The sequence below is a fragment of the Gavia stellata genome, unplaced genomic scaffold (genome assembly GCF_030936135.1).
Source record: "Gavia stellata isolate bGavSte3 unplaced genomic scaffold, bGavSte3.hap2 HAP2_SCAFFOLD_34, whole genome shotgun sequence".
In the NCBI taxonomy this organism is placed as follows: Eukaryota; Metazoa; Chordata; class Aves; order Gaviiformes; family Gaviidae; genus Gavia; species Gavia stellata.
In genome coordinates this window covers 4,812,363-4,923,743 of record NW_026776320.1, presented here as the reverse complement: position 1 = coordinate 4,923,743, position 111,381 = coordinate 4,812,363, and the positions used below count along the sequence as shown (strand labels likewise).

The window sequence follows — 111,381 nt, the reverse complement described above, 5'->3', positions numbered from 1 at the left end:
GAACCACAGAATGGTTTGGTTTGGAAGGGACCTGTAAAGATCATCTAGTCCAATCCCCCTGCCATGGGCAGGGACATCTTTCGCTAGATCAGGTTGCTCAAAGCCCTGTCCAACATAACCTTGAACACTTCCAGGGTTGGGACAGCCACAGCTTCTCTGGGCAACCTGTTCCAGGGTCTCACCACCCTCACCATTAGAAATTTCTTCCTTCTATCTAATCTAAATCTCCCTCTTTCTGTTTAAGCCCTCTTTATATATTGAAAGGCTGCAATGAAGTCTTCCCTGGAGCCTTCTCCAGGCTGAGCAACCCCAACCCTCTCAGCCTTTCTTCACAGGGAAGGTGTTCCAGCACTCTGACCATTTTTGTGGCCCATTTTACATCCCCCAGTCTGTACTGATACTGGGGATTGCCTGGACCCGAGTGCAGGACCTTGCACTTGGTCTTGGCGAATCTCACAGAATCACAGAATCACAGAATAAGGTTGGAAAAGACCTGTAAGATCATCAAGTCCAACCATCAACCAACACCACCGTGCCCACTCATGAGGTTCACATGGGCCTGCTCCTCAGGCCTGTCAAGGTCCCTCTGAATGGCATCCCTTCCCTCTAGCGAATGAACTGCTCAGCTTGGTGTCATCTGCAAACTTGCTGAGGGTGCACTCAATCCCACTGTCTGTGTTGTTAATGAAGATACTAAATAATATTGGTGCCAGCACAGACCCTTGAGGGACCCCACTCGTTACTGGTTTCCACTTGGACATTGAGCTATTGACTATAACTCTTTGGACGTGGCCATCCAGCCAATTCCTTATCCATTGAACAGTCCATACATCAAGCCCATCTCTCTCAAATTTAGAGATAAGAACGTTGTGGAGGATCGTATCAAAGGCCTTACACAAGTCCAGGTATATGACATCTGTAGCTCTTCCCTTGTCCACTCGTGCAGTCACTCCATCACAGAAGGTCACTAGATGAGTCAGGCATGATTTGCCCTTGGTGAACCCATGTTGGCTGTTTCTAATCACCTGCCTGTCTTCCATATGTCTTGACGTATCTTCCAGGAGCATCTGTTAGGTGATCTTACTGGGCATGGAGGTGGACTGCATCTGTTTATAGAAATCTACGTAAAAAAACATTTGGGTACTTGCACTGTTAACTTGTGTTGTGGAAAAATAAGGCTATAAAGTGAAGGATGTTTCTTATACATACTTGGTGCTTTCTAATTTGGGGATATGCTTTCTAATTTGGGGATAGTGTTGCATCTTGAGGAATGTGTGTGAAGTATGCTTACTAAGTACGTGTATACAGCTGTAGAGCTATGAAATGGGCCCTGAAAATCACAATACACTTAAATGAATGTAGGTCATAATGCAAAACCTTTGTGTGCTTTGCTGTCTGAACTGTTGTACTGATCTGACCTGGAGTACACCCCTCCAGTGTCCTCTCTCTTAAGCCCCTGTCCAGTGGCCACTGTCAGAAGAAATTGGCAGAAATGGTAATTGGCAGAAGTTCCATCTGCGACAGAGTGCGCCTGACAGCCCTTTTGGGGCTAGAAAGGCCCGGCAAGAGCAACTTCTTGTCTGGGTCTCACCCGCAAATGTTTCTGCCTTAGTAAGGCTGCGTGGAAGTACATTCCACAGCTTCATTATGCACTTGTGTGAGAAACACTTTGATGACCCAGGCAGCAGCTGTGAAGCAGTGGATATCTTCTGGAACTTCCTGTTGCAGGAGAAATGGCAAATTGTCCCTCGCTAGTTACCATTTAGGTAATTTCTTTTTGTAATAGATGGTTGTCATAGCCTTTCTTTCCTATTATGCCCTCCCCTTCATGTTTCCTCTTGCTGGATGGAAGCCATTCTGTACTGGTGAGCATCCTGCTGCCCCTCTCTCTCCTCTTGCCTTCTGAGACTGACTGAAGGAGCCCTCCATACAGACACTCTGTTGTTGTGAAGGATGACAAAATGCTGGGTTTTCCTTCTTTCCATAGTCCTGAAACCGTATTTGCCTTTTTGGTCAATACCGAGTATTAAGCTGACATTTACCAAGTTTCTTCTGCAGTGTTTTCCACACAATCCTGATGGTGAGTTGTAAACAAGCTGTGCACATACAGGGTTTCCCCACCTGGTGTGTTCTTTTGCATTTGTTAATACTGAGTTTCATCTGCTCGTTTACCTGGTCACTTAGTCCTGAGGGCCTCCTGCAGCTCTTCAGTCACTTCTAGACTTGAATGTTCCTGAGTAGCTTCATAGGTAACACAAACGTGATCATTCTTTTGTTGGCTTGCTTTTCCAGATCTTGGAGCAACTTCAGTTGTAGTCAGATGCAGCAAATCTCTTTCTGCTGTTAAAATTTATTGTTTCTTCCACTTTTTTTCCCCTCAGTCATTTATTAAACCATGACTAGCAAGTCAAGCACTGAGAACTTCTACATGTTAGTACACTCTGTTGAGTAGATGAGTCATGTTCTTGTGTGTGTGAGCCCAGTAGTCAAATAGACCCAGGAGGCAGGATTCTCTCTGCAGTAGCTGTGACTTCTCCCATTGTATAATCACCATTTGTCTGTTCATCTACCAAACTTAGTATTGGCTTAAAGCTATAGATGATAGGGTTGAACTTTCTCATTTGTTGTTCCCAGACCAAATCTCTTTCCACAGACAAATATATAATTTTTGATTCCTCAGCTTCAGAAACCGGTCTAAATTAAGGGTTTATGTCATGGTTAGCATGCCACAGTTCCACATTTGGATTCTTTATAAGCATCTGGACCAATACCACCAGGCTTTGGCCTTTCATTCTTTCATGGAAATACTCATAAACTGAACACTATCTTAGCTATGACGACAGTCTCTCAGACTCATTTATTTTAAAAAGATTAAATTTTACTGGTTTGACAATATAGAAGTAAAAAATTAAAGATTGAGGGTTTTTTTTGTGCTATAGCTTTATCTTACATTACTTTAAGATGTGCTCTGCTATGCAATTACTTATTCTCCTGGACAGAGACTGACGCCACTTTAAACATTTACCTACCTTTTGATATGTCTGTTTGTATCTATCTCATTCTGAGTTTAAAAATTGATTTGGCTTTTGGTGTCACCTGAATACTTAGGATGCATTCATTACAGTACTCTATGGTGCTTAGTCCAGCTTATTAAATAAAAACACACACTGTCAGAGGCACTGACAACACACTGTCAGATTTTTTCCGCTACGATGGAAGTGTCACCTTTCAGAAATACAGTTCAACAGTACTTGCCTATCCAGATACTTATTTTTCCAGAACAAGTTTCTTCCTACGAAACAGCACTTTACAATGTAGACTAAGCTAAGAATGGTGTGGTATTGTGTGGATCTTTGTGCAATATAGCTGTTTGGTGACTACTGTGTGATTTGCAAAGCTTCATGCAGGTGTGAATCATGTAGACACTTTTTAGATGTCTAAAGCTTGAACAAAAAGGCCTTGTTTAAACACATTCTGACATTAAAAAGGCAAATTAGGAAAATATGTCAGGAGACAAATTGGCTACTCCATCTAGTGAATTGGCTAAATTACAACGGCCTTTGCAATCTTCCCTATTGGCTTTAGAAACTAACCAGTGGCTGTTGTCAAACATATTACCAACATGGGAAAAGGTCAATGTGGAAGACCATGAATTTCGTTGTAGATGCACTCGGTGTGGCCCAAGATAACCTATCTTTGGTTCTCAGTTGTATCCAGGCTCAACTGTGGGCGCAATCAGTGGCCGCTTCAATCATAAGAGAGGGTGAAGAAGGCAATCTCCCCACCGAGATTCGGAAAATAATTTGAGATAGTGCCACTGATTTAGAGAAAAAACTCCAGTCCTGGTGGAATTTGGTAAACTTCACCCACGATCCCATCACAAGTACAGCCACAACTTTTGTATTAACTAGACATAATGCTTCAATATATTCCATCTACCCTGTTATTGCATTAGGATTGAATCACAATGGAACCATACTCTATCCATTTGAGCATAGAGTATGGGCCCAAGAAGTGGGACAGAAATGGCAAACTGTGGATTTGGATTCTTGTATTGTACGAGAACAACAAGGGTTCATCTGTGAAGGTAATGCAATCAGAGGTCAGGATATCTGTTTAGATACTGAACAAAATCATTTTGAGTCATTTTGAAACTCGCCCTGACGAAAACCCTGAAACACTGCTTATATAGATGTATGGGTAAGGGCTGTGTATGTTTGAGAACAGCTTGTGATTTTATATCCGTAGATGATGTAGTTATACATACTAGGAATCACTCCAATTTTTGTGTTTGTAATTTCACTGAAATCACGGGATGTGATTTTTCTTACTTGGCTCCAGTCACATCTCACCAGCTCTTGCAATCTAATTATACATGAACTCAGGAACTGTTGCCTGCACCCATTGGAATGAATCTCACTTTAGTGAAACAATTGCTACAACAACCAGGATTTAATCAAAATTTTGAAAAAGGTCAGGGAAACAGACACAGAACTTTAATAACTGTTCATCACAATGTGGAAGAAATACACTGTGTTTTAGAGAGGGTGGAAAAGGTGCAGAACATAAATGGTGGGACACTCTTTTCGGATGGTCACCTACTGCTACAGGCATCCTAAATGAGTTATGCCACCCCATCGTTATTCTCCTGATACTGATTTTGATCAGTCTTGTTTTCTCAGTAATACTACATATCATAAATTGGAGGATGATGAATCGATTAACTCGTTTCGCATCTATACTTGATGCACATAATCTGCTTAACTGATTAAAATGAACGTATTGAAATAATTTTCAGAACTTTCACAGGGGGGAACTTTTGTAAATACTCTGATTTTTAAAAAAAATAATCAAGAATTAATCATATAGAAAGGTTAAATTTGATTAATCAATAAAATAATAAAATACAAATGCATATGTTAGGATTGTTCCGTTAGAAACAATAACCATAGGAACCTCACCAGGGAGTCGCTGTTCCATACTAAGGAACTAACAGTAATGAGATGGAACGATGAAGAACTGAATAGAAAAGTCTGGTTTGAGTCCCGTGACAATGTGACCTGATATGCACCAATGATGCTGCTTGGAAAATTCCTTACCTTTCCCATCTTGATTCAAATATCAAGAATGCCAATCAATAGATATTAATAGAAGTAACCATTGATTATTTTAAGGATGGATATCGATAGAATAGTATAATCCAGAGAGCGATTAATAAAAATTAAATTTTATATATTCTGTATGAAGGTAACGAGGTATGACTTATCTGTGATTTCATCATAAACTAACTGCTGAACAATATAGCACTGTGAATAGGCAGGATTTGCTTGTCAAGAGAATGATAAGTTGTAGACCTGGTCAGGAAACCGAGGAAAACTTAAGAAGATTCCAAGAATGGGATTTTGCAACCAACCTGAGCAAAGATGGCGTTCAACTAAAGGACACCATGAGGAAGACTATGGACGACCACCAGAGGACCTTAGACGACCACCTGTGTACCTGAAGGCCCATGCCTCACGAGCTTTTACATATATTAACGAGTTCTCGGAAATCGTATGAATATGTTAATTGTTTCCTGGAAATATGATGAATATGTATACTTTGATTGTGTATAACTTTTGTAGCAGAGAAACTAGGCACGCACACGTGGTGGAGTGATCCCCTGTGCGTCCAGCGCTGCAATAAAGAAGTGCCTGCTCACCTACATGCAGTGTATACATGAGTTTTTATATTGCAGATTTGTAACAAACTGGTATTATTTTTCAGCTCACTATGAAAGGGAGGAAAGATTTTTTGCCACAATACTTCCTTGCAGATAAGGATAACCTGAATGAAAATATTTTTATTTGCTCAACATGACCTTTTGTTTTGAATCAGAACAACAATAAGCTCTGTTGCTCAGAAATGGGGCTTCTGGGGCTAGAAGCCAAATTCTCGTACAGATTCCCCTGGGCTGACCCCACCACTGCTGAGTACAACACGTCACCTCTGGGAGGTGGATGCACTTACACATACAGCAACAGCTCTGCAGAAGCTGGGTTTAAGAGCCCTTACTCCCGCCTTCTCTCTACCCCACGCACCTCCCTCCACCACACTGACACAGCCATTGCAACGCCACACAGGGAACCCGAACGGGGAACCGACCTGGTGGAAACAAGAACCTGAAAGAAGCTGCACGTTCTTCCTCAGCATGTCACGTACTTGAGACTGCTTCTGAACATAGGCTTAATTACAGCAAAAACATTTCAACTGACAGAAATTGGGTCCTACCACACCAGCTCAGGTAGGTTCCCGAGACTGTCATCGTGGTGGCTGCCGCAATACAAGATTGGATTTTCAGGTGCTTCTCCCAGGATCAATAGCATAAAACTCAAAAATTGTTCCAGAGCAAAGGTGCACATATTTTTTGAGAAGATTACTTTGATCTAAACCATTTACTGAGCTCACTGCAAATGCAATGCTCAGCGCTCCCACTTATTTGAGTCTGTATCCAAACAAATGCTTTTAAAGTACACAGAAAGATAGGGAAAAATATGGGAGAAGCATTTGTTTGAGGTCTACCCTACGTGAAGTCTAATGTGCAAGGAAGGTAAGACTGGTTTTGTTTTTTTTTTTTAAAGACCGGAATACCTCTGCTGCTCCTGAGGCAAAGGAGATTGTCAGAAAACATCTGCCAAAACACAGCGCAATGACCGGAATAGGAACAGGAGGAACTCAAAACGACAGGAAGCAGAATGTGCAAGACAATCTGAAACGGTGGAAGGTGCCCAAGTAAGTTCCTCAGAAACCTGTGGTCTAGGTGCAGAAAAACTAAAAATGACCTATCCTGAAAAAGAGAAGAGCCCTGTACCTAGAGCACAATATTCTATTATTCTGTCTTTAGATACAAATCAAAGGGGTACATTTGTAGAAGATCAAAGAGGAGTACTATCTTGTTCTTGTCTGTTTGCCATTTGCATGAAGGGATACTGGGGTTTGGACACGGAATTTTCCCTGCAAACAAGACCTTTACTGAATTTCTCCATCCTTCTGGCAGATCCAGGTAGCTGTTTCAGGAGCACAGAGGCAGAGGGAGGGGGAAGAGGAAAAGGAGAAGAATGCTTTTTAAGGGTAACCACGTCGTAGCTGTCAAGTTTTTAAAAGGTAATGTGCATGGTGACTGCATAAGCTGCCATATGACCCATCCAGCTGTGCCAAATGCGAGGTAATAAGTAAAAATAGTCTCACTCACGCCCCAAATTTGCTCCCAACCTCGACTGTATACCTTTTATGACTCATGATGCCCCAAATATGTCTCAATTTCTGATGATTTTTTGGGGCAGGATCTTACAGACACGTTGCTGAGCAAAAGAGTTGCTGCTCATAAGGTATTTTATAAACCCAGTAGAACAGCATGGGAAAGACCCCAACAGTAGTAGGTGATATATTATGCTTCTGAAAAAGTAGTTTTTTCTTCTTGATGATGTTTGAAAAATCCATATAACACTTCCCTCAGTGAACATAGCCGAAGCCAATACTGTCAGAGCAGTAGCGGGGAGTGGGGGAAGGACAGAGACAGAGAGAGAAAGTCTGATCAGTGTGGGCTGGTCCACAACAGAAGAAGGAACCAACTACTAAATAGTTCTCCTAGTTTCAAGAAGGATTAGGTCTTACTGGAAAAAACCTCACAAATGGGTGAAGCATTGCCACGAAACCAGAATTCTCCTCTTTGATTCACAATGAGCACAGGAGGTTGTGAAGAAAGCAGTGAAACACAGAAAGTGCTGTCGATTGACTTTAAAAACCCTCCCACGAATGGGACAACAACAGTACTTTATAAGCTTGGTCATAGTAATAATTTTTGAAGAGGGTACTGAACAGCATGGGGCAAAAGAAGGATGGGAAAGGACAGTCCAGTTAGGAGACATGTTCTCAGCTGTCTCTCAGACCCCCAGATAGATACGAGGCTAGCAAGACATGCGACAAACACTGAAAGTATCCTGAAAAAGGCAGGTTTTAAAAAGCGTTAAACTGAAAAGATGAAACCAAAAGAAAACCAAACCGAAAAACCAAAACCACACTCCCCAAACCAGAGCAATTGCACACGATGGAGGTGCTCCAACCGCGTACAGAGAAATCTAAGCTACTCATCTCAACACAATTTATGAAACATTCTTATAATCAAGCAATACAGGAAATTCCTTCCACGAACGGGGAAGACAGTCTAAGCTCTCAGTAACTATGGTATTGGCAGATTCACGTCACACCAAGCCAACTCATGCCAAAAAAACCAAACAAATCCAAAACAAAAAACACCACATGAAAAACAAACCAAGACATTCCCAAGCACCCCAGTCTTCCATGTTCCCCTCACTGCACTTCTATGAAACATCTCACAAATCAAAGAAAGTTAGCAGAATAATGCTCTTCATCTAGTACAGAATATTTCTTTAACTTTTTTAACAGTATATGAAGATGTCCAAGACTTAAAAGCATTACATTTTGAACTACACAGTGCCTAAAGAGCACAGAAATAAGAAAACTCTCTTTCTAGAGTAATTTCTACACTGCAAAGCTAGGAACCAATTTTTTTAGCAGTGCAGTAAATGTCGAGAATGTATCAGACTGTAAACGATGCCAAATGCCACTGAAAACTCTTAGGACACCACTTTCTGTTATTGCTATTCAGTGTATATTCATTCTGTCACATAATTACCATCTGGAGAATTCAGAGACTTACATTTATATAATTTCATAGTCTTTCATGCGACTATTTAAAGGAACCACCAGACAAAAATACAAAGAGACTGTCTCTTCTATTTTTAATCACTTTCAAAAAAATTAACAAGTTATGCTTTGCAAGGCAGTTAAATAAAGAAATTAGAATGAGTGCCTAATACTGAGCCCCTTCTATACAAATGATTCAACTAAACATGAATACGGGTGAAATGCTTTCAGTACTGCACATACTAAGAATTCCTTCCTACATTACAGAAACACACATCTAGACTCATCCTTATACTGAATGGCTTTTACACAGATGAAAACACCAGTACAACAACAGGGCAAAACATGAGGGAAAGTTTCTTGCTAAAACAAAAGTTGTTAGTTGAAACTCAAACCATGTTAAGCCAGTTCTGGGGATGGAGGTAAAACACAGCGAAGGGTACGGTCACATTACCAGACACTACCGAGTCACACCAAAAGAATGGATTATTGTTCACCACCTGAGCTGTGGCAATGAGCGACAAACTGCCTCGGTTAGAGGCAAGTATGTGCCAGTTCCACATCTCCAGGCACCACCACCAGTAACTCCTCATGCTGCAGCGGTCCAGTCCTTTGGCTTATAAACATCAAATTTAAGCATGCTTTAGGGAGACAGAAGCAAAAGGGTCAGAAGAACTGCTGTAAGGAAAAGGGATCCACACTGTTAGTGCTGGAGGAACAGACAGGCACCTCTTGCTCCCGCTTGCATTTAAAAGAGCGTGTAGGTTGTTACAAACCTCTCCCTCAGCCTGCTTTGTGCTAAGGCTCTTTGCTGGAGCAGCCATTCTGTGAACAGAGCTCTAGTTCGCATTTGACATGCCACTTTAAATTGTCCATCGGTTCTATATCTAATGACAAAATACAGTTTTTCTTTGGTCTCTAGACCCAACATCATCATTTTCAAAATCATAGCTCTGTTTTATCTGGAAAGGACAGATCAGGACTGCATGCTTCATTCTGATAGGAGCAGTGGACCAGTTAATTGCCCTCTTCAGAAAGATCCAAACAAGCAATCAGGGATCTTCCCTACAGGCAGGGAGATGAGGCAAGTTCTTTGGACAGGTTTCAAATACCCAAACTCCAACAGGAGCAGACCATACTAAGAGATTTCCTTATCAGCAGAATTAATCTGGATCCTTCAAGTCCCTTCTTGGAGCAGCAAGGGCTTCTGCCATTCCAAAGTGCAAAGGCCCTGATTGCTAACCCACAAGGTAGGAAAAGGCTCTGCTCCTCCCTCCCAACAACACCGGACAAAGAAGTGCTCTCCAAAGTGGTGCTTTAGTCCCTGCAGAAAATCCCTCTCCCCGGTTTAGCAACTCAGGTTCCTAAGGTGCAAGGAAAACACGTCTCTGCCCCATGAAGCTGTCCGCTAACTGGTTTGGTTTGGTCAGTAACTGATAAAGCAAGAAAGAAACAGAAAAAGTATTTTTAAAACTTCAGCTTCTCCCTTAACATCTCTTTGCTATTATGATTCTGTGTCTGTAGAAATAAATGACATTCTTAAGGAGCCAAGCATTATAATTTGAACTATATGATGCTACCAATTGTATTTTCTTTATAATCCAGACAATGCAACAGGGGAGCAAAGCCAGGATAACTTGGAATCAGTTCAAAAATCTTTTGGAGTTTACGGTGATGAGTTTACGGTGAAACACTGACTTCATTACCATGTTTAAGAAACACTTGTATAACCAGGGCTCCGAAATGATGTTGGTATGCAGTCATGTCAAGGTCTAAATAACGTATCTGAAACAATTGCCTAAGTCCTACGTGAGATGTGGTAAGCTATTCTCCTCTGTCTCCAACGGGCACTAGAACCTGCAGACTACCTGTCCAGCCATTGCTGAGGAAGAGCAAGATCACGTACAAACTCATACACCCAGAGCCAGCTGACCCACTACCAAAGGACAAGGCACCGGGAAGGAGATTTTAGTACAACGACAGAGCAGTACAAGGAAACCTACACCAGAAAACCCACTCACGTGTAGTTTGTAGCCTTCAGAAGAGGAATTACATTCCCAGCTACACACCCTTCCCAAAACCAACTCAGAGCAAAGCCAATGTCCCTCCCACCTATGCACTAAGCCAACTTTTTCACCTCAACACCTGCCTTAGAAAAACAAAGAGAACACAGAAGTCTGCAGTAAGGAAGCAAAGGAGTGTCTTTTTTATCCAGGAATGTGAAGAAACTGCCCAAGTGCACAAGTGTGGAAAGCAACAGTCTCCACAGAAGAGAGGAAGCTGCTGCAATCGCGTGCGTGAGGCAGCACAGACACCTTTTCCCTCACTGCTTGAGTTCTCACACCCCTTGTACTGACAGGTCCGTAGGATGAAAACATTGGCAACACACCTTCACAGAATACATCAACTGCCAGACTCGGCGTGGCTCAAGTGTCAATACAAGGACAAGGGAGAGAAACATTCGAATATGCACATGCATTCTACAATTAAAAAAATAACTCTATAATTAAAGGGAATGATATACTTGGCAATGAGGTATAAAGCATAGGGGAAACCCACAAGACCAAGGGCTGCTGCTTAGCACATACATCACACCTGGCAGAGCCCACAAATAAGGGGTCTTGCTGCATATAGTGCAATGGCACCAAAAGATCCAGGACCAATATGTTACTTGTCAGAAAAATCACTACCAACTTCAGTAGCACTAAGGAGGTATGCTACACATCTTGGATTTCTCCTCCTCCACAGACATTTGCAGGGAATAATGTGCAGAGCATAGTCCACGCTGCTTGTAACTCACGAACTCACGATGTGGCTCCGTCTCTTCCCACAAGGGTGGACCAAATTTTACTTGACCAACTACAGAGGAGAAAAGGAAAACAAGAATCGAAGTTGGACTGTAATTAGACCCAATTCAGCTCCAAAGGCTAACCAAAAAGACAAATCCCGTTTAATGAGTGCATCGCAGCCCCACTGATGGAAACTTCTGACACAGGCACACCCCCAACTTGTGCCTGCTGGAAACTAAGGGGCACAGAAAGTACTCTTCTGTCACAAAGGCAGCAGGATCGCCACTTGCCCCACCCGCTCATTAGGAAGGATGAGGAAAACCATTCAGCCAACAAGGCTGTCAAGTGCCCTCTTTAGAGCACCAATACAGATGTAATTTAGAGAAAACACGTTCTTTGGGGTGATTCAATAGCACTAAAGAGCCGTGAATGAAGTTTGGAGAGAGCTTATCGCATCTTCTAGGAAAGCTCTTTGGCAGACGCTCTTTAACACTCCTTCCCACAATTTTAGCTTCAGAAAAGACAACTAAAGCTCCAAGGATTGCTCTGATTTAATTCAAGCAAAAGAATGACCACAGTTTGGGGGATGGAGTCTGCTTTTAATGGCCAGCGATCAACCACCTCCTTTCCTGGTTTCTAAAGGACTGTTTCAGTTCAAAAGCAAAAACCACAACAAGAGACTAAATTAAGGCAGAAAAATCTTCCTCTGCCATTCTGCTACCTAGCACAATCTGGCATCACTCCGAATATCCCTGCTGCAGTGGCAGGGATACCAGTGGGATACCAGTGGGATACCAAACAGCTCTCAGAAGAGCTCAGAAGAGCTCAGGTTGCGTCCTGTTCCGTTAAGATGAAGCAATAGTGACATTTGCTGAAGTGCTGACAAAAGGGGTTGTCGGGAGTTCCACGATGCCAGGAGTTGACCGACGGTTCGCGGCTGAAGGAACAGATGCGTCCGACTCAATATGAGTGATAAAGCATAGTTCGTCTTTATTATTCAAGCAACACATATTTATACTTTTAGACCTAATACGCACCTACTTGTTAGATCCTAATTGGCTGAGCCTAAAACATAGGTCTACTTGCAGTTTAAGCCTAAAAGTTACTTTTTTTTATGTTCTTCTACTTGCAGTTTGAGCAGCTGTATAACTCCCTTCTACTTTGATCATAACTTCTTGTTATCTACATCCTCACTTCTCAAGGACGCCCAGTCCTTGCCACGTAGCCCTTATTTATTGCTTCGCTTGTAATTTTCCACAGGCCCGTCTTTGTCTCTCTCAGAACAAGCTCTGATCCATCAGCTGCACAGGACCACCCCAGGGGCCCGCATCCTGCCCTGCACAGGACCACCCCAGGGGCCCGCATCCTGCCTTCCCACAATTCCCCCTTTTTCTTTTTGTATGAGGAGAGCTTGACCAAAACTTTTTTCCACTAGCTGGCGAAGACATGACATAACACAGCTTAAACATAATATTATTACTACTACTACGATTATTAAAAGCATAAAAATACTTTGTAACAGTCGTTTGAGCCATCCGTTTAGTGAAAACCACTCCGAGTATTTGCAGACCCCCCAAAAATTCCCCGACCAGATTTATTCAACCAAGCATTCATTTCATTAACAGTTTGATTTACTGTTCCCCAGTCCGAGTCATTCAATGGCACTCCCACTAGACAAGTGATGAAAGGCACACTAGGGGACGCCAGACTCGCACAAAAGGTCGTAGTATTCAATTCTCTGGCCAGGGACACCCATACATTCTGTTTTATGTTAAACGCTGCCCTTGGTAACCCGTCCAGGACATCAGTCCAGATTAGGATTAGCGTGAGACTCCACAGGATCTTCATGATTATTTCTGTTGTCCGATGTCTCTATCACCGCTCTTGTCCACTTCGCCGGAATGCACTGCGTACATTCCACTACTGTTGCCAGATCCAGTCCGAGGCTCCTCCTTGTGGCGGGTCGTAGGGTACTGTCAGAAGTGGGTTGTGAGGAGACGCAGCCATCGGTTGCGGTTGGGTCTCTACCTGTGTTGGGGCCACCACTGTTGTCGTAGCGCGGCGACCCTGCGCGCTCGGCTTGCCGTTTCCCGATCATCGGCAAGCCCTGGTATCGTGGTTTGAAGATTTGCAGCGTTCACACCATACTTGATCCACTCGGCAATCACGACGATGATGACCCTCTCTGCCACAGCGGAAGCACTGATTTCCCCGACGAGATGGAGTTCGAGACCGTTTGTCTCTGTCCGCAGCGGGGCTAGGGCGGCAAAGGCTTGCCTCTGTGCCTGTATGATGTCTTTCCCTAACTCCCGCACTGCTTCTACTAATAGAGCCTGATTCCCCATTGGTACTCTACTCATTTTTTCTAACATCTGTCCTCCTCTATTGCCTCTCCCATTATCTTTCTCCAGTCCACCCTTCTCCCTGTGATGAGTCCCCGGTTACTGGGACTGGTCCCCAGCAAGGTGGCCCGGGAACTTTGCTGTTGTTAAAAAACAAAGAGCTCTCGCCGCTTTCCCCGGGAGTCATCTCCCTCGCTCCTCCCAGCTTTTCCGTGGCTACGGCTGCAACATTCCGCTCAACCTGATATCGTTTTATAGCATTTATCATATCTCTCCATGGTTTCATTAACTTCTTTGCGATCTTATCCTCATCTATCACAAGATCCCACAGCACATCGCCCAGATTCCTCCATGCTGTTACTTCAAATAATGAGTCTGTTGCAGTAAAACACGACTTCTCCCGCCCAAGAACAATTAAACCAGCTTACACTCTACTCCCCGCTTTTCTAAAAAGTGCTGTAAGAAATCTAGGGCTACTTCATACTCCATAACCAGTTATCCTGCACTACGGCAACGGTTATCCTGCACTATGGCAAATCCTGCACTACGGCAAATCCTGCACTATGGCAAATCCTGCACTATGGCACATCCTGCACTACGGCAAATCCTGCACTATGGCAAATCCTGCACTACGGCAAATCCTGCACTATGGCAAATCCTGCACTATGGCAAATAAAAGCAATATGTACCTTACCCTGCAAACAGCAAGCAGCCTTTCCCCCTGTAGCCCTCGCAGAAATGGTGAACTAGCTAGTAGCTCAGGTCTTCGGAGACGACGCACCGACCGTAAAAGCAGTCATAAGTCGCTCTTGACCCCCCGGTCGCTGCAAACCGGTGTCCCTCTGCTTCAGCCACCCTTTGCCGGTCCCTGTTCGGGCGCCAGATGTCGGGAGTTTCCCGATGCCAGGAGTTGACCGACGGTTCGCGGCTGAAGGAACAGATGCGTCCGACTCAATATGAGTGATAAAGCATAGTCCACCTTTATTATTCAAGCAACACATATTTATACCGTTAGACCTAATAAGCACCTACTTGTTAGATCCTAATTGGCTGAGCCTAAAACATACGTCTACTTGCAGTTTAAGCCTAAAAGTTACTTTTGTTTATGATCTTCTACTTGCAGTTTGAGCAGCTGTATAACTCAGTTCTACTTTGATCATAACTTCTTGTTATCTACATCCTCACTTCTCAAGGACGCCCAGTCCTTGCCACGTAGCCCTTATTTATTGCTTCGCTTGTAATTTTCCACAGGCCCGTCTTTGTCTCTCTCAGAACAAGCTCTGATCCATCAGCTGCACAGGACCACCCCAGGGGGCCGCATCCTGCCCTACACAGGACCACCCCAGGGGCCCGCATCCTGCCTTCCCACAAGGGGTATTCAAATGTTTTACACTAATGTTTCTTTTGCATAGTCATCTAGAAACTATATCCGTAAGTGAAACAGCATAAGTTTTTCTTTTCCTGAATATCACTAAAACTGTTTCTATATACGTCAGCTATGCAGAATACGAGTTGAAATAAGTGAATATCAATGATTATTTTAAGAATAGTTAATGTTGTCATAGTACACATGCTTACAGTTTATTTCAGAGCGTGTCTTTTCTCCTCTCCCATTTCGACTTGTCAAATGAATCCTCTGAGGCACTACCAGAGGCTAGAAGTGAACAATAAAATACTTCAATTCCAAAATATATTCACTTTAAAGCCAGTATTTTGTACCTGGTTTTTAGCAGGTTTCTTTAGCATAATAGCAACAAAGAAATCAAGCGGAAGCTAAAAATAAAGATTGCATGTACTTTTTAGTACATGAAAGTTAGAATTATTTGGAGACATTTTATCTGTAGAGTGTCTTTAACTTCAAGACAAGGGTTTTTAAAACACTGGATTTGAGCAAGTAAAGACAATGCTGGCCGGCATTTGTCTTTGCTCAGATAACATTTCCTTTTTGGCCTCTCAGTTTAACGGTATTGATAGTTGGAAAGTCTTCACTAACATACAGTTAAGTATGAAGACAGGATGCAGTAACAGAATATCTGTTTTCTCTTGTTTATGAAACACTTCAGTCCTGCACCGCTTATCACCTTCCATAAGCGTGCTGTTTCTTCCCAGCTGTTAAAGCAGAAAGTCAGAAACTTTGTCTTTGACAAAACCGTAGGTGAAATGGAGTTTCAGAGTATTCCAAGAGAGAAAATAGAATCTGCAAGAAACACATACCAAACTGCTTGACAAAAACAACTACAGGATCGTTCTCTCCTTCTCATAAGAAAGCAAATGAGGAACAAAAGAACAAGTTCTGCAGAGGTAGAACACGATTTTTATGAATGCTTGCTTTGCAGACGAATGGAAACATAATTCCACAAAGAAACAGAAAGCAGAATGCACGCCAGAACTCGGGACTGGAGAAGCAGTCCACACAAACTGCTGCAAAATTGTTGAAGGACAACCGCAAACAAAATTTTAAAGTGTTTTCATCTCTTTCTCTTTGAGTGTCTCTCCCCCAAATATAATGAGTTTTGCTAAGGGCCTGTACGTGTGACAGAGCAGCACAACCAAAAGTAAAAGCAACCCCTGAGCCTGTTCCCAGATCACAAAACATTCTGTGGCTCAAGAAATCATAAGCATTTAGTTTTGTCGGCAAACGAAAACTTAATCTGAGTCTGTGATTAAAATGTATTCCCACCTCAGGATCATCGTCATCAAAATCACGGTAAGTGGAATGCTCAGAATTATTCATTTTATCCAAAAGTTCAATAGCAAGACTTGGATTTAATGGCTGGGTAACAAAAAGGATGCTGAAAGACAGAAGGAAAAACACAGATTAAAATTCCAACCACTCATATTAAGCATATTTTAATTTTAGAACTTAAAAAAAATCCCATACATAAATTTATACCTGTAGTAACTTTTCAGCTGTCGGTCCTTTTTTAGGATTTTTTCCTAAGTACCATTTTCACAGAATGATGGAAACTATTGGACCTGTAAAAGGAAGTGGTAGTCGTGAGAATCAATTGCCCAGTGAACTACATGATCATTATCTACTGAAACAGAAAAGTACTTGCCATTTCATTTTGTCCTTTAATTCAGGAGGCTGGAAGTTGCTTTCCATCATTAGCAGAAGCGCTCTAAAAAATCCAACAGTATTTCTGTGGGTTACATGGCAGTACATATCTGACATGAATTTTGAAGACATTGTTTAGTTGGCAGGAAGAAGTCCATCCGTTTAAGAGATGCTACCAGGACAACATGATGCATTTATGCAGCAAAAGGAGTTGTCACAATTTCTATCACGTACATCCAGAACACTTACAACCCACTACCCTTGCAGTACCCCCAAACACCACAAGCACCCATGTAGCCACTACTCCAGGTGGATGATTTGGGGAGCTGTACTTACACACCGCGCTTTAACCCCTTGCTAACCTCACTGGATGTAGGTCAAACATTGGATGGAGACTGAAGCTCAGCAAGCTCTATAGCAGTTATTCCAGATGCCCACAGATCACAGAGGTGGTTATAGCCACCTTTTCTTCCTACTGCAGCAACTTCTGGCACCATCCTAAAGGGTAAAAGACATTTTTAGATAAAATTCTCGCCCCAAATCAAACATTCTTCTGTACGCAGCAGTTTACTACTCTTTTTCCTAAAGCTCTCAACCTGTAAGCTCACAGCATATACACTTACAGATGTGGATATAGACACATGCGTGCACGTGTGCGCGCGTGTGTGTAAAAAGTTACGTAATGTATCCATGAAGTTCTCCTCAATCACATTCTAGTAACTAACAGGCAGTTTCCAAAACAGCTATTTAGGCTGTGGGACAACAGGAGGAAAATGTGTGCTCTAGGTTTGTCCACGCTAGCAACACCCACCTCTGCTGGCATCTACACCTCTGGCATGAAGTGCAGAATGGTTTGCCTTGCTGTGCCACCAAAGACCAATTTCTTCACACTGTTTCAAAGGTGGCAGCAGAGCCAAAGGGGCTTTGTTCTGGTCTGCGGCTGATAGTTTATTTTGGTCCCAAATAAACCACATCCGATGTCAGCGATGGGTAGTGTGCCAATGTAGACAAGGGCTTAGGAAGAGCTACATCCTTTAAAGCCTGCCTGTAACATCGGGAAGTTTGGGGATGGCGGAGGTGGTTAAGGGGTAATAGAGTTATTCAGAAGCTTGCAAATTATTACTCAAAACATAGTTGGAAGGCTGACAACTCACGTCCTTACCAGTCCGTTCTCCCCCCGCCTCGGTTAAGTAACATGTTTCAGTTTGAATATACAGACTGTGCATTACTGGCATTATCAGAATCATTTCAAGCACAGTGTTTTGTATTTTTATGAAGGTGGTTTCTAAAGTAGATGTGAAATAACATCTTTACATGTGTTCTCTAGTTCTTTGTAACACCAGGCGTGCAGAAACATCACGGGCGTGGCCGCTGCGGGCGTGGCCGCCCCGGCGCCGCGCCCCTGGTGCCCGGGGGGAGCCTGGGGACGCGGCCGCCGGGTCGGGGTTTGTCGTCCCCTCCGCTGTTGCGCCCTGTGCTGCGGGGGGGCGGGGGGGGCGGTGGATTGGGGGGTGTTTGCCCCCCGCGGTGTGCGCCGGCAGCCTCGTCCCTGCCCGGCTGGGAGCGGCACCGGCGGCAGCCCGAGGTGCTGGGGCGGCGGGCAGGGCTGGCCCCTAGATCTTCAGACGGGGCTTGGTGCTGGCGGGGGAAGCGCATAAATAAAGTCGGTCTGGTCTGGCGGCGGGCTGGACGGTGAAAACCCACCCGAGAGGGGACGAGCGGGCGCTGGGCAGCCGGTGTCCGCGCCCGCCACTTGATGCTTCGCTGGGTTTCGGTTGCCGTTGGCTCTCCCGGCAGATACTCCGGCCTCGGAGCGCAGTGCCAGATGGCTGTGGGGTCATTAAATTACTGAAGAGCTGCACAGATCCACGGGCGGCTCTTTGTGCAGGAAATAAATAAACAAACAGATAATGTTCCGGACTGGAACTATTAGCCTAACGAAGTCAAGGCAGTTCCAGTGCTTAAATGTGGATTACACGGTGGGAAAGCCTGTTGTTTAACCAGTCTGACACTTAATTTCTTTTTTCTCCCTCCCCCACCCCCCCTTCTTGAAAAGCGAGCGAGCGAGCTGAGTTAAACATATGGATTCCTATTGTTAAGAAGTATGGTTGCTTTCGTTTCACTAGGTCCTTGAGTGGAATTAAGACTACTCCCCTCCTCTCCTTTCCTCCCCTGCAAGGCAGACATGACCTAAAGATGAACCGAGTTTGCCTAGTGGCGGTGTTCATTTCACAGAATCACAGAATCACAGAATCACTACGGTTGGAAAAGACCTGTAAGATCATCAAGTCCAACCTGAAAAAAAAAAAAAACAAAAAAAACAAAAAAAAAAACCAACCAACCCACGCAAGCCAACCACCACACAACAACAACAAGGCACAACACACCAAAAACCAACCCACCCAACACCACATAGCACCATGCCCATCAAGCTACATCCCACAATGCCACATCCACACGCTCCTTGAATACCTCCAGGGAGGGTGACTCTACCACCTCCCTGGGCAGCCTATTCCAATGTTTCACTACTCTCTCAGTAAAGAACTTTTTCCTAATATCTAGCCTGAACCTCCCCTGGCGCAGCTTGAGGCCATTTCCTCTAGTCCTGTCACTAGTCACTTGGGAGAAGAGACCAACACCCACCTCTCTGCAACCCCCTTTCAGGTAGTTGTAGAGAGCGATAAGGTCTCCCCTCAGCCTCCTCTTCTCCAGGCTAAACAACCCCAGCTCCCTCAGCCGCTCCTCATAAGACTTGTGTTCCAGACCCCTCACCAGCTTCGTCGCCCTTCTCTGGACACGCTCCAGCACCTCAATGTCTTTCTTGTAGTGAGGGGCCCAAAACTGAACACAGTATTCGAGGTGCGGCCTCACCAGAGCCGAGTACAGAGGCATGATCACCTCCCTGCTCCTGCTGGCCACACCATTTCTGATACAAGCCAGGATGACGTTGGCCTTCTTGGCCACCTGGGCACACTGCTGGCTCATATTCAGCCGGCTGTCGATCAACACCCCCAGGTCCTTTTCTGCGGGGGAGCTTTCCAGCCACTCGTCCCCAAGCCTGTAGCGTTGCCTGGGGTTGTTGTGGCCAAAGTGTAGAACCCGGCACTTGGCCTTATTGAACTTCATCCGGTTGGCCTCAGCCCATCGATCCAGCCTGTCCAGATCCCTCTGCAGAGCCTTCCTACCCTCAAGCAGATCAACACTCCCTCCCAACTTGGTGTCGTCTGCAAACTTGCTGAGGGAGCACTCTATCCCCTCATCCAGATCATCAATGAAGACATTAAACAAGACCGGTCCCAAAACTGAGCCCTGGGGGACTCCGCTTGTGACCGGCCGCCAGCTGGATTTCACCCCATTCACTACAACTCTCTGGGCTCGGCCATCCAGCCAGTTTTTTACCCAGCGAAGAGTGTACCTGTCTAAACCAATGAATGTTGTCAGTGCTTTCATAAATGTTAATTGAGATTTGTTTGCAGCGTTAACCAGCGGAATGCCTCAAACCAGCTAGAATGTGCGATTCTAGAATAGAACGATTATTCTAGAGAGCTGGGCTTTTGTGACATACAGACATACAGCTGTGCAGTAAGTCTTGCTGGCTCACGTTTTCTGCACTTACACTTGGTTTTCCCTCTTTCTGTCATGAAGGTTACCATTAAGGGTATCGAAAGAGAGCTCATCTGCCCAGCATGCAAGGAATTATTTACCCATCCACTGATCCTTCCTTGCCAGCACAATGTCTGTCACAAATGTGTGAAAGAAATACTCTCTGCATTTGAAGACTCTTTCGCTGATGGAGGCTCTGAATCCTCTAATCAGAGTAGCCCTCGAATTCAAAGCTCTTCTTCTAGCATGGACAGGATTAGTAGATCAGGTACGTATCGGAATTTTTGCGTGTTTTCCTTATTTTATGTGTTCGACTGACTTGAGCCGAATTGCGTCTGCATTGGTAAAATGTCTTCCCGGTACTCCTGATGCAGTTAAAGAGATGACTTAGGGATAGTGTGAGTCTTGTTCATTCTGTGGCAAGAACAATGGGAATATTTTTAAGGACAGTGCACTCTATTTCATATATAATAGATCAGTCTTTGTGGCGTCCTGTAAATCTTTGTAACCATTGTATTTGTTTATTCCTGTATTTCAGTTACATTGAGATGCAGTAGCATCATGTTCAATAGCGTCGATGTTGAGGTGTAGATTTCAGCAGTTTTATTGCCTGTCAGCGGTACTGTTGAGGTGGTTCTCTCAGGTTTCGGCCAGCCTAAATTGAGTAGTTCGACTTCCTTCTGAGCCTCTGCAGACTTTGCAAATGATGGGTTTGTCCTACCCAATTCATTACGCTTACAATAAATCATTTTCCATAGATGATGGTTATTGCACGGTTGCAGAATTGGGAGACAGATGACTGTAAGAAGACTGCGCTAACCGCCTCTTCCAGTGTGGTCTGCTCTGGAAGCTTTAAGGAGCACTCCTCATGCTCTTTGTGATGTCACACTAGAAAGATTCTTACAGCTGTTGTGTAATCCACAGATGAGTTGTTCTTTTACACAGATACTTCGAAAGTACTTCTTGAAAGAAACCTCATCTTGGCTTTTAGGCTTCCTTCTGACGTAACTGTCCACTTTAAAACCGCAGTCCGCAGTGATCTGGAAGAGTCGCCCACAAGACAAACCCTAAAGCTGTGTCTTGTATTTCGTATGTTACTAACGTTCATCATCCCCTTCCCAGTTTTCAAAGCTCAAATATTTTATTTCACCCACTTCTTTTAAACAACTCTTGAGTTGTTAGTACTGGTACTCTTTCAGGATCAGTTTGATAAGCAAATGCTGTGTTTGCTGTAGCTTGGCAGGTTGAGGCTTGCATCATTTGAGGGAATCCCCAAACGAAATAACTAGTTGTCTTCATTACAGTCCTGTTTTCTGGATATGGGGTGCACAGCCCCACAATCACTGTTTAGCTCTGCATACATTTCAGCTGCTTTCTCAGCTCTCTCTACCTGCAGCGTTATGTGAAGTTTGAATGAAGAGAGCCCACTGGTGACTGCCATCTCCCAAATCCAAGTCTAGTCCCTTTTTTCCTCAGTAAGCATGATGTTCTGTCACGGCATTGTATGCATGGACTGAAGCGGTCACCGGTTTCCGCTGCAGCTGTCCACTACGTGGTTTTACAACGTGGACATCAGGGCACCAGGTTGGGTGCCTAAGGAGTGGTGGGCGCACCGTGGGTGACCTGGCCTCCTTGTGAGAACTGTGGCTTGCCAAGCGTGGGAGTATCAGACAGGCTGTGCGTGGGGACCAGGCCCCCCATGCTGCTTTCAGCAGTGTAAGTAAGGAGGTAATCCTTAATCTTCCGTGGAAAGCTGCCCTCCAGCTTGCTCTCTGTCGGGCAGTAGAAACAGTGATCTAGCATGATGGGGTGCGCAGGCAGTGCTGTGGCACCGTCCACGCTGTGCACAGAGGAGGCAGAGCTCCCTTGGGAACCTGACATTTAGATGCTACTAGATGTCACCCATACTGTTCTGTTAATGCAGTCTAGCTGTTCTGCTCAGAACCTACAGAAAAGCATGAGACCAGCCGAGTTTGAGACTGACATTTATTCATGCTCTGGTTGTGGCTTCTTAGCTGATAGTGATGCATAACTACCATGGGGTACATTTTGAAGATTTTTAAAGGAACTAGTTTCTTACAGGAGTGTTGGTTTGTTTTTTTAAAGAGACTGGAAAGGGCGTGAGAGGTAGGGAGGTTTTGGATTGTTGGGTGAAGCACCCACAGAAGAGTGACACAAGGCAAGTGTCTTTTGGATAGCATCAAAGGACACTTCAAAAAGAAATGAAGCATCAACATTTCTGATGGGAAGATCCTCACTAAATACAGATGGGACCAAATTTCACTTTCTGAAGAAGAACCAATTTCAACACTAAGAATTCAGCTTGAAGTCATACCTCTCTCTATTTACAAATTAGTTATACCAACATGCAGTCATCTCAAGGGGATCTTAAAACCATGCTCCAGCTCGAGAGAATGGTTTTTTATTTCTTTGTAAGGGGAGGCTGAGAGGATACATGTTAAGCCTAAACACTGGCTTAACCTGCTTCAGTAATACATAAAGGACTAATTTTGATAGTTGTGCCCTGTGGGTTCATGAGTGAGACATGGGGATGCACTCTCTGTTTGATAGCCTCAAGAATGTTACCCTGTAAATAGTTTTTGGGTCTGTGTGAGCCATCCCCTGGAACAGGCTCCAAAGAATCCCTAGGCTTGCGACTTGACTTGAGCCTTGGATCACTTTATTTTGGAGAAGAGGGGAAATTTGTGCATAGCTGTTTCGTAGGAGTGCAGCTTCTCTACTGTCCCCTTTTGAAATGAAAAGAGATAAGCTGTACCCTTGTGTAACCATGCAGATCTGTGGTTCCCCAGTTCAAGGTAGAGGAATCTCTCAGACATAACCGTCTCAGCATCCCCTTTGGTGTGCGGGGCTTACTTAGCAGCCCTCCTTTATCAAGGCCGTTCAGCAAGGGCCAAGTCAGCCTCTACGTATTTGGACTGAATGATTTGGCTGAGATTTCGTACTGGTGATATCTAGTTCTCTTGTTTTCCTCTTTAGATTTTTATGATGCCTCTTGGGGTAAGCCAGGTAAGTTTGACTCGGCCAAAGCAAACTTCAGGGAGCTCCAAGTTGGCTATATTTGTCTGGGAATAACCAGTCTCACTCTGGGAATAGACATCTTACACTTCAGCGTGTTACGAAGCTGTTGCTCTCTATGTGGGCAGCCAGTTAGCCTAAAACCAACTGGTTTCCGGAAGGTTTTGTGTTTAGTCTTTTGAAAGGCTGCGGCTTGAGTGCATGCAAAACTAGACGAAGAAGATAGGATTGGAATAGCTAAATTAACCTTACCATAGAATTAAGTTTTAGAGCAGTAGTTTGTAATGCCCCCTGAACTCAGACATTACACTACCTTGTCATGGCAAATGTATTCTCTTTGGCTTGGCAGAGTGCATATGAATTGGTATTGTACTGGTTTGGATGATGCGCTACGATAGTTTGAAATTGGTTCATAAATTCCTGTGCTTCTCCCTTTAAAATCTAAACCTCTTCTGTTTACACTCCTCCTAAATCAGGATTTGGTGTCTACACAGGCAGAAAACGTAATTCACTGACTCCTAGATCGAGTCTGTTTCCTTGTCCGGGTTGCCAGCGGGATACTGATCTCGGAGAACGTGGCATCAATGGCTTATTTCGCAACTTTACTTTGGAAACCATTGTGGAAAGATACAGACAGGCAGCCAGGGCAGCCGTTGCTATTATGTGCGATTTCTGCAAACCTCCACCTCAAGAGTCCACAAAGAGCTGCACGGACTGCAGGGCAAGCTATTGCAACGAATGTTTCAAAATACACCATCCTTGGGGAACTGTGAAAGCCCAACATAAACATGTAGGACCAACCACCAACTTCAGACCCAAGGTAAGTATCCCGTATCTTACAGAATTTGGGTTGCAGCATTTGCATATAGCTTCAGACATATCTGTGCAATGGTAGTTGCTTTTTGGGACCGTTGTTCCTTTTTTGACTATTGCTGTTATTCATTGAGTGAACCATAAGCTTTTGTTCTTGCTGACAGCATGACTGCAGTTTTGAACATGTCTGCCTGCACAGATGATTTTCCTGAAAGTTTCCTTCCCTCCTCGCACCTCCCCCCGAATCCAGCAGTCAATGACAATGGGATAGCTTATTGCATATTCTGCTGAATGACAGTCTTATGTACCAAGGTGCTAGCGAGACTGGTGTCTTTGGGCTTTTCACCATAGACTAAGATAACATTTGGGGCTTGAGAGTTGGTTTCAGAGATGGTTTGCAATTTTAGCTTAGTGTGTCCATATTTATGCTACTCACTTCTATTTTTGAGCCCTTTCCTGTCCTTTCTTGTATGTGTGTGCGTGTGTTAAAAGATGATGCTTTTAAAGCTTGACTGTTGGCACTGATGTCGTGTTCTCCTCCTTGACATGACACTGAAAAGCTTTCTCAAGAGCTTCTCTTTGGTAACATGGAGTAGATGGACCCAAATGTCTTTCAGTGCTCTGGAACGAGGCAAAGCATTTCTTTTTTTTTAAAACACACACGCACACATGTGCACAAGCACACCCACCCACCCCCACCCACCCCCTTTTAGACGGTTTTATCTGTTGCTTGAGCTTGGAGTTGAGCAGCACTTTTTTTGCCTCTTCGAGCAGTTACTTCAACGTGTTCAATTTTTGAAAGATTACTTTTAGCAAACACCAGCTTTTTCGCAATGCTGTTTAAGCTGCTACTGGAATTAACGCTCAGCATGAACAACTTGTAATTGGAGTCAGACAGAAAAAATGAAACACTGGAGCCTTTTATCTTTCAAATGACTGTGACTGGGGGTGTGGCTGCATTTCATCTGTTGCTCCAAGAGCAATGGCTATGTGGCTGATCAGAGTCTAGCTTAAATTTAAATCATTACAGTATTATGTCAACTCCTGCCTTAAGACAGTTCGTAGTTGTTTCAAGAGATGCTGGCATGGACACAGTTGAATTTGACAGCGTGGCTGTGTTATATATTGCATTTACAGCTCTGAACAGGAGTGTAGGGAGCTTGAGGCACGCAAACAACTTCAGGGATTAGCAAAATGGTTGATTGCAGTATGGAGGCTACATGATGTGTACACAGACATCGCTACAGGTTTACTCACTGTGAACCTCGTGAAACTGTGTGTGTTCATCTGCTGGCTTTCACTGGCATAGACAAATATAAAAGGTGGAAGATAAACTGAATATAAAGAATCCACTGATGAAATCAGATGCTGCTGTGGGGTGATTTAGTGTTTTGATGGTTTGTTGGCCACCTCAGTTTTTGGAAGTACACCTGCATTCTCTCTGCTCTCTTTTTTTTTCAGATTGTGATGTGTCCAGAACATGAAATGGAGAGGGTAAACATGTACTGTGAAATCTGCAGAAGGCCTGTTTGTCATCTTTGTAAACTGGGTGGATGTCATGCAAACCATAGAGTAACAACCATGAGAACTGCCTACAAAACCCTTAAGGTAAAAGTAAATATTGTTGGACCTGGCCTTAAGAAGGGGAAAAGTACTGAGCTTCTGGTGTAAGGGCAAACTCCCTGTGGCAGGAAGCCAGGATGTGTGTTTAGAGGACACTGAACCAGTCATGAGGCATGCTGTTGTGCAACATCTGTTAATATCTATATTAGTGTGACATAGCGCACTTCTGAGAAACTGTATTTTCTATGAGGCTTGAAACATAACCTCTTAAAAGTCCTTCCACCTTGTTTTAGCCAACTGTATAGCAGTACTGACCAATGCAAAAGGTTTAAGCAGTTTATACTTTACAATCTAGCTTTTTTAAGGTAAGTGTCCTTGTGGCTTGGATTAGCTGATACTTCAGAAGCACTCCTGAAAAATTTGCATTGGAAGTATCTGTTGGGACCTTGTATGTTTCTGAAGTTGCATAGCTGTTAATTCGCAGTACAACAGGGAAGACTTGCAAACATTGCTTTGTTGTTAAAGAATGATTGCTTCTACCTCCTCTTCTTCCTTCTCTTCCTCTCTTGCTCACAAGAAAAAAAAAAAGGGGGGGCGGGGGGGGGGGGGGAAGACCAGACCAGCCTGCCTTGTGCTCTTTGGCCTCCTTGCCTGTTTGCAAGGCTTTTCCTGTACAGCTGTTAACTCTTGCAAGTCAGGAAATGCAGAGACACTCATAAGTTCATGCTTTGAACCACTCATTCTTCTAGCAAATCTTACTACAAACGAGTTAATAACTAACGTGGCTTTTCTGTAAGTTTTAGTAACGTCCTGAAGCCTCATGTTCCTAGCCTAAGAGAAGGTGGCACTTGTGGCTGGGGAAGACTGAGCCAGCTGAGGCTGTTACCTCTTGTCCTTAGAGGCTGTTACCTCTTGTCCTTAGAGGCTGTGCCCCCAGTCCTGCCCACATCAGTGGCCTGATGTCCCTGTGCAGTCATTGCGGGTCACTGAGCAATTCTCCGCAGGGTTGCTGCTCATAACTGGTGGCAGGCTGTTGTCCTTGTAACTAGATAAAGCGAGTGCTAGCTGGATGACCTGCCTGTGCTGGTTGTCGGTTTGGGTGGGATACCCTTCTTCTGCTAGCTCGCTGTTTTGTTTTCACAGGAGAAGCTTTCAAAAGATATTGAGTACCTCATCAGTAAGGAGAGCCAGGTGAAAGCTCACATCACACAGCTGGATCTGCTGCTGAAAGAAACAGAGGTAAGAGTGTCTTCCGTGTTGTCTGGGGATAGCCCTTGCAGGGACACAGCAGAGACTCAAACTGTTTTCACTGAAGTGTTTCAAATCCTTTGGCTTTTTTCAGTTAGCCAGTAAAACAATTTCTGAACAGTTTGTGTTAGTCCTGAATCACAAATGGTAAGACCTAATCCTGACAGTGTTGGAAATATGGGCAACATACAGAGGGAAGTTAAGTTTTGGGTGCTGCTGTAAATTTAATTGAAAGAAAGCTTGTTTGATACCTTAATCAAAGAGAGGTGGGTTAGACTTACAGCTCTTGTGTATTAACGGTGCTTCACAATTTACACTGGCTGTTTGCCGCCTTGAGGATGTTGCAATAAAGTCAGAATGAAGAGTCAAATCTCCCTGCAGAAGAGTCAGAGCTGGGAGCTCACGTACAAGCTGAAAAACACAATGGCAGAAATTGCAGGAGCTCCTGGCCCTGCCTGTATCTTGATAAAGATTGTCTCTGTGCTTTGTAGTTCCTTTTATCCAGGGCACTAGTTAGAGGTGACCCTACAGTTCTGAGGGCATATGTGAGAAGCTGGGCTGGACCCCCATCTCAGTGTGGTTGGGGAAAGTGGAGGAGCACCTAGCTCTTGGGCATGAAGACTTCAGAAACTGACCTGTTTTCACAGTGCTTTTCCATGAGCTGTTTAGACACATGCTATGCGTAACTCAAGACATAATCAGAGGAATACTTTCCTGCTCTTCGTTCTCTGTGTTGATCCAGTAAACGCTCACTAGCTTGGGTGCAGTGCTGATCACATTTTCAGTGCTGATGGGCATAACAAAGCTCATTAGTCTTGTCTGTCAAATGGATGACTAGATTGCTGTGATACCTTGAACAACTTGAGGTATGTTTCTGTAGACAGCCACAGTGCTGTGGAATCTGTCTAAAATGTCTTTTGTTCCCTCCTAGTGCAACAGTGAACGAGCTAAAGAAGAAGCATCTCAGAGCTTTGAGAAATTATCTCATGTCCTAGAAGAGAAGAAGTCCGCAGCTCTTAGGGCAATTGAAACTTCTAAGAATTTAAGGCTGGAAAAATTGCAAACGCAAGCAGAGGAATATCAAGGGCTCCTGGAAAATAATGGCCTTGTAGGATATGCTCAAGAGGTGCTTAAAGAAACTGATCCATCTTGTTTTGTTCAAACAGCAAAACAGCTTCATGACAGGTATCTTAATTATCTTCTGTTTGAAGTACAGATACTGTTCCAGGATGTCTGGTCAGTCATATTCTTTTGACACCTGCTAGCAAAGTACTGAATGCAGTACCTTGTATTGCAAAGGCTCAGAGATGGTCCCAGTACCGTTCAGTAGAAATTGCTACATTACAGTGTGCGTTAAGAAACAGCAGTCAGGAGGGGCTCTGTCCTGTGACAACACGTGGCCTTGTTCAGTAGGACTGCACTGGAAGGGTAGCCCATTCAGCTCACTGACACATTCCTTTGCTCAGAGATTGTATCGGGTATTTGCAAGTTAATCTAACAGGTCTCTTCTGGCTTTAAAGTCTTTGATCTTAATAGCTGTTCTCCATTAGCGCTTCACATCTATTGTGTTCTTTGAACATAATGCCCCAAATTGTTAAAATGCTCTACCAGCTGAACGATTACCTCTTCATTATCTTTACACTGATACCTTTACACTGCTGTACAAAAGACCTTAAATTTTGCATTGGAATTCTGTCTAGAGAGACAGAAATTTCTGGGAGACATCAGTAAGTACATGAAAACAGCACTTTTTATAAAGCAAAACCTAGCATTTTTAGTTTAAGGAATGCACACATGTGAATTCCCTTTTCTCTGTTCTGCCATCCCTTTGCTTCTGTGCTTTCAGAATCCAAAAAGCTACTGAATCTCTGAAGAGCTTCAGGCCAGCAGCTGAAACTACTTTTGAAGACTTTGTGGTGGACATAGCTAAGCAAGAAGAGATCCTTGGTGACTTGTCCTTCCATTCCAATGGTAAATTGCGAGAGCATCAGGTCTTTCTCAAGTTACGACTTGAAGGGCTTCTCTGGAAAGAGGCAAAACTTATGCAGGGCTGCAGCTGCAGAACTCAGTCTTGTGACTTGCATTGTCCCTTCTGTCTCTGTGATCCACAAGGCATTACCTGGCAGCAATGGTAGCTTCAGCTTTGAAAAAGAAGCTAAGATGCCGTTGCATTCAGTACCAGTTTACATTGGCTTCCAAAACATTGTAGTTAAGTAATACTAGGTCTTCCTAGAAGCTTTTTGTTAACATGACAGAAAAGAATAGGCTTTTAGATGCTTTTTTAGCTGCCAGCAAAAATAAATAATACAACTTTCGAAGTAAAAACAGAAAGTAAGGGATTTATGTAAGTGCATGAATGGAACCATCCTCATCTGTACTCTTTAACTGATTGAGTCAGATTTCTGCCCCCACCCCCACTCCCCCCAAGTGCTATAGCCACTCAACAAAGGGCTTGTATGGTTAATTCTAAAACAACATATATCTAAATTTGAGGGTTTTTTTCTCCTGAATCTCTGGCATTCCAGGTCTAGAAATACCAGAAATCAATGAAGAGCAGAGCAGAATGTACAACAAAGCTCTGATCAGCTGGGAATGCCCTGGGAAGACAGACTCAGCTGATATCTATGTTCTTGAGTATCGTAAGCTTAATAGAGAAGAGGAGAGTGCGACGTGGCAGGAGATCAAAGTTTGCAGCAAGAGCAAAGTAATGTCTGATCTTGATGATGACAGCTCCTATGCCTTTAGAGTTCGAGGATATAAAGGGTCCATCTGTAGCCCTTGGAGCCGAGAAGTTATTTTGCGTACGCCTCCAGCTCCAGGTATTGGGTTTTCTTCTGTCCACAAGGTGTTGAATCTGTGTCTGTCGGTGTTAAGAGCTGTAGGTGGTTTCCAGTAGTTCCCAGACTTCTACTCTACTGTTACCGGTTGCGTAAATGTTTAGAAGCACTGTTAACAAACAGGTTAAGTAGGTGGCGTGCTGAGACCGTTTTAGCTTGCATGACGTTCCCTTAGCCTTTAAAAGTGAGAAATTCTGATGCCAGCATGACTTAAAATGTAGTTTATAAGCACAGAAGGCCAAATACTTAACTAAGAGGAAATTTTTTTGGATACTGTTTTTCAGTTTTCAGTTTTCTTTTTGATGACAAATGTGGGTACAACAGTGAACATCTCCTGCTGAACCCAGGAAGAACCTCTGTGGAAAGCAGGGCTGGATTTCCTCTACTGCTGGGATCTGAGCGCATGCAGGTCGGATGCTACACAACCCTGGATTACATCATTGGCGACACCGGGATTGCCAAAGGGAAGCACGTCTGGGCTTTTCGTGTGGAAGCCTATTCATACCTGGTGAAAGTGGGAGTTGTTTCTAGCAACCAGATACAGAAATTGTTCCATAATACCCATGATGTGACCAGCCCAAGGTAAATTGCAGACTCTTGCTCAATACATGTTTTATATAAGGAGATGGCTTTTTAAAAAATAAGTTAAGAGTGAGTCTGGTCGCAATTAGTACACAAGGTGAACCTAACTAGTGGAAAGTAGCTTGAAGGATATGCTGTAAGCAGGTTGTCCTGTTCATCCCCTGCTATTAGCAGAAAGGTGTTGTAATTATCCAGAGTCCTATTTTCATTCTTTTTGGGAAAGAAAGGAGGTTCCTATAGATGTCAAGATGTGCCAGTTAAAGCAAGAAGGTAAAAAAAAAGCATCACTTGCAAGATTGAAGCAATGTTTAATTGTCAATAGTAAGACTCTGCCTTAATTTCCTTAGCATACTAGGTTTGGCAGCCATTCAGAGGTACAATGTTCACTGTGTGTATCTGTGTATCTTTGCTGTAGCTTGCGTCACGGTGGATTCCAAGTCACTGGCTTATCCCAGGCTATACACTTGCATATGGTACTGGAGTGCTACTGATCCCAAGCCAAAGTACAGTGGACAAACCAATAAAAAGATTTCAGCTCTGAAGTATGGTTGTAGTAAGCCTGGATGTGTCTAGGAACTGCAGGCTGGGAAGCTATCTCCTGAGGACTCTTAACTTTTTCAGGAATGTAAAAAATGTATCAGCTTCCTCCTGTGTAACATACTGAAAGTGTAAGAACGCCTGTGTCTTGAGCTGCTTAAAGCCAGACGGAGGCTTTTTGCAAAGTGAGAAATTAGATCCTGATTTCCTGATTTCTTTTTCCTTATCCACACAAATACCTGGAAAACTTTGGCTGACACAAATCCAATCTCCCCCCAGACATCCCAAAAATGCAAACCTAGCTAGGGATTGTCGGCACAGAAGAATGTGTGCTTCTCCAGTGTGTCTTCATCTGGTGACAGAAGTAGGGGGCAAAAGCATGTAGACTGAACAAATCTGGCCACAAACTTTCCCCAGTAACCAGCTGGGAAACAGGGGCTCATGGAAACCTCCAGGCAGAGCACTTTAAAAAAAAACAAACCACCAAACCAAAAACTTAAACCACTACTTTTTGTGTTGTGAATTTTAAAGACAATGTAATACGGCAGTGGTGAGGAAAACTCATAGGACAACAGTAATGTTAAATGTATTTACTCGTGTCATTTAACATTATGTAAATGAAGTTAAACATACCTTGTCTGTAATCATTAGTCATAGTCGCTAAATTACTTTTCAAGTTAACTAATTTGCTCTACCTGTAGGTTCATTAATGATTACCTAGCATGAGTACATTTAGATACATCCGCTCCTTAGTAAAGCCTTCTGTGGTCTTGTCCTCGTTAGCGTTTAGCTGTTATTTATTGTCTGAAGTGGCCCAAGTGAGTGTTCTCCACCTACTAAATGCGTCTTCCCTCCTGGCTTAGGTATATTTTTACCCCACAAGGTTTTGCAGGTGACCATGTGGTGTTTCTTGTCTTACAAAAATGTTTTCTCCAGTTCACATCACTGATCCCCCTTCAGAATTTGACAAAAGCAAATGGTTGTTTTTCTGTTCTAGGTACGAGCAAGACAGTGGTCATGACAGTGGGAGTGAAGATGCCTTCTTTGACTCACCACAGCCTTTCACACTGGTCACTTTAGGCATGAAGAAGTTCTTTATCCCCACAACACCTGCTGCCCCCAAGGATCCAGCGAGCAGAATCCTTCCCCTGCCATCGTGCTTGGGCATCTGCCTCGACTGTGACAAAGGCAAGGTGGGGTTCTACGACGCAGGCCGTATGAAATGCCTTTATGAGTGCGAGGTGGACTGCTCTGGCATAATGTACCCAGCATTTGCCTTAATGGGTGGTGCAGCAGTTCATCTTGAGGAACCTGTCACAGCAAAGTACGGGGAGTACCACGACGACATCTAGTGCAGTGATCTCTTCCCATTGCTGTTCTGAGGTGGAAGACGAGAGAGAGCAGAAGAATTCTACCTTAGTTTTCACTCCTGATTAATTACATTCTGTCCACATGTTGCTTACAAGCCTCTGGGTCATGCTTTTTTTAAACAAACGGTTCAGACACGTCCCACACTAGTGGGAAATGTTCTTCCAGGAACTCTCCTGCCTTTCTTGTGATCTGTGCAATGCTTTTCTCCACAGACTTTCTTCCCAGGGGGAAGCAGGGAAGAAGTTTGACTAGCAACCAAAATTACTCTTCGGGGGTAGAAATCTACCTTTTGTGTAACGTAAATCCTTACATAGTCAGTTTTGCATTTAATGAAATCAAAGCTGACAGCGTGTGATTGCCATTCTCCTTTCAAGAAATCTGCCTGAATGCCTCTGAGGGGTCAAATGCTTTCCAAGTAACCCCTGAGCACCAGGGGTTGGGCCCTTCAGCACGAAAGAACATTTGCAAAAATACAGTATAAAGCAGGGAGAAATCAGAACTGCAGCTGAACGTTTAGGTTTTATTTGGAAAGAGGAGGGTAAACTAGAATCTGATTGCATGTCATATACCTTTAATGTGACGGTAAGCTAAAACTCTAATTCTGACACCTGGTGTTGTGTAGTTGGTGGCATAATGGTAAGTTTCTTGACTCTTCCAGGCTTTTACTATAGGCTATATAAAAATATATAAAGTGCAATTCTACCTTAAACATCAGACTTACTTTAGAGTCCAAAATCAGAAGTGTTTGCATGTGTGAGTAATTGTACCTGGTATTTAGGCAAAAGCATATGAGTTACTGACATGAGTAATAATATGTGAACTTTTAAAAAAACATCAGGTATTTCTTTTAATACTTGTTTCTATAAGTTAATTTTTTGATCTAGTAGCAGCTTGGTTTTTTAGTAAGAATGTTAAAAATGCACTGATTAAGTCCTGAGACCCTATTTCTGCCTTAAAGGATGTCTCACCTCAAATTTCTGTTCCTCTCCTTTTAAAAACTGTATCACATAGTAGTTTTGCGTAGAATCATAGAACCACAGAATGGTTTGGTTTGGAAGGGACCTGTAAAGATCATCTAGTCCAATCCCCCTGCCATGGGCAGGGACATCTTTCGCTAGATCAGGTTGCTCAAAGCCCTGTCCAACATAACCTTGAACACTTCCAGGGTTGGGACAGCCACAGCTTCTCTGGGCAACCTGTTCCAGGGTCTCACCACCCTCACCATTAGAAATTTCTTCCTTCTATCTAATCTAAATCTCCCTCTTTCTGTTTAAGCCCTCTTTATATATTGAAAGGCTGCAATGAAGTCTTCCCTGGAGCCTTCTCCAGGCTGAGCAACCCCAACTCTCTCAGCCTTTCTTCACAGGGAAGGTGTTCCAGCACTCTGACCATTTTTGTGGCCCATTTTACATCCCCCAGTCTGTACTGATACTGGGGATTGCCTGGACCCGAGTGCAGGACCTTGCACTTGGTCTTGGCGAATCTCACAGAATCACAGAATCACAGAATAAGGTTGGAAAAGACCTGTAAGATCATCAAGTCCAACCATCAACCAACACCACCGTGCCCACTCATGAGGTTCACATGGGCCTGCTCCTCAGGCCTGTCAAGGTCCCTCTGAATGGCATCCCTTCCCTCTAGCGAATGAACTGCTCAGCTTGGTGTCATCTGCAAACTTGCTGAGGGTGCACTCAATCCCACTGTCTGTGTTGTTAATGAAGATACTAAATAATATTGGTGCCAGCACAGACCCTTGAGGGACCCCACTCGTTACTGGTTTCCACTTGGACATTGAGCTATTGACTATAACTCTTTGGACGTGGCCATCCAGCCAATTCCTTATCCATTGAACAGTCCATACATCAAGCCCATCTCTCTCAAATTTAGAGATAAGAATGTTGTGGAGGATCGTATCAAAGGCCTTACACAAGTCCAGGTATATGACATCTGTAGCTCTTCCCTTGTCCACTCGTGCAGTCACTCCATCACAGAAGGTCACTAGATGAGTCAGGCATGATTTGCCCTTGGTGAACCCATGTTGGCTGTTTCTAATCACCTGCCTGTCTTCCATATGTCTTGACGTATCTTCCAGGAGCATCTGTTAGGTGATCTTACTGGGCATGGAGGTGGACTGCATCTGTTTATAGAAATCTACGTAAAAAAACATTTGGGTACTTGCACTGTTAACTTGTGTTGTGGAAAAATAAGGCTATAAAGTGAAGGATGTTTCTTATACATACTTGGTGCTTTCTAATTTGGGGATATGCTTTCTAATTTGGGGATAGTGTTGCATCTTGATGAATGTGTGTGAAGTATGCTTACTAAGTACGTGTATACAGCTGTAGAGCTATGAAATGGGACCTGAAAATCACAATACACTTAAATGAATGTAGGTCATAATGCAAAACCTTTGTGTGCTTTGCTGTCTGAACTGTTGTACTGATCTGACCTGGAGTACTCCCCTCCAGTGTCCTCTCTCTTAAGCCCCTGTCCAGTGGCCACTGTCAGAAGAAATTGGCAGAAATGGTAATTGGCAGAAGTTCCATCTGCGACAGAGTGCGCCTGACAGCCCTTTTGGGGCTAGAAAGGCCCGGCAAGAGCAACTTCTTGTCTGGGTCTCACCCGCAAATGTTTCTGCCTTAGTAAGGCTGCGTGGAAGTACATTCCACAGCTTCATTATGCACTTGTGTGAGAAACACTTTGATGACCCAGGCAGCAGCTGTGAAGCAGTGGATATCTTCTGGAACTTCCTGTTGCAGGAGAAATGGCAAATTGTCCCTCGCTAGTTACCATTTAGGTAATTTCTTTTTGTAATAGATGGTTGTCATAGCCTTTCTTTCCTATTGTGCCCTCCCCTTCATGTTTCCTCTTGCTGGATGGAAGCCATTCTGTACTGGCGAGCATCCTGCTGCCCCTCTCTCTCCTCTTGCCTTCTGAGACTGACTGAAGGAGCCCTCCATACAGACACTCTGTTGTTGTGAAGGATGACAAAATGCTGGGTTTTCCTTCTTTCCATAGTCCTGAAACCGTATTTGCCTTTTTGGTCAATACCGAGTATTAAGCTGACATTTACAAAGTTTCTTCTGCAGTGTTTTCCACACAATCCTGATGGTGAGTTGTAAACAAGCTGTGCACATACAGGGTTTCCCCACCTGGTGTGTTATTTTGCATTTGTTAATACTGAGTTTCATCTGCTCGTTTACCTGGTCACTTAGTCCTGAGGGCCTCCTGCAGCTCTTCAGTCACTTCTAGACTTGAATGTTCCTGAGTAGCTTCATAGGTAACACAAACGTCATCATTCTTTTGTTGGCTTGCTTTTCCAGATCTTGGAGCAACTTCAGTTGTAGTCAGATGCAGCAAATCTCTTTCTGCTGTTAAAATTTATTGTTTCTTCCACTTTTTTTCCCCTCAGTCATTTATTAAACCATGACTAGCAAGTCAAGCACTGAGAACTTCTACATGTTAGTACACTCTGTTGAGTAGATGAGTCATGTTCTTGTGTGTGTGAGCCCAGTAGTCAAATAGACCCGGGAGGCAGGATTCTCTCTGCAGTAGCTGTGACTTCTCCCATTGTATAATCACCATTTGTCTGTTCATCTACCAAACTTAGTATTGGCTTAAAGCTATAGATGATAGGGTTGAACTTTCTCATTTGTTGTTCCCAGACCAAATCTCTTTCCACAGACAAATATATAATTTTTGATTCCTCAGCTTCAGAAACCGGTCTAAATTAAGGGTTTATGTCATGGTTAGCACGCCACAGTTCCACATTTGGATTCTTTAGAAGCATCTGGACCAATACCACCAGGCTTTGGCCTTTCATTCTTTCATGGAAATACTCATAAACTGAACACTATCTTAGCTATGACGACAGTCTCTCAGACTCATTTATTTTAAAAAGATTAAATTTTACTGGTTTGACAATATAGAAGTAAAAAATTAAAGATTTAGGGGTTTTTTTTCTGCTATAGCTTTATCTTACATTACTTTAAGATGTGCTCTGCTATGCAATTACTTATTCTCCTGGACAGAGACTGACGCCACTTTAAACATTTACCTACCTTTTGATATGTCTGTTTGTATCTATCTCATTCTGAGTTTAAAAATTGATTTGACTTTTGGTGTCACCTGAATACTTAGGATGCATTCATTACAGTACTCTATGGTGCTTAGTCCAGCTTATTAAATAAAAACACACACTGTCAGAGGCACTGACAACACACTGTCAGATTTTTTCCGCTACGATGGAAGTGTCACCTTTCAGAAATACAGTTCAACAGTACTTGCCTATCCAGATACTTATTTTTCCAGAACAAGTTTCTTCCTACGAAACAGCACTTTACAATGTAGACTAAGCTAAGAATGGTGTGGTATTGTGTGGATCTTTGTGCAATATAGCTGTTTGGTGACTACTGTGTGATTTGCAAAGCTTCATGCAGGTGTGAATCATGTAGACACTTTTTAGATGTCTAAAGCTTGAACAAAAAGGCCTTGTTTAAAAACATTCTGACATTAAAAAGGCAAATTAGGAAAATATGTCAGGAGACAAATTGGCTACTCCATCTAGTGAATTGGCTAAATTACAACGGCCTTTGCAATCTTCCCTATTGGCTTTAGAAACTAACCAGTGGCTGTTGTCAAACATATTACCAAAATGGGAAAAGGTCAATGTGGAAGACCATGAATTTCGTTGTAGATGCACTCGGTGTGGCCCAAGATAACCTGTCTTTGGTTCTCAGTTGTATCCAGGCTCAACTGTGGGCGCAATCAGTGGCCGCTTCAATCATAAGAGAGGGTGAAGAAGGCAATCTCCCCACCGAGATTCGGAAAATAATTTGAGATAGTGCCACTGATTTAGAGAAAAAACTCCAGTCCTGGTGGAATTTGGTAAACTTTACCCACGATCCCATCACAAGTACAGCCACAACTTTTGTATTAACTAGACATAATGCTTCAATATATTCCATCTACCCTGTTATTGCATTAGGATTGAATCACAATGGAACCATACTCTATCCATTTGAACATAGAGTATGGGCCCAAGAAGTGGGACAGAAATGGCAAACTGTGGATTTGGATTCTTGTATTGTACGAGAACAACAAGGGTTCATCTGTGAAGGTAATGCAATCAGAGGTCAGGATATCTGTTTAGATACTGAACAAAATCATTTTGAGTCATTTTGAAACTCGCCCTGACGAAAACCCTGAAACACTGCTTATATAGATGTATGGGTAACGGCTGTGTATGTTTGAGAACAGCTTGTGATTTTATATCCGTAGATGATGTAGTTATACATACTAGGAATCACTCCAATTTTTGTGTTTGCAATTTCACTGAAATCACGGGATGTGATTTTTCTTACTTGGCTCCAGTCACATCTCACCAGCTCTTGCAATCGAATTATACATTAACTCAGGAACTGTTGCCTGCACCCATTGGAATGAATCTCACTTTAGTGAAACAATTGCTACAACAACCAGGATTTAATCAAAATTTTGAAAAAGGTCAAGGGAAACAGACACAGAACTTTAATAACTGTTCATCACAATGTGGAAGAAATACACTGTGTTTTAGAGAGGGTGGAAAAGGTGCAGAACATAAATGGTGGGACACTCTTTTCGGATGGTCACCTACTGCTACAGGCATCCTAAATGAGTTATGCCACCCCATCGTTATTCTCCTGATACTGATTTTGATCAGTCTTGTTTTCTCAGTAATACTACATATCATAAATTGGAGGATGATGACTCAATTAACTCGTTTGGCATCTATACTTGATGCACATAATCTGCTTAACTGATTAAAATGAAAGTATTGAAATAATTTTCAAAACTTTCACAGGGGGGAACTTTTGTAAATACTCTGATTTTTAAAAAAAATAATCAAGAATTAATCATATAGAAAGGTTAAATTTGATTAATCAATAAAATAATAAAATACAAATGCATATGTTAGGATTGTTCCGTTAGAAACAATAACCATAGGAACCTCACCAGGGAGTCGCTGTTCCATACTAAGGAACTAACAGTAATGAGATGGAACGATGAAGAACTGAATAGAAAAGTCTGGTTTGAGTCCCGTGACAATGTGACCTGATATGCACCAATGATGCTGCTTGGAAAATTCCTTACCTTTCCCATCTTGATTCAAATATCAAGAATGCCAATCAATAGATATTAATAGAAGTAACCATTGATTATTTTAAGGATGGATATCGATAGAATAGTATAATCCAGAGAGCGATTAATAAAAATTAAATTTTATATATTCTGTATGAAGGTAACGAGGTATGACTTATGTGTGATTTCATCATAAACTAACTGCTGAACAATGTAGCACTGTGAATAGGCAGGATTTGCTTGTCAAGAGAATGATAAGTTGTAGACCTGGTCAGGAAACCGAGGAAAACTTAAGAAGATTCCAAGAATGGAATTTTGCAACCAACCTGAGCAAAGATGGCGTTCAACTGAAGGACACCATGAGGAAGACTATGGACGACCACCAGAGGACCTTAGACGACCACCTGTGTACCTGAAGGCCCATGCCTCACGAGCTTTTACATATATTAACGAGTTCTCGGAAATCGTATGAATATGTTAATTGTTTCCTGGAAATATGATGAATATGTATACTTTGATTGTGTATAACTTTTGTAGCAGAGAAACTAGGCACGCACACGTGGTGGAGTGATCCCCTGTGCGTCCAGCGCTGCAATAAAGAAGTGCCTGCTCACCCACATGCAGTGTATACATGAGTTTTTATATTACAGATTTGTAACAAACTGGTATTATTTTTCAGCTCACTATGAAAGGGAAGAAAGATTTTTTGCCACAATACTTCCTTGCAGATAAGGATAACCTGAATGAAAATATTTTTATTTGCTCAACATGACCTTTTGTTTTGAATCAGAACAACAATAAGCTCTGTTGCTGAGAAATGGGGCTTCTGGGGCTAGAAGCCAAATTCTCGTACAGATTCCCCTGGGCTGACCCCACCACTGCTGAGTACAACACGTCACCTCTGGGAGGTGGATGCACTTACACATACAGCAACAGCTCTGCAGAAGCTGGGTTTAAGAGCCCTTACTCCCGCCTTCTCTCTACCCCACGCACCTCCCTCCACCACACTGACACAGCCATTGCAACGCCACACAGGGAACCCGAACGGGGAACCGACCTGGTGGAAACAAGAACCTGAAAGAAGCTGCACGTTCTTCCTCAGCATGTCACGTACTTGAGACTGCTTCTGAACATAGGCTTAATTACAGCAAAAACCTTTCAACTGACAGAAATTGGGTCCTACCACACCAGCTCAGGTAGGTTCCCGAGACTGTCATCGTGGTGGCTGCCGCAATACAAGATGAACACTCATACATGTCGTTAGCCATTGGATTTTCAGGTGCTTCTCCCAGGATCAATAGCATAAAACTCAAAAATTGTTCCAGAGCAAAGGTGCACATATTTTTTGAGAAGATTACTTTGATCTAAACCATTTACTGAGCTCACTGCAAATGCAATGCTCAGCGCTCCCACTTATTTGAGTCTGTATCCAAACAAATGCTTTTAAAGTACACAGAAAGATAGGGAAAAATATGGGAGAAGCATTTGTTTGAGGTCTACCCTACGTGAAGTCTAATGTGCAAGGAAGGTAAGACTGTTTGTGTTTTTTTTTTTTAAAGACCGGCATACCTCTGCTGCTCCTGAGGCAAAGGAGATTGTCAGAAAACAGCTGCCAAAACACAGTGCAATGACCGGAATAGGAACAGGAGGAACTCAAAATGACAGGAAGCAGAATGTGCAAGACAATCTGAAACGGCGGAAGGTGCCCAAGTTAGTAAGTTCCTCAGAAACTTGTTGTCTAGGTGCAGAAAAACTAAAAAAGATCTATCCTGAGAAAGAGATATGTAGAGATATGAATCAAAGGGGTATATTTGTAGAAGATCAAAGAGGAGTACTATCTTGTTCTTGTCTGTTTGCCATTTGCATGAAGGGATACTGGGGTTTGGACACGGAATTTTCCCTGCAAACAAGACCTTGACTGAATTTCTCCGTCCTTCTGGCAGATCCAGGTAGCTGTTTCAGGAGCACAGCGGCAGAGGGAGGGGGAAGAGGAAAAGGAGAGGAATGCTTTTTAAGGGTAACCACATCGTAGCTGTCAAGTTTTTAGAAGGTAATGTGCATGGTGACTGCATAAACTGCCATATGATCCATCCAGCTGTGCCAAATGCGAGGTAATAGGTAAAAAAACTCTCACGCACTCCCCAGATTTGCTGCCAACCTTGACCAACCTTGACTGTATACCTTTTATGACTCATGATGCCCCAAATATGTCTCAATTTCTGATGATTTTTTGGGGGCAGGATCTTAGAGACACGTTGCTGAGCAAAAGAGTTGCTGCTCATAAGGTATTTTATAAACCCAGTAGAATAGCATGGGAAAGACCCCAACAGTAGTAGGTGATATATTATGCTTCTGAAAAAGTAGTTTTTTCCTCTTGATGATGTTTGAAAAATCCACATATCACTTTTCTCACTGAACGTAGCCGAAGCCAATACTGTCAGAGCAGGAGCGGGGAGTGGGGGAAGGACAGAGACAGAGAGAGAAAGTCTGATCAGTGTGTGCTGGTCCACAACAGAAGAAGGAACCAACTACTAAATAGTTCTCCTAGTTTCAAGAAGGATTAGGTCTTACTGGAAAAACCTCACAAATGGGTGAAGCATTGCCACCAAACCAGAATTCTCCTCTTTGATTCACAATGAGCACAGGAGGTTGTGAAGAAAGCAGTGAAACACAGAAAGTGCTGTCGATTGACTTTAAAAACCCTCCCACGAATGGGACAATAATAGTACTTTATAAGCTTGGTCATAGTAATAATTTTTGAAGAGGGTACTGAACAGCATGGGTCAAAAGAAGGATGGGAAAGGACAGTCCAGTTAGGAGACATGTTCTCAGCTGTCTCTCAGACCCCCAGATAGATACGAGGCTAGCAAGACATGCGACAAACACTGAAAGTATCCTGAAAAAGGCAGGTTTTAAAAAGCGTTAAACTGAAAAGATGAAACCAAAAGAAAACCAAACCGAAAAACCAAAACCACACTCCCCAAACCAGAGCAATTGCACACGATGGAGGTGCTCCCACCGCATACAGAGAAATCTAAGCTACTCATCTCAACACAATTTATGAAACATTCTCATAATCAAGCAATACAGGAAATTCCTTCCACGAACGGGGAAGACAGTCTAAGCTCTCAGTAACTATGGTATTGGCAGATTCACGTCCCACCAAGCCAACTCATGCCAAAACAAACAAACAAATCCAAAACAAAAAACACCACATGGAAAACAAACCAAGACATTCCCAAGCACCCCAGTCTTCCATGTTCCCCTCACTGCACTTCTATGAAACATCTCACAAATCAAAGAAAGTTAGCAGAATAATGCTCTTCATCTAGTACAGAATATTTCTTTAACTTTTTTAACAGTATATGAAGATGTCCAAGACTTAAAAGCATTACATTTTGAACTACACAGTGCCTAAAGAGCACAGAAATAAGAAAACTCTCTTTCTAGAGTAATTTCTACGCTGCAAAGCTAGGAACCAATTTTTTTAGCAGTGCAGTAAATGTCGAGAATGTATCAGACTGTAAACGTTGCCAAATGCCACTGAAAACACTTAGGACACCACTTTCTGTTATTGCTATTCAGTGTATATTCATTCTGTCACATAATTACCATCTGGAGAATTCAGAGACTTACATTTATATAATTTCATAGTCTTTCATGCGACTATTTAAAGGAACCACCAGACAAAAATACAAAGAGACTGTCTCTTCTATTTTTAATCACTTTCAAAAAAATTAACAAGTTATGCTTTGCAAGGCAGTTAAATAAAGAAATTAGAATGAGTGCCTAATACTGAGCCCCTTCTATACAAATGATTCAACTAAACATGAGTACGGGTGAAATGCTTTCAGTACTGCACATACTAAGAATTCCTTCCTACATTACAGAAACACACATCTAGACTCATCCTTACACTGAATGGCTTTTACACAGATGAAAACACCAGTACAACAACAGGGCACAACATGAGCTTTGAAAAAGGAAAACAAAGACAAAACTAACACTGACAAAGAAAGGTATAAGATGAAAAATACCAGGTTAGATCTTGCAGTGTAGTATTTTTCTTCTGAATTGTCCAAAAATCACTCCTGCCAGGCTGTTTGTTAGACAGAGATCAAGACACTCAAATTATTTACATTGTGACTGAAAGCCAGGTAGACACAAAGGGAAAGTTTCTTGCTAAAACAAAAGTTGTTAGTTGAAACTCAAACCATGTTAAGCCAGTTCTGGGGATGGAGGTAAAACACAGCGAAGGGTACGGTCACATTACCAGACACTACCGAGTCACACCAAAAGAATGGATTATTGTTCACCACCTGAGCTGTGGCAATGAGCGACAAACTGCCTCAGTTAGAGGCAAGTATGTGCCAGTTCCACATCTCCAGGCACCACCACCAGTAACTCCTCATGCTGCAGCGGTCCACTCCTTTGGCTTATAAACATCAAATTTAAGCATGCTTTAGGGAGACAGAAGCAAAAGGGTCAGAAGAACTGCTGTAAGGAAAAGGGATCCACACTGTTAGTGCTGGAGGAACAGACAGGCACCTCTTGCTCCCGCTTGCATTTAAAAGAGCGTGTAGGTTGTTACAAACTTCTCCCTCAGCCTGCTTTGTGCTAAGGCTCTTTGCTGGAGCAGCTATTCTGTGAACAGAGCTCTAGTTCGCATTTGACATGCCACTTTAAATTGTCCATCGGTTCTATATCTAATGACAAAATACAGTTTTTCTTTGGTCTCTAGACCCAACATCATCATTTTCAAAATCATTGCTCTGTTTTATCTGGAAAGGACAGATCAGGACTGCATGCTTCATTCTGATAGGAGCAGTGGACCAGTTAATTGCCCTCTTCAGAAAGATCCAAACAAGCAATCAGGGATCTTCCCTACAGGCAGGGAGATGAGGCAAGTTCTTTGGACAGGTTTCAAATACCCAAACTCCAACAGGAGCAGACCATACTAAGAGATTTCCTTATCAGCAGAATTAATCTGGATCCTTCAAGTCCCTTCTTGGAGCAGCAAGGGCTTCTGCCATTCCAAAGTGCAAAGGCCCTGATTGCTAACCCACAAGGTAGGAAAAGGCTCTGCTCCTCCCTCCCAACAACACCGGACAAAGAAGTGCTCTCCAAAGTGGTGCTTTAGTCCCTGCAGAAAATCCCTCTCCCCGGTTTAGCAACTCAGGTTCCTAAGGTGCAAGGAAAACACGTCTCTGCCCCATGAAGCTGTCCGCTAACTGGTTTGGTTTGGTCAGTAACTGATAAAGCAAGAAAGAAACAGAAAAAGTATTTTTAAAACTTCAGCTTCTCCCTTAACATCTCTTTGCAATTATGATTCTGTGTCTGTAGAAATAAATGACATTCTTAAGGAGCCAAGCATTATAATTTGAACTATACGATGCTACCAATTGTATTTTCTTTATAATCCAGACAATGCAACAGGGGAGCAAAGCCAGGATAACTTGGAATCAGTTCAAAAATCTTTTGGAGTTTACGGTGATGAGTTTATGGTGAAACACTGACTTCATTACCATGTTTAAGAAACACTTGTATAACCAGGGCTCTGAAATGATGTTGGTATGCAGTCATGTCAAGGTCTAAATAACGTATCTGAAACAACTGCCTAAGTCCTACGTGAGATGTGGTAAGCTATTCTCCCCTGTCTCCAACGGGCACTAGAACCTGCAGACTACCTGTCCAGCCATTGCTGAGGAAGAGCAAGGTCACGTACAAACTCATACACCCAGAGCCAGCTGACCCACTACCAAAGGACAAGGCACCAGGAAGGAGATTTTAGTACAACGACAGAGCAGTACAAGGAAACCTACGCCAGAAATCCCACTCACGTGTAGTTTGTAGCCTTCAGAAGAGGAATTACATTCCCAGCTACACACCCTTCCCAAAACCAACTCAGAGCAAAGCCAATGTCCCTCCCACCTATGCACTAAGCCAACTTTTTCACCTCAACACCTGCCTTAGAAAAACAAAGAGAACACAGAAGTCTGCAGTAAGGAAGCAAAGGAGTGTCTTTTTTATCCAGGAATGTGAAGAAACTGCCCAAGTGCACAAGTGTGGAAAGCAACAGTCTCCACAGAAGAGAGGAAGCTGCTGCAATCGTGTGCGTGAGGCAGCACAGACACCTTTTCCCTCACTGCTTGAGTTCTCACACCCCTTGTACTGACAGGTCCGTAGGATGAAAACATTGGCAACACACCTTCACAGAATACATCAACTGCCAGACTCGGCGTGGCTCAAGTGTCGATACAAGCACAAGGGAGAGAAACATTTGAATATGCACATGCATTCTACAATTAAAAAAATAACTCTATAATTAAAGGGAATGATATACTTGGCAATGAGGTAAAAAGCATAGGGGAAACCCACAAGACCAAGGGCTGTTGCTTAGCACATACATCACACCTGGCAGAGCCCACAAATAAGGGGTCTTGCTGCATATAGTGCAATGGCACCAAAAGATCCAGGACCAATATGTTACTTGTCAGAAAAATCACTACCAACTTCAGTAGCATTAAGGAGGTATGCTACACATCTTGGATTTCTCCTCCTCCACAGACATTTGCAGGGAATAATGTGCAGAGCATAGCCCACGCTGCTTGTAACTCACAAACTCACGATGTGGCTCCGTCTCTTCCCTCAAGGGTGGACCAAATTTTACTTGACCAACTACAGAGGAGAAAAGGAAAACAAGAATCGAAGTTGGACTGTAATTAGACCCAATTCAGCTCCAAAGGCTAACCAAAAAGGCAAATCCAGTTTAATGAGTGCATCACAGCCCCACTGATGGAAACTTCTGACACAGGCACACCCCCAACTTGTGCCTGCTGGAAACTAAGGGGCACAGAAAGTACTCTTCTGTCACAAAGGCAGCACGATCGCCACTTGCCCCACCCGCTCATTAGGAAGGATGAGGAAAACCATTCAGCCAACAAGGCTGTCAAGTGCCCTCTTTAGAGCACCAATACAGATGTAATTTAGAGAAAACACGTTCTTTGGGGCGATTCAATAGCACTAAAGAGCCGTGAATGAAGTTTGGAGAGAGCTTATCGCATCTTCTAGGAAAGCTCTTTGGCAGACGCTCTTTAACACTCCTTCCCACAATTTTAGCTTCAGAAAAGACAACTAAAGCTCCAAGGATTGCTCTGATTTAATTCAAGCAAAAGAATGACCACAGTTTGGGGGATGGAGTCTGCTTTTAATGGCCAGCGATCAACCACCTCCTTTCCTGGTTTCTAAAGGACTGTTTCAGTTCAAAAGCAAAAACCACAACAAGAGACTAATTTAAGGCAGAAAAATCTTCCTCTGCCATTCTGCTACCTAGCACAATCTGGCATCACTCCGAATATCCCTGCTGCAGTGGCGTATGAAGCGATACCAAACAGCTCTCAGAAGAGCTCAGGTTGCGTCCTGTTCAGTTAAGATGAAGCAATAGTGAGATTTGCTGAAGTGCTGACAAAAGGGGCATTCAAATGTTTTACACTAATGTTTCTTTTGCATAGTCATCTAGAAACTATATCCGTAAGTGAAACAGCGTAAGTTTTTCTTTTCCTGAATATCACTAAAACTGTTTCTATATACGTCAGCTATGCAGAATACGAGTTGAAATAAGTGAATATCAATGATTATTTTAAGAATAGTTAATGTTGTCATAGTACACATGCTTACAGTTTATTTCAGAGCGTGTCTTTTCTCCTCTCCCATTTCTAATTGTCAAATGAATCCTATGAGGCACTACCAGAGGCTAGAAGTGAACAATAAAATACTTCAATTCCAAAATATATTCACTTTAAAGCCAGTATTGTGTACCTGGGTTTTAGCAGGTTTCTTTAGCATAATAGCAACAAAGACAGACAGAAATCAAGCGGAAGCTAAAAATAAAGATTGCATGTACTTTTTAGTACATGAAAGTTAGAATTATTTGGAGACATTTTATCTGTAGAGTGTCTTTAACTTCAAGACAAGGGTTTTTAAAACACTGGATTTGAGCAAGTAAAGACAATGCTGGCCGGCATTTGTCTTTGCTCAGATAACATTTCCTTTTTGGCCTCTCAGTTTAACGGTATTGATAGTTGGAAAGTCTTCACTAACATACAGTTAAGTATGAAGACAGGATGCAGTAACAGAATATCTGTTTTCTCTTGTTTATGAAACACTTCAGTCCTGCACCGCTTATCACCTTCCATAAGCGTGCTGTTTCTTCCCAGCTGTTAAAGCAGAAAGTCAGAAACTTTGTCTTTGACAAAACCTGTAGGTGAAATGGAGTTTCAGAGTATTCCAAGAGAGAAAATAGAATCTGCAAGAAACACATACCAAACTGCTTGACAAAAACAACTACAGGATCGTTCTCTCCTTCTCATAAGAAAGCAAATGAGGAACAAAAGAACAAGTTCTGCAGAGGTAGAACACGATTTTTATGAATGCTTGCTTTGCAGATGAATGGAAACATAATTCCACAAAGAAACAGAAAGCAGAATGCACGCCAGAACTCGGGACTGGAGAAGCAGTCCACACAACTGCTGCAAAATTGTTGAAGGACAACCGCAAACAAAATTTTAAAGTGTTTTCATCTCTTTCTCTTTGAGTGTCTCTCCCCCAAATATAATGAGTTTTGCTAAGGGCCTGGACGTGTGACAGAGCAGCACAACCAAAAGTAAAAGCAACCCTTGAGCCTGTTCCCAGATCACAAAACATTCTGTGGCTCAAGAAATCATAAGCATTTAGTTTTGTCGGCAAACGAAAACTTAATCTGAGTCTGTGATTAAAATGTATTCCCACCTCAGGATCATCGTCATCAAAATCACGGTAAGTGGAATGCTCAGAATTATTCATTTTATCCAAAAGTTCAATAGCAAGACTTGGATTTAATGGCTGGGTAACAAAAAGGATGCTGAAAGACAGAAGGAAAAACACAGATTAAAATTCCAACCACTCATATTAAGCATATTTTAATTTTAGAACTTAAAAAAAATCCCATACATAAATTTATACCTGTAGTAACTTTTCAGCTGTCGGTCCTTTTTTAGGATTTTTTCCTAAGTACCATTTTCACAGAATGATGGAAACTATTGGACCTGCAAAAGGAAGTGGTAAACATGAGAATCAATTGCCCAGTGAACTACATGATCATTATCTACTGAAACAGAAAAGTACTTGCCATTTCATTTTGTCCTTTAATTCAGGAGGCTGGAAGTTGCTTTCCATCATTAGCAGAAGCGCTCTAAAAAATCCAACAGTATTTCTGTGGGTTACATGGCAGTACACATCTGACATGAATTTTGAATACATTGTTTAGTTGGCAGGAAGAAGTCCATCCGTTTAAGAGATGCTACCAGGACAACATGATGCATTTATGCAGCAAAAGGAGTTGTCACAATTTCTATCACGTACATCCAGAACACTTACAACCCACTACCCTTGCAGTACCCCCAAACACCACAAGCACCCATGTAGCCACTACTCCAGGTGGATGATTTGGGGAGCTGTACTTACACACCGCGCTTTAACCCCTTGCTAACCTCACTGGATGTAGGTCAAACATTGGATGGAGACTGAAGCTCAGCAAGCTCTATAGCAGTTATTCCAGATGCCCACAGATCACAGAGGTGGTTATAGACACCTTTTCTTCCTACTGCAGCAACTTCTGGCACCATCCTAAAGGGTAAAAGACATTTTTAGATAAAATTCTCGCCCCAAATCAAACATTCTTCTGTACGCAGCAGTTTACTACTCTTTTTCCTAAAGCTCTCAACCTGTAAGCTCACAGCATATACACTTACAGATGTGGATATAGACACATGCGTGCATGTGTGCGCGTGTGTGTGTAAAAAGTTACGTAATGTATCCATGAAGTTCTCCTCAATCACATTCTAGTAACTAACAGGCAGTTTCCAAAACAGCTATTTAGGCTGTGGGACAACAGGAGGAAAATGTGTGCTCTAGGTTTGTCCACGCTAGCAACACCCACCTCTGCTGGCATCCACACCTCTGGCATGAAGTGCAGAATGGTTTGCCTTGCTGTGCCACCAAAGACCAATTTCTTCACACTGTTTCAAAGGTGGCAGCAGAGCCAAAGGGGCTTTGTTCTGGTCTGCGGCTGATAGTTTATTTTGGTCCCAAATAAACCACATCCGATGTCAGCGATGGGTAGTGTGCCAATGTAGACAAGGGCTTAGGAAGAGCTACATCCTTTAAAGCCTGCCTGTAACATCGGGAAGTTTGGGGATGGCGGAGGTGGTTAAGGGGTAATAGAGTTATTCACAAGCTTGCAAATTATTACTCAAAACATAGTTGGAAGGCTCACAACTCACGTCCTTACCAGTCCATTCTCCCCCCGCCTCGGTTAAGTAACATGTTTCAGTTTGAATATACAGACTGTGCATTACTGGCATTATCAGAATCATTTCAAGCACAGTGTTTTGTATTTTTATGAAGGTGGTTTCTAAAGTAGATGTGAAATAACATCTTTACATGTGTTCTCTAGTTCTTTGTAACACCAGGCGTGCAGAAACATCACGGGCGTGGCCGCTGCCGCTGCGGGCGTGGCCGCCCCGGCGCCGCGCCCCTGGTGCCCGGGGGGAGCCTGGGGACGCGGCCGCCGGGTCGGGGTTTGTCGTCCCCTCCGCTGTTGCGCCCTGTGCTGCGGGGGGGCGGGGGGGGCGGTGGATTGGGGGGTGTTTGCCCCCCGCGGTGTGCGCCGGCAGCCTCGTCCCTGCCCGGCTGGGAGCGGCACCGGCGGCAGCCCGAGGTGCTGGGGCGGCGGGCAGGGCTGGCCCCTAGATCTTCAGACGGGGCTCGGTGCTGGCGGGGGAAGCGCATAAATAAAGTCGGTCTGGTCTGGCGGCGGGCTGGACGGTGAAAACCCACCCGAGAGGGGACGAGCGGGCGCTGGGCAGCCGGTGTCCGCGCCCGCCACTTGATGCTTCGCTGGGTTTCGGTTGCCGTTGGCTCTCCCGGCAGATACTCCGGCCTCGGAGCGCAGTGCCAGATGGCTGTGGGGTCATTAAATTACTGAAGAGCTGCACAGATCCACGGGCGGCTCTTTGTGCAGGAAATAAATAAACAAACAGATAATGTTCCGGACTGGAACTATTAGCCTAACGAAGTCAAGGCAGTTCCAGTGCTTAAATGTGGATTACACGGCGGGAAAGCCTGTTGTTTAACCAGTCTGACACTTAATTTCTTTTTTCTCCCTCCCCCACCCCCCCTTCTTGAAAAGCGAGCGAGCGAGCTGAGTTAAACATATGGATTCCTATTGTTAAGAAGTATGGTTGCTTTCGTTTCACTAGGTCCTTGAGTGGAATTAAGACTACTCCCCTCCTCTCCTTTCCTCCCCTGCAAGGCAGACATGACCTAAAGATGAACCGAGTTTGCCTAGTGGCGGTGTTCATTTCAGTTGAAAGGAATGTTGTCAGTGCTTTCATAAATGTTAATTGAGATTTGTTTGCAGCGTTAACCAGCGGAATGCCTCAAACCAGCTAGAATGTGCGATTCTAGAATAGAACGATTATTCTAGAGAGCTGGGCTTTTGTGACATACAGACATACAGCTGTGCAGTAAGTCTTGCTGGCTCACGTTTTCTGCACTTACACTTGTTTTTCCCTCTTTCTGTCATGAAGGTTACCATTAAGGGTATCGAAAGAGAGCTCATCTGCCCAGCATGCAAGGAATTATTTACCCATCCACTGATCCTTCCTTGCCAGCACAATGTCTGTCACAAATGTGTGAAAGAAATACTCTCTGCATTTGAAGACTCTTTCGCTGATGGAGGCTCTGAATCCTCTAATCAGAGTAGCCCTCAAATTCAAAGCTCTTCTTCCAGCATGGACAGGATTAGTAGATCAGGTACGTATCGGAATTTTTGCGTGTTTTCCTTATTTTATGTGTTCGACTGACTTGAGCCGAATTGCGTCTGCATTGGTAAAATGTCTTCCCGGTACTCCTGATGCAGTTAAAGAGATGACTTAGGGATAGTGCGAGTCTTGTTCATTCTGTGGCGAGAACAATGGGAATATTTTTAAGGACAGTGCACTCTATTTCATATATAATAGATCAGTCTTTGTGGCGTCCTGTAAATCTTTGTAACCATTGTATTTGTTTATTCCTGTATTTCAGTTACATTGAGACGCAGTAGCATCATGTTCAATAGCGTCGCTGTTGAGGTGTAGATTTCAGCAGTTTTATTGCCTGTCAGTGGTACTGTTGAGGTGGTTCTCTCAGGTTTCGGCCAGCCTAAATTGAGTAGTTCGACTTCCTTCTGAGCCTCTGCAGACTTTGCAAATGATGGTTTTGTCCTACCCAATTCATTACGCTTACAATAAATCATTTTCCATAGATGATGGTTATTGCACGGTTGCAGAATTGGGAGACAGATGACTGTAAGAAGACTGCGCTAACCGCCTCTTCCAGTGTGGTCTGCTCTGGAAGCTTTAAGGAGCACTCCTCATGCTCTTTGTGATGTCACACTAGAAAGATTCTTACAGCTGTTGTGTAATCCACAGATGAGTTGTTCTTTTACACAGATACATCGAAAGTACTTCTTGAAAGAAACCTCATCTTGGCTTTTAGGCTTCCTTCTGACGTAACTGTCCACTTTAAAACCGCAGTCCGCAGTGATCTGGAAGAGTCGCCCACAAGACAAACCCTAAAGCTGTGTCTTGTATTTCGTATGTTACTAACGTTCATCATCCCCTTCCCAGTTTTCAAAGCTCAAATATTTTATTTCACCCACTTCTTTTAAACAACTCTTGAGTTGTTAGTACTGGTACTCTTTCAGGATCAGTTTGATAAGCAAATGCTGTGTTTGCTGTAGCTTGGCAGGTTGAGGCTTGCATCATTTGAGGGAATCCCCAAACGAAATAGCTAGTTGTCTTCATTACAGTCCTGTTTTCTGGATATGGGGTGCACAGCCCCACAATCACTGTTTAGCTCTGCATACATTTCAGCTGCTTTCTCAGCTCTCTCTACCTGCAGCGTTATGTGAAGTTTGAACGAAGAGAGCCCACTGGTGACTGCCATCTCCCAAATCCAAGTCTAGTCCCTTTTTTCCTCAGTAAGCATGATGTTCTGTCACGGCATTGTATGCATGGACTGAAGCGGTCACCGGTTTCCGCTGCAGCTGTCCACTACGTGGTTTTACAACGTGGACATCAGGGCACCAGGTTGGGTGCCTAAGGAGTGGTGGGCGCACCGTGGGTGACCTGGCCTCCTTGTGAGAACTGTGGCTTGCCAAGCGTGGGAGTATCAGACAGGCTGTGCGTGGGGACCAGGCCCCCCATGCTGCTTTCAGCAGTGTAAGTAAGGAGGTAATCCTTAATCTTCCGTGGAAAGCTGCCCTCCAGCTTGCTCTCTGTCGGGCAGTAGAAACAGTGATCTAGCATGATGGGGTGCGCAGGCAGTGCTGTGGCACCGTCCACGCTGTGCACAGAGGAGGCAGAGCTCCCTTGGGAACCTGACATTTAGATGCTACTATTATGTGCGATTTCTGCAAACCTCCACCTCAAGAGGCCACAAAGAGCTGCATGGACTGCAGGGCAAGCTATTGCAACGAATGTTTCAAAATACACCATCCTTGGGGAACTGTGAAAGCCCAACATAAACATGTAGGACCAACCACCAACTTCGGACCCAAGGTAAGTATCCCGTATCTTACAGAATTTGGGTTGCAGCATTTGCATATAGCTTCAGACATATCTGTGCAATGGTAGTTGCTTTTTGGGACCGTTGTTCCTTTTTTGACTATTGCTGTTATTCATTGAGTGAACCATAAGCTTTTGTTCTTGCTGACAGCATGACTGCAGTTTTGAACATGTCTGCCTGCACAGATGATTTTCCTGAAAGTTTCCTTCCCTCCTCGCACCTCCCCCCGAATCCAGCAGTCAATGACAATGGGATAGCTTATTGCATATTCTGCTGAATGACAGTCTTATGTACCAAGGTGCTAGCGAGACTGGTGTCTTTGGGCTTTTCACCATAGACTAAGATAACATTTGGGGCTTGAGAGTTGGTTTCAGAGATGGTTTGCAATTTTAGCTTAGTGTGTCCATATTTATGCTACTCACTTCTATTTTTGAGCCCTTTCCTGTCCTTTCTTGTATGTGTGTGCGTGTGTTAAAAGATGATGCTTTTAAAGCTTGACTGTTGGCACTGATGTCGTGTTCTCCTCCTTGACATGACACTGAAAAGCTTTCTCAAGAGCTTCTCTTTGGTAACATGGAGTAGATGGACCCAAATGTCTTTCAGTGCTCTGGAACGAGGCAAAGCATTTTTTTTTTTTTTAAAACACACACGCACACATGTGCACAAGCACACCCACCCACCCCCACCCACCCCCTTTTAGACGGTTTTATCTGTTGCTTGAGCTTGGAGTTGAGCAGCACTTTTTTTGCCTCTTCGAGCAGTTACTTCAACGTGTTCAATTTTTGAAAGATTACTTTTAGCAAACACCAGCTTTTTCGCAATGCTGTTTAAGCTGCTACTGGAATTAACGCTCAGCATGAACAACTTGTAATTGGAGTCAGACAGAAAAAATGAAACACTGGAGCCTTTTATCTTTAAAATGACTGTGACTGGGGGTGTGGCTGCATTTCATCTGTTGCTCCAAGAGCAATGGCTATGTGGCTGATCAGAGTCTAGCTTAAATTTAAATCATTACAGTATTATGTCAACTCCTGCTTTAAGACAGTTCGTAGTTGTTTCAAGAGATGCTGGCATGGACACAGTTGAATTTGACAGCGTGGCTGTGTTATATATTGCATTTACAGCTCTGAACAGGAGTGTAGGGAGCTTGAGGCACGCAAACAACTTCAGGGATTAGCAAAATGGTTGATTGCAGTATGGAGGCTACATGATGTGTACACAGACATCGCTACAGGTTTACTCACTGTGAACCTCGTGAAACTGTGTGTGTTCATCTGCTGGCTTTCACTGGCATAGACAAATATAAAAGGTGGAAGATAAACTGAATATAAAGAATCCACTGATGAAATCAGATGCTGCTGTGGGGTGATTTAGTGTTTTGATGGTTTGTTGGCCACCTCAGTTTTTGGAAGTACACCTGCATTCTCTCTGCTCTCTTTTTTTTTCAGATTTTGATGTGTCCAGAACATGAAATGGAGAGGGTAAACATGTACTGTGAAATCTGCAGAAGGCCTGTTTGTCATCTTTGTAAACTGGGTGGATGTCATGCAAACCATAGAGTAACAACCATGAGAACTGCCTACAAAACCCTTAAGGTAAAAGTAAATATTGTTGGACCTGGCCTTAAGAAGGGGAAAAGTACTGAGCTTCTGGTGTAAGGGCAAACTCCCTGTGGCAGGAAGCCAGGATGTGTGTTTAGAGGACACTGAACCAGTCATGAGGCATGCTGTTGTGCAACATCTGTTAATATCTATATTAGTGTGACATAGCGCACTTCTGAGAAACTGTATTTTCTATGAGGCTTGAAACATAACCTCTTAAAAGTCCTTCCACCTTGTTTTAGCCAACTGTATAGCAGTACTGACCAATGCAAAAGGTTTAAGCAGTTTATACTTTACAATCTAGCTTTTTTAAGGTAAGTGTCCTTGTGGCTTGGATTAGCTGATACTTCAGAAGCACTCCTGAAAAATTTGCATTGGAAGTATCTGTTGGGACCTTGTATGTTTCTGAAGTTGCATAGCTGTTAATTCGCAGTACAACAGGGAAGACTTGCAAACATTGCTTTGTTGTTAAAGAATGATTGCTTCTACCTCCTCTTCTTCCTTCTCTTCCTCTCTTGCTCACAAGAAAAAAAAAAAGGGGGGGCGGGGGGGGGGGGGGAAGACCAGACCAGCCTGCCTTGTGCTCTTTGGCCTCCTTGCCTGTTTGCAAGGCTTTTCCTGTACAGCTGTTAACTCTTGCAAGTCAGGAAATGCAGAGACACTCCTAAGTTCATGCTTTGAACCACTCATTCTTCTAGCAAATCTTACTACAAACGAGTTAATAACTAACGTGGCTTTTCTGTAAGTTTTAGTAACGTCCTGAAGCCTCATGTTCCTAGCCTAAGAGAAGGTGGCACTTGTGGCTGGGGAAGACTGAGCCAGCTGAGGCTGTTACCTCTTGTCCTTAGAGGCTGTTACCTCTTGTCCTTAGAGGCTGTGCCCCCAGTCCTGCCCACATCAGTGGCCTGATGTCCCTGTGCAGTCATTGCGGGTCACTGAGCAATTCTCCGCAGGGGTGCTGCTCATAACTGGTGGCAGGCTGTTGTCCTTGTAACTAGATAAAGCGAGTGCTAGCTGGATGACCTGCCTGTGCTGGTTGTCGGTTTGGGTGGGATACCCTTCTTCTGCTAGCTCGCTGTTTTGTTTTAACAGGAGAAGCTTTCAAAAGATATTGAGTACCTCATCAGTAAGGAGAGCCAGGTGAAAGCTCACATCACACAGCTGGATCTGCTGCTGAAAGAAACAGAGGTAAGAGTGTCTTCCGTGTTGGCTGGGGATAGCCCTTGCAGGGACACAGCAGAGACTCAAACTGTTTTCACTGAAGTGTTTCAAATCCTTTGGCTTTTTTCAGTTAGCCAGTAAAACAATTTCTGAACAGTTTGTGTTAGTCCTGAATCACAAATGGTAAGACCTAATCCTGACAGTGTTGGAAATATGGGCAACATACAGAGGGAAGTTAAGTTTTGGGTGCTGCTGTAAATTTAATTGAAAGAAAGCTTGTTTGATACCTTAATCAAAGAGAGGTGGGTTAGACTTACAGCTCTTGTGTATTAACGGTGCTTCACAATTTACACTGGCTGTTTGCCGCCTTGAGGATGTTGCAATAAAGTCAGAATGAAGAGTCAAATCTCCCTGCAGAAGAGTCAGAGCTGGGAGCTCACGTACAAGCTGAAAAACACAATGGCAGAAATTGCAGGAGCTCCTGGCCCTGCCTGTATCTTGATAAAGATTGTCTCTGTGCTTTGTAGTTCCTTTTATCCAGGGCACTAGTTAGAGGTGACCCTACAGTTCTGAGGGCATATGTGAGAAGCTGGGCTGGACCCCCATCTCAGTGTGGTTGGGGAAGGTGGAGGAGCACCTAGCTCTTGGGCATGAAGACTTCAGAAACTGACCTGTTTTCACAGTGCTTTTCCATGAGCTGTTTAGACACATGCTATGCGTAACTCAAGACATAATCAGAGGAATACTTTCCTGCTCTTCGTTCTCTGTGTTGATCCAGTAAACGCTCACTAGCTTGGGTGCAGTGCTGATCACATTTTCAGTGCTGATGGGCATAACAAAGCTCATTAGTCTTGTCTGTCAAATGGATGACTAGATTGCTGTGATACCTTGAACAACTTGAGGTATGTTTCTGTAGACAGCCACAGTGCTGTGGAATCTGTCTAAAATGTCTTTCGTTCCCTCCTAGTGCAACAGTGAACGAGCTAAAGAAGAAGCATCTCAGAGCTTTGAGAAATTATCTCATGTCCTAGAAGAGAAGAAGTCCGCAGCTCTTAGGGCAATTGAAACTTCTAAGAATTTAAGGCTGGAAAAATTGCAAACGCAAGCAGAGGAATATCAAGGGCTCCTGGAAAATAATGGCCTTGTAGGATATGCTCAAGAGGTGCTTAAAGAAACTGATCCATCTTGTTTTGTTCAAACAGCAAAACAGCTTCATGACAGGTATCTTCATTATCTTCTGTTTGAAGTACAGATACTGTTCCAGGATGTCTGGTCAGTCATATTCTTTTGACACCTGCTAGCAAAGTACTGAATGCAGTACCTTGTATTGCAAAGGCTCAGAGATGGTCCCAGTACCGTTCAGTAGAAATTGCTACATTACAGTGTGCGTTAAGAAACAGCAGTCAGGAGGGGCTCTGTCCTGTGACAACACGTGGCCTTGTTCAGTAGGACTGCACTGGAAGGGTAGCCCATTCAGCTCACTGACACATTCCTTTGCTCAGAGATTGTATCGGGTATTTGCAAGTTAATCTAACAGGTCTCTTCTGGCTTTAAAGTCTTTGATCTTAATAGCTGTTCTCCATTAGCGCTTCACATCTATTTTGTTCTTTGAACATAATGCCCCAAATTGTTAAAATGCTCTACCAGCTGAACGATTACCTCTTCATTATCTTTACACTGATACCTTTACACTGCTGTACAAAAGACCTTAAATTTTGCATTTGAATTCTGTCTAGAGAGACAGAAATTTCTGGGAGACATCAGTAAGTACATGAAAACAGCACTTTTTATAAAGCAAAACCTAGCATTTTTAGTTTAAGGAATGCACACATGTGAATTCCCTTTTCTCTGTTCTGCCATCCCTTTGCTTCTGTGCTTTCAGAATCCAAAAAGCTACTGAATCTCTGAAGAGCTTCAGGCCAGCAGCTGAAACTACTTTTGAAGACTTTGTGGTGGACATAGCTAAGCAAGAAGAGATCCTTGGTGACTTGTCCTTCCATTCCAATGGTAAATTGCGAGAGCATCAGGTCTTTCTCAAGTTACGACTTGAAGGGCTTCTCTGGAAAGAGGCAAAACTTATGCAGGGCTGCAGCTGCAGAACTCAGTCTTGTGACTTGCATTGTCCCTTCTGTCTCTGTGATCCACAAGGCATTACCTGGCAGCAATGCTAGCTTCAGCTTTGAAAAAGAAGCTAAGATGCCGTTGCATTCAGTACCAGTTTACATTGGCTTCCAAAACATTGTAGTTAAGTAATACTAGGTCTTCCTAGAAGCTTTTTGTTAACATGACAGAAAAGAATAGGCTTTTAGATGCTTTTTTAGCTGCCAGCAAAAATAAATAATACAACTTTCGAAGTAAAAACAGAAAGTAAGGGATTTATGTAAGTGCATGAATGGAACCATCCTCATCTGTACTCTTTAACGGATTGAGTCAGATTTCTGCCCCCACCCCCACCCCCCCCAAGTGCTATAGCCACTCAACAAAGGGCTTGTATGGTTAATTCTAAAACAACATATATCTAAATTTGAGGGTTTTTTTCTCCTGAATCTCTGGCATTCCAGGTCTAGAAATACCAGAAATCAATGAAGAGCAGAGCAGAATGTACAACAAAGCTCTGATCAGCTGGGAATGCCCTGGGAAGACAGACTCAGCTGATATCTATGTTCTTGAGTATCATAAGCTTAATGGAGAAGAGGAGAGTGCGACGTGGCAGGAGATCAAAGTTTGCAGCAAGAGCAAAGTAATATCTGATCTTGATGATGACAGCTCCTATGCCTTTAGAGTTCGAGGATATAAAGGGTCCATCTGTAGCCCTTGGAGCCGAGAAGTTATTTTGCGTACGCCTCCAGCTCCAGGTATTGGGTTTTCTTATGTCCACAAGGTGTTGAATCTGTGTCTGTCGGTGTTAAGAGCTGTAGGTGGTTTCCAGTAGTTCCCAGACTTCTACTCTACTGTTACCGGTTGCGTAAATGTTTAGAAGCACTGTTAACAAACAGGTTAAGTAGGTGGCATGCTGAGACCGTTTTAGCTTGCATGACGTTCCCTTAGCCTTTAAAAGTGAGAAATCCTGATGCCAGCATGACTTAAAATGTAGTTTATAAGCACAGAAGGCCAAATACTTAACTAAGAGGAAATTTTTTTGGATACTGTTTTTCAGTTTTCAGTTTTCTTTTTGATGACAAATGTGGGTACAACAGTGAACATCTCCTGCTGAACCCAGGAAGAACCTCTGTGGAAAGCAGGGCTGGATTTCCTCTACTGCTGGGATCTGAGCGCATGCAGGTCGGATGCTACACAACCCTGGATTACATCATTGGCGACACCGGGATTGCCAAAGGGAAGCACGTCTGGGCTTTTCGTGTGGAAGCCTATTCATACCTGGTGAAAGTGGGAGTTGTTTCTAGCAACCAGATACAGAAATTGTTCCATAATACCCATGATGTGACCAGCCCAAGGTAAATTGCAGACTCTTGCTCAATACATGTTTTATATAAGGAGATGGCTTTTTAAAAAATAAGTTAAGAGTGAGTCTGGTCGCAATTAGTACACAAGGTGAACCTAACTAGTGGAAAGTAGCTTGAAGGATATGCTGTAAGCAGGTTGCCCTGTTCATCCCCTGCTATTAGCAGAAAGGTGTTGTAATTATCCAGAGTCCTATTTTCATTCTTTTTGGGAAAGAAATGAGGTTCCTATAGATGTCAAGATGTGCCAGTTAAAGCAAGAAGGTAAAAAAAAAGCATCACTTGCAAGATTGAAGCAATGTTTAATTGTCAATAGTAAGACTCTGCCTTAATTTCCTTAGCATACTAGGTTTGGCAGCCATTGAGAGGTACAATGTTCACTGTGTGTATCTGTGTATCTTTGCTGTAGCTTGCGTCACGGTGGATTCCAAGTCACTGGCTTATCCCAGGCTATACACTTGCATATGGTACTGGAGTGCTACTGATCCCAAGCCAAAGTACAGTGGACAAACCAATAAAAAGATTTCAGCTCTGAAGTATGGTTGTAGTAAGCCTGGATGTGTCTAGGAACTGCAGGCTGGGAAGCTATCTCCTGAGGACTCTTAACTTTTTCAGGAATGTAAAAAATGTATCAGCTTCCTCCTGTGTAACATACTGAAAGTGTAAGAACGCCTGTGTCTTGAGCTGCTTAAAGCCAGACGGAGGCTTTTTGCAAAGTGAGAAATTAGATCCTGATTTCCTGATTTCTTTTTCCTTATCCACACAAATACCTGGAAAACTTTGGCTGACACAAATCCAATCTCCCCCCAGACATCCCAAAAATGCAAACCTAGCTAGGGATTGTCGGCACAGAAGAATGTGTGCTTCTCCAGTGTGTCTTCATCTGGTGACAGAAGTAGGGGGCAAAAGCATGTAGACTGAACAAATCTGGCCACAAACTTTCCCCAGTAACCAGCTGGGAAACAGGGGTTCATGGAAACCTCCAGGCAGAGCACTTTAAAAAAAACCAAACCACCAAACCAAAAACTTAAACCACTACTTTTTGTGTTGTGAATTTTAAAGACAACGTAATACAGCAGTGGTGAGGAAAACTCATAGGACAACAGTCATGTTAAATGTATTTACTCGTGTCATTTAACATTATGTAAATGAAGTTAAACATACCTTGTCTGTAATCATTAGTCATAGTCGCTAAATTACTTTTCAAGTTAACTAATTTGCTCTACCTGTAGGTTCATTAATGATTACCTAGCATGAGTACATTTAGATACATCCGCTCCTTAGTAAAGCCTTCTGTGGTCTTGTCCTCGTTAGCGTTTAGCTGTTATTTATTGTCTGAAGTGGCCCAAGTGAGTGTTCTCCACCTACTAAATGCGTCTTCCCTCCTGGCTTAGGTATATTTTTACCCCACAAGGTTTTGCAGGTGACCATGTGGTGTTTCTTGTCTTACAAAAATGTTTTCTCCAGTTCACATCACTGATCCCCCTTCAGAATTTGACAAAAGCAAATGGTTGTTTTTCTGTTCTAGGTACGAGCAAGACAGTGGTCATGACAGTGGGAGTGAAGATGCCTTCTTTGACTCACCACAGCCTTTCACACTGGTCACTTTAGGCATGAAGAAGTTCTTTATCCCCACAACACCTGCTGCCCCCAAGGATCCAGCGAGCAGAATCCTTCCCCTGCCATCGTGCTTGGGCATCTGCCTCGACTGTGACAAAGGCAAGGTGGGGTTCTACGACGCAGGCCGTATGAAATGCCTTTATGAGTGCGAGGTGGACTGCTCTGGCATAATGTACCCAGCATTTGCCTTAATGGGTGGTGCAGCAGTTCATCTTGAGGAACCTGTCACAGCAAAGTACGGGGAGTACCACGACGACATCTAGTGCAGTGATCTCTTCCCATTGCTGTTCTGAGGTGGAAGACGAGAGAGAGCAGAAGAATTCTACCTTAGTTTTCACTCCTGATTAATTACATTCTGTCCACATGTTGCTTACAAGCCTCTGGGTCATGCTTTTTTTAAACAAACGGTTCAGACACGTCCCACACTAGTGGGAAATGTTCTTCCAGGAACTCTCCTGCCTTTCTTGTGATCTGTGCAATGCTTTTCTCCACAGACTTTCTTCCCAGGGGGAAGCAGGGAAGAAGTTTGACTAGCAACCAAAATTACTCTTCGGGGGTAGAAATCTACCTTTTGTGTAACGTAAATCCTTACATAGTCAGTTTTGCATTTAATGAAATCAAAGCTGACAGCGTGTGATTGCCATTCTTCTTTCAAGAAATCTGCCTGAATGCCTCTGAGGGGTCAAATGCTTTCCAATTAACCCCTGAGCACCAGGGGTTGGGCCCTTCAGCACGAAAGAACATTTGCAAAAATACAGTATAAAGCAGGGAGAAATCAGAACTGCAGCTGAACGTTTAGGTTTTATTTGGAAAGAGGAGGGTAAACTAGAATCTGATTGCATGTCATATACCTTTAATGTGACTGTAAGCTAAAACTCTAATTCTGACACCTGGTGTCGTGTAGTTGGTGGCATAATGGTAAGTTTCTTGACTCTTCCAGGCTTTTACTATAGGCTATATAAAAATATATAAAGTGCAATTCTACCTTAAACATCAGACTTACTTTAGAGTCCAAAATCAGAAGTGTTTGCATGTGTGAGTAATTGTACCTGGTATTTAGGCAAAAGCATATGAGTTACTGACATGAGTAATAATATGTGAACTTTTAAAAAAAAATCAGGTATTTCTTTTAATACTTGTTTCTATAAGTTAATTTTTTGATCTAGTAGCAGCTTGGTTTTTTAGTAAGAATGTTAAAAATGCACTGATTAAGTCCTGAGACCCGATTTCTGCCTTAAAGGATGTCTCACCTCAAATTTCTGTTCCTCTCCTTTTAAAAACTGTATCACATAGTAGTTTTGCGTAGAATCATAGAACCACAGAATGGTTTGGTTTGGAAGGGACCTGTAAAGATCATCTAGTCCAATCCCCCTGCCATGGGCAGGGACATCTTTCGCTAGATCAGGTTGCTCAAAGCCCTGTCCAACATAACCTTGAACACTTCCAGGGTTGGGACAGCCACAGCTTCTCTGGGCAACCTGTTCCAGGGTCTCACCACCCTCACCATTAGAAATTTCTTCCTTCTATCTAATCTAAATCTCCCTCTTTCTGTTTAAGCCCTCTTTATATATTGAAAGGCTGCAATGAAGTCTTCCCTGGAGCCTTCTCCAGGCTGAGCAACCCCAACTCTCTCAGCCTTTCTTCACAGGGAAGGTGTTCCAGCACTCTGACCATTTTTGTGGCCCATTTTACATCCCCCAGTCTGTACTGATACTGGGGATTGCCTGGACCCGAGTGCAGGACCTTGCACTTGGTCTTGGCGAATCTCACAGAATCACAGAATCACTAAGGTTGGAAAAGACCTGTAAGATCATCAAGTCCAACCATCAACCAACACCACCGTGCCCACTCATGAGGTTCACATGGGCCTGCTCCTCAGGCCTGTCAAGGTCCCTCTGAATGGCATCCCTTCCCTCTAGCGAATGAACTGCTCAGCTTGGTGTCATCTGCAAACTTGCTGAGGGTGCACTCAATCCCACTGTCTGTGTTGTTAATGAAGACACTAAATAATATTGGTGCCAGCACAGACCCTTGAGGGACCCCACTCGTTACTGGTTTCCACTTGGACATTGAGCTATTGACTATAACTCTTTGGACGTGGCCATCCAGCCAATTCCTTATCCATTGAACAGTCCATACATCAAGCCCATCTCTCTCAAATTTAGAGATAAGAATGTTGTGGAGGATCGTATCAAAGGCCTTACAGAAGTCCAGGTATATGACATCTGTAGCTCTTCCCTTGTCCACTCGTGCAGTCACTCCATCACAGAAGGTCACTAGATGAGTCAGGCATGATTTGCCCTTGGTGAACCCATGTTGGCTGTTTCTAATCACCTGCCTGTCTTCCATATGTCTTGACATATCTTCCAGGAGCATCTGTTAGGTGATCTTACTGGGCATGGAGGTGGACTGCATCTGTTTATAGAAATCTACGTAAAAAAACATTTGGGTACTTGCACTGTTAACTTGTGTTGTGGAAAAATAAGGCTATAAAGTGAAGGATGTTTCTTATACATACTTGGTGCTTTCTAATTTGGGGATATGCTTTCTAATTTGGGGATAGTGTTGCATCTTGATGAATGTGTGTGAAGTATGCTTACTAAGTACGTGTATACAGCTGTAGAGCTATGAAATGGGACCTGAAAATCACAATACACTTAAATGAATGTAGGTCATAATGCAAAACCTTTGTGTGCTTTGCTGTCTGAACTGTTGTACTGATCTGACCTGGAGTACTCCCCTCCAGTGTCCTCTCTCTTAAGCCCTTGTCCAGTGGCCACTGTCAGAAGAAATTGGCAGAAATGGTAATTGGCAGAAGTTCCATCTGCGACAGAGTGCGCCTGACAGCCCTTTTGGGGCTAGAAAGGCCCGGCAAGAGCAACTTCTTGTCTGGGTCTCACCCGCAAATGTTTCTGCCTTAGTAAGGCTGCGTGGAAGTACATTCCACAGCTTCATTATGCACTTGTGTGAGAAACACTTTGATGACCCAGGCAGCAGCTGTGAAGCAGTGGATATCTTCTGGAACTTCCTGTTGCAGGAGAAATGGCAAATTGTCCCTCGCTAGTTACCATTTAGGTAATTTCTTTTTGTAATAGATGGTTGTCATAGCCTTTCTTTCCTATTGTGCCCTCCCCTTCATGTTTCCTCTTGCTGGATGGAAGCCATTCTGTACTGGCGAGCATCCTGCTGCCCCTCTCTCTCCTCTTGCCTTCTGAGACTGACTGAAGGAGCCCTCCATACAGACACTCTGTTGTTGTGAAGGATGACAAAATGCTGGGTTTCCCTTCTTTCCATAGTCCTGAAACCGTATTTGCCTTTTTGGTCAATACCGAGTATTAAGCTGACATTTACAAAGTTTCTTCTGCAGTGTTTTCCACACAATCCTGATGGTGAGTTGTAAACAAGCTGTGCACATATGTTATTTTGCATTTGTTAATACTGAGTTTCATCTGCTCGTTTACCTGGTCACTTAGTCCTGAGGGCCTCCTGCAGCTCTTCAGTCACTTCTAGACTTGAATGTTCCTGAGTAGCTTCATAGGTAACACAAACGTCATCATTCTTTTGTTGGCTTGCTTTTCCAGATCTTGGAGCAACTTCAGTTGTAGTCAGATGCAGCAAATCTCTTTCTGCTGTTAAAATTTATTGTTTCTTCCACTTTTTTTCCCCTCAGTCATTTATTAAACCATGACTAGCAAGTCAAGCACTGAGAACTTCTACATGTTAGTACACTCTGTTGAGTAGATGAGTCATGTTCTTGTGTGTGTGAGCCCAGTAGTCAAATAGACCCGGAGGCAGGATTCTCTCTGCAGTAGCTGTGACTTCTCCCATTGTATAATCACCATTTGTCTGTTCATCTACCAAACTTAGTATTGGCTTAAAGCTATAGATGATAGGGTTGAACTTTCTCATTTGTTGTTCCCAGACCAAATCTCTTTCCACAGACAAATATATAATTTTTGATTCCTCAGCTTCAGAAACCGGTCTAAATTAAGGGTTTATGTCATGGTTAGCACGCCACAGTTCCACATTTGGATTCTTTAGAAGCATCTGGACCAATACCACCAGGCTTTGGCCTTTCATTCTTTCATGGAAATACTCATAAACTGAACACTATCTTAGCTATGACGACAGTCTCTCAGACTCATTTATTTTAAAAAGATTAAATTTGTACTGGTTTGACAATATAGAAGTAAAAAAATTAAAGATTTAGGGTTTGTTTTTTCTGCTATAGCTTTATCTTACATTACTTTAAGATGTGCTCTGCTATGCAATTACTTATTCTCCTGGACAGAGACTGACGCCACTTTAAACATTTACCTACCTTTTGATATGTCTGTTTGTATCTATCTCATTCTGAGTTTAAAAATTGATTTGGCTTTTGGTGTCACCTGAATACTTAGGATGCATTCATTACAGTACTCTATGGTGCTTAGTCCAGCTTATTAAATAAAAAACACACACTGTCAGAGGCACTGACAACACACTGTCAGATTTTTTCCGCTACGATGGAAGTGTCACCTTTCAGAAATACAGTTCAACAGTACTTGCCTATCCAGATACTTATTTTTCCAGAACAAGTTTCTTCCTACGAAACAGCACTTTACAATGTAGACTAAGCTAAGAATGGTGTGGTATTGTGTGGATCTTTGTGCAATATAGCTGTTTGGTGACTACTGTGTGATTTGCAAAGCTTCATGCAGGTGTGAATCATGTAGACACTTTTTAGATGTCTAAAGCTTGAACAAAAAGGCCTTGTTTAAACACATTCTGACATTAAAAAGGCAAATTAGGAAAATATGTCAGGAGACAAATTGGCTACTCCCATCTAGTGAATTGGCTAAATTACAACGGCCTTTGCAATCTTCCCTATTGGCTTTAGAAACTAACCAGTGGCTGTTGTCAAACATATTACCAAAATGGGAAAAGGTCAATGTGGAAGACCATGAATTTCGTTGTAGATGCACTCGGTGTGGCCCAAGATAACCTGTCTTTGGTTCTCAGTTGTATCCAGGCTCAACTGTGGGCGCAATCAGTGGCCGCTTCAATCATAAGAGAGGGTGAAGAAGGCAATCTCCCCACCGAGATTCGGAAAATAATTTGAGATAGTGCCACTGATTTAGAGAAAAAACTCCAGTCCTGGTGGAATTTGGTAAACTTTACCCACGATCCCATCACAAGTACAGCCACAACTTTTGTATTAACTAGACATAATGCTTCAATATATTCCATCTACCCTGTTATTGCATTAGGATTGAATCACAATGGAACCATACTCTATCCATTTGAGCATAGAGTATGGGCCCAAGAAGTGGGACAGAAATGGCAAACTGTGGATTTGGATTCTTGTATTGTACGAGAACAACAAGGGTTCATCTGTGAAGGTAATGCAATCAGAGGTCAGGATATCTGTTTAGATACTGAACAAAATCATTTGAGTCATTTTGAAACTCGCCCTGACGAAAACCCTGAAACACTGCTTATATAGATGTATGGGTAAGGGGCTGTGTATGTTTGAGAACAGCTTGTGATTTTATATCCGTAGATGATGTAGTTATACATACTAGGAATCACTCCAATTTTTGTGTTTGCAATTTCACTGAAATCACGGGATGTGATTTTTCTTACTTGGCTCCAGTCACATCTCACCAGCTCTTGCAATCGAATTATACATTAACTCAGGAACTGTTGCCTGCACCCATTGGAATGAATCTCACTTTAGTGAAACAATTGCTACAACAACCAGGATTTAATCAAAATTTTGAAAAAGGTCAAGGGAAACAGACACAGAACTTTAATAACTGTTCATCACAATGTGGAAGAAATACACTGTGTTTTAGAGAGGGTGGAAAAGGTGCAGAACATAAATGGTGGGACACTCTTTTCGGATGGTCACCTACTGCTACAGGCATCCTAAATGAGTTATGCCACCCCATCGTTATTCTCCTGATACTGATTTTGATCAGTCTTGTTTTCTCAGTAATACTACATATCATAAATTGGAGGATGATGACTCGATTAACTCGTTTGGCATCTATACTTGATGCACATAATCTGCTTAACTGATTAAAATGAACGTATTGAAATAATTTTCAAAACTTTCACAGGGGGGGAACTTTTGTAAATACTCTGATTTTTAAAAAAAAATAATCAAGAATTAATCATATAGAAAGGTTAAATTTGATTAATCAATAAAATAATAAAATACAAATGCATATGTTAGGATTGTTCCGTTAGAAACAATAACCATAGGAACCTCACCAGGGAGTCGCTGTTCCATACTAAGGAACTAACAGTAATGAGATGGAACGATGAAGAACTGAATAGAAAAGTCTGGTTTGAGTCCCGTGACAATGTGACCTGATATGCACCAATGATGCTGCTTGGAAAATTCCTTACCTTTCCCATCTTGATTCAAATATCAAGAATGCCAATCAATAGATATTAATAGAAGTAACCATTGATTATTTTAAGGATGGATATCGATAGAATAGTATAATCCAGAGAGCGATTAATAAAAATTAAATTTTATATATTCTGTATGAAGGTAACGAGGTATGACTTATCTGTGATTTCATCATAAACTAACTGCTGAACAATGTAGCACTGTGAATAGGCAGGATTTGCTTGTCAAGAGAATGATAAGTTGTAGACCTGGTCAGGAAACCGAGGAAAACTTAAGAAGATTCCAAGAATTGGAATTTTGCAACCAACCTGAGCAAAGATGGCGTTCAACTGAAGGACACCATGAGGAAGACTATGGATGACCACCAGAGGACCTTAGACGACCACCTGTGTACCTGAAGGCCCATGCCTCACGAGCTTTTACATATATTAACGAGTTCTCGGAAATCGTATGAATATGTTAATTGTTTCCTGGAAATATGATGAATATGTATACTTTGATTGTGTATAACTTTTGTAGCAGAGAAAACTAGGCACGCACACGTGGTGGAGTGATCCCCTGTGCGTCCAGCGCTGCAATAAAGAAGTGCCTGCTCACCCACATGCAGTGTATACATGAGTTTTTATATTACAGATTTGTAACAAACTGGTATTATTTTTCAGCTCACTATGAAAGGGAAGAAAGATTTTTTTGCCACAATACTTCCTTGCAGATAAGGATAACCTGAATGAAAATATTTTTATTTGCTCAACATGACCTTTTGTTTTGAATCAGAACAACAATAAGCTCTGTTGCTCAGAAATGGGGCTTCTGGGGCTAGAAGCCAAATTCTCGTACAGATTCCCCTGGGCTGACCCCCACCACTGCTGAGTACAACACGTCACCTCTGGGAGGTGGATGCACTTACACATACCAGCAACAGCTCTGCAGAAGCTGGGTTTAAGAGCCCTTACTCCCGCCTTCTCTCTACCCCACGCACCTCCCTCCACCACACTGACACAGCCATTGCAACGCCACACAGGGAACCCGAACGGGGAACCGACCTGGTGGAAACCAAGAACCTGAAAGAAGCTGCACGTTCTTCCTCAGCATGTCACGTACTTGAGACTGCTTCTGAACATAGGCTTAATTATAGCAAAAACCTTTCAACTGACAGAAATTGGGTCCTACTACACCAGCTCAGGTAGGTTCCCGAGACTGTCATCGTGGTGGCTGCCGCAATACAAGATGAACACTCATACATGTCGTTAGCCATTGGATTTTTCAGGGTGCTTCTCCCAGGATCAATAGCATAAAACTCAAAAATTGTTCCAGAGCAAAGGTGCACATATTTTTTGAGAAGATTACTTTGATCTAAACCATTTACTGAGCTCACTGCAAATGCAATGCTCAGCGCTCCCACTTATTTGAGTCTGTATCCAAACAAATGCTTTTAAAGTACACAGAAAGATAGGGAAAAATATGGGAGAAGCATTTGTTTGAGGTCTACCCTACTTGAAGTCTAATGTGCAAGGAAGGTAAGACTGTTTTTGTTTTTTTTTTTAAAGACCGGCATACCTCTGCTTGCTCCTGAGGCAAAGGAGATTGTCAGAAAACAGCTGCCAAAACACAGTGCAATGACCGGAATAGGAACAGGAGGAACTCAAAATGACAGGAAGCAGAATGTGCAAGACAATCTGAAATGGCGGAAGGTGCCCAAGTTAGTAAGTTCCTCAGAAACTTGTTGTCTAGGTGCAGAAAAACTAAAAAAGACCTATCCTGAAAAAGAGAAGAGCCCTGTACCTAGAGCACAATATTCTATTATTCTGTCTTTAGATATGAATCAAAGGGGTACATTTGTAGAAGATCAAAAGAGGAGTACTATCTTGTTCTTGTCTGTTTGCCATTTGCATGAAGGGATACTGGGGTTTGGACACGGAATTTTCCCTGCAAACAAGACCTTTACTGAATTTCTCCATCCTTCTGGCAGATCCAGGTAGCTGTTTCAGGAGCACAGCGGCAGAGGGAGGGGGAAGAGGAAAAGGAGAGGAATGCTTTTTAAGGGTAACCACATCGTAGCTGTCAAGTTTTTAAAAGGTAATGTGCATGGTGACTGCATAAACTGCCATATGATCCATCCAGCTGTGCCAAATGCGAGGTAATAGGTAAAAAAACTCTCACGCACTCCCCAGATTTGCTGCCAACCTTGACCAACCTTGACTGTATACCTTTTATGACTCATGATGCCCCAAATATGTCTCAATTTCTGATGATTTTTTTGGGGGCAGGATCTTAGAGACACGTTGCTGAGCAAAAGAGTTGCTGCTCATAAGGTATTTTAATAAACCCAGTAGAATAGCATGGGAAAGACCCCAACAGTAGTAGGTGATATATTATGCTTCTGAAAAAGTAGTTTTTTCCTCTTGATGATGTTTGAAAAATCCACATATCACTTTTCTCACTGAACGTAGCCGAAGCCAATACTGTCAGAGCAGGAGCGGGGAGTGGGGGGAAGGACAGAGACAGAGAGAGAAAGTCTGATCAGTGTGTGCTGGTCCACAACAGAAGAAGGAACCAACTACTAAATAGTTCTCCTAGTTTCAAGAAGGATTAGGTCTTACTGGAAAAACCTCACAAATGGGTGAAGCATTGCCACCAAACCAGAATTCTCCTCTTTGATTCACAATGAGCACAGGAGGTTGTGAAGAAAGCAGTGAAACACAGAAAGTGCTGTCGATTGACTTAAAAACCCTCCCACGAATGGGACAATAATAGTACTTTATAAGCTTGGTCATAGTAATAATTTTTGAAGAGGGTACTGAACAGCATGGGTCAAAAGAAGGATGGGAAAGGACAGTCCAGTTAGGAGACATGTTCTCAGCTGTCTCTCAGACCCCCAGATAGATACGAGGCTAGCAAGACATGCGACAAACACTGAAAGTATCCTGAAAAAGGCAGTGTTTTAAAAAGCGTTAAACTGAAAAGATGAAACCAAAAGAAAACCAAACCGAAAAACCAAAACCACACTCCCCAAACCAGAGCAATTGCACACGATGGAGGTGCTCCCACCGCATACAGAGAAATCTAAGCTACTCATCTCAACACAATTTATGAAACATTCTCATAATCAAGCAATACAGGAAATTCCTTCCACGAACGGGGAAGACAGTCTAAGCTCTCAGTAACTATGGTATTGGCAGATTCACGTCCCACCAAGCCAACTCATGCCAAAACAAACAAACAAATCCAAAACAAAAAACACCACATGGAAAACAAACCAAGACATTCCCAAGCACCCCAGTCTTCCATGTTCCCCTCACTGCACTTCTATGAAACATCTCACAAATCAAAGAAAGTTAGCAGAATAATGCTCTTCATCTAGTACAGAATATTTCTTTAACTTTTTTAACAGTATATGAAGATGTCCAAGACTTAAAAGCATTACATTTTGAACTACACAGTGCCTAAAGAGCACAGAAATAAGAAAACTCTCTTTCTAGAGTAATTTCTACACTGCAAAGCTAGGAACCAATTTTTTTAGCAGTGCAGTAAATGTCGAGAATGTATCAGACTGTAAACGATGCCAAATGCCACTGAAAACACTTAGGACACCACTTTCTGTTATTGCTATTCAGTGTATATTCATTCTGTCACATAATTACCATCTGGAGAATTCAGAGACTTACATTTATATAATTTCATAGTCTTTCATGCGACTATTTAAAGGAACCACCAGACAAAAATACAAAGAGACTGTCTCTTCTATTTTTAATCACTTTCAAAAAAATTAACAAGTTATGCTTTGCAAGGCAGTTAAATAAAGAAATTAGAATGAGTGCCTAATACTGAGCCCCTTCTATACAAATGATTCAACTAAACATGAGTACGGGTGAAATGCTTTCAGTACTGCACATACTAAGAATTCCTTCCTACATTACAGAAACACACATCTAGACTCATCCTTATACTGAATGGCTTTTACACAGATGAAAACACCAGTACAACAACAGGGCACAACATGAGCTTTGAAAAAGGAAAACAAAGACAAAACTAACACTGACAAAGAAAGGTATAAGATGAAAAATACCAGGTTAGATCTTGCAGTGTAGTATTTTTCTTCTGAATTGTCCAAAAATCACTCCTGCCAGGCTGTTTGTTAGACAGAGATCAAGACACTCAAGTTATTTACATTGTGACTGAAAGCCACGTAGACACAAAGGGAAAGTTTCTTGCTAAAACAAAAGTTGTTAGTTGAAACTCAAACCATGTTAAGCCAGTTCTGGGGATGGAGGTAAAACACAGCGAAGGGTACGGTCACATTACCAGACACTACCGAGTCACACCAAAAGAATGGATTATTGTTCACCACCTGAGCTGTGGCAATGAGCGACAAACTGCCTCAGTTAGAGGCAAGTATGTGCCAGTTCCACATCTCCAGGCACCACCACCAGTAACTCCTTATGCTGCAGCGGTCCACTCCTTTGGCTTATAAACATCAAATTTAAGCATGCTTTAGTGAGACAGAAGCAAAAGGGTCAGAAGAACTGCTGTAAGGAAAAGGGATCCACACTGTTAGTGCTGGAGGAACAGACAGGCACCTCTTGCTCCCGCTTGCATTTAAAAGAGCGTGTAGGTTGTTACAAACTTCTCCCTCAGCCTGCTTTGTGCTAAGGCTCTTTGCTGGAGCAGCCATTCTGTGAACAGAGCTCTAGTTCGCATTTGACATGCCACTTTAAATTGTCCATCGGTTCTATATCTAATGACAAAATACAGTTTTTCTTTGGTCTCTAGACCCAACATCATCATTTCCAAAATCATTGCTCTGTTTTATCTGGAAAGGACAGATCAGGACTGCATGCTTCATTCTGATAGGAGCAGTGGACCAGTTAATTGCCCTCTTCAGAAAGATCCAAACAAGCAATCAGGGATCTTCCCTACAGGCAGGGAGATGAGGCAAGTTCTTTGGACAGGTTTCAAATACCCAAACTCCAACAGGAGCAGACCATACTAAGAGATTTCCTTATCAGCAGAATTAATCTGGATCCTTCAAGTCCCTTCTTGGAGCAGCAAGGGCTTCTGCCATTCCAAAGTGCAAAGGCCCTGATTGCTAACCCACAAGGTAGGAAAAGGCTCTGCTCCTCCCTCCCAACAACACCGGACAAAGAAGTGCTCTCCAAAGTGGTGCTTTAGTCCCTGCAGAAAATCCCTCTCCCCGGTTTAGCAACTCAGGTTCCTAAGGTGCAAGGAAAACACGTCTCTGCCCCATGAAGCTGTCCGCTAACTGGTTTGGTTTGGTCAGTAACTGATAAAGCAAGAAAGAAACAGAAAAAGTATTTTTAAAACTTCAGCTTCTTCCTTAACATCTCTTTGCAATTATGATTCTGTGTCTGTAGAAATAAATGACATTCTTAAGGAGCCAAGCATTATAATTTGAACTATACGATGCTACTAATTGTATTTTCTTTATAATCCAGACAATGCAACAGGGGAGCAAAGCCAGGATAACTTGGAATCAGTTCAAAAATCTTTTGGAGTTAACTGATGAGTTTATGGTGAAACACTGACTTCATTACCATGTTTAAGAAACACTTGTATAACCAGGGCTCCGAAATGATGTTGGTATGCAGTCATGTCAAGGTCTAAATAACATATCTGAAACAACTGCCTAAGTCCTACGTGAGATGTGGTAAGCTATTCTCCTCTGTCTCCAACGGGCACTAGAACCTGCAGACCACCTGTCCAGCCGTTGCTGAGGAAGAGCAAGATCACATACAAACTCATACACCCAGAGCCAGCTGACCCACTACCAAAGGACAAGGCACCGGGAAGGAGATTTTAGTACAACGACAGAGCAGTACAAGGAAACCTACACCAGAAATCCCACTCACATGTAGTTTGTAGCCTTCAGAAGAGGAATTACATTCCCAGCTACACACCCTTCCCAAAACCAACTCAGAGCAAAGCCAGTGTCCCTCCCACCTATGCACTAAGCCAACTTTTTCACCTCAACACCTGCCTTAGAAAAACAAAGAGAACACAGAAGTCTGCAGTAAGGAAGCAAAGGAGTGTCTTTTTTATCCAGGAATGTGAAGAAACTGCCCAAGTGCACAAGTGTGGAAAGCAACAGTCTCCACAGAAGAGAGGAAGCTGCTGCAATCGTGTGCGTGAGGCAGCACAGACACCTTTTCCCTCACTGCTTGAGTTCTCACACCCCTTGTACTGACAGGTCCGTACGATGAAAACATTGGCAACACACCTTCACAGAATACATCAACTGCCAGACTCGGCGTGGCTCAAGTGTCAATACAAGCACAAGGGAGAGAAACATTTGAATATGCACATGCATTCTACAATTAAAAAAATAACTCTATAATTAAAGGGAATGATATACTTGGCAATGAGGTATAAAGCATAGGGGAAACCCACAAGACCAAGGGCTGTTGCTTAGCACATACATCACACCTGGCAGAGCCCACAAATAAGGGGTCTTGCTGCATATAGTGCAATGGCACCAAAAGATCCAGGACCAATATGTTACTTGTCAGAAAAATCACTACCAACTTCAGTAGCACTAAGGAGGTATGCTACACATCTTGGATTTCTCCTCCTCCACAGACATTTGCAGGGAATAATGTGCAGAGCATAGCCCACGCTGCTTGCAACTCACGAACTCACGATGTGGCTCCGTCTCTTCCCTCAAGGGTGGACCAAATTTTACTTGACCAACTACAGAGGAGAAAAGGAAAACAAGAATCGAAGTTGGACTGTAATTAGACCCAATTCAGCTCCAAAGGCTAACCAAAAAGGCAAATCCAGTTTAATGAGTGCATCACAGCCCCACTGATGGAAACTTCTGACACAGGCACACCCCCAACTTGTGCCTGCTGGAAACTAAGGGGCACAGAAAGTACTCTTCTGTCACAAAGGCAGCACGATCGCCACTTGCCCCACCCGCTCATTAGGAAGGATGAGGAAAACCATTCAGCAAACAAGGCCGTCAAGTGCCCTCTTTAGAGCACCAATACAGATGTAATTTAGAGAAAACACGTTCTTTGGGGCGATTCAATAGCACTAAAGAGCCGTGAATGAAGTTTGGAGAGAGCTTATCGCATCTTCTAGGAAAGCTCTTTGGCAGACGCTCTTTAACACTCCTTCCCACAATTTTAGCTTCAGAAAAGACAACTAAAGCTCCAAGGATTGCTCTGATTTAATTCAAGCAAAAGAATGACCACAGTTTGGGGGATGGAGTCTGCTTTTAATGGCCAGCGATCAACCACCTCCTTTCCTGGTTTCTAAAGGACTGTTTCAGTTCAAAAGCAAAAACCACAACAAGAGACTAATTTAAGGCAGAAAAATCTTCCTCTGCCATTCTGCTACCTAGCACAATCTGGCATCACTCCGAATATCCCTGCTGCAGTGGCGTATGAAGCGATACCAAACAGCTCTCAGAAGAGCTCAGGTTGCGTCCTGTTCAGTTAAGATGAAGCAATAGTGACATTTGCTGAAGTGCTGACAAAAGGGGCATTCAAATGTTTTACACTAATGTTTCTTTTGCATAGTCATCTAGAAACTATATCCGTAAGTGAAACAGCGTAAGTTTTTCTTTTCCTGAATATCACTAAAACTGTTTCTATATACGTCAGCTATGCAGAATACGAGTTGAAATAAGTGAATATCAATGATTATTTTAAGAATAGTTAATGTTGTCATAGTACACATGCTTACAGTTTATTTCAGAGCGTGTCTTTTCTCCTCTCCCATTTCTAATTGTCAAATGAATCCTCTGAGGCACTACCAGAGGCTAGAAGTGAACAATAAAATACTTCAATTCCAAAATATATTCACTTTAAAGCCAGTATTGTGTACCTGGTTTTTAGCAGGTTTCTTTAGCATAATAGCAACAAAGACAGACAGAAATCAAGCGGAAGCTAAAAATAAAGATTGCATGTACTTTTTAGTACATGAAAGTTAGAATTATTTGGAGACATTTTATCTGTAGAGTGTCTTTAACTTCAAGACAAGGGTTTTTAAAACACTGGATTTGAGCAAGTAAAGACAATGCTGGCCGGCATTTGTCTTTGCTCAGATAACATTTCCTTTTTGGCCTCTCAGTTTAACGGTATTGATAGTTGGAAAGTCTTCACTAACATACAGTTAAGTATGAAGACAGGATGCAGTAACAGAATATCTGTTTTCTCTTGTTTATGAAACACTTCAGTCCTGCACCGCTTATCACCTTCCATAAGCGTGCTGTTTCTTCCCAGCTGTTAAAGCAGAAAGTCAGAAACTTTGTCTTTGACAAAACCTGTAGGTGAAATGGAGTTTCAGAGTATTCCAAGAGAGAAAATAGAATCTGCAAGAAACACATACCAAACTGCTTGACAAAAACAACTACAGGATCGTTCTCTCCTTCTCATAAGAAAGCAAATCAGGAACAAAAGAACAAGTTCTGCAGAGGTAGAACACGATTTTTATGAATGCTTGCTTTGCAGATGAAGGGAAACATAATTCCACAAAGAAACAGAAAGCAGAATGCACGCCAGAACTCGGGACTGGAGAAGCAGTCCACACAACTGCTGCAAAATTGTTGAAGGACAACCGCAAACAAAATTTTAAAGTGTTTTCATCTCTTTCTCTTTGAGTGTCTCTCCCCCAAATATAATGAGTTTTGCTAAGGGCCTGGACGTGTGACAGAGCAGCACAACCAAAAGTAAAAGCAACCCTTGAGCCTGTTCCCAGATCACAAAACATTCTGTGGCTCAAGAAATCATAAGCATTTAGTTTTGTCGGCAAACGAAAACTTAATCTGAGTCTGTGATTAAAATGTATTCCCACCTCAGGATCATCGTCATCAAAATCACGGTAAGTGGAATGCTCAGAATTATTCATTTTATCCAAAAGTTCAATAGCAAGACTTGGATTTAATGGCTGGGTAACAAAAAGGATGCTGAAAGACAGAAGGAAAAACACAGATTAAAATTCCAACCACTCATATTAAGCATATTTTAATTTTAGAACTTAAAAAAAATCCCATACATAAATTTATACCTGTAGTAACTTTTCAGCTGTCGGTCCTTTTTTAGGATTTTTTCCTAAGTACCATTTTCACAGAATGATGGAAACTATTGGACCTGTAAAAGGAAGTGGTAGTCGTGAGAATCAATTGCCCAGTGAACTACATGATCATTATCTACTGAAACAGAAAAGTACTTGCCATTTCATTTTGTCCTTTAATTCAGGAGGCTGGAAGTTGCTTTCCATCATTAGCAGAAGCGCTCTAAAAAATCCAACAGTATTTCTGTGGGTTACATGGCAGTACATATCTGACATGAATTTTGAAGACATTGTTTAGTTGGCAGGAAGAAGTCCATCCGTTTAAGAGATGCTACCAGGACAACATGATGCATTTATGCAGCAAAAGGAGTTGTCACAATTTCTATCACGTACATCCAGAACACTTACAACCCACTACCCTTGCAGTACCCCCAAACACCACAAGCACCCATGTAGCCACTACTCCAGGTGGATGATTTGGGGAGCTGTACTTACACACCGCGCTTTAACCCCTTGCTAACCTCACTGGATGTAGGTCAAACATTGGATGGAGACTGAAGCTCAGCAAGCTCTATAGCAGTTATTCCAGATGCCCACAGATCACAGAGGTGGTTATAGACACCTTTTCTTCCTACTGCAGCAACTTCTGGCACCATCCTAAAGGGTAAAAGACATTTTTAGATAAAATTCTCGCCCCAAATCAAACATTCTTCTGTACGCAGCAGTTTACTACTCTTTTTCCTAAAGCTCTCAACCTGTAAGCTCACAGCATATACACTTACAGATGTGGATATAGACACATGCGTGCATGTGTGCGCGTGTGTGTGTAAAAAGTTACGTAATGTATCCATGAAGTTCTCCTCAATCACATTCTAGTAACTAACAGGCAGTTTCCAAAACAGCTATTTAGGCTGTGGGACAACAGGAGGAAAATGTGTGCTCTAGGTTTGTCCACGCTAGCAACACCCACCTCTGCTGGCATCTACACCTCTGGCATGAAGTGCAGAATGGTTTGCCTTGCTGTGCCACCAAAGACCAATTTCTTCACACTGTTTCAAAGGTGGCAGCAGAGCCAAAGGGGCTTTGTTCTGGTCTGCGGCTGATAGTTTATTTTGGTCCCAAATAAACCACATCCGATGTCAGCGATGGGTAGTGTGCCAATGTAGACAAGGGCTTAGGAAGAGCTACATCCTTTAAAGCCTGCCTGTAACATCGGGAAGTTTGGGGATGGCGGAGGTGGTTAAGGGGTAATAGAGTTATTCACAAGCTTGCAAATTATTACTCAAAACATAGTTGGAAGGCTCACAACTCACGTCCTTACCAGTCCATTCTCCCCCCGCCTCGGTTAAGTAACATGTTTCAGTTTGAATATACAGACTGTGCATTACTGGCATTATCAGAATCATTTCAAGCACAGTGTTTTGTATTTTTATGAAGGTGGTTTCTAAAGTAGATGTGAAATAACATCTTTACATGTGTTCTCTAGTTCTTTGTAACACCAGGCGTGCAGAAACATCACGGGCGTGGCCGCTGCCGCTGCGGGCGTGGCCGCCCCGGCGCCGCGCCCCTGGTGCCCGGGGGGAGCCTGGGGACGCGGCCGCCGGGTCGGGGTTTGTCGTCCCCTCCGCTGTTGCGCCCTGTGCTGCGGGGGGGCGGGGGGGGCGGTGGATTGGGGGGTGTTTGCCCCCCGCGGTGTGCGCCGGCAGCCTCGTCCCTGCCCGGCTGGGAGCGGCACCGGCGGCAGCCCGAGGTGCTGGGGCGGCGGGCAGGGCTGGCCCCTAGATCTTCAGACGGGGCTCGGTGCTGGCGGGGGAACCGCATAAATAAAGTCGGTCTGGTCTGGCGGCGGGCTGGACGGTGAAAACCCACCCGAGAGGGGACGAGCGGGCGCTGGGCAGCCGGTGTCCGCGCCCGCCACTTGATGCTTCGCTGGGTTTCGGTTGCCGTTGGCTCTCCCGGCAGATACTCCGGCCTCGGAGCGCAGTGCCAGATGGCTGTGGGGTCATTAAATTACTGAAGAGCTGCACAGATCCACGGGCGCCTCTTTGTGCAGGAAATAAATAAACAAACAGATAATGTTCCGGACTGGAACTATTAGCCTAACGAAGTCAAGGCAGTTCCAGTGCTTAAATGTGGATTACACGGTGGGAAAGCCTGTTGTTTAACCAGTCTGACACTTAATTTCTTTTTTCTCCCTCCCCCACCCCCCCTTCTTGAAAAGCGAGCGAGCGAGCTGAGTTAAACATATGGATTCCTATTGTTAAGAAGTATGGATGCTTTCGTTTCACTAGGTCCTTGAGTGGAATTAAGACTACTCCCCTCCTCTCCTTTCCTCCCCTGCAAGGCAGACATGACCTAAAGATGAACCGAGTTTGCCTAGTGGCGGTGTTCATTTCAGTTGAAAGGAATGTTGTCAGTGCTTTCATAAATGTTAATTGAGATTTGTTTGCAGCGTTAACCAGCGGAATGCCTCAAACCAGCTAGAATGTGCGATTCTAGAATAGAACGATTATTCTAGAGAGCTGGGCTTTTGTGACATACAGACATACAGCTGTGCAGTAAGTCTTGCTGGCTCACGTTTTCTGCACTTACACTTGTTTTTCCCTCTTTCTGTCATGAAGGTTACCATTAAGGGTATCGAAAGAGAGCTCATCTGCCCAGCATGCAAGGAATTATTTACCCATCCACTGATCCTTCCTTGCCAGCACAATGTCTGTCACAAATGTGTGAAAGAAATACTCTCTGCATTTGAAGACTCTTTTGCTGATGGAGGCTCTGAATCCTCTAATCAGAGTAGCCCTCAAATTCAAAGCTCTTCTTCCAGCATGGACAGGATTAGTAGATCAGGTACGTATCGGAATTTTTGCGTGTTTTCCTTATTTTATGTGTTCGACTGACTTGAGCCGAATTGCGTCTGCATTGGTAAAATGTCTTCCCGGTACTCCTGATGCAGTTAAAGAGATGACTTAGGGATAGTGCGAGTCTTGTTCATTCTGTGGCGAGAACAATGGGAATATTTTTAAGGACAGTGCACTCTATTTCATATATAATAGATCAGTCTTTGTGGCGTCCTGTAAATCTTTGTAACCATTGTATTTGTTTATTCCTGTATTTCAGTTACATTGAGATGCAGTAGCATCACGTTCAATAGCGTCGCTGTTGAGGTGTAGATTTCAGCAGTTTTATTGCCTGTCAGTGGTACTGTTGAGGTGGTTCTCTCAGGTTTCGGCCAGCCTAAATTGAGTAGTTCGACTTCCTTCTGAGCCTCTGCAGACTTTGCAAATGATGGGTTTGTCCTACCCAATTCATTACGCTTACAATAAATCATTTTCCATAGACGATGGTTATTGCACGGTTGCAGAATTGGGAGACAGATGACTGTAAGAAGACTGCGCTAACCGCCTCTTCCAGTGTGGTCTGCTCTGGAAGCTTTAAGGAGCACTCCTCATGCTCTTTGTGATGTCACACTAGAAAGATTCTTACAGCTGTTGTGTAATCCACAGATGAGTTGTTCTTTTACACAGATACATCGAAAGTACTTCTTGAAAGAAACCTCATCTTGGCTTTTAGGCTTCCTTCTGACGTAACTGTCCACTTTAAAACCGCAGTCCGCAGTGATCTGGAAGAGTCGCCCACAAGACAAACCCTAAAGCTGTGTCTTGTATTTCGTATGTTACTAACGTTCATCATCCCCTTCCCAGTTTTCAAAGCTCAAATATTTTATTTCACCCACTTCTTTTAAACAACTCTTGAGTTGTTAGTACTGGTACTCTTTCAGGATCAGTTTGATAAGCAAATGCTGTGTTTGCTGTAGCTTGGCAGGTTGAGGCTTGCATCATTTGAGGGAATCCCCAAACGAAATAGCTAGTTGTCTTCATTACAGTCCTGTTTTCTGGATATGGGGTGCACAGCCCCACAATCACTGTTTAGCTCTGCATACATTTCAGCTGCTTTCTCAGCTCTCTCTACCTGCAGCGTTATGTGAAGTTTGAACGAAGAGAGCCCACTGGTGACTGCCATCTCCCAAATCCAAGTCTAGTCCCTTTTTTCCTCAGTAAGCATAATGTTCTGTCACGGCATTGTATGCATGGACTGAAGCGGTCACCGGTTTCCGCTGCAGCTGTCCACTACATGGTTTTACAACGTGGACATCAGGGCACCAGGTTGGGTGCCTAAGGAGTGGTGGGCGCACCGTGGGTGACCTGGCCTCCTTGTGAGAACTGTGGCTTGCCAAGTGTGGGAGTATCAGACAGGCTGTGCGTGGGGACCAGGCCCCCCATGCTGCTTTCAGCAGTGTAAGTAAGGAGGTAATCCTTAATCTTCCGTGGAAAGCTGCCCTCCAGCTTGCTCTCTGTCGGGCAGTAGAAATAGTGATCTAGCATGATGGGGTGCGCAGGCAGTGCTGTGGCACCGTCCACGCTGTGCACAGAGGAGGCAGAGCTCCCTTGGGAACCTGACATTTAGATGCTACTAGATGTCACCCATACTGTTCTGTTAATGCAGTCTAGCTGTTCTGCTCAGAACCTACAGAAAAGCATGAGACCAGCTGAGTTTGAGACTGACATTTATTCATGCTCTGGTTGTGGCTTCTTAGCTGATAGTGATGCATAACTACCATGGGGTACATTTTGAAGATTTTTAAAGGAACTAGTTTCTTACAGGAGTGTTGGTTTGTTTTTTTAAAGAGACTGGAAAGGGCGTGAGAGGTAGGGAGGTTTTGGATTGTTGGGTGAAGCACCCACAGAAGAGTGACACAAGGCAAGTGTCTTTTGGATAGCATCAAAGGACACTTCAAAAAGAAATGAAGCATCAACATTTCTGATGGGAAGATACTCACTAAATACAGATGGGACCAAATTTCACTTTCTGAAGAAGAACCAATTTCAACACTAAGAATTCAGCTTGAAGTCATACCTCTCTCTATTTACAAATTAGTTATACCAACATGCAGTCATCTCAAGGGGATCTTAAAACCATGCTCCAGCTCGAGAGAATGGTTTTTTATTTCTTTGTAAGGGGAGGCTGAGAGGATACATGTTAAGCGTAAACACTGGCTTAACCTGCTTCAGTAATACATAAAGGACTAATTTTGATAGTTGTGCCCTGTGGGTTCATGAGTGAGACATGGGGATGCACTCTCTGTTTGATAGCCTCAAGAATGTTACCCTGTAAATAGTTTTTGGGTCTGTGTGAGCCATCCCCTGGAACAGGCTCCAAAGAATCCCTAGGCTTGCGACTTGACTTGAGCCTTGGATCACTTTATTTTGGAGAAGAGGGGAAATTTGTGCATAGCTGTTTCGTAGGAGGGCAGCTTCTCTACTGTCCCCTTTTGAAATGAAAAGAGATAAGCTGTACCCTTGTGTAACCATGCAGATCTGTGGTTCCCCAGTTCAAGGTAGAGGAATCTCTCAGACATAACCGTCTCAGCATCCCCTTTGGTGTGCGGGGCTTACTTAGCAGCCCTCCTTTATCAAGGCCGTTCAGCAAGGGCCAAGTCAGCCTCTACGTATTTGGACTGAATGATTTGGCTGAGATTTCGTACTGGTGATATCTAGTTCTCTTGTTTTCCTCTTTAGATTTTTATGATGCCTCTTGGGGTAAGCCAGGTAAGTTTGACTCGGCCAAAGCAAACTTCAGGGAGCTCCAAGTTGGCTATATTTGTCTGGGAATAACCAGTCTCACTCTGGGAATAGACATCTTACACTTCAGCGTGTTACGAAGCTGTTGCTCTCTATGTGGGCAGCCAGTTAGCCTAAAACCAACTGGTTTCCGGAAGGTTTTGTGTTTAGTCTTTTGAAAGGCTGCGGCTTGAGTGCATGCAAAACTAGACGAAGAAGATAGGATTGGAATAGCTAAATTAACCTTACCGTAGAATTAAGTTTTAGAGCAGTAGTTTGTAATGCCCCCTGAACTCAGACATTACACTACCTTGTCATGGCAAATGTATTCTCTTTGGCTTGGCAGAGTGCATATGAATTGGTATTGTACTGGTTTGGATGATGTGCTACGATAGTTTGAAATTGGTTCATAAATTCCTGTGCTTCTCCCTTTAAAATCTAAACCTCTTCTGTTTACACTCCTCCTAAATCAGGATTTGGTGTCTACAGAGGCAGAAAACGTAACTCACTGACTCCTAGATCGAGTCTGTTTCCTTGTCCGGGTTGCCAGCGGGATACTGATCTCGGAGAACGTGGCATCAATGGCTTATTTCGCAACTTTACTTTGGAAACCATTGTGGAAAGATACAGACAGGCAGCCAGGGCAGCCGTTGCTATTATGTGCGATTTCTGCAAACCTCCACCTCAAGAGGCCACAAAGAGCTGCATGGACTGCAGGGCAAGCTATTGCAACGAATGTTTCAAAATACACCATCCTTGGGGAACTGTGAAAGCCCAACATAAACATGTAGGACCAACCACCAACTTCAGACCCAAGGTAAGTATCCCGTATCTTACAGAATTTGGGTTGCAGCATTTGCATATAGCTTCAGACATATCTGTGCAATGGTAGTTGCTTTTTGGGACCGTTGTTCCTTTTTTGACTATTGCTGTTATTCATTGAGTGAACCATAAGCTTTTGTTCTTGCTGACAGCATGACTGCAGTTTTGAACATGTCTGCCTGCACAGATGATTTTCCTGAAAGTTTCCTTCCCTCCTCGCACCTCCCCCCGAATCCAGCAGTCAATGACAATGGGATAGCTTATTGCATATTCTGCTGAATGACAGTCTTATGTACCAAGGTGCTAGCGAGACTGGTGTCTTTGGGCTTTTCACCATAGACTAAGATAACATTTGGGGCCTGAGAGTTGGTTTCAGAGATGGTTTGCAATTTTAGCTTAGTGTGTCCATATTTATGCTACTCACTTCTATTTTTGAGCCCTTTCCTGTCCTTTCTTGTATGTGTGTGCGTGTGTTAAAAGATGATGCTTTTAAAGCTTGACTGTTGGCACTGATGTCGTGTTCTCCTCCTTGACATGACACTGAAAAGCTTTCTCAAGAGCTTCTCTTTGGTAACACGGAGTAGATGGACCCAAATGTCTTTCAGTGCTCTGGAACGAGGCAAAGCATTTCTTTTTTTTTAAAACACACACGCACACATGTGCACAAGCACACCCACCCACCCCCACCCACCCCCTTTTAGACGGTTTTATCTGTTGCTTGAGCTTGGAGTTGAGCAGCACTTTTTTTGCCTCTTCGAGCAGTTACTTCAACGTGTTCAATTTTTGAAAGATTACTTTTAGCAAACACCAGCTTTTTCGCAATGCTGTTTAAGCTGGTACTGGAATTAACGCTCAGCATGAACAACTTGTAATTGGAGTCAGACAGAAAAAATGAAACACTGGAGCCTTTTATCTTTAAAATGACTGTGACTGGGGGTGTGGCTGCATTTCATCTGTTGCTCCAAGAGCAATGGCTATGTGGCTGATCAGAGTCTAGCTTAAATTTAAATCATTACAGTATTATGTCAACTCCTGCTTTAAGACAGTTCGTAGTTGTTTCAAGAGATGCTGGCATGGACACAGTTGAATTTGACAGCGTGGCTGTGTTATATATTGCATTTACAGCTCTGAACAGGAGTGTAGGGAGCTTGAGGCACGCAAACAACTTCAGGGATTAGCAAAATGGTTGATTGCAGTATGGAGGCTACATGATGTGTACACAGACATCGCTACAGGTTTACTCACTGTGAACCTCGTGAAACTGTGTGTGTTCATCTGCTGGCTTTCACTGGCATAGACAAATATAAAAGGTGGAAGATAAACTGAATATAAAGAATCCACTGATGAAATCAGATGCTGCTGTGGGGTGATTTAGTGTTTTGATGGTTTGTTGGCCACCTCAGTTTTTGGAAGTACACCTGCATTCTCTCTGCTCTCTTTTTTTTTCAGATTTTGATGTGTCCAGAACATGAAATGGAGAGGGTAAACATGTACTGTGAAATCTGCAGAAGGCCTGTTTGTCATCTTTGTAAACTGGGTGGATGTCATGCAAACCATAGAGTAACAACCATGAGAACTGCCTACAAAACCCTTAAGGTAAAAGTAAATATTGTTGGACCTGGCCTTAAGAAGGGGAAAAGTACTGAGCTTCTGGTGTAAGGGCAAACTCCCTGTGGCAGGAAGCCAGGATGTGTGTTTAGAGGACACTGAACCAGTCATGAGGCATGCTGTTGTGCAACATCTGTTAATATCTATATTAGTGTGACATAGCGCACTTCTGAGAAACTGTATTTTCTATGAGGCTTGAAACATAACCTCTTAAAAGTCCTTCCACCTTGTTTTAGCCAACTGTATAGCAGTACTGACCAATGCAAAAGGTTTAAGCAGTTTATACTTTACAATCTAGCTTTTTTAAGGTAAGTGTCCTTGTGGCTTGGATTAGCTGATACTTCAGAAGCACTCCTGAAAAATTTGCATTGGAAGTATCTGTTGGGACCTTGTATGTTTCTGAAGTTGCATAGCTGTTAATTCGCAGTACAACAGGGAAGACTTGCAAACATTGCTTTGTTGTTAAAGAATGATTGCTTCTACCTCCTCTTCTTCCTTCTCTTCCTCTCTTGCTCACAAGAAAAAAAAAAAGGGGGGGCGGGGGTGGGGGGGAAGACCAGACCAGCCTGCCTTGTGCTCTTTGGCCTCCTTGCCTGTTTGCAAGGCTTTTCCTGTACAGCTGTTAACTCTTGCAAGTCAGGAAATGCAGAGACACTCATAAGTTCATGCTTTGAACCACTCATTCTTCTAGCAAATCTTACTACAAATGAGTTAATAACTAACGTGGCTTTTCTGTAAGTTTTAGTAACGTCCTGAAGCCTCATGTTCCTAGCCTAAGAGAAGGTGGCACTTGTGGCTGGGGAAGACTGAGCCAGCTGAGGCTGTTACCTCTTGTCCTTAGAGGCTGTTACCTCTTGTCCTTAGAGGCTGTGCCCCCAGTCCTGCCCACATCAGTGGCCTGATGTCCCTGTGCAGTCATTGCGGGTCACTGAGCAATTCTCCGCAGGGTTGCTGCTCATAACTGGTGGCAGGCTGTTGTCCTCGCAACTAGATAAAGCGAGTGCTAGCTGGATGACCTGCCTGTGCTGGTTGTCGGTTTGGGTGGGATACCCTTCTTCTGCTAGCTCGCTGTTTTGTTTTCACAGGAGAAGCTTTCAAAAGATATTGAGTACCTCATCAGTAAGGAGAGCCAGGTGAAAGCTCACATCACACAGCTGGATCTGCTGCTGAAAGAAACAGAGGTAAGAGTGTCTTCCGTGTTGTCTGGGGATAGCCCTTGCAGGGACACAGCAGAGACTCAAACTGTTTTCACTGAAGTGTTTCAAATCCTTTGGCTTTTTTCAGTTAGCCAGTAAAACAATTTCTGAACAGTTTGTGTTAGTCCTGAATCACAAATGGTAAGACCTAATCCTGACAGTGTTGGAAATATGGGCAACATACAGAGGGAAGTTAAGTTTTGGGTGCTGCTGTAAATTTAATTGAAAGAAAGCTTGTTTGATACCTTAATCAAAGAGAGGTGGGTTAGACTTACAGCTCTTGTGTATTAACGGTGCTTCACAATTTACACTGGCTGTTTGCCGCCTTGAGGATGTTGCAATAAAGTCAGAATGAAGAGTCAAATCTCCCTGCAGAAGAGTCAGAGCTGGGAGCTCACGTACAAGCTGAAAAACACAATGGCAGAAATTGCAGGAGCTCCTGGCCCTGCCTGTATCTTGATAAAGATTGTCTCTGTGCTTTGTAGTTCCTTTTATCCAGGGCACTAGTTAGAGGTGACCCTACAGTTCTGAGGGCATATGTGAGAAGCTGGGCTGGACCCCCATCTCAGTGTGGTTGGGGAAGGTGGAGGAGCACCTAGCTCTTGGGCATGAAGACTTCAGAAACTGACCTGTTTTCACAGTGCTTTTCCATGAGCTGTTTAGACACATGCTATGCGTAACTCAAGACATAATCAGAGGAATACTTTCCTGCTCTTCGTTCTCTGTGTTGATCCAGTAAACGCTCACTAGCTTGGGTGCAGTGCTGATCACATTTTCAGTGCTGATGGGCATAACAAAGCTCATTAGTCTTGTCTGTCAAATGGATGACTAGATTGCTGTGATACCTTGAACAACTTGAGGTATGTTTCTGTAGACAGCCACAGTGCTGTGGAATCTGTCTAAAATGTCTTTCGTTCCCTCCTAGTGCAACAGTGAACGAGCTAAAGAAGAAGCATCTCAGAGCTTTGAGAAATTATCTCATGTCCTAGAAGAGAAGAAGTCCGCAGCTCTTAGGGCAATTGAAACTTCTAAGAATTTAAGGCTGGAAAAATTGCAAACGCAAGCAGAGGAATATCAAGGGCTCCTGGAAAATAATGGCCTTGTAGGATATGCTCAAGAGGTGCTTAAAGAAACTGATCCATCTTGTTTTGTTCAAACAGCAAAACAGCTTCATGACAGGTATCTTCATTATCTTCTGTTTGAAGTACAGATACTGTTCCAGGATGTCTGGTCAGTCATATTCTTTTGACACCTGCTAGCAAAGTACTGAATGCAGTACCTTGTATTGCAAAGGCTCAGAGATGGTCCCAGTACCATTCAGTAGAAATTGCTACATTACAGTGTGCGTTAAGAAACAGCAGTCAGGAGGGGCTCTGTCCTGTGACAACACGTGGCCTTGTTCAGTAGGACTGCACTGGAAGGGTAGCCCATTCAGCTCACTGACACATTCCTTTGCTCAGAGATTGTATCGGGTATTTGCAAGTTAATCTAACAGGTCTCTTCTGGCTTTAAAGTCTTTGATCTTAATAGCTGTTCTCCATTAGCGCTTCACATCTATTTTGTTCTTTGAACATAATGCCCCAAATTGTTAAAATGCTCTACCAGCTGAACGATTACCTCTTCATTATCTTTACACTGATACCTTTACACTGATGTACAAAAGACCTTAAATTTTGCATTTGAATTCTGTCTAGAGAGACAGAAGTTTCTGGGAGACATCAGTAAGTACATGAAAACAGAACTTTTTATAAAGCAAAACCTAGCATTTTTAGTTTAAGGAATGCACACATGTGAATTCCCTTTTCTCTGTTCTGCCATCCCTTTGCTTCTGTGCTTTCAGAATCCAAAAAGCTACTGAATCTCTGAAGAGCTTCAGGCCAGCAGCTGAAACTACTTTTGAAGACTTTGTGGTGGACATAGCTAAGCAAGAAGAGATCCTTGGTGACTTGTCCTTCCATTCCAATGGTAAATTGCGAGAGCATCAGGTCTTTCTCAAGTTACGACTTGAAGGGCTTCTCTGGAAAGAGGCAAAACTTATGCAGGGCTGCAGCTGCAGAACTCAGTCTTGTGACTTGCATTGTCCCTTCTGTCTCTGTGATCCACAAGGCATTACCTGGCAGCAATGCTAGCTTCAGCTTTGAAAAAGAAGCTAAGATGCCGTTGCATTCAGTACCAGTTTACATTGGCTTCCAAAACATTGTAGTTAAGTAATACTAGGTCTTCCTAGAAGCTTTTTGTTAACATGACAGAAAAGAATAGGCTTTTAGATGCTTTTTTAGCTGCCAGCAAAAATAAATAATACAACTTTCGAAGTAAAAACAGAAAGTAAGGGATTTATGTAAGTGCATGAATGGAACCATCCTCATCTGTACTCTTTAACGGATTGAGTCAGATTTCTGCCCCCACCCCCACCCCCCCCAAGTGCTATAGCCACTCAACAAAGGGCTTGTATGGTTAATTCTAAAACAACATATATCTAAATTTGAGGGTTTTTTTCTCCTGAATCTCTGGCATTCCAGGTCTAGAAATACCAGAAATCAATGAAGAGCAGAGCAGAATGTACAACAAAGCTCTGATCAGCTGGGAATGCCCTGGGAAGACAGACTCAGCTGATATCTATGTTCTTGAGTATCATAAGCTTAATGGAGAAGAGGAGAGTGCGACGTGGCAGGAGATCAAAGTTTGCAGCAAGAGCAAAGTAATATCTGATCTTGATGATGACAGCTCCTATGCCTTTAGAGTTCGAGGATATAAAGGGTCCATCTGTAGCCCTTGGAGCCGAGAAGTTATTTTGCGTACGCCTCCAGCTCCAGGTATTGGGTTTTCTTCTGTCCACAAGGTGTTGAATCTGTGTCTGTCGGTGTTAAGAGCTGTAGGTGGTTTCCAGTAGTTCCCAGACTTCTACTCTACTGTTACCGGTTGCGTAAATGTTTAGAAGCACTGTTAACAAACAGGTTAAGTAGGTGGCGTGCTGAGACCGTTTTAGCTTGCATGACGTTCCCTTAGCCTTTAAAAGTGAGAAATTCTGATGCCAGCATGACTTAAAATGTAGTTTATAAGCACAGAAGGCCAAATACTTAACTAAGAGGAAATTTTTTTGGATACTGTTTTTCAGTTTTCAGTTTTCTTTTTGATGACAAATGTGGGTACAACAGTGAACATCTCCTGCTGAACCCAGGAAGAACCTCTGTGGAAAGCAGGGCTGGATTTCCTCTACTGCTGGGATCTGAGCGCATGCAGGTCGGATGCTACACAACCCTGGATTACATCATTGGCGACACCGGGATTGCCAAAGGGAAGCACGTCTGGGCTTTTCGTGTGGAAGCCTATTCATACCTGGTGAAAGTGGGAGTTGTTTCTAGCAACCAGATACAGAAATTGTTCCATAATACCCATGATGTGACCAGCCCAAGGTAAATTGCAGACTCTTGCTCAATACATGTTTTATATAAGGAGATGGCTTTTTAAAAAATAAGTTAAGAGTGAGTCTGGTCGCAATTAGTACACAAGGTGAACCTAACTAGTGGAAAGTAGCTTGAAGGATATGCTGTAAGCAGGTTGTCCTGTTCATCCCCTGCTATTAGCAGAAAGGTGTTGTAATTATCCAGAGTCCTATTTTCATTCTTTTTGGGAAAGAAATGAGGTTCCTATAGATGTCAAGATGTGCCAGTTAAAGCAAGAAGGTAAAAAAAAAGCATCACTTGCAAGATTGAAGCAATGTTTAATTGTCAATAGTAAGACTCTGCCTTAATTTCCTTAGCATACTAGGTTTGGCAGCCATTCAGAGGTACAATGTTCACTGTGTGTATCTGTGTATCTTTGCTGTAGCTTGCGTCACGGTGGATTCCAAGTCACTGGCTTATCCCAGGCTATACACTTGCATATGGTACTGGAGTGCTACTGTTCCCAAGCCAAAGTACAGTGGACAAACCAATAAAAAGATTTCAGCTCTGAAGTATGGTTGTAGTAAGCCTGGATGTGTCTAGGAACTGCAGGCTGGGAAGCTATCTCCTGAGGACTCTTAACTTTTTCAGGAATGTAAAAAATGTATCAGCTTCCTCCTGTGTAACATACTGAAAGTGTAAGAACGCCTGTGTCTTGAGCTGCTTAAAGCCAGACGGAGGCTTTTTGCAAAGTGAGAAATTAGATCCTGATTTCCTGATTTCTTTTTCCTTATCCACACAAATACCTGGAAAACTTTGGCTGACACAAATCCAATCTCCCCCCAGACATCCCAAAAATGCAAACCTAGCTAGGGATTGTCGGCACAGAAGAATGTGTGCTTCTCCAGTGTGTCTTCATCTGGTGACAGAAGTAGGGGGCAAAAGCATGTAGACTGAACAAATCTGGCCACAAACTTTCCCCAGTAACCAGCTGGGAAACAGGGGTTCATGGAAACCTCCAGACAGAGCACTTTAAAAAAAACCAAACCACCAAACCAAAAACTTAAACCACTACTTTTTGTGTTGTGAATTTTAAAGACAATGTAATACGGCAGTGGTGAGGAAAACTCATAGGACAACAGTCATGTTAAATGTATTTACTCGTGTCATTTAACATTATGTAAATGAAGTTAAACATACCTTGTCTGTAATCATTAGTCATAGTCGCTAAATTACTTTTCAAGTTAACTAATTTGCTATACCTGTAGGTTCATTAATGATTACCTAGCATGAGTACATTTAGATACATCCGCTCCTTAGTAAAGCCTTCTGTGGTCTTGTCCTCGTTAGCGTTTAGCTGTTATTTATTGTCTGAAGTGGCCCAAGTGAGTGTTCTCCACCTACTAAATGCGTCTTCCCTCCTGGCTTAGGTATATTTTTACCCCACAAGGTTTTGCAGGTGACCATGTGGTGTTTCTTGTCTTACAAAAATGTTTTCTCCAGTTCACATCACTGATCCCCCTTCAGAATTTGACAAAAGCAAATGGTTGTTTTTCTGTTCTAGGTACGAGCAAGACAGTGGTCATGACAGTGGGAGTGAAGATGCCTTCTTTGACTCACCACAGCCTTTCACACTGGTCACTTTAGGCATGAAGAAGTTCTTTATCCCCACAACACCTGCTGCCCCCAAGGATCCAGCGAGCAGAATCCTTCCCCTGCCATCGTGCTTGGGCATCTGCCTCGACTGTGACAAAGGCAAGGTGGGGTTCTACGACGCAGGCCGTATGAAATGCCTTTATGAGTGCGAGGTGGACTGCTCTGGCATAATGTACCCAGCATTTGCCTTAATGGGTGGTGCAGCAGTTCATCTTGAGGAACCTGTCACAGCAAAGTACGGGGAGTACCACGACGACATCTAGTGCAGTGATCTCTTCCCATTGCTGTTCTGAGGTGGAAGACGAGAGAGAGCAGAAGAATTCTACCTTAGTTTTCACTCCTGATTAATTACATTCTGTCCACATGTTGCTTACAAGCCTCTGGGTCATGCTTTTTTTAAACAAACGGTTCAGACACGTCTCACACTAGTGGGAAATGTTCTTCCAGGAACTCTCCTGCCTTTCTTGTGATCTGTGCAATGCTTTTCTCCACAGACTTTCTTCCCAGGGGGAAGCAGGGAAGAAGTTTGACTAGCAACCAAAATTACTCTTTGGGGGTAGAAATCTACCTTTTGTGTAACGTAAATCCTTACATAGTCAGTTTTGCATTTAATGAAATCAAAGCTGACAGCGTGTGATTGCCATTCTCCTTTCAAGAAATCTGCCTGAATGCCTCTGAGGGGTCAAATGCTTTCCAATTAACCCCTGAGCACCAGGGGTTGGGCCCTTCAGCACGAAATAACATTTGCAAAAATACAGTATAAAGCAGGGAGAAATCAGAACTGCAGCTGAACGTTTAGGTTTTATTTGGAAAGAGGAGGGTAAACTAGAATCTGATTGCATGTCATATACCTTTAATGTGACTGTAAGCTAAAACTCTAATTCTGACACCTGGTGTCGTGTAGTTGGTGGCATAATGGTAAGTTTCTTGACTCTTCCAGGCTTTTACTATAGGCTATATAAAAATATATAAAGTGCAATTCTACCTTAAACATCAGACTTACTTTAGAGTCCAAAATCAGAAGTGTTTGCATGTGTGAGTAATTGTACCTGGTATTTAGGCAAAAGCATATGAGTTACTGACATGAGTAATAATATGTGAACTTTTAAAAAAAAATCAGGTATTTCTTTTAATACTTGTTTCTATAAGTTAATTTTTTGATCTAGTAGCAGCTTGGTTTTTTAGTAAGAATGTTAAAAATGCACTGATTAAGTCCTGAGACCCGATTTCTGCCTTAAAGGATGTCTCACCTCAAATTTCTGTTCCTCTCCTTTTAAAAACTGTATCACATAGTAGTTTTGCGTAGAATCATAGAACCACAGAATGGTTTGGTTTGGAAGGGACCTGTAAAGATCATCTAGTCCAATCCCCCTGCCATGGGCAGGGACATCTTTCGCTAGATCAGGTTGCTCAAAGCCCTGTCCAACATAACCTTGAACACTTCCAGGGTTGGGACAGCCACAGCTTCTCTGGGCAACCTGTTCCAGGGTCTCACCACCCTCACCATTAGAAATTTCTTCCTTCTATCTAATCTAAATCTCCCTCTTTCTGTTTAAGCCCTCTTTATATATTGAAAGGCTGCAATGAAGTCTTCCCTGGAGCCTTCTCCAGGCTGAGCAACCCCAACTCTCTCAGCCTTTCTTCACAGGGAAGGTGTTCCAGCACTCTGACCATTTTTGTGGCCCATTTTACATCCCCCAGTCTGTACTGATACTGGGGATTGCCTGGACCCGAGTGCAGGACCTTGCACTTGGTCTTGGCGAATCTCACAGAATCACAGAATCACTAAGGTTGGAAAAGACCTGTAAGATCATCAAGTCCAACCATCAACCAACACCACCGTGCCCACTCATGAGGTTCACATGGGCCTGCTCCTCAGGCCTGTCAAGGTCCCTCTGAATGGCATCCCTTCCCTCTAGCGAATGAACTGCTCAGCTTGGTGTCATCTGCAAACTTGCTGAGGGTGCACTCAATCCCACTGTCTGTGTTGTTAATGAAGACACTAAATAATATTGGTGCCAGCACAGACCCTTGAGGGACCCCACTCGTTACTGGTTTCCACTTGGACATTGAGCTATTGACTATAACTCTTTGGACGTGGCCATCCAGCCAATTCCTTATCCATTGAACAGTCCATACATCAAGCCCATCTCTCTCAAATTTAGAGATAAGAATGTTGTGGAGGATCGTATCAAAGGCCTTACAGAAGTCCAGGTATATGACATCTGTAGCTCTTCCCTTGTCCACTCGTGCAGTCACTCCATCACAGAAGGTCACTAGATGAGTCAGGCATGATTTGCCCTTGGTGAACCCATGTTGGCTGTTTCTAATCACCTGCCTGTCTTCCATATGTCTTGACATATCTTCCAGGAGCATCTGTTAGGTGATCTTACTGGGCATGGAGGTGGACTGCATCTGTTTATAGAAATCTACGTAAAAAAACATGTGGGTACTTGCACTGTTCACTTGTGTTGTGGAAAAATAAGGCTATAAAGTGAAGGATGTTTCTTATACATACTTGGTGCTTTCTAATTTGGGGATATGCTTTCTAATTTGGGGATAGTGTTGCATCTTGATGAATGTGTGTGAAGTATGCTTACTAAGTACGTGTATACAGCTGTAGAGCTATGAAATGGGACCTGAAAATCACAATACACTTAAATGAATGTAGGTCATAATGCAAAACCTTTGTGTGCTTTGCTGTCTGAACTGTTGTACTGATCTGACCTGGAGTACTCCCCTCCAGTGTCCTCTCTCTTAAGCCCTTGTCCAGTGGCCACTGTCAGAAGAAATTGGCAGAAATGGTAATTGGCAGAAGTTCCATCTGCGACAGAGTGCGCCTGACAGCCCTTTTGGGGCTAGAAAGGCCCGGCAAGAGCAACTTCTTGTCTGGGTCTCACCCGCAAATGTTTCTGCCTTAGTAAGGCTGCGTGGAAGTACATTCCACAGCTTCATTATGCACTTGTGTGAGAAACACTTTGATGACCCAGGCAGCAGCTGTGAAGCAGTGGATATCTTCTGGAACTTCCTGTTGCAGGAGAAATGGCAAATTGTCCCTCGCTAGTTACCATTTAGGTAATTTCTTTTTGTAATAGATGGTTGTCATAGCCTTTCTTTCCTATTGTGCCCTCCCCTTCATGTTTCCTCTTGCTGGATGGAAGCCATTCTGTACTGGCGAGCATCCTGCTGCCCCTCTCTCTCCTCTTGCCTTCTGAGACTGACTGAAGGAGCCCTCCATACAGACACTCTGTTGTTGTGAAGGATGACAAAATGCTGGGTTTTCCTTCTTTCCATAGTCCTGAAACCGTATTTGCCTTTTTGGTCAATACCGAGTATTAAGCTGACATTTACAAAGTTTCTTCTGCAGTGTTTTCCACACAATCCTGATGGTGAGTTGTAAACAAGCTGTGCACATACAGGGTTTCCCCACCTGGTGTGTTATTTTGCATTTGTTAATACTGAGTTTCATCTGCTCGTTTACCTGGTCACTTAGTCCTGAGGGCCTCCTGCAGCTCTTCAGTCACTTCTAGACTTGAATGTTCCTGAGTAGCTTCATAGGTAACACAAACGTCATCATTCTTTTGTTGGCTTGCTTTTCCAGATCTTGGAGCAACTTCAGTTGTAGTCAGATGCAGCAAATCTCTTTCTGCTGTTAAAATTTATTGTTTCTTCCACTTTTTTTCCCCTCAGTCATTTATTAAACCATGACTAGCAAGTCAAGCGCTGAGAACTTCTACATGTTAGTACACTCTGTTGAGTAGATGAGTCATGTTCTTGTGTGTGTGAGCCCAGTAGTCAAATAGACCCGGGAGGCAGGATTCTCTCTGCAGTAGCTGTGACTTCTCCCATTGTATAATCACCATTTGTCTGTTCATCTACCAAACTTAGTATTGGCTTAAAGCTATAGATGATAGGGTTGAACTTTCTCATTTGTTGTTCCCAGACCAAATCTCTTTCCACAGACAAATATATAATTTTTGATTCCTCAGCTTCAGAAACCGGTCTAAATTAAGGGTTTATGTCATGGTTAGCACGCCACAGTTCCACATTTGGATTCTTTAGAAGCATCTGGACCAATACCACCAGGCTTTGGCCTTTCATTCTTTCATGGAAATACTCATAAACTGAACACTATCTTAGATATGACGACACTCTCTCAGACTCATTTATTTTAAAAAGATTAAATTTTACTGGTTTGACAATATAGAAGTAAAAAATTAAAGATTTAGGGGTTTTTTTTCTGCTATAGCTTTATCTTACATTACTTTAAGATGTGCTCTGCTATGCAATTACTTATTCTCCTGGACAGAGACTGACGCCACTTTAAACATTTACCTACCTTTTGATATGTCTGTTTGTATCTATCTCATTCTGAGTTTAAAAATTGATTTGGCTTTTGGTGTCACCTGAATACTTAGGATGCATTCATTACAGTACTCTATGGTGCTTAGTCCAGCTTATTAAATAAAAACACACACTGTCAGAGGCACTGACAACACACTGTCAGATTTTTTCCGCTACGATGGAAGTGTCACCTTTCAGAAATACAGTTCAACAGTACTTGCCTGTCCAGATACTTATTTTTCCAGAACAAGTTTCTTCCTACGAAACAGCACTTTACAATGTAGACTAAGCTAAGAATGGTGTGGTATTGTGTGGATCTTTGTGCAATATAGCTGTTTGGTGACTACTGTGTGATTTGCAAAGCTTCATGCAGGTGTGAATCATGTAGACACTTTTTAGATGTCTAAAGCTTGAACAAAAAGGCCTTGTTTAAACACATTCTGACATTAAAAAGGCAAATTAGGAAAATATGTCAGGAGACAAATTGGCTACTCCATCTAGTGAATTGGCTAAATTACAACGGCCTTTGCAATCTTCCCTATTGGCTTTAGAAACTAACCAGTGGCTGTTGTCAAACATATTACCAAAATGGGAAAAGGTCAATGTGGAAGACCATGAATTTCGTTGTAGATGCACTCGGTGTGGCCCAAGATAACCTGTCTTTGGTTCTCAGTTGTATCCAGGCTCAACTGTGGGCGCAATCAGTGGCCGCTTCAATCATAAGAGAGGGTGAAGAAGGCAATCTCCCCACCGAGATTCGGAAAATAATTTGAGATAGTGCCACTGATTTAGAGAAAAAACTCCAGTCCTGGTGGAATTTGGTAAACTTTACCCACGATCCCATCACAAGTACAGCCACAACTTTTGTATTAACTAGACATAATGCTTCAATGTATTCCATCTACCCTGTTATTGCATTAGGATTGAATCACAATGGAACCATACTCTATCCATTTGAGCATAGAGTATGGGCCCAAGAAGTGGGACAGAAATGGCAAACTGTGGATTTGGATTCTTGTATTGTACGAGAACAACAAGGGTTCATCTGTGAAGGTAATGCAATCAGAGGTCAGGATATCTGTTTAGATACTGAACAAAATCATTTTGAGTCATTTTGAAACTCGCCCTGACGAAAACCCTGAAACACTGCTTATATAGATGTATGGGTAAGGGCTGTGTATGTTTGAGAACAGCTTGTGATTTTATATCCGTAGATGATGTAGTTATACATACTAGGAATCACTCCAATTTTTGTGTTTGCAATTTCACTGAAATCACGGGATGTGATTTTTCTTACTTGGCTCCAGTCACATCTCACCAGCTCTTGCAATCGAATTATACATTAACTCAGGAACTGTTGCCTGCACCCATTGGAATGAATCTCACTTTAGTGAAACAATTGCTACAACAACCAGGATTTAATCAAAATTTTGAAAAAGGTCAAGGGAAACAGACACAGAACTTTAATAACTGTTCATCACAATGTGGAAGAAATACACTGTGTTTTAGAGAGGGTGGAAAAGGTGCAGAACATAAATGGTGGGACACTCTTTTCGGATGGTCACCTACTGCTACAGGCATCCTAAATGAGTTATGCCACCCCATCGTTATTCTCCTGATACTGATTTTGATCAGTCTTGTTTTCTCAGTAATACTACATATCATAAATTGGAGGATGATGACTCGATTAACTCGTTTGGCATCTATACTTGATGCACATAATCTGCTTAACTGATTAAAATGAACGTATTGAAATAATTTTCAAAACTTTCACAGGGGGGAACTTTTGTAAATACTCTGATTTTTAAAAAAAAATAATCAAGAATTAATCATATAGAAAGGTTAAATTTGATTAATCAATAAAATAATAAAATACAAATGCATATGTTAGGATTGTTCCGTTAGAAACAATAACCATAGGAACCTCACCAGGGAGTCGCTGTTCCATACTAAGGAACTAACAGTAATGAGATGGAACGATGAAGAACTGAATAGAAAAGTCTGGTTTGAGTCCCGTGACAATGTGACCTGATATGCACCAATGCTGCTGCTTGGAAAATTCCTTACCTTTCCCATCTTGATTCAAATATCAAGAATGCCAATCAATAGATATTAATAGAAGTAACCATTGATTATTTTAAGGATGGATATCGATAGAATAGTATAATCCAGAGAGCGATTAATAAAAATTAAATTTTATATATTCTGTATGAAGGTAACGAGGTATGACTTATCTGTGATTTCATCATAAACTAACTGCTGAACAATGTAGCACTGTGAATAGGCAGGATTTGCTTGTCAAGAGAATGATAAGTTGTAGACCTGGTCAGGAAACCGAGGAAAACTTAAGAAGATTCCAAGAATGGAATTTTGCAACCAACCTGAGCAAAGATGGCGTTCAACTGAAGGACACCATGAGGAAGACTATGGACGACCACCAGAGGACCTTAGACGACCACCTGTGTACCTGAAGGCCCATGCCTCACGAGCTTTTACATATATTAACGAGTTCTCGGAAATCGTATGAATATGTTAATTGTTTCCTGGAAATATGATGAATATGTATACTTTGATTGTATATAACTTTTGTAGCAGAGAAACTAGGCACGCACACGTGGTGGAGTGATCCCCTGTGCGTCCAGCGCTGCAATAAAGAAGTGCCTGCTCACCCACATGCAGTGTATACATGAGTTTTTATATTACAGATTTGTAACAAACTGGTATTATTTTTCAGCTCACTATGAAAGGGAAGAAAGATTTTTTGCCACAATACTTCCTTGCAGATAAGGATAACCTGAATGAAAATATTTTTATTTGCTCAACATGACCTTTTGTTTTGAATCAGAACAACAATAAGCTCTGTTGCTCAGAAATGGGGCTTCTGGGGCTAGAAGCCAAATTCTCGTACAGATTCCCCTGGGCTGACCCCACCACTGCTGAGTACAACACGTCACCTCTGGGAGGTGGATGCACTTACACATACAGCAACAGCTCTGCAGAAGCTGGGTTTAAGAGCCCTTACTCCCGCCTTCTCTCTACCCCACGCACCTCCCTCCACCACACTGACACAGCCATTGCAACGCCACACAGGGAACCCGAACGGGGAACCGACCTGGTGGAAACAAGAACCTGAAAGAAGCTGCACGTTCTTCCTCAGCATGTCACGTACTTGAGACTGCTTCTGAACATAGGCTTAATTACAGCAAAAACCTTTCAACTGACAGAAATTGGGTCCTACCACACCAGCTCAGGTAGGTTCCCGAGACTGTCATCGTGGTGGCTGCCGCAATACAAGATGAACACTCATACATGTCGTTAGCCATTGGATTTTCAGGTGCTTCTCCCAGGATCAATAGCATAAAACTCAAAAATTGTTCCAGAGCAAAGGTGCACATATTTTTTGAGAAGATTACTTTGATCTAAACCATTTACTGAGCTCACTGCAAATGCAATGCTCAGCGCTCCCACTTATTTGAGTCTGTATCCAAACAAATGCTTTTAAAGTACACAGAAAGATAGGGAAAAATATGGGAGAAGCATTTGTTTGAGGTCTACCCTACGTGAAGTCTAATGTGCAAGGAAGGTAAGACTGTTTTTGTTTTTTTTTTTTAAAGACCGGCATACCTCTGCTGCTCCTGAGGCAAAGGAGATTGTCAGAAAACAGCTGCCAAAACACAGTGCAATGACCGGAATAGGAACAGGAGGAACTCAAAATGACAGGAAGCAGAATGTGCAAGACAATCTGAAACGGCGGAAGGTGCCCAAGTTAGTAAGTTCCTCAGAAACTTGTTGTCTAGGTGCAGAAAAACTAAAAAAGACCTATCCTGAAAAAGAGAAGAGCCCTGTACCTAGAGCACAATATTCTATTATTCTGTCTTTAGATATGAATCAAAGGGGTACATTTGTAGAAGATCAAAGAGGAGTACTATCTTGTTCTTGTCTGTTTGCCATTTGCATGAAGGGATACTGGGGTTTGGACACGGAATTTTCCCTGCAAACAAGACCTTTACTGAATTTCTCCATCCTTCTGGCAGATCCAGGTAGCTGTTTCAGGAGCACAGCGGCAGAGGGAGGGGGAAGAGGAAAAGGAGAGGAATGCTTTTTAAGGGTAACCACATCGTAGCTGTCAAGTTTTTAAAAGGTAATGTGCATGGTGACTGCATAAACTGCCATATGATCCATCCAGCTGTGCCAAATGCGAGGTAATAGGTAAAAAAACTCTCACGCACTCCCCAGATTTGCTGCCAACCTTGACCAACCTTGACTGTATACCTTTTATGACTCATGATGCCCCAAATATGTCTCAATTTCTGATGATTTTTTGGGGGCAGGATCTTAGAGACACGTTGCTGAGCAAAAGAGTTGCTGCTCATAAGGTATTTTATAAACCCAGTAGAATAGCATGGGAAAGACCCCAACAGTAGTAGGTGATATATTATGCTTCTGAAAAAGTAGTTTTTTCCTCTTGATGATGTTTGAAAAATCCACATATCACTTTTCTCACTGAACGTAGCCGAAGCCAATACTGTCAGAGCAGGAGCGGGGAGTGGGGGAAGGACAGAGACAGAGAGAGAAAGTCTGATCAGTGTGTGCTGGTCCACAACAGAAGAAGGAACCAACTACTAAATAGTTCTCCTAGTTTCAAGAAGGATTAGGTCTTACTGGAAAAACCTCACAAATGGGTGAAGCATTGCCACCAAACCAGAATTCTCCTCTTTGATTCACAATGAGCACAGGAGGTTGTGAAGAAAGCAGTGAAACACAGAAAGTGCTGTCGATTGACTTAAAAACCCTCCCACGAATGGGACAATAATAGTACTTTATAAGCTTGGTCATAGTAATAATTTTTGAAGAGGGTACTGAACAGCATGGGTCAAAAGAAGGATGGGAAAGGACAGTCCAGTTAGGAGACATGTTCTCAGCTGTCTCTCAGACCCCCAGATAGATACGAGGCTAGCAAGACATGCGACAAACACTGAAAGTATCCTGAAAAAGGCAGGTTTTAAAAAGCGTTAAACTGAAAAGATGAAACCAAAAGAAAACCAAACCGAAAAACCAAAACCACACTCCCCAAACCAGAGCAATTGCACACGATGGAGGTGCTCCCACCGCATACAGAGAAATCTAAGCTACTCATCTCAACACAATTTATGAAACATTCTCATAATCAAGCAATACAGGAAATTCCTTCCACGAACGGGGAAGACAGTCTAAGCTCTCAGTAACTATGGTATTGGCAGATTCACGTCCCACCAAGCCAACTCATGCCAAAACAAACAAACAAATCCAAAACAAAAAACACCACATGGAAAACAAACCAAGACATTCCCAAGCACCCCAGTCTTCCATGTTCCCCTCACTGCACTTCTATGAAACATCTCACAAATCAAAGAAAGTTAGCAGAATAATGCTCTTCATCTAGTACAGAATATTTCTTTAACTTTTTTAACAGTATATGAAGATGTCCAAGACTTAAAAGCATTACATTTTGAACTACACAGTGCCTAAAGAGCACAGAAATAAGAAAACTCTCTTTCTAGAGTAATTTCTACACTGCAAAGCTAGGAACCAATTTTTTTAGCAGTGCAGTAAATGTCGAGAATGTATCAGACTGTAAACGATGCCAAATGCCACTGAAAACACTTAGGACACCACTTTCTGTTATTGCTATTCAGTGTATATTCATTCTGTCACATAATTACCATCTGGAGAATTCAGAGACTTACATTTATATAATTTCATAGTCTTTCATGCGACTATTTAAAGGAACCACCAGACAAAAATACAAAGAGACTGTCTCTTCTATTTTTAATCACTTTCAAAAAAATTAACAAGTTATGCTTTGCAAGGCAGTTAAATAAAGAAATTAGAATGAGTGCCTAATACTGAGCCCCTTCTATACAAATGATTCAACTAAACATGAGTACGGGTGAAATGCTTTCAGTACTGCACATACTAAGAATTCCTTCCTACATTACAGAAACACACATCTAGACTCATCCTTATACTGAATGGCTTTTACACAGATGAAAACACCAGTACAACAACAGGGCACAACATGAGCTTTGAAAAAGGAAAACAAAGACAAAACTAACACTGACAAAGAAAGGTATAAGATGAAAAATACCAGGTTAGATCTTGCAGTGTAGTATTTTTCTTCTGAATTGTCCAAAAATCACTCCTGCCAGGCTGTTTGTTAGACAGAGATCAAGACACTCAAGTTATTTACATTGTGACTGAAAGCCACGTAGACACAAAGGGAAAGTTTCTTGCTAAAACAAAAGTTGTTAGTTGAAACTCAAACCATGTTAAGCCAGTTCTGGGGATGGAGGTAAAACACAGCGAAGGGTACGGTCACATTACCAGACACTACCGAGTCACACCAAAAGAATGGATTATTGTTCACCACCTGAGCTGTGGCAATGAGCGACAAACTGCCTCAGTTAGAGGCAAGTATGTGCCAGTTCCACATCTCCAGGCACCACCACCAGTAACTCCTCATGCTGCAGCGGTCCACTCCTTTGGCTTATAAACATCAAATTTAAGCATGCTTTAGTGAGACAGAAGCAAAAGGGTCAGAAGAACTGCTGTAAGGAAAAGGGATCCACACTGTTAGTGCTGGAGGAACAGACAGGCACCTCTTGCTCCCGCTTGCATTTAAAAGAGCGTGTAGGTTGTTACAAACTTCTCCCTCAGCCTGCTTTGTGCTAAGGCTCTTTGCTGGAGCAGCCATTCTGTGAACAGAGCTCTAGTTCGCATTTGACATGCCACTTTAAATTGTCCATCGGTTCTATATCTAATGACAAAATACAGTTTTTCTTTGGTCTCTAGACCCAACATCATCATTTCCAAAATCATTGCTCTGTTTTATCTGGAAAGGACAGATCAGGACTGCATGCTTCATTCTGATAGGAGCAGTGGACCAGTTAATTGCCCTCTTCAGAAAGATCCAAACAAGCAATCAGGGATCTTCCCTACAGGCAGGGAGATGAGGCAAGTTCTTTGGACAGGTTTCAAATACCCAAACTCCAACAGGAGCAGACCATACTAAGAGATTTCCTTATCAGCAGAATTAATCTGGATCCTTCAAGTCCCTTCTTGGAGCAGCAAGGGCTTCTGCCATTCCAAAGTGCAAAGGCCCTGATTGCTAACCCACAAGGTAGGAAAAGGCTCTGCTCCTCCCTCCCAACAACACCGGACAAAGAAGTGCTCTCCAAAGTGGTGCTTTAGTCCCTGCAGAAAATCCCTCTCCCCGGTTTAGCAACTCAGGTTCCTAAGGTGCAAGGAAAACACGTCTCTGCCCCATGAAGCTGTCCGCTAACTGGTTTGGTTTGGTCAGTAACTGATAAAGCAAGAAAGAAACAGAAAAAGTATTTTTAAAACTTCAGCTTCTTCCTTAACATCTCTTTGCAATTATGATTCTGTGTCTGTAGAAATAAATGACATTCTTAAGGAGCCAAGCATTATAATTTGAACTATACGATGCTACTAATTGTATTTTCTTTATAATCCAGACAATGCAACAGGGGAGCAAAGCCAGGATAACTTGGAATCAGTTCAAAAATCTTTTGGAGTTAACTGATGAGTTTATGGTGAAACACTGACTTCATTACCATGTTTAAGAAACACTTGTATAACCAGGGCTCCGAAATGATGTTGGTATGCAGTCATGTCAAGGTCTAAATAACATATCTGAAACAACTGCCTAAGTCCTACGTGAGATGTGGTAAGCTATTCTCCTCTGTCTCCAACGGGCACTAGAACCTGCAGACCACCTGTCCAGCCGTTGCTGAGGAAGAGCAAGATCACATACAAACTCATACACCCAGAGCCAGCTGACCCACTACCAAAGGACAAGGCACCGGGAAGGAGATTTTAGTACAACGACAGAGCAGTACAAGGAAACCTACACCAGAAATCCCACTCACATGTAGTTTGTAGCCTTCAGAAGAGGAATTACATTCCCAGCTACACACCCTTCCCAAAACCAACTCAGAGCAAAGCCAGTGTCCCTCCCACCTATGCACTAAGCCAACTTTTTCACCTCAACACCTGCCTTAGAAAAACAAAGAGAACACAGAAGTCTGCAGTAAGGAAGCAAAGGAGTGTCTTTTTTATCCAGGAATGTGAAGAAACTGCCCAAGTGCACAAGTGTGGAAAGCAACAGTCTCCACAGAAGAGAGGAAGCTGCTGCAATCGTGTGCGTGAGGCAGCACAGACACCTTTTCCCTCACTGCTTGAGTTCTCACACCCCTTGTACTGACAGGTCCGTACGATGAAAACATTGGCAACACACCTTCACAGAATACATCAACTGCCAGACTCGGCGTGGCTCAAGTGTCAATACAAGCACAAGGGAGAGAAACATTTGAATATGCACATGCATTCTACAATTAAAAAAATAACTCTATAATTAAAGGGAATGATATACTTGGCAATGAGGTATAAAGCATAGGGGAAACCCACAAGACCAAGGGCTGTTGCTTAGCACATACATCACACCTGGCAGAGCCCACAAATAAGGGGTCTTGCTGCATATAGTGCAATGGCACCAAAAGATCCAGGACCAATATGTTACTTGTCAGAAAAATCACTACCAACTTCAGTAGCACTAAGGAGGTATGCTACACATCTTGGATTTCTCCTCCTCCACAGACATTTGCAGGGAATAATGTGCAGAGCATAGCCCACGCTGCTTGCAACTCACGAACTCACGATGTGGCTCCGTCTCTTCCCTCAAGGGTGGACCAAATTTTACTTGACCAACTACAGAGGAGAAAAGGAAAACAAGAATCGAAGTTGGACTGTAATTAGACCCAATTCAGCTCCAAAGGCTAACCAAAAAGGCAAATCCAGTTTAATGAGTGCATCACAGCCCCACTGATGGAAACTTCTGACACAGGCACACCCCCAACTTGTGCCTGCTGGAAACTAAGGGGCACAGAAAGTACTCTTCTGTCACAAAGGCAGCACGATCGCCACTTGCCCCACCCGCTCATTAGGAAGGATGAGGAAAACCATTCAGCAAACAAGGCCGTCAAGTGCCCTCTTTAGAGCACCAATACAGATGTAATTTAGAGAAAACACGTTCTTTGGGGCGATTCAATAGCACTAAAGAGCCGTGAATGAAGTTTGGAGAGAGCTTATCGCATCTTCTAGGAAAGCTCTTTGGCAGACGCTCTTTAACACTCCTTCCCACAATTTTAGCTTCAGAAAAGACAACTAAAGCTCCAAGGATTGCTCTGATTTAATTCAAGCAAAAGAATGACCACAGTTTGGGGGATGGAGTCTGCTTTTAATGGCCAGCGATCAACCACCTCCTTTCCTGGTTTCTAAAGGACTGTTTCAGTTCAAAAGCAAAAACCACAACAAGAGACTAATTTAAGGCAGAAAAATCTTCCTCTGCCATTCTGCTACCTAGCACAATCTGGCATCACTCCGAATATCCCTGCTGCAGTGGCGTATGAAGCGATACCAAACAGCTCTCAGAAGAGCTCAGGTTGCGTCCTGTTCAGTTAAGATGAAGCAATAGTGAGATTTGCTGAAGTGCTGACAAAAGGGGCATTCAAATGTTTTACACTAATGTTTCTTTTGCATAGTCATCTAGAAACTATATCCGTAAGTGAAACAGCGTAAGTTTTTCTTTTCCTGAATATCACTAAAACTGTTTCTATATACGTCAGCTATGCAGAATACGAGTTGAAATAAGTGAATATCAATGATTATTTTAAGAATAGTTAATGTTGTCATAGTACACATGCTTACAGTTTATTTCAGAGCGTGTCTTTTCTCCTCTCCCATTTCTACTTGTCAAATGAATCCTATGAGGCACTACCAGAGGCTAGAAGTGAACAATAAAATACTTCAATTCCAAAATATATTCACTTTAAAGCCAGTATTGTGTACCTGGTTTTTAGCAGGTTTCTTTAGCATAATAGCAACAAAGACAGACAGAAATCAAGCGGAAGCTAAAAATAAAGATTGCATGTACTTTTTAGTACATGAAAGTTAGAATTATTTGGAGACATTTTATCTGTAGAGTGTCTTTAACTTCAAGACAAGGGTTTTTAAAACACTGGATTTGAGCAAGTAAAGACAATGCTGGCCGGCATTTGTCTTTGCTCAGATAACATTTCCTTTTTGGCCTCTCAGTTTAACGGTATTGATAGTTGGAAAGTCTTCACTAACATACAGTTAAGTATGAAGACAGGATGCAGTAACAGAATATCTGTTTTCTCTTGTTTATGAAACACTTCAGTCCTGCACCGCTTATCACCTTCCATAAGCGTGCTGTTTCTTCCCAGCTGTTAAAGCAGAAAGTCAGAAACTTTGTCTTTGACAAAACCTGTAGGTGAAATGGAGTTTCAGAGTATTCCAAGAGAGAAAATAGAATCTGCAAGAAACACATACCAAACTGCTTGACAAAAACAACTACAGGATCGTTCTCTCCTTCTCATAAGAAAGCAAATGAGGAACAAAAGAACAAGTTCTGCAGAGGTAGAACACGATTTTTATGAATGCTTGCTTTGCAGATGAATGGAAACATAATTCCACAAAGAAACAGAAAGCAGAATGCACGCCAGAACTCGGGACTGGAGAAGCAGTCCACACAACTGCTGCAAAATTGTTGAAGGACAACCGCAAACAAAATTTTAAAGTGTTTTCATCTCTTTCTCTTTGAGTGTCTCTCCCCCAAATATAATGAGTTTTGCTAAGGGCCTGGACGTGTGACAGAGCAGCACAACCAAAAGTAAAAGCAACCCTTGAGCCTGTTCCCAGATCACAAAACATTCTGTGGCTCAAGAAATCATAAGCATTTAGTTTTGTCGGCAAACGAAAACTTAATCTGAGTCTGTGATTAAAATGTATTCCCACCTCAGGATCATCGTCATCAAAATCACGGTAAGTGGAATGCTCAGAATTATTCATTTTATCCAAAAGTTCAATAGCAAGACTTGGATTTAATGGCTGGGTAACAAAAAGGATGCTGAAAGACAGAAGGAAAAACACAGATTAAAATTCCAACCACTCATATTAAGCATATTTTAATTTTAGAACTTAAAAAAAATCCCATACATAAATTTATACCTGTAGTAACTTTTCAGCTGTCGGTCCTTTTTTAGGATTTTTTCCTAAGTACCATTTTCACAGAATGATGGAAACTATTGGACCTGCAAAAGGAAGTGGTAAACATGAGAATCAATTGCCCAGTGAACTACATGATCATTATCTACTGAAACAGAAAAGTACTTGCCATTTCATTTTGTCCTTTAATTCAGGAGGCTGGAAGTTGCTTTCCATCATTAGCAGAAGCGCTCTAAAAAATCCAACAGTATTTCTGTGGGTTACATGGCAGTACACATCTGACATGAATTTTGAATACATTGTTTAGTTGGCAGGAAGAAGTCCATCCGTTTAAGAGATGCTACCAGGACAACATGATGCATTTATGCAGCAAAAGGAGTTGTCACAATTTCTATCACGTACATCCAGAACACTTACAACCCACTACCCTTGCAGTACCCCCAAACACCACAAGCACACATGTAGCCACTACTCCAGGTGGATGATTTGGGGAGCTGTACTTACACACCGCGCTTTAACCCCTTGCTAACCTCACTGGATGTAGGTCAAACATTGGATGGAGACTGAAGCTCAGCAAGCTCTATAGCAGTTATTCCAGATGCCCACAGATCACAGAGGTGGTTATAGACACCTTTTCTTCCTACTGCAGCAACTTCTGGCGCCATCCTAAAGGGTAAAAGACATTTTTAGATAAAATTCTCGCCCCAAATCAAACATTCTTCTGTACGCAGCAGTTTACTACTCTTTTTCCTAAAGCTCTCAACCTGTAAGCTCACAGCATATACACTTACAGATGTGGATATAGACACATGCGTGCACGTGTGCGCGCGTGTGTGTAAAAAGTTACGTGATGTATCCATGAAGTTCTCCTCAATCACCTTCTAGTAACTAACAGGCAGTTTCCAAAACAGCTATTTAGGCTGTGGGACAACAGGAGGAAAATGTGTGCTCTAGGTTTGTCCACGCTAGCAACACCCACCTCTGCTGGCATCTACACCTCTGGCATGAAGGGCAGAATGGTTTGCCTTGCTGTGCCACCAAAGACCAATTTCTTCACACTGTTTCAAAGGTGGCAGCAGAGCCAAAGGGGCTTTGTTCTGGTCTGCGGCTGATAGTTTATTTTGGTCCCAAATAAACCACATCCGATGTCAGCGATGGGTAGTGTGCCAATGTAGACAAGGGCTTAGGAAGAGCTACATCCTTTAAAGCCTGCCTGTAACATCGGGAAGTTTGGGGATGGCGGAGGTGGTTAAGGGGTAATAGAGTTATTCACAAGCTTGCAAATTATTACTCAAAACATAGTTGGAAGGCTGACAACTCACGTCCTTACCAGTCCGTTCTCCCCCCGCCTCGGTTAAGTAACATGTTTCAGTTTGAATATACAGACTGTGCATTACTGGCATTATCAGAATCATTTCAAGCACAGTGTTTTGTATTTTTATGAAGGTGGTTCCTAAAGTAGATGTGAAATAACATCTTTACATGTGTTCTCTAGTTCTTTGTAACACCAGGCGTGCAGAAACATCACGGGCGTGGCCGCTGCCGCTGCGGGCGTGGCCGCCCCGGCGCCGCGCCCCTGGTGCCCGGGGGGAGCCTGGGGACGCGGCCGCCGGGTCGGGGTTTGTCGTCCCCTCCGCTGTTGCGCCCTGTGCTGCGGGGGGGCGGGGGGGGCGGTGGATTGGGGGGTGTTTGCCCCCCGCGGTGTGCGCCGGCAGCCTCGTCCCTGCCCGGCTGGGAGCGGCACCGGCGGCAGCCCGAGGTGCTGGGGCGGCGGGCAGGGCTGGCCCCTACATCTTCAGACGGGGCTCGGTGCTGGCGGGGGAACCGCATAAATAAAGTCGGTCTGGTCTGGCGGCGGGCTGGACGGTGAAAACCCACCCGAGAGGGGACGAGCGGGCGCTGGGCAGCCGGTGTCCGCGCCCGCCACTTGATGCTTCGCTGGGTTTCGGTTGCCGTTGGCTCTCCCGGCAGATACTCCGGCCTCGGAGCGCAGTGCCAGATGGCTGTGGGGTCATTAAATTACTGAAGAGCTGCACAGATCCACGGGCGCCTCTTTGTGCAGGAAATAAATAAACAAACAGATAATGTTCCGGACTGGAACTATTAGCCTAACGAAGTCAAGGCAGTTCCAGTGCTTAAATGTGGATTACACGGCGGGAAAGCCTGTTGTTTAACCAGTCTGACACTTAATTTCTTTTTTCTCCCTCCCCCACCCCCCCTTCTTGAAAAGCGAGCGAGCGAGCTGAGTTAAACATATGGATTCCTATTGTTAAGAAGTATGGTTGCTTTCGTTTCACTAGGTCCTTGAGTGGAATTAAGACTACTCCCCTCCTCTCCTTTCCTCCCCTGCAAGGCAGACATGACCTAAAGATGAACCGAGTTTGCCTAGTGGCGGTGTTCATTTCAGTTGAAAGGAATGTTGTCAGTGCTTTCATAAATGTTAATTGAGATTTGTTTGCAGCGTTAACCAGCGGAATGCCTCAAACCAGCTAGAATGTGCGATTCTAGAATAGAACGATTATTCTAGAGAGCTGGGCTTTTGTGACATACAGACATACAGCTGTGCAGTAAGTCTTGCTGGCTCACGTTTTCTGCACTTACACTTGTTTTTCCCTCTTTCTGTCATGAAGGTTACCATTAAGGGTATCGAAAGAGAGCTCATCTGCCCAGCATGCAAGGAATTATTTACCCATCCACTGATCCTTCCTTGCCAGCACAATGTCTGTCACAAATGTGTGAAAGAAATACTCTCTGCATTTGAAGACTCTTTTGCTGATGGAGGCTCTGAATCCTCTAATCAGAGTAGCCCTCAAATTCAAAGCTCTTCTTCCAGCATGGACAGGATTAGTAGATCAGGTACGTATCGGAATTTTTGCGTGTTTTCCTTATTTTATGTGTTCGACTGACTTGAGCCGAATTGCGTCTGCATTGGTAAAATGTCTTCCCGGTACTCCTGATGCAGTTAAAGAGATGACTTAGGGATAGTGCGAGTCTTGTTCATTCTGTGGCGAGAACAATGGGAATATTTTTAAGGACAGTGCACTCTATTTCATATATAATAGATCAGTCTTTGTGGCGTCCTGTAAATCTTTGTAACCATTGTATTTGTTTATTCCTGTATTTCAGTTACATTGAGATGCAGTAGCATCACGTTCAATAGCGTCGCTGTTGAGGTGTAGATTTCAGCAGTTTTATTGCCTGTCAGTGGTACTGTTGAGGTGGTTCTCTCAGGTTTCGGCCAGCCTAAATTGAGTAGTTCGACTTCCTTCTGAGCCTCTGCAGACTTTGCAAATGATGGGTTTGTCCTACCCAATTCATTACGCTTACAATAAATCATTTTCCATAGACGATGGTTATTGCACGGTTGCAGAATTGGGAGACAGATGACTGTAAGAAGACTGCGCTAACCGCCTCTTCCAGTGTGGTCTGCTCTGGAAGCTTTAAGGAGCACTCCTCATGCTCTTTGTGATGTCACACTAGAAAGATTCTTACAGCTGTTGTGTAATCCACAGATGAGTTGTTCTTTTACACAGATACATCGAAAGTACTTCTTGAAAGAAACCTCATCTTGGCTTTTAGGCTTCCTTCTGACGTAACTGTCCACTTTAAAACCGCAGTCCGCAGTGATCTGGAAGAGTCGCCCACAAGACAAACCCTAAAGCTGTGTCTTGTATTTCGTATGTTACTAACGTTCATCATCCCCTTCCCAGTTTTCAAAGCTCAAATATTTTATTTCACCCACTTCTTTTAAACAACTCTTGAGTTGTTAGTACTGGTACTCTTTCAGGATCAGTTTGATAAGCAAATGCTGTGTTTGCTGTAGCTTGGCAGGTTGAGGCTTGCATCATTTGAGGGAATCCCCAAACGAAATAGCTAGTTGTCTTCATTACAGTCCTGTTTTCTGGATATGGGGTGCACAGCCCCACAATCACTGTTTAGCTCTGCATACATTTCAGCTGCTTTCTCAGCTCTCTCTACCTGCAGCGTTATGTGAAGTTTGAACGAAGAGAGCCCACTGGTGACTGCCATCTCCCAAATCCAAGTCTAGTCCCTTTTTTCCTCAGTAAGCATAATGTTCTGTCACGGCATTGTATGCATGGACTGAAGCGGTCACCGGTTTCCGCTGCAGCTGTCCACTACATGGTTTTACAACGTGGACATCAGGGCACCAGGTTGGGTGCCTAAGGAGTGGTGGGCGCACCGTGGGTGACCTGGCCTCCTTGTGAGAACTGTGGCTTGCCAAGTGTGGGAGTATCAGACAGGCTGTGCGTGGGGACCAGGCCCCCCATGCTGCTTTCAGCAGTGTAAGTAAGGAGGTAATCCTTAATCTTCCGTGGAAAGCTGCCCTCCAGCTTGCTCTCTGTCGGGCAGTAGAAATAGTGATCTAGCATGATGGGGTGCGCAGGCAGTGCTGTGGCACCGTCCACGCTGTGCACAGAGGAGGCAGAGCTCCCTTGGGAACCTGACATTTAGATGCTACTAGATGTCACCCATACTGTTCTGTTAATGCAGTCTAGCTGTTCTGCTCAGAACCTACAGAAAAGCATGAGACCAGCTGAGTTTGAGACTGACATTTATTCATGCTCTGGTTGTGGCTTCTTAGCTGATAGTGATGCATAACTACCATGGGGTACATTTTGAAGATTTTTAAAGGAACTAGTTTCTTACAGGAGTGTTGGTTTGTTTTTTTAAAGAGACTGGAAAGGGCGTGAGAGGTAGGGAGGTTTTGGATTGTTGGGTGAAGCACCCACAGAAGAGTGACACAAGGCAAGTGTCTTTTGGATAGCATCAAAGGACACTTCAAAAAGAAATGAAGCATCAACATTTCTGATGGGAAGATACTCACTAAATACAGATGGGACCAAATTTCACTTTCTGAAGAAGAACCAATTTCAACACTAAGAATTCAGCTTGAAGTCATACCTCTCTCTATTTACAAATTAGTTATACCAACATGCAGTCATCTCAAGGGGATCTTAAAACCATGCTCCAGCTCGAGAGAATGGTTTTTTATTTCTTTGTAAGGGGAGGCTGAGAGGATACATGTTAAGCGTAAACACTGGCTTAACCTGCTTCAGTAATACATAAAGGACTAATTTTGATAGTTGTGCCCTGTGGGTTCATGAGTGAGACATGGGGATGCACTCTCTGTTTGATAGCCTCAAGAATGTTACCCTGTAAATAGTTTTTGGGTCTGTGTGAGCCATCCCCTGGAACAGGCTCCAAAGAATCCCTAGGCTTGCGACTTGACTTGAGCCTTGGATCACTTTATTTTGGAGAAGAGGGGAAATTTGTGCATAGCTGTTTCGTAGGAGGGCAGCTTCTCTACTGTCCCCTTTTGAAATGAAAAGAGATAAGCTGTACCCTTGTGTAACCATGCAGATCTGTGGTTCCCCAGTTCAAGGTAGAGGAATCTCTCAGACATAACCGTCTCAGCATCCCCTTTGGTGTGCGGGGCTTACTTAGCAGCCCTCCTTTATCAAGGCCGTTCAGCAAGGGCCAAGTCAGCCTCTACGTATTTGGACTGAATGATTTGGCTGAGATTTCGTACTGGTGATATCTAGTTCTCTTGTTTTCCTCTTTAGATTTTTATGATGCCTCTTGGGGTAAGCCAGGTAAGTTTGACTCGGCCAAAGCAAACTTCAGGGAGCTCCAAGTTGGCTATATTTGTCTGGGAATAACCAGTCTCACTCTGGGAATAGACATCTTACACTTCAGCGTGTTACGAAGCTGTTGCTCTCTATGTGGGCAGCCAGTTAGCCTAAAACCAACTGGTTTCCGGAAGGTTTTGTGTTTAGTCTTTTGAAAGGCTGCGGCTTGAGTGCATGCAAAACTAGACGAAGAAGATAGGATTGGAATAGCTAAATTAACCTTACCGTAGAATTAAGTTTTAGAGCAGTAGTTTGTAATGCCCCCTGAACTCAGACATTACACTACCTTGTCATGGCAAATGTATTCTCTTTGGCTTGGCAGAGTGCATATGAATTGGTATTGTACTGGTTTGGATGATGTGCTACGATAGTTTGAAATTGGTTCATAAATTCCTGTGCTTCTCCCTTTAAAATCTAAACCTCTTCTGTTTACACTCCTCCTAAATCAGGATTTGGTGTCTACACAGGCAGAAAACGTAACTCACTG

General features: G+C 43.0%; 4 protein-coding genes across 4 annotated transcripts in view; all 4 read left to right on the top strand.

Moving 5' to 3' along the window:
* Window positions 1-20,543: 20,543 nt before the first annotated feature.
* LOC132320900 (E3 ubiquitin-protein ligase TRIM36-like) lies at window positions 20,544-32,466 on the top strand (the record flags this gene model as incomplete). Its single annotated transcript, XM_059834535.1, has 9 exons — window positions 20,544-20,770; window positions 24,033-24,354; window positions 25,809-25,955; window positions 27,054-27,149; window positions 28,090-28,343; window positions 29,005-29,129; window positions 29,684-29,977; window positions 30,280-30,577; window positions 32,112-32,466. Coding segments are annotated over 9 exons (2,118 nt in total), but the record flags the coding sequence as incomplete, so codon positions are not given.
* Window positions 32,467-53,739: 21,273 nt separating this feature from the next.
* Window positions 53,740-60,358, top strand: LOC132320838 (E3 ubiquitin-protein ligase TRIM36-like). The gene is made up of 7 exons (XM_059834464.1): window positions 53,740-53,847; window positions 54,946-55,041; window positions 55,982-56,235; window positions 56,897-57,021; window positions 57,576-57,869; window positions 58,172-58,469; window positions 60,004-60,358. The coding sequence occupies exons 1-7, from the start codon at window positions 53,740-53,742 to the stop codon at window positions 60,356-60,358; spliced, it is 1,530 nt and encodes a 509-aa protein (XP_059690447.1).
* A 16,400-nt stretch (window positions 60,359-76,758) lies between these two features.
* Window positions 76,759-90,077, top strand: LOC132320872 (E3 ubiquitin-protein ligase TRIM36-like). The gene is made up of 12 exons (XM_059834497.1): window positions 76,759-76,778; window positions 77,494-77,527; window positions 78,165-78,398; window positions 79,687-79,694; window positions 81,639-81,966; window positions 83,421-83,567; window positions 84,665-84,760; window positions 85,701-85,954; window positions 86,616-86,740; window positions 87,295-87,588; window positions 87,891-88,188; window positions 89,723-90,077. Exons 1-12 carry the CDS (start codon window positions 76,759-76,761, stop codon window positions 90,075-90,077), a joined length of 2,193 nt encoding a protein of 730 aa, XP_059690480.1.
* A 16,402-nt stretch (window positions 90,078-106,479) lies between these two features.
* The window catches only part of LOC132320871 (E3 ubiquitin-protein ligase TRIM36-like), a 13,321-nt gene continuing 8,419 nt past the window's right edge, over window positions 106,480-111,381 (top strand). The window contains exons 1-5 of the mRNA XM_059834496.1: window positions 106,480-106,499; window positions 107,215-107,248; window positions 107,886-108,119; window positions 109,949-109,958; window positions 111,362-111,381. The exon at window positions 111,362-111,381 is cut by the window's right edge and continues 306 nt beyond it. Of these exons, the coding sequence (XP_059690479.1) occupies window positions 106,480-106,499; window positions 107,215-107,248; window positions 107,886-108,119; window positions 109,949-109,958; window positions 111,362-111,381 (318 nt within the window). The remainder of the gene's footprint in view (window positions 106,500-107,214; window positions 107,249-107,885; window positions 108,120-109,948; window positions 109,959-111,361) is intronic.

What these genes read in the sequence shown, in the direction of transcription:
- LOC132320838 (XM_059834464.1), top strand. Translation starts at nt 53,740, where the DNA reads ATGTACTGTGAAATCTGCAGAAGGCCTGTTTGTCATCTTTGTAAACTG. An exon ending in GCAAAACAGCTTCATGACAG is followed by an intron (nt 56,236 to 56,896) that starts GTATCTTCATTA and finishes CTGTGCTTTCAG; the next exon opens with AATCCAAAAAGCTACTGAAT. An exon ending in CTTGTCCTTCCATTCCAATG is followed by an intron (nt 57,022 to 57,575) that starts GTAAATTGCGAG and finishes CTGGCATTCCAG; the next exon opens with GTCTAGAAATACCAGAAATC.
- LOC132320872 (XM_059834497.1), top strand. Translation starts at nt 76,759, where the DNA reads ATGGCGGAGGTGGTTAAGGG. An exon ending in ATGGCGGAGGTGGTTAAGGG is followed by an intron (nt 76,779 to 77,493) that starts GTAATAGAGTTA and finishes CTCTCCCGGCAG; the next exon opens with ATACTCCGGCCTCGGAGCGC. An exon ending in GCGTACGCCTCCAGCTCCAG is followed by an intron (nt 87,589 to 87,890) that starts GTATTGGGTTTT and finishes ACTGTTTTTCAG; the next exon opens with TTTTCAGTTTTCTTTTTGAT.